Here is a 144179-nt window from a genome sequence, read left to right as displayed (position 1 = left end):
CCTGTAGGTGGCACACGAGGCAGGGGGCGCGCCCAGGGGGTAGGGCGCGCCCTCCACCCTCGTGGCTGGTCGGTTGGCCCCTCTGATGCTTTCTTCACCCAATATTTTTAATATATTCCAAAACGGACTTTAGTGGAGTTTCAGGACTTTTGGAGTTGTGCAGAATAGGCCTCTAATATTTGCTCCGTTTCCAGCCCAGAATTCCAGCTGCCGGCATTCTCCCTCTTCATGTAAACCTTATAAAATAAGAGAGAAAAGGCAGAAGTATTATGACATAATGTGTAGTAACAACCCATAATGCAATAAATATAAATATAAAAGCATGATGCAAAACCGACGTATCAACTCCCCAAGCTTAGACCGCGCTTGTCCTCAAGCGAAAGCTGATATCCAAAAATATGTCCACATGTTTAGAGATAGAGGTGTCGATAAAATAAAATACAAACATGAGTGTGTCATGAACATTCTTAGAACAGCAACATATATATTGTCATATGATTTCTTATGTTAAAGTAACAATCTATTCACAATGTAAAGTATGAATCAGAAACTTCATTGAAAACTACCAACCTATAATCTCAGTCATTGAAGCAATTGCAATTTATCATAACATCAAAAAGAGTCAAATATAAGAGCTCTTAAGCAAGTCCACATACTCAACTAACATTTAGTCTTTCAAAATTGCTAACACTCACGCGATACTTAGGTATGAAGTTTCAATCGGAAACAGAGAAAGATAGGGGCTTATAGTTTCGCCTCCCAACCTTTTACCTCAAGGGTAATGTCAACAATAATACTTTGTGAAAACCTACATTCGAGTGGATATATATATCATGATCTTTCCAACACGTAGTGCTTGCCAAAGGATAAAGTGTAAAAAGGAGACGTGAATATCACCATGACTCTTGTATGTAGGTAGAAGGTAAAAATAGAAGATAGGCCCTTCTCAGAGGGAAGCAGAAGTTGTTATGCGCTTTTATGGTTGGATGCACAAAATCTTAATGTAAAAGAACGTCACTTTATATTTCCACTTGTGATAGGGACCTTTATTATGCAGTATGTCGCTTTTATTTCTTTCATATCAGAAGCTCGTATAAAGCTTATTTTCTCCACACTAATAGATCATACTTATTTAGAGAGCAATTTTTATAGCTTGCACCGATGACAACTTACTTGAAGGATCTTACTCAATCCGTAGGTAGGTATGGTGGACTCTCATGGCAATACTGGGTTTAGGGATGTTTGGAAGCACAAGTAGTATCTTTACTTGGTGCATGGAATTTGGCTAGCATGAGGGGGAAAGGCAAGCTCAACATGTTGGATGATCGATGACAATATAACTTATTCGGATATAAGGAAACATAACCCATTATGTTGTCTTCCTTGTCCAACATCAACTTTTTAGAGTGTCATATTTTAATGAGTGCTCACAATCATAAAAGATGTCCAAGATAGTATATTTATATGTGAAAACCTCTCTTTATTTATTATTTCCTATTAATTGCAATGATGACCAAAACTATGTTTGTCAACTCTCAACAACTTTTATTCATCATACTCGTTATATGTGAAGTTATTACTCTCCATAAGTTCAATATGTTCTTTTTATTCTTTCTTTTATTCCCTCAAGATCATAGCAAGATAGAAAAAGCCCTCAACTCAAAACTAATGTTTATTATATATAGCTCACGGACTAGATTATATAGATAGAGATCAACACAAAACTCAAAGCTAGATCAAACTAAAAGTTTATTCTACTAGATCAAGATATAACCAAAAGGATCGAACTAAGAAAAATGGTAAAGATAGAAGTGTGATGATGATACGATACCAGAGCACCTCCCCCAAGCTTGGTAGTTTCCAAGGGGAGTGCCCATACCCATGTGTTTATGTCTATTTCTTCGGAGGTGGTGATGATGGAGTCGTTGATGATGTAGGCTTGTCGTCCATCTTCCAAGGCATAGGATCACCATCATAGAAGGATAATAGAGTCTTCGTGATCCTCAAATCTACAACCAAACTCATCCTCTTGAATCTATATTCATACTCATAGTTTTAGTTTTGCACATCATAAATCTAGGCTTGGAGGTGATCGATTTTCTCGTGATGCTTGAAGATGGTCTCCCCAATGTTCTTGGCATCCAGCTTGTGGTTGTTGGTGAACTCTGCGATCATCATGTGGTTGGCGTTGAGTCCGTGTTCCACCATCCCTTGGCACTTGAAAACTTGTTGCTCCATTGCTTCGAGTCTTGTCGCCACACTTTCGGTCCTCCTTGGTCCCTCAACATCGCGGATGCGCAGCACCCCCTCATGCATCTCAATGGTTTGAGGGTGTTGTAGCACCTCCGCGAGGTAAGGGTTGACGACCTTCTCGAAAAACTTGTCCTTGGGGGCTCTTGAAGACGTCATGGTGCTCTAGATCCTTCGGAAAAACAGCTCGAAACAAAAGCAGAGGATTTTGTCGTGGTACGGTGGTTAAAACCTTCGGGAGATTATGTAATGAATTTTTACCGACCAAAAGAAGTATTGTGCAAGAAAATGGACTGCAGAGGGCACACGAGGTCCACGAGGCAGGGAGCGTGCCTAGGGGGTAGGGCGCGCCCTCCACCCTCATGGATGCCTTATGTCTCCTTTGGACTACTTCATATTTTCCTAATTTTTAAAATATTCCAAAACAGAGAAAAATTGCTATTTGAGCAGTTTTGGAGTCGGTTTACTTAGCGTACCACATACCTATTCCTTTTCGGAGTCTGAAACATTCTGGAAAGTGTCCCTTATGTACTCCTCCGGGGTTACGGTGTCAATAACATTGGTTTCGACATTCATGGGAGTACCTGAGATATAAGGTTTGATTCTTTGGCGTTGAGTTCACCACCTACGACAGTTCACCACCTTAGGATTTGTGCCTTCGGCGTTGTTGATTTTGATGGCAGCGGAATGATAGACATCCTCGATAACGTAAGGACCTTCCCATTTAGAGAGAAGTTTCCTACAAAAAATCTTAAATGAGAGTTGTATAGCAAAACATAATCACCTACATTAAACTCACGCTTTTCTATCCTTTTGTCATGCCATCTTTTAACTTTTTGTTTAAACAGTTTGGCATTCTCACAGGCCTGGGTTCTCCATTCATCAAGTGAGATAATGTCAAATAGCCTCTTCTCACCGACAAGTTTGAAATCATAATTGAGCTCTTTGATAACCCAATACGCCTTATGTTCTAGTTCGAGAGGTAAGTGACATGCTTTTCCATAAACTATTTTATACGGAGACATACCCATATGATTTTAATAAGCAGTTCTATAGGCCCATAATGCATCATCAAGTTTCTTGGACCAATTTTCTAGATCTATTAACAGTCTTTTGCAAGATCAATTTAATATCTCTATTACTCAATTCTACTTGAACACTAAACTGTGGATGGTATGGCGATGCAATTCTATGATTAACTTCATACTTAGCAAGCATTTTAAGAAAAGCAGCATGAATAAAATGTGAACCACCATCAGGCATTAAATATCTATAGACTCCAAACCTTGGAAAAATAACTTCTTTAAGCATCTTAATAGAAGTGTTATGATCAGCACTACTAGTTCTAATAGCTTCTACCCACTTAGTAATGTAATGAACAACAACTAAAATATGTCTATGCCCATTAGAGGAAGGAAAAGGTCCCATATAATCAAAGCCCCAAACATCAAAAGGTTCAATAACAAGTGAATAATTCATATGCATTTCTTGACGTCTACTAATATTACCAATTCTTTGACATTCATCACAAGACAAGTCAAACATACAGGCGTCTTTGAAAAGAGTAGGCCAATAAAATCTGGATTGCAATACCTTATGTGCATTTCTATCTCCAGCGTGGTGTCCTCCGTAAGCCTCGGAGTGACACTTGTGTCGGATTTGTTCCTGTTCATTCTCAGGTACAGAACGTCTAATAACACCATCTACTCCTTCTTTATAAAGGTGTGGGTCATCCCAGAAGTAATGTCTTAAATCATAGAAAAACTTTTTCTTTTGCTGGTATGTGAAACTAGGTGGTATAAATTTGGCAACAATGTAATTAGCATAATCAACATACCATGGAGCAGTATGAGAAGCATTTATGACAGCTAGTTGTTCATTAGGAAAGCTATTATCAATAGGTAGTGGGTCATCAAGAACATTTTCTCACCTAGATAAATTGTCTGCAACGGGGTTCTTAGCTCCCTTTCTATCAATAATATGCAAATCAAATTCTTGTAGCAAGAGAACCCATCTAATAAGTCCAGGTTTAGCATCTTTCTTCCATAAGATATTTAATAGCAGCATGATCAGTGTGAACAGTTACTTTGGAATCAACAATATATGGTCTGAACTTATCACAAGCGAACACAACTGCTAAAAATTCTTTTTCAGTAGTAGCATAATTCCTCTGGGCACTGTCTAGACTTCTACTAGCATATTGGATAACATTTAATTTCTTATCAACTCTTTGTCCTAGAACAGCACCTACAACATAATCACTAACATCATGCATAATTTTAAATGGTAAATTCCAATCAGGTGGCTGAACAATAGGTGCAAAAATTAAGGCTTTCTTAAGTATTTCAAATGCTTCTACACAATCATCATCAAATACAGGAACATCTTTTTGTAATAGATTAGTTAGAGGCCTAGAAATTTATGTAAGTCTTTAATAAACCTCCTATAAAAACTAGCATGACCAAGAAAACTTCTTAAACCTTTGATGTCCTTAGGACATGGCATCTTTTCACTAGCATGTACTTTAGCTTTATCAACTTCAATACCTCTTTCAGAAATTTTATGCCCCAAGACAATACCTTCATTAACCATAAAGTGGCACTTCTCCCAATTCAAGACAAGATTAGTTTGTTCACATATCTGCAAGACTCGATCAAGGTTGCTTAAGCAATCATCAAAAAAAGTTCCATACACGGAGAAATCATCCATGAAAACCTCAACAATCTTTTCACAAAAGTCAGAGAATATAGCAGTCATACATCTTTGAAAGGTAGCAGGTGCATTACATAAACCAAAGGGCATATGTCCATAAGCAAAGGTACCGAAAGGGCAAGTAAAAGTGGTCTTTCCCTGATCCTCTTTTGATACAAGTATTTGAGAGAAACCAGAGTAACCATCTAGAAAGGAAAAATGTGTATGTTTGGATAGTATTTCTAGCATTTTATCAATAAAAGGTAGAGGGTAATGATCTTTTCTAGTAGCTTTATTTAATTTATGGAAATCAATTACCATTCTATAACCAATAATAATTCTTTGTGGGAATCAATTCATCCTTATCATTAGGAACAACAGTAATACCTCCCTTTTTAGGGATGCAATGTACATGACTTACCCACTGACTATTAGCAACATGATAAATAATACATGCCTCCAGAAGCTTTAGCATTTCATTTCTTACCACTTCTTTCATCTTAGGGTTTAACCGTCATTGATGATCAACAACTGGTTTAGCATCTTTTTCCAGTTTTATTTTGTGCTAGCATAGAGTGGGACTAAAGCCCTTAAGATCATCAAGAGTATATCTAGTAACAGCACGGTTCTTCTTCAGAGTTTTCAATAATTTCTCTTCTTCATGCTCTGAAAGGTTAGCACTAATAATAACAGGATATATCTTCTTTTCATCAAGATAAGCATATTTCAAAGTATGAAGTAATTGTTTATGCTCAAACACGGGATCACCCTTAGGTGGAGGAGGATCCCCAAGGATTTCAACAGGCAAGTTGTGTTTCAAAATAGGTTCCTGTTTAAATAATACTTCATCTATTTCCCTTCTTTCATTGATAAACATATCATTTTCATGATCTAACTTATATTGTTCTAAAGGATCATTAGGAGGCACGACAATAGAAGCAAAACCAATAATTTCATCTCTACTAGGCAAGTCTTTATCATGGGGTTGTATACGGAATTTAGCAAAATTAAAATCATCAGACATATCCCCTAAATCAACAGTGACAATATCTTTTTGGCAGTCTATCTTAGCATTAACAGTATTCAAGAAGGGTCTACCAAATATAATGGGACAAAAGTCATCTTGTGGGGAACCAAGAACAAGAAAATCAGTAGGATATTTAATTTTCCCACACAAGACTTCAACATCTATAACAATCCCAATTGGTGAAATAGTATCTCTATTGGTAGGCTTTATTGTAACATCAGTATCTTCTATCTCAGTAGGTGTAATATCATGCATAGTTTCTTTGTATAAGGAATGAGGTATTGCACTCGCACTAGCACCTATATCACATAAGCCATGATAACAATGACCTCCTATTTTAATAGAAAGAACAGGCATGCCAACAACAGGCCTATGTTTATTTTTAGTATTGGGTCTAGCAATTCTAGTAGCTTCATCACAGAAATAAATAACTTGCCCACAAATATTATCGACCAAGAGATCTTTAACGATAGCAATACTAGGTTCAACTTTAATTTGGTCAGGGGGTGTAAGTGTTCCAGCATTACTCTTACGAACCAGAGTTGAAGCTTTAGCATGATCCTTTATTCTAACAGGGAAAGGTGGTTTCTCAATATAAGCAGTAGGAACAATAGGATCAACATTATAAGTAATAGTCTTTTATTCAACTTTAGTAGGTTCTACTACTTTTACTTCAATGGGAGGATGATATTTAAACCACTTCTCCTTAGGGAGATCAACATGAGTACCAAATGATTCATAGAAAGAAGCTACTCTCTCAGAGTCAAGTCCATATTTAGTGCTAAATTCACGAAAAACATCGGTATCCATGAAAGATTTAACACAATCAAACATAGGGGTTATACCTGACTCCTTACCTTCGTCGAGTTCCCAATCTTCAGAGTTGCGTTTAATTCTTTCCAATAAATCCCATCTGAATTCAATAGTCTTCATCATAAAAGAACCAGTACGAGATGTATCGAGCATGGAGTGATCATTAAGAGAAAGCCGAGCATAAATTTTTTTGAATAATAATTTCTCTTGAGAGCTTATGATTGGGGCATGAATCTAACATTGACTTAACCATCCCCCAAGCTTGAGTGATACTTTCTCATTTAGGAGGCCAAAACTTATATATATATATATATATATATATATATATATATAATTTCACAATGAACCAGATGCATAGGATAAAATTTCTGATGAAATTTCAATTCAATCGGTTGTAGTTCCATGATCCAATATCATCACATAGCCTAAACCATGTCAATGCCTTTCCCTTCAAAGAGAAATGGAAGACCTTATTCTTGATAACATCCTCAGGCATACCTGCAAGATTAAATAATCCACAAACTTCATCCACATAGATTAGGTGCATATCGGGATGTAATGTTCCATCTCCTGTATAGGGATTAGCTAGCAGTTTCTCTATCATATCGGAAGGAATTTCAAAATAAATATTTTCAGTATGTTCAGTAGGTTGAGGAGAAACTCTTTGCTCTTCTTGTCGGGGTGAAGATACCCCGAACAAGCCCCTCAAAGGATTATTTTCCATAGTAACAAATAACAGTAAATTTGAGCACACTATATAAATGTTTCCTTACCAGATTCCACCTACCAAAGGCGCTTCACCTCCCGAGAACGGCACCAGAAAAGAGTCTTGATGACCCACAAGTATAGGGGATCTATCGTATTCCTTTCGGTAAGTAAGAATGTCGAACCCAACGAGGAGCAGAAGGAAATGACAAATAGTTTTCAGTAAGGTATTGTCTCCAAGCACTGAAATTATCGGTAACACATAGTCTTATGATAAGATAATTCATAAAGGGTTACAAGTAACAAAGTAACTAAGGTGCAGAAAGGTGGCCCAATCCAAGCCCAAACTCTTATATAAAGCAAAGCGCTCCCAAGGACACATCAGAATTTTGTTTAAGCTAGTTTTCATCATGCTCATATGATTCACGTTTGTTACTTTGGTAATTTGATATGTGGGTGGACCGGTGCTTGGGTACTGCCCTTCCTTGGACAAGCATCCCACTTATGATTAACCCCTCTCGCAAGCATCCGAAACTACGAAAGAAGAATTAAGGTAAACCTAACCATAGCATGAAACATATGGATCCAAATCAGCCCATTACGAAGCAACAGATAAACTAGGGTTTAAGCTTCTGTCACTCTAGCAACCCATCATCGACTTATTACTTCCCAATGCCTTCCCCTAGGCCCAAATAATGGTGAAGTGTCATGTAGTCAACGTTCACATAACAACACTATCGGATATTTCGCGTTTCGGCACAACCCTTAAGGTTCGAACATTGGGGTGCGCACGAAGATTTCCCCCTACCAAACCTTGCCCTCAGCCTCACCGCGATCCCTTAGTTTATCTAGATGAACTCGCAGCACAAGAGACGCAAGATTTATACTAGTTTGGGCCACCATTGTGGTGTAATACCCTACTCTAGTGTGGTGTTCGTGGATTGGCTCTTTTGCTGATGATGAACAGTAAAAGTGGAAGAATAGCCTCCTAAGGCGAGGTGTTATTGTGTTTGGTGGGTGGTTCTGCTCAAGGTCCGATCCTTTGCCTTGGTGGTGGCTAGCCCTATTTATAGAGGCCTTGGTCCTCTTCCCAAATATTGAGCGGGAAGGGATCCAACAATGGCCAATTCGAAAGGGGACAACTAGTACAAGCTATCATGACTAAAGGTGGTCTTCGCTTGTCAAAGGCCCTGGTGGTGACGCTGTCTTGGGCTCCATGTTGACCTCCATCCTGCCGTCCTTCTAGTCTTGGTCTTGTTGCACCAATATGGAAACCTTTGCATGATGCCTCGGTAGTCTGCGCATGCGCTTGCCCCCTTATCACCAAAGGGGAAACGAGGACACTACATGCGCTAGCGCCCGCCTGGCACCCGCTTGGCCTTGGTCGTCATGGCTTGCGTCACGAGAACCTCATGAGGTACGCTTTGCCTTGATCTCTCTGCCTCCCTCACAAGCCTGCCTGGTGAGGCCGCTCCTCAGGAGGCCTTGCATCGTCCGCCCCGCGAGGCTTGGCCCCTCGCGAAAGTCTTGAGTGTTTAGTTGATGAAGACGGGCCGTACTGGGCCATTGGCGGAGCCACGCCGTGGGCCACAGGCAGGAAAGTCTGGGGACCCCCATTCCCAGAACGCCGACAGTAGCCCCCGGGACCAAGGCGCACTCGGACTTCACTTAGCGGTGAAGCCAAAGGGCAAGTGTGGAGCTCCGCGGGCCCCAACAGCCTGCGGCCTTGGCCGGCGCGTGGCGACAGATTGGACATGGGCATGTCCGCTTCCCCATGCTGCCTCGGCAACTGCATGACTTGACGAGTCCCTGTGGCATGCAAAAAGGGTTGTCATTACCTGTGATCATGGAGGTCGACGGTTGGCCTCCTTTGGGCTATAAATGAGAGGGGGGGTGAGAGCCCTCGTCGCCCATCCCTTCTTGCTTCGCCTGCTTCTTCTTCTCTGCTCCACCTCCAGTCTTGATACCAATGGTGCCGATCCATAGATTCTCGGCTGACGAAAAAGGGAAAGCTCCCCGGGAAGGTCCTGATCCACTTCCTCCGAAGAAGAGGCTGGTCCACGGTCGCGGCGGGGTCATGAGGCTGGAGATGACGAGGCCTTGGTGTGAGCGGCCACCTCCTGCGTACCCACTACCTCTGTATGCCCAAGCCGAGGGCTCCGAAGAAAGGGGTGGTGAACGGTGTCGCCTGCACCATAGTCATGGTGGGCGTGCCGCGGTGGCGCACGTTGTTGCCCCCGAAGTCCATGCCGCGGACTCCTGTCGCGAGCTTGTGCTTCATGCGGCGATGCCTCCAAGCACCTGGATCCGCTTCCCTTCGTTCTTCTCCACGGAGATGCCGCCGAGGGGGCCTCTCGAGCTTTGGCTTTAGCACACCTACTGCGGCACTTCAGCGACCGGAGGGGAGTTTGAAGTCATTTCTTCAGGAAAGATTTTCATGATCCGAGGCTGGGGCGAGGTTACCCGGGTCTGCCGAATGGAAGGCGCCCTCGTGATCTATTTTGAATATGATGGCGCCTCCATGTTGTTCTTCAAGGTCTTCGATGCGGAAGGCAGCCGCATGGAGTGCTGCCCAGGAGGAGGCAGTCAGGACGTCGATGCGGTATGGGCTGGGCCTGCTGTCCGCTCCTCCAGTGGCTCCTCTGGCAGCAGCAGCGATGCTTGGGAGTCCAGCGACTCTCCCGAGCTCTACGAGACTCCAGAGACAAGCGACGACAGCTATGCTCCCCTGAGCTCACGCCGCGCACGGAGCAAGGCGGCAGCGTCAAGCCGTCGCCACTATTGATCTGGATGGGGTTGGCGCTGGTCTCCCGTGGCCCACTATTGATGATGGCGTCAGCCATGAAGGCACATGTAGCTAGGGCTCTTCGAAGTTCTTTTCTTTTGTTCCCTGCGAGGAATCGAGAAATGCCCCGCGGGGGCGTGTAAAGGGTCCGCGATGTCTTTTGTCGGTGTTATCTTATTATGAAATCGTGTGAGTGCTTGTCCTGTCTCAGCTTGGTTCCCCCTTTCTAACCTCGCGATGACTTGGTGCTCTACACCGACAAGTCCCGGTCCCCAGGCAGGCTGCAACCATTGCTGGTATGCCAGGCCGCGATGCCGTGGTCAAGGCTAGGAGGTGAACGGCCTAAGGTCCAGTAAAAGCCCCCGAGTCACGATTCTCGGGAGTTCCCCTTTAGCGTGCAAGCTGCCGCTGGGAGGTGAGAAAGGATGGCAATGTCGCCGTCACAGGGCCGCATCAATTGAGAATTTCGCATCGTAACGAGTAGTTGTTCCAAGCGGGGAACTTATCTCGGTGATCTGGAGTTGTTCCCTTGTGTTGCGCGTGACTTGAGCGCCAACAGCCGTGACGCAGCTAGGTTAGGCCCCTACGAGCCTCCCCTTTCTTCCCCGCACTCTCCTTTGTGCTCTACATCCTCGGGTCCCGGCCCTCGAGCGAGCTTAGCCGCCGCTGGTATGCCAGGTCGCGATGCCGTGGTCAAGGCCAGGGGGTGAGGGCTGGAGTACTAGTAAGAGATCCTGAGTCGCGATGCTCAGGAGCCCCCCTTTTAACGTGCAAGCGGATCGCACGGAAAAGAGAGGGAGCTTGTGGTGTCGCCCGCTGGAGACCTCAGGAGGTTCCTGTAATCAGCATGAGAAAGGCACGGGTTGCCATTATGATCGGCGGCTGGCCATTGATTGCTCCGAGAGGAGGGTGAGGGCACTGAGGGCCTGGTGAGGTGACGCGCGCGGGGCTACCACGGGTGAGAGCTCGACCGCGGGTCAGGGACGGACCCGTGCGCAAGTGTCGTGCTAGCGTGAGCGGTTCCCCTGGTAGGTGGCAATCGAGCAGGTGATAGTCACGGGTAGATTAGGCATGAAAGGCAAATCAGCTTAGGTAAATGCAGGATGGATACATGCCACTGGGTCAGACCCAAGCGGCTTGGGGATGATGCAGCCCGAGGGGCGCCCCCAGCAAGGTAATCTTAAAGACATAAAAAAGAAAGGGGATACATGCCACAGGGACGGATCCATGCGGCCTGGGAATGATGCAGCCCTGAGGGCGCTCCCGGATGAAATGAACTTGGGGGGGGGGATGTCACCTGGTTCCATTGTAGAGGGGGTGTTGGAGTAGCTGATGGCGCGCAGTGAAGGGGCCGTCCCTCACAAGCCACTGGGGCCCTGAGCCTCAGGAGGCTCCGGGGGTCCAGGTGGCTCCTTGAGGACCGTCTGCATCTCCGCTAGGACCACGTGGTGCCTAGCCTCCTGAGCCGCCAGTATGCTCCACAGGTGACATTGGTGGGTGGCAGCTGCATTTGACAGGCCCAAAGGCATGCGAACGTAGCTGTGCGGCGGACCCTCGCAGCGTCCCACGCACGAAGGCCAGAAGGGCTCCTGAGATGCGGCTCGGTTGAGCCCTGGAATGTCGATGCAGACGCGTAGCCCACCATGTTCGCCTGGATGGGGAGCCATGCCAGGCAAGCGGCGGTCGCCGCGCGCGGCCCTTGCTTCCTGAAGCTCCTGAGTGGTCTTGGTGATGAACTCCTGAACGTTGGGCTTTCCTCGCCCTGTGCCTTCCTGAGGGAAACGTGCCGCGAAGCACACCTCCAAGTGGTGCCTGAGAGCCTCCCTCGCGATGCTGGCAAGGTATGAGGCCCTCCAGAAGAGAGCCCCCGAGCCCTGCCCGAGGAGGGCGCTGGGCACGCCTTCCTATGCGATGGATGGATGCACCCCAGGCACGGGCGCTGATCCTGACGTGGCACCACCCGAGATGCCGACCTCCTGAGAGCTTGTGTGGGGCGATTGCTTGTTCTTCTCGGGGATGGCCCCCGGAGGGTTCTCGCCCTTGCTGCCTGGATCTTCAATTGCTGCAGCTTGGAAGGCACGCTCGAGGGAGCACACCGCATCTCTCTCTTTGCAGGGAACCGTGATGATTCCGCCACTTCTTGGAAACTTGAGGACGTTGTAGCCATGGTGGGTCACTGCCATGAACTTGGCCAGGACTGGATACCCAAGGATGGCATTGTATGGCAGGTGGATGTGGGCGACGTCAAAGTCGATGAGCTCAGTGCGGTAGTTGTCGTGCTGTCCGAAGGTGACAGGAAGGCGGACCTGCCCTATCGGGGTGGTGGAACCGTCAATAACTCCTGAGAAAGGCTTGGTAGGTCGGAGCTAATCGTATGGCACTTGAAGGGTGTCGAACATCTCGACAGACAGGACGTTAACCCTACGCCACCATCGATGAGGGTCTTGGTGACTTGCATGTTGCTGATGACTGGGGAACAGAGCATTGGGAGGACGCCAGCAGTAGCCGCGCACTTGAGTTGATCTGCCCAACTGAAGGTGATGGTGCACTTGGACCATCTAAGCGGGTGCGTGGCCTCGATCTTGGGGAGAACTGCATTCACTTTGCGAGAAAACTACTTGAAGATGCACTGAGTGGCTGGGGCCTGAGCTCCACCCAAGATGCAAGCGATAGGCCATGGCTCCTGGAAGCCCCCAGCCCCCTCGTCCTGATGATGGTCGTCATTCCTTCTTGGCAGTGGGGTAGCGATGGAAGGCCTGCTTTACCCTGCGGGCGGTCCTTGCGAGGCTAATCCCTCCAGGCGCCCTCACGAGGCTGGTCCCTCCAGGCGCCCTCGCGAGGCTGGTCCTGCCAGCGATCCTCACGAGGTCGGTCACGCCACTCCTGGCGAGGGCCATGGTCATCCCATTGTCCTCCGCCACGTCCTCCTCCTCGGCTTTAGCCCCGGTCATTGTGCTCGGGGCGTCGACCGAAGTGTCCTTCTCGAATGGCCCTCAGCTCCCGGCAGTCGTTGGTGTTGTGGGTGTGGAGGTTGTGGTAGGCGTAGAACGGTCGGCTGCCCTTGGACAACTCCGGCTGGTCCCTACCGTGCATCGTGTCTGGCTCCTCCACAAGGACGACCAGTCCCTTGCGCTTAACATCATTGGCCTTGGTCTTCTTTTCTTCTGGGTCAGCAGTTGGGAGTTCGAGGAGGGAGAGGCGTCCCTCCTTAGCTCTTGCACACTTGGTCGCCAGGTTGAACATCTCCAGGGAAGTGCACAGCTCCTCGTGGATGGCGAGCTCCTCCTTCATCTTGACGTCACGGATGCCATCAGAAGACACTGAGATGATGGCCTCGTCCGTCACCTTGGGGATCTTGAGGCGGACGATATTGAAGCGTCGGATGTATTTCTACAGGGTCTCCCTAGGCTGCTGCTTGATGCGGCGCAGGTCACCCGCGGCCGGGGGGGGGGGGGGGCGGTCACGAGTTCCCTGGAAGGTGCCGTCGTAGAGCTGCAAGAACTCTGCGGAGTCGGGGGTGCCGTCGTAGCAAGGAGGCAGGTCCGGCTTGAACTTGCCCGGTCAGGCGATGCTATGCAGCTCGGGGGTGAAGGCGCGGCAGCCTACTGTGGTCACCGGGGTCCTTTGCTGACGCTGGGCTTGCTCTTGATGGCACTCGCGCATCGCCGCCAGAGGCAGTACGCGATTTTGTCGTGCTGGTTCAGGAATCACGGGGGCGCCTTCTTGAAGCCAAGGGATCTCTTGATAGCTTCCTTCTCCTCACGCGGGCGCTGGACGCGGCGGGTCACGTCTAGGGGCCACACGCCTTGGTGCCAGGGCACCATCTTGGGGATGAGGTGGTGGAGGCGCTCCTTGAGCCACACCGCCCATACTCGGCGGAGGGTGGTGCAACGAGAGGTACGGCGCGGGAAAGTCCCATGCGGCGCTGACGATCTCGGTGATGTGAGCGAGTCACTTCTTGTAGAGGTCGTTGACGGGGCAGTAACGCAGGAGCTCGCGTGCCGTAAGCAGCACAGCCTGTGCGTCCGTGGGAGCGCGACGAGCGTGGTATGACGAACCGGCTGGAGTCAGCGACGGAGTGGCGGTGCGGCCATCCCGCCACACCAAGGGGTGCAGTGAGGATGCTTGCTGCTCGTTCCCCGCCGGGCCGGTGGCAGCATTGGGGGCAGGCGACGGAGAACGACAGGGAGGCCCTCCGACAGGAGCCGTCTGGGCGACGCGAGCGGCAAGAGCGGCCCGACACTTAGCGCGGGCTCGGCAAACGTCGGACATGGATGCGTCGTAGCGATGGGACGCGGATCAACGAAAGGAAGACTTCAGCACACCCCTAGCTGGCGCGCCAAAATGTCGGATATTTTGGGTTCCGGCAAAACCCTTAAGGCTCGAACACTGGGGTGCGCACGAAGATTTCCCCCTACCGAACCTCGCCCTAAGCCTTGTCGTTTTCCCTAAGTTTATCTAGATGAATTCGCCGCACAAGAGACACAAGATTTATACTAGTTCAGGCCACCGTTGTGGTGTAATACCCTACTCTAGTGTGGTGTTGGTGGATTGCCTCTTGGGCTGATGATGAACAGTACAAGTGGAAGTACAGCCTCCTGAGGCAACGTGTTCTTGTGTTTGGTGGGTGGTTGTGCTCAAGGTCCGATCCTTTGCCTTGGTGGTGGCTAGCCCTATTTATAGAGGCCTTGGTCCTCTTCCCAAATATTGAGCGGGAAGGGATCCAACAACGGCCAATTCAAAAGGGGACAGCTAGTACAAGCTATCTTGACTAAAGGTGGTCTTCGCCTGTCAAAGGCTCTGATGGTGACTCTGTCTTGGGCTCCACGGTGACCTCTGTCCTGCCGTCCTGCTAGTCTTGGTCTTGTTGCACCGATATGGAAACCTTTGCCTGATGCCTCGGTACTCCACGCCTGCGCTTGCCCCCTTAGCACCAAAGGTGAAATGAGGACACTGCGTGCTGGCGCCCGCCTGGCCTTGGTCGTCATGGCTTGCGACACGGGAACCTTGCGAGGTACCCTTTGCCTTGATCTCTCCGCCTCCCTCGCAAGCCTGCCTGGTGAGGCCGCTCCTGAGGAGGCCTTGTGTCGTCCGCCCCGCGAGGCTTGGCCCCTCGCGAGGGTCTTGAGTGTTTGGTTGATGAAGACGGGACATACTGGGCCACTGGCGGAGCCACGCCGCGGGCCGCAGGCAGGCAACATACATCTCATAAAAATATCGAACGAATACCAAATTCACATGACTACTTATAACAAGAGTTCTCCCATGTCCTCAAGAACAAACATAACTACTCACAATTCATATTCATGTTCATAATCAGAGGGGTATTAATATGCATTAAGGATCTGAACATATGATCTTCCAACAAAACCAACTAGCATCAACTACAAGGAGTAATCAACACTACTAGCAACCCACATGTACCATTCTATTGTTTTGAGACAAAGATCGGATACAAGAGGTGAACTAGGGTTTGAGAGGAGATGGTACTGGTGAAGATGTTGATGGAGATTGATCCCCTCTCGATGAGAGGATCGATGGTGATGATGATGGCGATGGCTTCCCCCTCCCGGAGGGATGTTTCCCCGGCAGAACAGCTCCGCCGGAGCCCTAGATTGGTTCTGCCTAGGTTCCGCCTCGAGACGGCGGCGCTTCGTCCCGAAAGCTCCCTTATGATTTCTCAGGGAAAAAGACATGATATAGCAGAAGATGGGCATTGGGGGCCTGCCAGGTGGCCCACGAGGCAGGGGGCACGCCCTCCACCCTCGTGGCTGGTGGGTGGCCCCCTCTAGTGCTTTCTTCGCCCAATATTTTTAATATATTCCAAAACTAACTTTCGTGGATTTTCAGGACTTTTGGAGTTGTGCAGAATATGTCACTAATATTTGCTCGTTTCCCAGTCCAAAATTCTAGCTGCCGGCATTCTCCCTCTTCATGTAAACCTTATTAAATAAGAGAGAAAAGGCATTTGTATTGTGACATAATGTGTAGTAACAGCCTATAATGCAATAAATATCAATATAAAAGCATGATGCAAAATGGACGTATCAAGGGCCTTCCCACTTCGGCATCAACTTGTTTGTACCCTTGGCCAACTGAACGCGCCTAAGGACAAGGTCGCCTTCCTCAAAATGCCGGGCTTGAACCCTGCGGCTGTGATAGCGACGCAGGGCTTGCTGATAGCATGCAACATGTGTAGCAGCCCGATGACGGTTCTCCTAGAGTAGCACAACATCGTCACGCCAGTGCTGATCTTGCGCTACTTCATCATAGGCAAGCACTCAAGGCGACTCGTAACTGAGTTCCGTGGGGACATGTGACGCCCCGGATAATTAAGCTACAGTAATCCCACATTAACGATGCCATGTCACCTCGGTTATTGTTGCTAATCTCGCGTTAGTTCGAAACCGATTATAATTCAAAATTCAAAATCAAGCAAACAATAAAAGTTTTCAAATATTAAAACAAAAATCATCAATAAATTGTAGATAATTTAGAGGTTATGATAAAATTGTAAACAACATTATTGAAATTTGATAAGTGACTTAAACAACCTCAAACAGTGGCTGAAAACATTATTTAATATCCTTTTTATTAATACAAAAGAAATATGAAATGATATTTACCCCAAACTAGTTTTTGGTGGTAGGATATATTGTGCCGTGATTTGTGGGCCAGCTCTCATATTTTACAAAACTCATTTGGTGCCCAAACAATTAGCCAAAACAGAAAAAACTAAGAAATAGTAAAACAAAACAAAACAAACAAAAAAGAGAGGAAAAGAGAAACCCCCCTCCCACTGGGCTTTGGCCCAGCTGGCGTGCCAATTTGGGCCAAGGCCCACCCCACTCCCCATATCACCCCAGACCCAAACCACAATCTCCCCGACCACCACTTCCCCCCTCGCTCCGGACCTGGATCTGGAGGAGCCCGATCCCTTCGCCCTCGCTCGACGCCCGACGTTGCCCCACTGCTGGACCTCGCCGGAGGCCACCTCGCCAGACGCCATCATCGGACTGCCTCCTCGTCTCCTGGTCGTCTCCACCCTCCTCCCCGCTCCCCGTTGCCCCGTACCCTACCACCCACCGTGAGCCTCGCTCCATACCCTCTCCATCTTGTGACCCCACCTACCCGCGCTACGCGCGCGCTCGCACTCGTCACCGCAGCCCTCGCACCGGCCATCGCCCCGCGCTCCTGGCCACCATGCTGTCCGCGCCCACCGGTGTCGTCCGGCTTCTGCGCCCACGGTAACCCCTGACACCGCGCGCCCGTTGGCCATCCATCGTGCGGCTCTGCCGCAGCCACCTCCCCCGCCCAGCATCGCCGCCGCTCGGCCTTCCCGCGCCCGTCGTTGCCCGACCGGCCGCACCGCTGCTGCTCCACGCGGTGCCCGCCCGTTGCCTCGTTTGCCTCCCGCTGCTGCTAGCATCGGCGGCAACCTCTGCCCGCAACCGCACGCACCGCTCTGCCCCTGGCCTCGCCGCCGAGCGCCTCCCCATACCACCACCACCTCTTGTCGTTCCCTCGCGCGTGCCACGCTGCAGCCTCGTCCCCACACCACGCATGGGCCGTGTGCCCCGCTCACGCCCCTGGCCGTGCTCCGGCACCACTGCGCGTTGCTCGCCCTCCGCCTAGCTCCGCCATGGCCTCCTCCTTCAACCTCCCCTCCCCGCGCTCACCACCGGCAGCCGCTCGCCGTGCCTGCCTCCTGCCGCCGGCGCCTGTTGCCGCACTGCCTTGCTCCAGCCTGTCGTGGCCGATGCTCCCCTCACCTGGTGGCCTGGTGTGCGGGCACCCCCTTTGCCCGCACCCGTTAGCGCCCATGCCCGCTATGGCCCCCAGGCCTATGACAAACGGACCCCATGCCCAGAATGAAAAAACAGGAAATAAATAAATAATAATTAAAAATAATTAAAAAAACTAAAATATTAATTAATTAATTAAAGAATTAATTAACTTAATGAGTCCTGATTAGATTAGCAGAGTATGACATGCGGGACCCATACGTCAGTTTGACCCAGTCAGCATACACTATTTTGGATAATGTTGATTTAAAATAATTAAATAAATTCTAAAAATGATTTAAAAACTTTAAAAATTAATATAAAATAATCCGTAACTCGGATGAAAATACATTGTACATAAAAGTTACTTAGAACGACGAGACGAATCCGAATACGTGGTGCGTTTGTTAGCCACATGTCCCTAGCATAGCCAACATGCAACACTCCCCCTCTGGTTCATCTGTCTGAAAACGCGAAACACTAGGAATACTTTCCCGTATGTTTTCCCCTTCGCCGCTCATTGTCATGTCAAGCATCGTCATGCTTATGTTGGAATTGTATTTATTGTTTATTCCCCTCTTCTCTTCGATAGACTACGAGACCGATGTTGCTGCTGCCCAGTTCGACTACGGAGTTGACGACCCCTCCTTCTTGCCAGAGCAACCAGGCAAGCCCCCCCTTGATCACCAAATATCGCCTATTCTTTCCTCTACTGCTTGCATTAGAGTAGTGTAGCATGTTCCTATTCGGTTAATCCTATTCTATTGCATTGCCTCTCATTGTTTCTATAGTTGTTGATACCTTACCCACAATCCTAAATGCTTAGTATAGGATGCTAGTTTACCATTAGTGGCCCTACATTCTTGTCAGTCTGCCTTGCTATACTATCGGGCCGTGATCACTCAGGGTGATCACGGGTTTATACTATACATACATGCATACTATGCAGATGGCGACTAAAGTCGGGTCGGATCATTGAGTACCCGCTGTTGATTCATGGATTGGGGGCTGAAAGGACATACTTTCTAAATGGCCCGCTGAGTGGATCTTTTTGGCGGAGCGACAGGGCAGGTTGCGACCACCTAGGAGAGAGGTGGGCCTGGCCCTGGTCGGCGTCCGCAGTTACTTCATAATAACATGCTTAACGAGACCTTGGTATTTGATCTGAGTCTGGCCACTGGCCTATATGCACTAACCAACTACGCGGGAACAGTTATGGGCACTCAACGTCGTGGTATCAGCCGAAGACTTCTTGACATCAGCGACTGAGTGGCGCGCGCCGGGTTGGACTGGAACGCCTGCCCTTGTATAACGGAGTCTAGGTCTGCTCACCGGCCGCATTTGCAACGTGCAGGTGTGCAATGGGCGATGGGCCCAGACCCCTGCGCGCATATGATTTAGACCGGTGTGCTGACCTCTCTGTTGTGCCTAGGTGGGGCTACGATGTGTTGATCTTCCGAGGCCGGGCATGACCCAGGAAAGTGTGTCCGGCTAGAGGGATCGAGCGTGTTGGGTTATGTGGTGCACCCCTCCTGGGAAGATTATCTATTCGAATAGTCGTGTCCCGCGGTAAAAGGACGACCTAGAGTTGTACCTTGACCTTATGACAACAAGATCCGGATACTTAATAGAACACACCCACACAAGTTCTAGAGAAATCCGGTGATCGCTTTCCCATAGGGCGATGATGGGAGGATCGCCGGGTAGGCTTATGCTATGCGATACTACTTGGAGGACTTCAATCTACTCTCTTCTACATGCTGCAAGACGGAGGCTGCAAGAAGCGTAGTCTTCGATGGGACTAGCTATCCCCCTCTTATTCTAGCATTCTGCAGTTCAGTCCATCGATATTGCCTCTTTACACATATACCCATGCATATGTAGTGTAGATCCTTGCTTGCGAGTACTTTGGATGAGTACTCACGGTTGCTTTGCTCCCTCTTTTCCCCCATTTCCTCTTCTTCCCGGACGTTGCAACCAGATGTTGGAGACCAAGAGCCAGATGCCACCGTCGACGACGACTCCTACTACCCTGGAGGTGCCTACTACTATGTGCAGGACGCTGACGATGACCAGGAGTAGTTTAGGAGGATCCCACGAAGGAGGCTTGCGCCTCTTTTGATTTGTATCCCAGTTTGTGCTAGCCATCTTATGGCAACTTGTTTAACTTATGTCTGTACTCAGATATTGTTGCTTCCACTGACTCGTTTATGTTTGAGCACTTGTATTCGACCCTCAAGGCCCCTGGTTTGTAATATGATACTTCTATGACTTATTTTATTTTTAGAGTTGTGTTGTGATATCTTCCCGTGAGTCCCTAATCTTGATCATACACATTTGCATGCATGATTAGTGTACGATTAAATCGGGGGCGTCATAAGTTGGTATCAGAGCCGACTGCCTATAGGAATCCCCCTTCCATACTCCTTGGCCGAAGTCGAGTCTAGCCACTACAAAACTTTTACTAACATGGTTGTGTGTCTTATGGGCCCACGTCACCATTTGGGTGGTATTAGGATATTTTATTCCTCGACCTTTACTCTGGGACTCTGATCTCTCCTCTATTTGGGTTAAATGATTTTACTAACACCGACTGTAGGTTCTCGTAACTACTTCCTCCAAGAGAGCCCTCGCTCCACATGATTGCTTAGTGCACCAGAAGATTTCGAAGATACTCTATAATGTTCTCCCGAGACACTTGTGCCCACCGCCCTTACAAACTCCCTAGCACTGTTATATGCTTATGGATAAGTGTATACACCTACCATTCTTACTTTCAATCCCATTGATCCTGTTATTACGAGATACCCCGGAATTCTCTCTATTCCTCCGAGAGAACTCTGTGCCTACTATCGGTGTCAAAACCGGCGGATCTTGGGTAGGGGTCCCGATCTGTGCGTCTTAGGCTGATGGTAATAGGAAGCAAGGGACACAATGTTTACCCAGGTTCGGGCCCTCTCGATGGAGGTAAAACCCTACTTCCTGCTTGATTAATATTGAAGATATGAGTAGTACAAGAGTAGATCTACCACGAGATCGTAGAGGCTAAACCCTAAGAGCTAGCCTATGATGGTATGATTGTAATTGTGATCGGCCTTCTAAGGACCATCCTCTACGGTTTATATAGACATCGGAGAGGGCTAGGGTTTACATGGAGTCTGTTACAAGGAAGGAAATACAATATCTGGATCACCAAGCTTTTCTTCCACGCAAAGGAGAGTCCCATACACGGGCCGAAGTCTTGAGTCTTGTATCTTCACGCTTTGATAGTCCGGACGATGTATATAGTCTGGCTTTCCGGATACCCCCTAATCTAGGACTCCCTCAGTAGCCCCTGAACCAGGCTTCAATGACAATGAGTCCGGCACGCAGTCTTGTCTTAGGCATTGTAAAGCGGGTTCCTCCATCTGAATACTCCAAGGTTATTGTCGAACACGTAGACCGTGTCCGGATTTGCAAGATGTTCTCACACACCATAGTAGGGAACATAGCATAAATCCATTCTGCTAGCAATTTTTATACGGCGTGCCCTTGCATCGTGGCCTGGTCCAACATGGACCGGCGTCTCCTGCTCCACCTCGACTCGCGTTGCGAGGCGGTTTTATTGGCACGTCCTGCCAAAGCAGAGATCGTGTTCCTCTTAATACGGGATCTTCATTAATGTGGGCATATGTGACCCCACGGCGACCGTTGGTATGATTCCATGTATTTTAGATAAGTCTCAAGTGGTCACGCTGAGGACTCTTGGTATTCATCCCTTTTATAAAGGGGTCAAGGCCTACACCTCTTCTCCACTTCTCCTACCCCTTCTCGCACCTCGAGCTCCAGCACTCAAAACCTAAGCTCCAACACCACAGATCCCCCAGTATGTCCGGATCCGACGCAACAGGCCGGTGGGTGGCCTCCTCAATTCAAGAGGAGGACATTGCGAAGCTTAGGGAGGTCGGGTACCTGACCGCCGATATCCAGCATAGGCTTCCTGCTCCGGGGCAAGTTATCCCCACGCCGGAGCCCAACGAGAGCGTCGTGTTTGTCCCTCACTTCCTCCGAGGCCTAGGCCTCACCCTCGACCCCTTTGTGAGGGGGCTGATGTTCTACTACGGCTTGGATTTCCGTGATCTGGCTCCAGACACCGTCCTCCATATCTCGTCGTTCATTATTGTATGCGAGGCTTTTCTCCACGTCAACCCACACTTCAGCTTATGGCTCAAAACCTTCAATATAAAGCCGAAGATGACCGAGGGGCGACATGCGGAGTGCGGAGGTGCCATAATAAGCAAGAACGCTGATGCCCCATGGCCAGAGGGTTCTTTTCCAGAAGTATCCGATGTATGGCAACGGAGGTGGTTTTATGTCACAGCTCCCAGAGGCACAAAGTGGGTAGCTGCCCCCAAGTTCCACTCAGGCCGTCCGTCACAGTTTGCGTCTTGGACCGACGTAGGACGGAATTATGGGCCCACTGGCGATGTACCAGAACTGCAGAATCGTATCCGGGAGCTTGTTGAGAGGGACATAAATCTTGTCAGCATAATGCAAGTGATGCTAATCCGGCGGACATTGCCGTACAAACATCGGCCTCACCGAATGTGGGAGTTTAATCCGGAGGGTACTATTAAGCACTTCTTCGGCCTGAAGCTCGAAGGAATGTGTAAATTATTCTTCCGACCTCAAGTAAAGCGTCCGAACACCACCGAGGATGTGGGCCTAAGCTGCAATCGCCTAGATGCCCAAGTAAGTAACCCTAAAGCCGGACACTTCATTTATATTTATCATAACTATTATTCTGAAAATCCTTCCGTGGCCAGGAATGGCTCAACAAGGCGGAGAGAATCAGGTGTCCGACGCCACTTCCTGAAGGCTCTCCTGGTCCAACCATTGCAAAGATGCTGGGCCGGGCGCTCAGCAAAATCCCTTCATGGAAAGGCGAAGGAAAGGGCAATGAAGCCGAACTTCACGCACTACGCATCCAGACTGGGGAAATCGCTACCCATCCTATGGAGGATAGATGGGAAGGGGAGGTCAAAGCCTCCTCCCCACGTGGGAAGAAGAGGGCCACCTCCGAATATTTGGAGGCGAAGACACCCAAGCAAGGAAAGAAAACATCACCAGGGGGTTCTATCGCTACGGGCACCCTTACCGCGTCATGCCCACCAACGGGCTAGCCCTCCACCGAGCCGTAAGTTATTCATTCATTCGAAGGTGTGATGTTACTCCGAGATGCATAACCAGAACTTCGTCTTTTGTAGTCCGGCGAGCATCTCTTCTCAACAGAGTACGTCTTCGGGGGATCTTCATTCGGAGATGATAGAGAGTGAGACTCCACCCACCTCTCCGGCTCATGAAGCGGGCGACATGGAGGAGTCCGGATCTGCCGAAGCCGGCAGTGAACATGTCAGTCACCCTGAGCCCGGAGCGTTTGGCTCCCACGGGGGGCGATGAGAAGGGTCCGGCACAGTTCAATGTCCGGTCGGACGTACTGACGGGCCTTCTGGAGCGAGCCGCGCTCTCGGAGGAGCACCGCTCTTTAATGAGCACGGTGCTCACAAAGATTTCATCCGCCACAAGCGGTTTGAATGAGGCATTTACAAGCCTGCTCAAAGGCTTTGAGGTATGTAGTGAAAAATGCACAATCTTTTGGTTATGAAGCGCGCGCTAGGTGTGCTCCCTATAGATAGTAGCCCCTAAGACTCTGGTTTGCCACCATAGGCGGCAAATGGGGGATCATATACTAATGGCTACGCCGTACATGTGTGCAGGTATACAAGGATCCGGCAGCTAACTAGTCTGCTAAAGTTGCCGAACTAAGGAGGCAGATCGGATCCATTGATGCCGATATCATGCTGGTGAATAAACGGCTGGAGGAGTCACAGGGTATGTGCTCGGATTCCCTTATTATGATGTATAGGAAAATGCAAGAGGGGCATAATATTAATGCAATGTGCTTGCACTCTAGATGGTGCTGCTCCCGTGGAGGCCCTGAGGGCGGAACTTGCTCAAGCCAAGGAACAAGCTCGGGCTAGCAATGCGGCAGCCATAAAGGCGGCCGAAGAATTGAGAGCCGAACAGGCTGCTCATCGCCGAAGCGAGGAAAAGATTGCCGAAATGGCTGGGGAGTTAAAAAATTGCCGCCGACCGGTACACACTCCTCAAAAAGGAGAACAAGGCTAGTTCGGCCGAGCTGGACAAGGCACTTAATGCCGCCAAGGAGATGCGGACCGAGATCCGCAGTATGCGGGAGGAGCTCCAACAGGCCGACAAAATCGTGGCTGGGGGCTCATACTTACCGCGGACGAAGTTCTTGGATCCAAAGTATGATCCCCTAGCTGGGCGCTTGAGTCCTGCAGACGCATATGCGGACTTGGTGAATAGTAGAGCTGACGCTGTTAAGTTCTTCGAGGGTCAAGGCGATGAAGAAGTGGAGAAGCTTTTCTGGTCGCAGTTCAATGATCCCACTCGCCCGCTGCTGCTGAATGAGAAGGTGGCTGCTATGGCGGAGCTCCACAGGCTGTTTGGGCTTGCAATGCGGTCTGTAATAGGCCATCTTTGGCCGAAGGGGCCTCAGTCGGATAGCTATTTTGGTTTGGTGCAACAATTCCTTGGAGCCGTGTCTCGGATTGACGCCATGAGGAGGTCGGCGTGCATAGAGGGTGCGCGGATGGCTCTAGCCCACGTTAAAGCCTATTGGACGGATATGGAGGCCACTGTAATAGCGACCCAGGATCCGGTGGGAGGCCAATATCCGGCAGAGCACTACTTGGCGCAAGTCACAAAAGGTGCCCGCCTAATAAAGGCGCATTGCTCGAAGAATGTCTTGTTTGAGTGATAAGTCGAATCATTGTAAAAAACAATGTTTATTTTTAATACAAAGCTATATTTATACTTTTTGCCTGAAAAATATAATTGCGTCCCCTGTATGGCCATTCTTATATGTATAAGAAGTCCGAAAGATAGCAATCGTTGGCTTCATCCCCCACACATACAATGCAGGGGTGTTCGCGAAGAATATTCTTAATCACATGTGATCCAACGTCTTGGTCCATTAAGGAGGTGATCGCACGTCGAACAAGGCAACCGGACTATATAGCTGTAACACTTTCGCTTAGCCAAGGAAATATAATGGTGGGGCTACTATGTAGCCCCTGGTACCTTCGCGTGCAACCAAATATGGGCGCGTGTGTACATGGCTAGAAAACAGCCCTTCGTTAATGCGGAGGAATCCTAGAGATTCCGGCGAGTTTTCGAGTGGTTGAACAGTCTCTCGCTGTATCATGACAGTCAATTTTTGGCTTTCTCTATTGAGGTGCTCATCCGGAATAACCAAGGCACAATTACAGTAGTTCTCCTTTGGCCTGCCTTAGCAGATAATACGGAACGTAAGGCGGCAAACCCAGGAGCCGGGCAAACCCAACATTTGACCCAAGACATGATTCGGAGCTGATGCATATAAGGCCAAACTCGTGACGCCGAACACTCCCAAAGGTGTTCGGACTTTATAACAATAGATGGGCTCAAGAATGCCAATTCAATATGAACCCTGTGTTTCTAGGTACGTGCGGTAATCTGTCGTGGAAAAATGCCAATAACGACAGTATCCTCTATGGGTATAGAACCCATGGGATGGTTTGAGCAACAAGAGGCAATAGAAAAGGTTTACACAAGGGCTTAATCTAAAAAGAAACCTGTTGAACAGGGCCGTGCTGCATGTCTGTGCCTTTGTCTCCGTTATGTCGTATCCTGGAAGGGTATCACGCAAGCGTTGCGTGTGGAAAAAAAGGAAAACTCCTAGGAGAGTACAACGTAAGTATGCGATTGATAGTAAAAGTGTAAGATGATGGCCTGCCAATAAGGTTGAGCCAAGTGTGGGGCTGTATTAAATATTTATAGCCCCTGGTTTCCGCTATGGGATTACATATATGGTGCCCGGTTGAAGTTTATCCGGGCTACCGGACTCGTCTAACCGTGTCTATGGTCTTAATGACCAGTCATGTTTTCTGGTTTTAGAGGCCGCTTATAGTCCGGCCACCAGGGCCGTCGCGTGTTCCTATGCGCGTGAAGGGCGCTCTGTGATTCCGCTAACGCTGATGACGCCATGTGGACCGGGCATCTTGAGTGTAAGGTGGCCATAATGCGGCAATGCATTGAAGCGGGCGAAGGCCGTTCTTCCAAGCAAGGCGTGACAGCCGCTTTGGAAGGGGGCGATGGTGAAGAGTAGTTCTTCGCTTCTGGAGTTGCCTGGGGAGCCGAATGTTTCTTCCAGCATGACGGAGCCCCTGCCGTGGGCTTCAATGCCTGGTATCACCCCTTCAAAGGTGGTGTTGCTTTGGATAATTCTGGATGGGTGTATCCCCATTCTGCGGGTAGTGTCCTCGTATATTAAATTGAGACTACTGTCGCCGTCCATGAGGACACGGGTGAGACGTTATCCGTCTATTATTGGGTCAAGCACCAAGGCCTGTGATCCTCCACGCCGAATACTAGTTCAGCCGTCCTTGTGATCAAAAGTGATCGGACGAGACATCTAGTAGTTAGATGTGGGTACGATGGGCTCTACATCGTGCGCGTCTCTAAGCGCGCGTTCATGCCTTCTCGTGGATGTGTAAGTCGCGTGGATCATGTTTACTGTTTTAACTTCTGGCGGGTATTTTTTCTGTCCCCCAGTGTTCGGCTGGCGAGGCTCGTCCTCGTCTTTACTTGGTGTTTCCCTCCCTTTTAATTTGCCGGCCTGCTTGAAGACCCAGCACTCCCTATGGGTGTGTTTTGCAGGTTTCTGCGAGGTACCGTGAATTTGGCATAGTCTGTCCAGAACTCCATTCAGACCGGACGGTCCCTCTTTACTGCCTTTAAATGGCTTCTTTTGATGATCAGGTCTAGAGCCCCTGAATTCGGTGTTGACCGTCGTGTTATCCGGACTCTCTTCCTTGTTTTGGCATTTGATTTTATTACACTGTGGCTTCCCATTGCCATCACTTACTTCGGATGTGTTGGGGTCGCTGGTGCCTTTACGGGCTAGCCAGCTATCTTCAACCGCGCAAAAGCGGGTCATAAGGCTTGTCAAGGCTGCCATTGTCCTTGGCTTTTCTTGGCCGAGGTGTCTGGCGAGCCATTCGTCACGGATGTTGTGTTTGAATGCTGCTAAGGCTTCGGCGTCCGGACAATCGACAATTTGATTCTTCTTAGTGAGGAATCTGTTCCAAAGCTTGCGGGAGGACTCTCCGGGCTGTTGGGTTATGTGACTTAGATCGTCTGCATCCGGAGACCGGACATAAGTCCCTTGAAAATTGGTCCTAAAAGCGTCTTCTAGTTCCTCCCAACTCCCAATTAAGTTTTCGGGGAGGCTTTTCAACCAGTGTCGAGCTGGTCCCTTCAGCTTGAGGGGAAGGTATTTGATGGCGTGGAGGTCATCCCCACGAGCCATGTGAATATGCAGGATAAAATCCTCGATCCAGACCCCTGGGTCTGTCGTTCCGTCATATGCCTCAATGTTCACAGGTTTGAAACCTTGTGGGAATTCATGGTCCAGTACTTCTTCGGTGAAGCACAGGGGGGGAGTAGCCCCTCTATATCTGGACGCGCCGTGGCATGTAATCGGCTGTTGTTGTGTCCGGAGTTTATTCTGAACTGGTATTTGGCTTGTATTAGCGTTTGGGTGACCATAGTCCCTCGCCGGGGTGTGTCCTTTAGATCCATAGATGGACCTGGCTGCACCGGCCTTCTTATCCAGCTTCTCACGTAGATCGTGAGCGGCGTCAGTAGCCGTTCTGTTGCGGTTGTGGAGCGGTACGTCTAGTCTCCTAGTTGTATTATTCTTTGGTGGAACGGCCTCATCGTCCAATTCTGGCAGTACCATGCGCTTTGGATAGCTTTTGGTATGGTGATCGTCGCCATATCTTTCTTCAGTGTCTAGCACTTTATTCCATCTACGGCTAAGCTTTTCCTGTGCGGCTTTGAGCTGTTGCTTCTCCTTCTTTAGACTTCTTGCTGTGGCATAAGCTTTCGGTGGAGGTTGTCTCATTCCACTTGTTCATCCGGAATGATGAATGTGTCGTCATCCGGCTTGTGTTCTTGTTATGGGGCGGTATCATGAGCTCGCCCCTCCTGATCATTTTGATCGGGTGTTTGCTCCGAACTCAGTTTGGCGTGACCTAGATCGTCCCGCTCCATCGCTGGGTCCATGTGGTTGTTACTGCCTTCGGGACTTACTGGTATGACAATCCTTTTTGCGCTCTTATTGCTATTTTTACTGTTGCTAGACTTTGAGCGGCATTTGCGCTGCCGTTTTGGCTTTTGTCCGGGTGTTTTATCTTCCGGATTATCGCTATCGTCCTTCTTGGGTGTATCCATCATGTATATATCGTGTGACAAGGTAGTAGTCTTGCGCCCTAGAGGTTCTGGAGCTTCTCTGGCATCGTCGTCCATACCGGCGATGTTCTCGGAGTCGAAGTCAAGCACGTCGGTTAAATCATCGATCGTAGCAACAAAGTGGGTGGTGGGTGGGCAGCGAATTTCTTCGTCGCCTGCTTCCCACTCAAGCCGAACATAGTTCGGCCCAGAGCCTCCTGACAAAGAGTGTGACTTCAATGAGTGCAGCATGTCGCCAAATGGCGAGTGCTGAAAGATGTCCGCAGCGGTAAATTCCGTTACCGGAGCCAAACCTAGATCCGCTGGCTCGAGGGTATGCGGACCGGATCCAACAGCCGGATACGAGTCCGGGGGTCCGGGGTTACAGGCCTCCACAGAGATGAGATCCGTGTTCAGCTCCACCGCCGATGTGGGTGCGGCCTGCGGGGCAAGGTCCAACCCTCCGTCCTTGGGCAACGCAATCTGCTCCGGATTTAGATCCAGGGCTGCTGTAGGGATGATGTCCTGAGCATTGTGCGACAGCAGGTCTAGGCCGTGCTCGCCGTGACTGTCCGACGCTCCCGGCGCAGGGCCGAATTCGTCGAAGATCAAATCTCCGCGAACAGCCGCCGTGTAGTTCAAGTTTCTGAACCTGATCTGGTGACCAGGGGCGTAGCTATCGATCTACTCCAGATGGCCAAGCGAATTGGCCCGCAGTGCGAAGCCGCCGAACACAAAGATCTGTCCGGGGAGAAAAGTCTCACCCTGGACCATGTCGTTGACGATTGAAGATGCCATCAAGCCTTGAAGCGACGTCACAGAGGAACTCTCAATGAAAGCACTAATGTCAGTGTGAAAACCGGCGGATCTCGGGTAGGGGGTCCCGATCTGTGCGTCTTAGGCTGATGGTAACAGGAACCAAGGGACACAATGTTTACCCAGGTTCGGGCCCTCTCGATGGAGGTAAAACCCTACTTCCTACTTGATTAATATTGAAGATATGAGTAGTACAAGAGTAGATCTACCACGAGATCGTAGAGGCTAAACCCTAAGAGCTAGCCTATGATGGTATGATTGTAACTGTGATCAGCCTTCTAAGGACCATCCTCTCCGGTTTATATAGACACCGGAGAGGGCTAGGGTTTACATGGAGTCAGTTACAAGGAAGGAAATACAATATCCGGATCGCCAAGCTTGTCTTCCACGCAAACAAGAGTCCCATCTGGACAAGGGCCGAAGTCTTGAGTCTTGTATCTTCACGCTTTGATAGTCCGGACGATGTATATAGTCCGGCTGTCCGGATACCCCCTAATCCAGGACTCCCTCACCTACTGCCTTGCAGTTCTAAGCCACCTGAATACCCCTACGGATAAATTCTTGCACCTATCGAGTATCCGCTCACCCCCAGTTGATTAAGGTATTTCACCAAAGTTTTCAAAATACCATTCATTCTTTTGAAAATCCTCAACATCCTAATGCTCTTGAAATTCTTGCTTGCTATTATTATGATTAATCCCATAAGTCTGGTATTCTTATTGGCATCCTCTGCCATCATCGTTTTGAGTCCGCTGATTCTATATATTGTGAATGCTCGCAATCCTCAATCGGGTCCTAGAATTCATCCTTCCGGCTCAGACGTCATTTTAAAGATGAGCTGTATCTCGACCAATCAAATTGCCATCAATTGTACCCCTAAGCCTACTAAACTTATACACCCTTAATTAGAGCGTTTGCTTCTAATCCATGGATTGCAAATCCTAGCCCCTTTGCATTTGAGCTTTGAATTAGTTAGTTGTTTCTATGATCCAATGCCTTTGCATTGTTTCTTCCTCTGGTTGTGTGCCGATGCTCACATCAGCTCCATTATGGACCGTTTGATCCTTTGTTGAATTATCATCCGACAATGTCCTTTATATACGAAAACCTCGAGAAGTTCTTTCCCTGATACATAATGCCTTTGGTAAAATGTATCCTCTACTTTGACAACCATGCTCTACTTTCGAGCTTGGGTTAATTACTCCTAAAAAGTGTGTGGTATATGTACCTAAGATGCCCTGATGGGTTGAACCTATGCCTTCCCAAATATGAGTAAGCTCGTAAGTTATGCGAGTTATACTCTACTGGCTTTTCGTCAGGTAAAATTTCAACACTACAACTTCTTCGAAAGCGAGAGGTGAATGGAAGGTTATACATCGAAGAAGTGGGAGTCGACCTTGAACTTTGTGTTCATGCCCATGGACACGATGTAGATATTGACATGTAAGATTCTCGTAACAATAATTATCCCCTTGATATAATTTCATCTTATATCTAGGATATGGTCATTTGCAATGGTGGTTCCGACCAAATTCTACTTTAAATACAATTTCTCGTGCAAGTTTAAGCACTTATCTTCTGCAAAGAAATACCCTAGTCCAACCTCTACTTTGTTCTGTCGTCGAGTATTACATCTGGTATCCCGAGGATATCATGCCATTGAACTACATCTTATAAACTTCTGATGAAGTACTACCTTTCCCTATCATTGTCACTTCATGGGTTCTGGGTTGTTTGTCAATCGAGAAAACCAATATGTTAATCGATTTCACACTCTGATTCAATAACTCTAAGTAATTTTTTGTTGCTTATGAGTTAAAAATCCTTCAAGTCATTCCTAGCCTAATCGGCTATATCATTATCGTGCTAAATTTTAATTGTGCTATCTGGTCCTTCTTCCCGGAGTACAATCTTCGATGATGAGATAAGCCTACGCTGATCTTTGTCACCATATCATTATGCCTCGAACAACAAGCTTGATTCCAATCTTTCGCTTCATCAGTCCTATTGTTTGATGCAGTCATTGTTTGATTTCTTCTTCGTGGATCCTCTCGACAAAATTTGTCGTGATCATCATCAACATTTTGACTCCTTCCAGGATATCAAACTAACTCATGATGATAAGTGCCATCCTCATCCCTTGGTAATTTTAGTTACCATCGGCAACATCCTTACCTTCCTTTCATCACAAACCTGCCCATGTTATGGATGCAACTTGCTATCTAGTTTTTATTATGTTCTACCTTTGGTTGTCACCGTCTTTTATGTCAAGAATGTCGCGAGAATTTTCAGCACCCCTTAAGAATTCTTGATATAGGTGATACCTGTTACCATCACCATTCTTTTCTTGGTCGCCGTGTTGCTTCTAACCGGAATACAGACAAATGGTCTGTGATGCGTAAATTCAAAACTTCTAGCAACCCTATTGCTTTGATGATAATGGTCGATAGCTTCATTCTAAGTATATTGCTTATTCGATCATCATTTGAACAATGAACGTGCTACCTAGTCCAGATTTCTGGGTGCACCTTTCAACCAATGTTTACTTGTGGATGTTCTCCTTGAGCATACATCATTATATCATTTGATCTGACAAATGTTATCTCCTTGTTCACATAATTGTGGAAATCCATCTCTTTGGAAATCTTGAGGAATTGTTGTTGAGTCCATCAACCACCCCCTTCATCCTATCCTTGGTTTAATGATGAACTCTTGTTTCAGAACTCGCTTCCATAGGTCATTTTCGAGAATCTCACAATGTCATATGGTTGCACCTTTTCTTCTCAGGCATACCGAGTCTGAGGTATCTTGACCCTAGTCAGATCTGAATCTCGGCCGGATATGATGGTTATGACATATTTCCAAGAGTAATAACATTGGTCTCTACATAACCCGGTAAGGTGGTTGTATTTGCTTAGCACCCCTGGGAAGAGGACCTATTGTTATAGTATATGTATCCTATTATCAAGGTTAGCCATTCTTCCGTGAGGAAATTGTAAGACTTACTCTATAAGTTGTTCCTGATGGATCCTTTGTGTATCCAAAGTCTGACATTTGCTTGAAGACCATGTCAATGCTATCTCGAAGCATGTCTATGGTACTCCTATTTTCAACAAGAACATTTGAAGCACAATGCTAATTTTTCTTTATCAATTATTCAAACCCTGTTGTTTGGGTAATGTCATGAAATTTCTCTCCCCTTACCTAAATGATTTTCTACCTTATCATGTCATGAATATCATGCTCTACTTGTCCTTGGGAAGGATATACCCCTGAAATATGTGTTTAAACACATTTTCCTTTCCTTTGTCTTGTTTAACCTTTCTTGTGGGTTATATGATCTAAGTAGTAATGATTCGCTGCTTTTGTAAACACCCTGGTGTACAACCTTGTCAGTAAGACCGTGTTACTATTCGTTGATGACATTTCGGTAACCACCGATGGACAAGAACTTTGCCTATTGGTCCGCCTCGTTTCAAAGAGCAGGAAAATGGTTCTCTTCGTCCCTCACCCTAGGTACCAACGTTGTTGCCAACAGAACTAACAGGCTATCCTCTGACATACCTTGCTATCTTGATCGTGCAAATGTTAGCGCCTTCCTGCTTTTAACCCACATGGTGTGCCCATAACCCACAGTTCCACAGGATCGAAACCTGACTCTCCTATACACCCTCATGTTTCCATAGTTATTCCTCGTGTGTGGCCTCATATGTAATTCATGAGCCACCTTCCGAGATATCATCAATTATGGTATCAGACAAAATACTTATTCATGTTGCTTTGAACTCGTTTCACGCCCTGTTTCAGGCATCAAATGATTGCATGCCCCCTCGAAACTTCTCATTGTACCTTCTTACTTTGCTCTTGATATCTTCTTAAGTTTCAATTCGAGAGTTACCTTCTGCCACCTTCCCCAATGTTATTTACCAGATAGTCAACCTTACAGAGGTCCATTCTTCCGGAATACCCCCTTATTCTTTCGTAAGTACGATGGAGTCCCCCCTCCCAAAAAAGGATGTCGGCTTCATCATGATGACCTGAAATAGAGAATTGAAGACACCGATGAAAGGGATTAACCTCTTCAAGAAGAGTAACCAAGACCGAGAAGACACGTTAGAATTTCGTAACCAAATCATTCCCCCTTGCTCCACCTCTTAAATCTCGGGACGAGATTTCTTGTAGTGGAGGAGAATTGTGACGGCCGGATAATTAAGCTATAGTAATCCCACATTAATGATAACACGCCACCTCGGTTATTGTTGCGAATCTCTCATTAGTTCGAAACCGATTATAATTCCAAATTCAAAATCAAGCAAACAATAAAAGTTTTCAAATATTAAAACAAAAATGTTCAATAAATAGTAAATATTTCAGAGGTTATGATAAAAATTGTAAACAACATTATTGAAATTTGATAAGTGACTTAAACAACCTCAAAATGTGGCTGAAAACATTATTTAATAGCCTTTTTATTAATATAAAAGAAATATGAAATGATATTTACCCCAGACTAGTTTTTGGTGGTAGGATATATTGTGCTTTGATTTGTGGGCCAGCTCTCATATTTTACAAAACTCATTTGGTGCCCAAACAATTAGCCAAAATAGAAAAAATAAGAAAACGTAAGACCAAACAAAACCAACAAAAAAAGGAAAAGAGAACCCCCCCCCCTCCTACTGGGCTTCGGCCCAGCTGGCCTGCCCAACTAGGCCAAGGCCCACCCCACTCCCCATATTCCGCCTCCCCCGGACCCAAACCCTAATGTCCCCGACCACCACTTCCCCCTCGCTCTGGATCAGGAGGAGCCCGATCCCTTTGCCCTCGCTCGATGCCCAACGCCGCCCCACCGTCGGACCTCGCCGGACGCCATCACTGGACTGTCTCCCCGTCGCGTGGTCATCACCGACCTCCTCCCCGCGCCCCGTTGCCCCATACCCTGTGACCCGCCGTGAGCCTCGCTCCCTTCCCATACCCTGTTGCCCCATACCCTGTGACCCGCCGTGATCCACCCCTGGCCTCGCTGAGGGAGTCCTGGATTAGGGGGTACTCAGACAGCCAGACTATATACTTTGGCCGGACTGTTGGACTATGAAGATACAAGATTGAAGACTTCGTCCCGTGTCCGGGTGGGACTCTCCTTTGCATGGAAGGCAAGCATGGCAATCTGGATATGTAGATCTCCTTCTCTATAACCGACTCTGTGTAACCCTAGCCCCCTCCGGTGTCTACATAAACCGGAGGGTTTAGTCCGTAGGACAACAACAATCATACCATAGGCTAGATTCTAGGGGTTAGCCTCTTTGATCTCGTGGTAGATCAACTCTTGTAATACTCATATCATCAAGATCAATCAAGTAGGAAGTAGGGTATTACCTCCATCGAGAGGGCCCGAACCGGGGTAAACATTGTGTCCCGAGCCTCCTGTTACCATTAGCCTTAGACGCACAGTTCGGGACCCCCTACCCGAGATCCGCCGGTTTTGACACTGACATTGGTGCTTTCATTGAGAGTTCCACTATGTCATCGTGATAAGGCTTGATGGCTCCTTCAATCATCAACAACAATGCGGTCCAGAGTGAGGTTTTCCTCCCCGGATAGATCTTCGTATTCGGCAGCTTCGTACTACGGGCCAACTCCCTTGGCCATCTGGAGCAGATCGACAGCTATGCCTGTGGCCGTCAGGTCAGGTTTGGAAACTTGAACTACACTACCGACATCCGTGGAGACTTGATCTTTGACGGATTAGAGCCCATGTCAGGTGTGCCGAACAGTCACGACGAGCATGTCTTAGGTCTGCCATCGGACGGGGTTCGGGAGATCACGCCTGCAGCCGCACCGGCCATTAACCCAGAGTAGATCGTGCCATCCAAGGACGGGTGGATGGACCCCACAACGGAAGCCGCACACTCATCGGCATTAGAGCCAAACACTGACTTCACCTCCAAAGACATCTGTGTCATCGGACCCTTGAACTCGTCTCCGGCCATAGGTTTCGAACCACGTGCGCCCTGCCTATCAATTCTGATGGGGCACCGATCATGGAGTTCACCTCCGCGGATATCCTTCGGCACTCACCCTTGGGCGACGTGCTCAATTCCTTGAGGTCTCTCTCTATCAGGAGACTCTTGGCCGAACTATGTCCGACTAGAGTAGGAATCGGACAACGAAGAAATTCGTTCCCCACCCACCACCCACTTAATAGCCACTGTTGATGACTTAACCGATGTGCTTGACTTCGACTCCGAAGACATCAACGGTATGGACGGCGATGCAGAAAAAGAACAGGAACCACCGCCCACAGGGCGCCAGATAGCCACCTCATCATATGATATATACATGGTGGACACCCCCAAAGAAAGCGATGGCGATGAGGCAACGGAGGATAATCCCCTTGAGAAGCAATCTAAGCACCGACGTCATCGACGCCGCTCTAAGCCCCGCCATAGAAAAAATAGTGATACCGGCACAAGAGACAATAGCACTCCAGATGATGCCGAAGACGAAAGCAATCCCGCCCAGCCAAACTTCGAGCAGGCCGAATGGGAGTATGGGCAAGTTAGCCCTCATGAACAGGCAACAGATGGAGACTCGGAGGACGACAATTATATGCCTCTCTCCGAAGAAGAGGTGAGCCTCGGCGACGAAGAATTTATCATGCTTGAGGATCCCATCGAGCAGGAGCGCTTCAAGCACCGGCTTATAGCCACTGCAAAAAGCCTAAAGAAAAAACAACAGCAGCTTCAAGCTAATCAAGATCTCCTAACAGATAGATGGACTGAGGTCCTGGCAGCCGAGGAATATGCTCGAGCACCCAACTAAAACTTACCCAAAGCACAGGTTGCTACCTCAACTCGAGGAGAAGGCATCAAAGCCTAAAGTACCAGCGCATGATGCGGCTGACCGGCCACCTCGTGGCCGAGACAAAGCGGCGTATTAGCCCGAACACCAGCCCGCACCCCGCCGCCAATCAAACAAAAACACTAAGGCCCGGGGCTACACTCAGGACCTGCAAGACGTATTGGAAAACAAAGCAGGACAGTCAGGATCGATCTATGAATCACGGGGGCGTGAAACAACGCGTGATGATGACCGTCACGCCGGATACGATAAAAACAAGTTCGGTCGGGTTGAATACAACAGACCAGACTCATTTGAACTCCGTCGTGATGTAGCCCGGCATAGAGGCGCCGCACACCACCTATGCTTCACTGACGAAGTAATGGATCATGAATTCCTAGAAGAGTTTAAACCCGTGAATATTGAATCACACGATGGTACAACAGCCCCCGCGGTATGGATTGAAGATTTCCTTCTCCACATTCACATGGCCCGCGGCGATGATCTACACGCCATCAAGTACCTCCCACTAAAACTCAAGGGACCGGCTCGGCATTGGCTGAACAGCTTGCGGGCAAACTCCATTGGCAGTTGGGAGAACCTGGAAGACGCATTCCTTGACAACTTCCAAGGCACTTACGTGCGACCGCCGGATGCTGATGACTTCAGTCACGTAACCCAACAGGCCAGAGAGTCAGCCAGGAAATTCTGGACTCGGTTCCTAACCAAAAAGAACCAAATTATTGACTGTCCAGATGTCGAAGCCCTAGTGGCCTTTAAGCATAATATCCGTGACGAGTGGCTGGCCCGACATCCCGGTCAAGAAAAGCCGAAGTCCATGGCAGCCCTCACGACACTCTTGACCCGCTTTTGTGCGGGCGAACATAGCTGGTTGGCTCGTGGCAACAACACAGCAAGCAATCCTAGCACATCAGAGGCCGGAGATAGCAATGGCAAACCTCGACGCAACAAACACAAGCGTCGCAAAACTAGTGATAACACCGAAGACACGACAGTCAATGCCGGATTCCGTGGCTCTAAGTCCAGTCAGCAGAAAAAAGCCATTCCAAAAGAACAAGTCGGGCCCGTCCGGTCTGGACCGCATACTCGATCGTCCATGCCGAATTCACGGCACCCCAGGAACGACAGCTAATCATACCAACCGAGAATGTTGGGTCTTCAAACAAGCCGGCAGGCCAGGCGCCGAAAATAAAGAGAAAGGGTCTCAAAGCGATGACGACGACGAGGATCCCTGATCACCAAACAAAGGAGGGCAAAAGAAATTTCCCCCTCGAATCAAAATGGTGAACATGATAAATGCCATCCACATTCCCAAACTGGAATGGACGCGTAAGCTTAGGGATGTCGACTTAACGGAGCCAGTCGCCCGACAATATGTACTATTGTCGATCACTTTCAGTCATACGGATCATCCGGCCACGGCCAATCAGGGCAATTTAGTCGCGCTCGTCCTTGACCAAATAACTAACAGATTCCACCTCACATGAGTCCTTATGGACGGAGGCAGCAGTCTAAACCTGCTATATCAGGACACAGTGCGCAAGATGGGCATTGATCATTTGATGATCAAGCCCACTAAAACAACCTTTAAAGGAGTCATAGCAGGTGTGGAGGCCTGTTGTACAGGCTCCATCACTCTAGAGGTAGTCTTCAGATCACCAAACAACTACCGTACCGAAGAGTTAATCTTCGACATCGTCCCTTTTCGCAGTAATTATCATGCATTGCTCGGACGAACCGCATTTGCTTGATTCAACGCAATGCCGCATTATGCCTACCGAAAACTCAAGATGCCCGGTCCGCGTGGCGTCAGAACAGTTAATGGCATGGTCGAACCTTCCCTCTGTGCCAAAGAGTATACCACCACCTTTGCAGAAGAAGCAACTAGTGGAATCTTTCGATCGAACTTCAAAGTGACGGCCAAACTTCCGGACACCATGAAGGGAGTCCGAGCTACTTCGCAGCGGGATAGCCTGGCTTGTCCGGAGCCTAATTAAAACACTCTGGCAGTAAAATGAGGTAGAGCCAGGATAGGCCACACACTGCGGCCCAACCGCTACGAGAAACACAAACGTTTCTCTCTTTTCTTCGCAGGTTCACTTTTGCATAAGCCAGGACTGGCGACATGGAAACAGCTTGAACACACAAGGGAATCTTTAGATATTCACCTCGATGACCATCCGAACATACTCCGGATCCGTGCACAGCCTCCTCCCGCCTGGCCTCAGCTGGTTCTGAAATCATGTTTATTTTTCATTACATTACTTGTACTCATATGCATCGACATGTTATTCAATTACAACATATAGCTTTATATGACTCTCATCTACTATTCTTTCTTAATTGACACTCTTTGTCAAATGGCATCCGTACATCGCGATATGCCTTAATACGCCAGGGGCTTCATTGTACCCATAATACGACAATAAAGTCCGACAACCTTCACGGTTGTTCGGCTCCCCGAACTTATAGCATTATATGCATCAGCTCCGAATCATGTCTTGGGTCAATAGTTGGGTTTGCCTGGCTCCAATGTTTTGGTACCTTACGTTCCGCTATATCGGCTAAGGTAGCACTGGGAGAACTACTGCGATTGTGTCCCTGTTCTTCCGGACGAGCACCTTAGTACAGAAAGCTGAAAACCGACTGTCATGATACCGCGTGAGCTGGTCAGCTATTCGAGAGGTTGTAAAATCTTTAAGGATTTCTCCTGCATTATGCTATAACCAATGCAGCGTGCGATGGATTGGTTTCCTCCGATCAGGTGCTTCTAGAGCCCCTTGTGTGGTCTTCCGAACACCAGGGGCTGCGCCCACCTTCCTTTTGTCAAACTCCTATGGCTAAGTGAGAGTGATAAAGCCATATAGTCCGATTGCCTGGTTCGTTGTGCTGAACACCTCCTTCAAGGACCCAAAAATGGGATAAAGAGTGCTCAGGTTTATCCCGAACACCCCCGTACTTCCTACGTGGGGGCAGAAGCCGATGACTGGCCATCTCTCAGGATTAATATATATAAAACAGCCGCACAGGAGGAAAAACATTCACATAATAGGCAATAAATAATAGAAATGACCTTGTTCAACCTTACAAAGTACAACATGACCGTATTCATGGAAATAGAATTTCCTTGGTGCATTGCTCCGCCGCAAGGCGGGCTCCTTTCAGGACACTATCATAATATAATTCGGGCTTGTGGTGCTCCTTCCCCTCTGGCGGTCCCTCGGTCATCAGCTTTCCCGCATCCATCTTGCCCCAGTGCACTTTTGCGTGGGCGAAGGCCATTCGTGCACCCTCCATACAGACCGACTCCTTGATGACTTTGAGTTGAGGGCAGACACTCACAAGCCGCTTCACGAGCCCGAAGTAACTGCTAGGAATTGGCTCGGCGGGCCATAGCCGGACAATCAAATCTTTCATGGCTACTTCGGCCACCTTGTGTAGTTCGATCAGCTGCTTCAGCTGATCGGCAAATGGCACCAGATAATTCGGCGCCAAATACTGTGACCAGAAGAGTCTCTCCGCAGTCTTCTTTTCCTCGGCTCGGTAGAATTGTGCGGCATCAGATATGCTGCATGGCAGCTCCGCAAACACCACTGGAGAAATCAGAATTCAAATTATCAACTTGATTTTCTCCTTTTAAAAAAGACCAGCGTTGTGTATAAACAGCCTGAGCAATCGCAATCTTCCTTGCCTCCTGAATTTCCATCAGAGCACCTTGGGCCTCCTCCCGGGCATCATTTCTGGCTTGGCGAGCTTGGGCGAGTTCAGATTCTTTCCTTGATAAACTCTGCTCCAAAGTCTCACATTTCTTCACGGCCTCTTGAAGCTCTCGCTCAGCTTCAATAACCCTGGCCTCGTGCTTTTCATGAAGTGCCTGCTCTGCGGCTGCTTTCTTCTCGGCTTCAGCCACAGCCTTCTTAAGATTCTCAATTTTGGCCATCGCCCCTAGAGCACATCATAGAAATACTTTCATCACACTGACTAATTCATTTGTGCTGAATCCGAACAAGGTGTCTACATACCTTGGTTATCCTCCAACTACTTCTTTACTTGGCCGAGTTCTTCTTCGGCACGCTCCAGACTCTGCCTCAGTACGGAGACTTCCGCAGTTTGAGAGGCGGTAGTTGCTACAGACGCCTGCTTTTAAACAAAAGAAAGATGCCACAAAGTGAGTCTCCTGCGAACATTTATTTGATCCTCTGTTCGGTTCTTTCTTTCACCGAACAGTGTATCAGGGGCTACTAGCTACACTATGACACTCTTCGAAACCTCCCAAAACATACCTCAAGTCCTGTTATAAGGCTGATGTAGGCTTCATTCAGTCCACTCTCAGCGGACTGAATCTTCTCAATCACCGCACCCATAAGGGCATGGTGTTCATCGACAATGGAGGCGCTCTTCAGCACCGCCGATAAAGTATCCGACACCTCTGGTTGGACAGAGGTTGCCGGTGGAGCGGGCACACCCCCTCCAGTTGAGGGAGGTAGCCTGCTTGTTTCTGGAGCCATATTGGTCTCCAGAATTGCATCCGGCTGGGGGCCGAATTCAAGTTAGCCCCAGCCGTCAACGCCCGTGGGAGCCTTCACTCCCATGTGTCTGGCCCCTGAAGTTTCACCTCCTAGCGCCGCCTTTACGAGCTTCCCCCCCCCCTCCTTAGCCTGGGTCCTTCTGGGACGAAACCTTGGTGTCATTCACATGTTTGGGGGGAAGGAGCCTTCGGGGGCGTCCCGCTCTACATAGCATCCGAGCCCAGTAAATCCTCCGAGGATTGTTCGGTGCGGGACCTGGTCGGACTGCAAAGAAGTATGGCGCAGATTAAAATATTATGCCATGATGAGTCTGGATGCATAAACATATTTGGATTCTATATACTTACGACTTCACCAGGGGCTGGGCCCTGGGATCCCACTCTCGGCTGCTATCGGCGGCAGTGGTGGACTCCTCGAGAAGGGGAGTTTTTCCCTTCTTGGGCGACTCGGCCTCCAAAGATGTGGAGGCCGTCCTTTTCTTTCCCTCCCTCGCGGGGGATGGTTCTGCCTCCTCTTCCTCGTCCTCTCCGGAGGAGGATTGGGCATCGGAGTCTTTGGATATTGTGTCCGAAGTACCACGGCGACAAAGGCTGCCCCTTGTCTTCTTGGCCTCCTTCTCGGCCTTTTTCTTCGGCGCCTTGTAAGGCCCCGAGACCAGCATCTTCGTCAGAAGTGGGCCGACCGGTTCTTCTTGTAGAGGGGCCGGACAGTAGATCCACCCCGCCTTCCTCGTCCATCCCTAGGAGAATTGTGGAAAACACATCAAGCATTTTTCCTCAGGATATGCGAATGAAACATATGAATTGCCAACATACGATGACTTACTGAACTTGCAGGGAGGGACAATTGGTACCCGCGGTCCTCAGCAGAGTCTGGCCACGACTTGCTAGACTTAAAGAGCACCTTCCAAATATCCTTATGCGAGGAGCCGAAGAGCTCTCGCAGGGTCTGGTGCTCGGCCGGGTCGAATTCCCATAAATTGCAAGCCCTGTGTTGACAAGGAAGAATACGGCGAACTAACATCACCTGGACTACATTGACAAGTTTGATATTCTTGTCTTCCATACCCTTGACGCTCGTATGGAGCACCGACAACTCGTCGGGCGAAGACTAGTCTAGGCCCTTCTTGGGACAGGACGTAAGTCGGAGGGGGGCTCCGGATCGGAATTCGGGAGCAGCGGCCCATTCTGTGTCTCGTGGCTCGGTGATGTAAAACCACTGCTGCAGCCACTCTTTAACGGAATCATTGAAGGTACCTACCGGCCATGTGATGTTGAGCATCTTGCTCAGCATGGCGCCTCCGCACTCGGCATGCTCGCCGCTCACTACCTTGGGATTCACATTAAAGATCTTCAGCCATAAGCCGAAGTGTGGCGGGATGCGGAGAGAGGCCTCGCACACGATGATGAATGTGGAGACGTTGAGGAAGGAATTGGGGGATAGATCGTGAATATCAATCCCATAATAATACATGATGCTGCGAACAAATGGGTGGAGGGGAAACCCTAGCCCATGGACAAAATGAGGGAGGAATACGACCCTCTCCTGGGGTTCTGGAGTAGGGACGATCTGACCCGACGTGGGGAGACGGTGCCTGATTTTTTTGGCCAGATACCCGGCCTCCCGAAGCTTTTTCATATCATTCTCCCAGATGGTAGAGGCCATCCACTTGCCTCCAGCTCTGGATCCGGACATCCTCGGAAGACCTTTGTTGGGTGGAGAAGACGAATGCTTGGGCGCTGGAGCTCGAGCAGAGGGTAATGGATGAGCAGAGAAAGAAGAAGGCGTGTGAGAAGAAGGGGACTCTTCATCTCCTTATAAAGGTTGCAGGGGTCGTGCGCCTCCCCACTTGCCTGGTAAACTCGCTCATTCCCTCAAGCGCCATGATTGATGGCACGGTTGGGTTACCCATACCCGTATTGATGAGAATCCCGTGATAAAGGGACACGATCTCTGCTTCGACAAGATGTGCCAAGAAAACCGCCTTGCAATATGTGCAGTAGTTGGTTGATGAAAACAGTTCGAATAATGACTAGGCCATGGCGTGATGTCACGCCATGAAGGGTTGTCAGCAGATTAGATTTGTGGAATATTATGCTCTCTACGGTGTTATGTGGAAATTATTTTGCAGCGCCGAACACTACTCATTATAACAGGTACTCTGGATTTGGAGGAGAATCCGCTTGCAATGCCGAAGACAATCTGCACGCTGGACTCATCGTCATTGAAGCCTAGTTCAGGGGCTACTGAGGGAGTCCTAGATTAGGGGGTCACTACTAGGGAAAAGCCTAGCAGCAGTGCGGGTTTTAGGCCTATCAGTAGCGCGGGCGGGAGCGCTACTGATAAGGCGCTACAGCTAAAGCTTAGTAATAGTGTGCCTAGACCCAACGCTATTGCCAAATTGAGTTAGTAGTAGCGCTTCTACGGAAGAGCGCTACTGGTAATTAGTAGTAGCGCTTCTCCTTGCCCGCGCTACTACTATTATTTAGTATTTTATTTCTTTTTTATTTCATGTTGTATTCATACACCTTTACACAAGTTTTCATACAACAGGAATTTAGAGATTGTTTTTACATCATAATGAGTTATTACATCACGGGGTGAAAGAACCGTGGACTAGTTTCAAGTGGATGTCCATCCACTTGAAACTAATCCGCGGTTCTTTCACCCACTGATATAATAATATCATCATCATCATCATATCATTAACAACTTATCATCATAATACATCATTGTCATATAACACCTCCTCAAGTCAACTTAGCAAATTGGTCAATAGTCGTAATCACAAGTACTCTTCATTATCAACTCTAACACATTACCACATAATAAACATATTGTACCTCATAGGACCTACTACATTCGATTAAGACCTACTGCATTGTCTAAGGTAAAATAGCAAAAAACAAGATAGCCCCTGACTCTCCATTACGGAGAATGGAGATTAGCCTGTCTCCAATTCTTGCCTTTCGCGGAATGTTACTTCCAAGAACCTCCTTGCGAATGTCCATACATTTCTTCCATTCTTTGATGAACATGTATTCACCGGTTTTAGAAATCCGATATGCACAGGTGAGCACACTAGATTTACCTGGCAGTATGTTCAGAACTGTAAGGTGACCATTCAGATACATCAGATGAGGCACACAATCCATCGGGAGTTTCTGTTGAAAAACATAGTAATAACTTCGTAGTTAGCAATGATGTACTAGTTTAGAAGTGTGCAAAAGATGCACGAATGTCTTAATAGTAAAAAATCTTACCAGGGTATCTCCAGAGAAGTTACCGTGGTTCAACACGTGCACTAGTGGCACGTATTCACCATAATTTGGAGGAGTTCAATAATAGTTATTGTAATCCTCAAGAAGAGTACAAAATGTGATCGGATGATTTTTCTCCTTATAAGTTAATTCAGAGCCATCGGTGTAGTTGGTTTTGTCTACCATCTTCCACATAGTCTTTGAAGAATCAAAATAAGCTGTCATTGGAAATAAGTTGTCAACTATTTTGAAATAAACAATACAAATTAGTTAATAACTATGTTTGAGAAACTCACATAGCGGTACAATCGGAAGCGTATCAACAAGGACCCAAATGTCCATATTGTCTTGCTCGATGTCAGGATCACCAAGATTCATGGTGACAATCATACACTCATAAAAACCATACATTTTGCAAAGTGCTTCCCAATTTTGGCAACCAAAATGGGTTATGCTCTGAGCATTGCACAGATTTACTTCAAAATCCATATCATGATGGGTCCTTAGGTGTATTTTCTTTGTTTCAAAATTTTCATGGTCTTCAAAACCCATCCTCTCCAAGACATAGCATCTTGCATGGCATGGGATAAGCTAGTCGAATTGTAAAAGATGAAAATTAGACGTTGAAATAGTTGAAGTCATGCTTAATTACGAAAAAAACACTTGTCCTTGTTGCGTACCGTTTCAACATCGAAGGTCTCCTCGAGCTTAATGCTGAAGCGCCGATCTTCATCCAGCTCAACGAACCTGTCGCACATACCTCGATCGTTGTGGCACCAGCTGCACTCCCCCGGGAGACTGTCATCGTCCGAGTACGACATTTCCTACGTTCATAATTCAAAGATTAAACTTGTACATATTCTAGCACAAGTCATGCCAGAATTCATGGAAAAATCCGGCATGACCTTTGCTAAAAAAGGACATATCGAGCGCCTGAAATTTGCCGGAACGGAAATTAATCACCACTCTGGCAAAACATAGGCCACTCAGAGGTGTAAACTGAACATGAACGGCCACTTGGGAAACCACATATCCTATTTGAGCAACACGAGATATACATGGATATTTGGCTGGTCTCACCTCGATGTCGGAGGGGGACGGTGATGGGGACGACGGCGGGGATAACGGAGGGCTCCTTGATTTCTGCAAAAGCAAAAAACCGTATAAGTTATCACTAATACATCCCGAATAATTGCTTAAACTAAAAAATAACAACAAATATGACATGTTCAACTAGTTTTATTAATTCAACTAGTTCTTACAAAATATAAACTTACTATAAATAGGAAAAAAACTATTTCTTTCTAAAGATAAAGTAGTTCAACTAGTTATATTAATTATCTTACCAAAAATACATTAGTTCTATTAATTCAATTAGTTCGACTAGTTGATTAATTTACTTACTAAACTAGTTCAACTACAACTAAAGTAGTTCAACTACAACTACAACTACAACTACAACTAGAACTAAAGTAGTTCAACTACAACTACAACTAAACTAGTTAAACTACAACTACAACTACAACTACAACTAAACTAGTTCAACTACAACTAAACTAGTTCAACTACAACTACAACTACAACTACAACTACAACTACAACTACAACTACAACTACTATTAATCGGGATTGGGAGGCGGCGGTGCTGGGTGGGCTCGGGTGGCGGCGGTGAGGTCGAGGGCGGTGGGAGGAGGGCTGCCGGCGGAGGAGGGAGGAGGGGCGGCCGCAGGCGGAGGGAGGATGTGCGAGGAGGAGGAAGGGGCGGCCGCAGGCGGAGGGAGGATGTGCGAGGAGGAGGGAGGAGGGATAGAAGGAGGGGAGTACCTCGGCGGCGGACGGACGAAGGCGGCGGCAGCGGCAACGCACAATGATGGTTATCGGTGCACAGGCGAGAGTGAGAGTGTGAGTGAGAGAGAGGGCCGGTCGTGCGCATAAGGATAATGTAGGGATAGTTGTAGTGCGTTTGCCAAAACGCGCTACAGCTAATCTGAATAGCAGTAGCGCTTTCCATATAAAGCACTACTTCTAAGTGTAAGTATACATAAATACATCAATGCAAAAATACATTGGCCATCAATGATCTTTTTGTGTACAATCTGAATTGTCAATATGAGTCCTCTCCGGTAGGAACCGGAGAGGACTCATATTGCAGCCACAAATTCTACACATAGAGTTCAGTGAAGACCAACTGGTTCTGATAGTTTCAGAAGTAACATATTTAAGGTGGTAAACACTCTGTTCGCGGAGCAAGGTGGGACTAAACTTGTGGGCTGATCTTAGGAGTAGTGATTTTCTTAGAAGCGCTCTACTGCTATCTTCTATAGCAGTAGCGCGGTTCTGTATAGGGTGCTACTGCTATAACTAGCTGGGTTGCAAGGTCATGGCAATTAGACCAGTAGCGCGGTTTTGTGTGGACGCGCTACTGCTATTTTCCTTTCAGCATCGCGTTTTGCTATCACGCGCTGCTGGTAAATAGCAGTAGCGTCATATTTTGAGGAGCCCTGCTGGTAAGATTATGTGTATAGGCTTTTCCCTAGTAGTGGGTACTCGGACAACCAGACTATACACTTTGGACGGACTGTTGGACTATGAAGATACAAGATTGAAGACTTCGTCACGTGTCCGGGTGGGACTCTCCTTTGCATGGAAGGCAAGCTTGGCAATATAGATATGTAGATCTCCTTCTCTATAACTGACTCGGTGTAACCCTATCCCCCTCCGGTGTCTATATAAACCGGAGTGTTTAGTCCGTAGGACAACAACAATCATACCATAGGTTAGCTGACGGTGTCCTGGACTACGGGGTACTCACGACGTCGTCTCCTGATTAGTTGGATTGGGCCAAGGACCCCCATGGCTGTTTACTAATGGCTAGTCCGGATAGCCGAAGTATACACAAGGAACATTCTACAAGACTTGGTGATCAAGACAAGAACTCCTCCCCACCACTGGTGTACTGCTCTTATTTCGAATAAACTTGTTCAGTTTTGTGTAGTATATGTTTTAGCTCCAGTACTTGTGTTATAAAGAACTCTGATATAAATGCATCTTCCTTTTCTTATATATGTCTGCTAGATATATTTGTGATCATCTCTTGTTACTTTATTTATGTCAATGCTGATGTCCTGTGTCCGTATTTAGTTTCTAAAATGATATGAAAATACCACAAAAGAGCGAGTTTCAATCTTAATCTCCTCGTGCCGTTTGTCATTTTATTTGTCATCATTCTAGATTTGTATTTTCTTCTTTCATCATCTAAATTCTGTCACCTAGCTTTAGCCGAGCATTGTTGTCGTCGCCTAGTCCCTGTGGAGAACACGACATCTGTAGTTTGGGGTGTGAAACCCCCGCTATATTATAATTGATCATTTTGGCGCCGTTGCCGGGGACTAGGGTCGAGCGATTGTGCTAGGCTATAGACTAGGTTTTTCTTCGTTTTCTATTTTGTGCCATATATTTGTGATATATCTCTAACTCCTAACCCTTGTTCCAGATTATTTCCTCTTTGTTTTCTTTTCCTTTTTGCAGGTTAGAACCATCTTCTCAGATATGGCTTACTATTCAGATCATCATGCTTATGCGAGCAACACTACAAACAGCACGGAAAGTATTCAAAAACTGATAAGTAAGATTTCCCATCAATTAGATGATTTAACTCGGCAGCGAGAAGTAGTTGTTGAGGATAGGCCTAGCTCTTATGATCCTTGTTCTAGAGGCCATCCTTATGTTGCTCCTACTTGCCATATTTGTGGATTTCAGGGCCATTCGCCCGCTGAATGTCAGTGTGGTTACTCTCACACTCCAGATTGTTTTGGCATGAGCTTCGCTCAACAGCATAGCTCATACCAAAACAATTACTCATATAGGTGGCCTGAAAACCCGAATATGTCATATAGGAGCAACAACCTTGAGATCTCACCGTTTGCTTCCAGTAATCATATGCAGGGATTTAGGTATGAAGAGGAGAGCCACAATTATGCTCCACAACAATCTTATTCAACACCTATTCATATACCTCAGCACCAAGAGATGTTGCCAATGGAGTTAAATGGTCCTCCATTAGGTCAACCAACACCTTCAACACAAGTGCCTACTCAAGATGAATTTGATGATATAGACAAGCTCACATTGCTTAGTCTCGAGTTCACTTGGAGTGCTGAGCATGATCCAATTAGGCCGATGATAATAGATGAAATGAAGAATATCAAGAGTGGAAAAGAGCTAGTGGATGAAGTAAGGAAGATTGAGAAGAACATCAACGCTGGCAGCACTATTTCTTCACAACTTGAGTTGAGTGTGGCTGAGATATCCATGGATACATGTGAGGTTCCAACACCTTCACATTTCGTTGAGCAAGATAGCAAGTGCCTTGAGCAAGAGATACCTTAGATTGAAGAAGATGAACTAGAAGAGAAGGAACAAGATGGTCAAGAGCTGCAATTCCCAAGTGATCAAGTTGAAGACTCATCATCCACTACTCCTGAAGAAGTACAAGAAGCTGCTGTAGATGAAGATGAAGAACCTAAGATTCATTGGCCTATTATCATACATGAGCATGATGTGTCAGGTTTACCCAATCCTCTTGATGACATGAGTCCTTATGATTTATTTGCTTCTACCTTGCATTACATGATGCAATCACTTAAGATTGATTTGAAAAATCATTTACTTGGATATGATGATACATACACTGTAGGTGGCATTGCTCTCATTTGTGATGATCACAATTACTTTCCTCATGCTAGTCTTGAGCTTAATGATAAATGTCATCCTCGTGTGAGTATTGACCGTGCTGATTTCTGCCATCCTAAACATGTGCTTTATAGTTATGCTTATATAATTGGATATTCCATTGATGACTTGGAGGGCATCGACCGTATCACTTGTAGTTGTTTGTGAGTCCTATTTCAGGCTTTTGCTACTGCATTGTTTACTACATGCTGACCAGGTTCGAGGTGACATTCCTTGGGATCCTGGTGGAGTCAGAGCATGGCGATGAGGAGAAGCAATGGGGCACACATATTGAAGAGTGAAGCTGGAGCATCCATGAGGAAGCAAGGGAGAAGAGCTGCAGTTGGTGAGGTGATCAAGCGAGTGCTACTTCATTAAGCCCGGTGAGCTGTTTCATGACCCATTCCGAGTATATCATCCATTGATACATGCTTAAATCTAATGTTATTTGGGTTGCTTAAGCCATTTCTTAAATGTTGCCCCACTGAATTTTACTTGATATATGGTGCTTGATGAGAATATGTGAACTGAGTGTTGAATGCCTGGTAAACTAGTGATCTATACAATGCTTGCTTTGCTGAAAGTAGTGGAAGTTATTAGTTTTGAGTGCTCAAATCCCTAGTACACTAGAAAACTTAATCATTTTCTGTTTTTACCTTGATACACCTAGATCACCATGTTTAGATGCTGAATTTGTGCTAAGTGTGTTCCCATTGAGAGCAATCACCTAACCACTATGGATTAGCATGCTATGTTCCCTGGATCGGTAGCATGTGAACCAGACATGGAGAAGTGATGATTCCTATTTTTGTGCTTATGCGTTGTTCATTTAAGATAAATAGTAATGAATAAATAAGTCTGGCTACCTACAGTAGCATGTCATGTTCCCGGGATCGGTGGCATGTGAAATCGGGTTAGCTTGCGCAGTAATTAATAATAATAAAAATGTAATTGGCGAACCAGGTGTATACCATGTTCTCGGGATCGGTGGTATGTTCCTTTGGGGAGACAAACAAAAAAATTAATGAAAATTGGTTGAGCCAGGTGTATACCATGTTCTCGAGATCGGTGGTATGTTCCTTCGGTGAAACTAATAAAATAATATGTGTGTTTCTTTCAAATTCAATAAGTGGTTCAACCACAAAGTCATATTTCTACAAATAAGAGATTTAATTCTACTTCTTTTTGTTCTCGGGATCATGCTCTCTTTAGGAACCATTTGGCGCAGTCATCATTTAAACTTGTTGATCCTCTTTTATCACTATAAAAGTTTAAAATGGTCATGCTTACTAGTATCCTACTGCTTTGTAGCACTCCTAACCATTAATTTTCACTAGCTAAGTCTGAAGCATGCCTTGTTTGGAGATCTATTTTACTAGGGCATTCCTTACTCAGTTTACTGTTCATTATCTTGCCTTTGTCATATTCCTTTGCTTGAGGACAATCAAAGATTTAAGTGTGGGGGAACTTGATAAGTGCATTTCGTATATATAATTTGGCACTCAAATTTAGCATCTATTGTGATATATCCATCCATTCTTACTATGAACTGTGATATATTTGGATGAAAATCATATAAAAGATCATTTACTACTCAGTGGTTTGTTTTGCAGAAAAGTGCGAGAAGGCACTATAAATCTTCATGATTCCGACATTGAGGATAACTATAAGAGTTAAGGCCAGGAAAGAAGAAGAGGAACAAGACAAGGAGCTAGAAGAGATGAAGAAAGGACTTGGGTGAGAAGAAATGAAGTAAGCAGAGGGGCAAGTTAAAGGAGAGAGGGACCTTCTTGTGAAGGAAGAAGAAAAGGAGAAGGGCCAACGTGCAAATGGGTAGATCTGATCGGAGGGGAACAAAATCCCTAGCGGCATCCTTCTTTCTCCTTGGGCCTGGAACACCTCTCCTTCCCCCTGTCTCCTTCTCCCACCTCCAGCCGCCACCGCGGCCAGGCCAGCGTGGCGGCGCGCCAAGCAACCCGCCATCCATCCATCCATCTCCAGCACCACATCCATCCATCCATCACCAGCACTACCGCACCCCGGCGCGCCACCAACACCTCCACCATCGCCCTGCACCTCCATCCACCACCATCACCCTGTGCCTCACGCGCCAGATCAGACTGGTGTCTGATCCCCCGCGCCCCCAACTGCTGCTTCTTCTCCCACGCCCCTCCTGCTGCTCTTCTCCTTCCCTCGCTGCTCCTCTTCTCTTCCCCACGCCCAAAACTGCTGCTGCTCCTTCTCTCCACATCCCTGCTGCTCTCCACGCCCCTGCTGCCTTCCTTCTTCTCCTCAACCTCCTACTACTGCCTCCTCTCCCCTACCGTTGCTGCTCCCTCTTCTCCCTCAACGTCTATAGCTGCTGCTCTCTCAACCCTCCTCGCTACTTACCTGCTTCTTCTCTGAATCTCCCAAACATCGCTGCTGCTACCTGCTCTCCCCAGCGCCTTTTTGCTGCTCCTCACTCCCTGACGCTCTGCTTCTTTTGGGAGACTATTCAGATTTGGGTTATGTAATATTTTGCTGCTGCTCATCATTTCTCTATAACGTTTTGGGTTGTATAATATTTAGATTTAACTAGTGCAAGCAACTTGTTATTTCTTCAGTTTGGTACTGGTAAAATATATTGTTAATTTGGGAGATTATTGATCTATTAGAAATGGCTTCGGTGTATTAATATTCTGCTAGCATATGAATGTATTCACCCCTGTGTGTTTGTTCTCCCTGTACTAGTTAATATCTACTAGTAACTTTTAGTTGTTAATTACTGTTGTGTTGATCTGTGGGTACTAGTCTTGTGGTTTGTATAATCTCGTTCATTTATGTGTTGTCATTTGTGTACTGCTCTTATTTCGAATAAACTTGTTCAGTTTTGTGTAGTATATGTTTTAGCTCCAGTACTTGTGTTATAAAGAACTCTGATATAAATGCATCGTCCTTTTCTTATATATGTCTGCTAGATATATTTGTGATCATCTCTTGTTACTTTCTTTCCGTTAATGCTGATGTCCTGTGTCCGTATTTAGTTCTAAAATGATATGAAAATACCAAAAAAAGAGTGAGTTTCAATCTTAATCTCCTCGTGCCGTTTGTCATTTTATTTGTCATCATTCTAGATTTGTATTTTCTTCTTTCATCATCTAAATTCTGTCACCTAGCTTTAGCCGAGCATTGTTGTCCTTGCCTAGTCCCTGTGGAGAACACGACATCCGTAGTTTGGGGCGTAAAACCCCCGCTATATTATAATTGATCATATACACAGACTCCAACAATGCAGCCGAATATGAGGCTCTGTTGCACGGTCTTCGGATGGCAGTCTCTATGGGCACTCAACGCCTAGAGGTACGCGGGGATTCAAACCTCGGTATATCACAAATAAACGGAGACTTTGATGCCAAGGATTCGAAAATGGCAGCCTACCGTAATGCCGTCCTTAAAATGTCAGCTCGGTTTGAGGGGCTTGAATTCCACCATGTGGCTCGAGAAAACAATCAAGCGGCAGATGTCCTTGCCCGCATCGGCCGCTAAACGCGATCCTGTCCCACCTAACATATTCTTGGAAAGGTTGTTCAAGCCATCCGTGGTATGGGAAGGGGAGTCCGGCAATACCAGCACGAATCCGAATATACCCCCAGATGCCGAACTATCAGACATAATCAGAGGCTCTACCTCCGAAATAACATCGTCAGCCCACGAAATAATGGTTGTCATCGCTCCGTGGACTGAGCCTTTGTTGGCCTACCTAAATAGGCAGGAGCTCCCCAAAGCCCAAAATGAAGCATGCTGCATCGTCCGGCGTTCTAAAGCTTACAAAGTCCATCAAGGGGAACTCTATAAGAAAAGTGCGACCGGAGTGCTCCAAAGGTGCATCTCCGAAGAGGAAGGGTGGCAGCTCTTGGCTGAAATCCATGTTGGACTGGGCGGGCACCACTCCGCGGCTCGAGCACTAGTCAGCAAGGCATTCCGTACAGGTTTCTATTGGCTGACGGCCCGAGCAGACGCACAGGACCTTGTCCTAAACTGCGTCGTTTGCCAGCTCTTTGCCAATCAGAGTCATATGCCCCCTACTGCTCTCCAAACAATCCCCATAACTTGGCCCTCCGTGGTCTGGGGGCTGGATATGGTCAGACCCCTTAAAGGGGGAAGCCACAAGAAAAAATACTTATGGGTCATGGTAGACAAGTTCACCAAATGGATAGAAGCCAAACCAGTGAAAACGGCCGAATTCGGACCAGTAATAGACTTTATATCCGGGGTCGTACACCGATACGGTGTCCCCCACAGCATCATCACCGATAATGGCTCAAATTTCACAGCCGATGAAGTGAAAGCTTGGTGCGGCAAAATGGGCATTAAGCTCGACTACACTTCTGTCTACCATCCTCAAACAAATGGCCAGGTCGAATGGGCAAACAGTCTCATCATGAGGGCATCAAACCCAGACAAGTGTGATCCTTGACAGAGTCGGACACACACTGGGTTGAGGAGCTCGACTCCGTACTCTGGGGGCTGCGGACCACGCCGAATTGCACCACCGGATATACACCATTTTTATGGTATACGACACGGAAGCAGTACTACCCTGCGACATAATACATGATTCGCCACGCATACACATGTAAGAAGAGAAGGAAGCCGAGTTAGATCGGTAGGATAACTTGGATGCCCTAGAGGAGGAGTGCGACGTCGCGAAGGCCCGTTTTGCATTCTATCAGCAACAAGCTCGATGATACCAAAGCAGAGAAGTGCCGGCCAAAACTTATAATATTGGCGAGCTCGTTCTACGCTTACCGGAGAAGAAGAAGGACAAGATCAAACCCAAGTGGAAAGGTCCCTTCATCGTCGACAAAGTTCTCACCGGAGGAGCGTACCGCTTACGTAATGTGTCCGATAACATACTCGAGCCGAACTCATGGAACGCGGCCAGACTACGGAGATTCTACGCCTAGCGCCGACCTTAGTGTTCGTCTCCTTACCTCCTCCTTTTGAATTATGCTCCCTCCCTCTTCCTTTCTTGATCTTTTTCTCTTCACACAAAGTATTTAATATAGTACAGACTCCCGGATTACTTCGGCTGCACTATGTGTGTAAGCATTACCTGGGGGCTTCCTATACGAAAGCTAAATACAAATTACTCTGAAGGCTTTTTGCCCATCACACATGCGTTTCTTTTTCCATGTGTGCCTTTTCTTCACCATTATATGCATCGATATGACTTAAGATGTGGCCAAGCTGGGTTGCCTGGCTCCTGTGTTTATGCCCTACGTTCCTGTTAATTCGGCTAGGGCATAAGGGGAGCACCTCTGCGATTGTTACTGCTGGTTGAGCCGGATGTGTACCTCAGACTGGGTGAAGCCGAAAGCTAGTTTCCTTAAGAGAGTATTCGATCGGTGAACAAAAGATGTCTTCCTTTATCATAACGTAAATCCCCAGAAATTTTGTATCCTGCGCCTTTGTTCGCAGTCCGGACATGTGCATCGTCGCATGTGTACCCAAGGAAAGGAACCCTTAATGGAACTATTCTCCTTAGAAGATGTTTCTTACTATCCATGTAATATAACATAGCTAGTTGGGTACTTGTCTGTTCAAGCACTTATGACCCCTATGCCTAGTTTCCACACATACCCCGCTTTTGTATAACTGAGCGGGTATTGGGACACACCCCGGACTGTAGGATCCGGGGGCTGAAGCGAAAAGGTCCGCCATGACAAATTAATTTAATCCGGCTAGGGGCTGCTTATGCCCTGAATTACACAGTCACTTGGACTGACTATATTCCTCCTCCATACCATCCAATAGGCTATCTAGCTTATAATCCTGTTGAGAATACTTTGTGGCTAACGCCACCTGGTCATATACCAGACTCACAGGAATTTCTTGCCCATCTGGCCCTGCCGGTCCGACTTCGGCCATATGGTTTGGGTCCAGCTTGGTGTAGCGCGTCTTCACCATAGCCCATTCTTCTCTTGCACCTTGCCGGCAGGCTGACATCTTCCACAAACGGAAGCGCCGTCATGCTCTTTGAAGCATGTCCACAAGCTCCCCAATGCCATTCGATAGGAAGCTTGATGGCCACAAGGAATGCGCAATGCCCTCCATCCCCTGCCGAGCTCGCTTGTGCAGTTGTGAGAGGTATTGAAGTAAACCGCCTGCAGATGCGGGCATCTCCTCCTCAGGGCGACACCTTAGCATTCCTACAAGCACAACTCTTTCAATATACTTCCTCGCCGAACTATGCTATAGTTCGTTCAAGCACTTATGATAAATGCCGCGGTGAAGCCTTTTGTTCTCCTTCACGGAGTCTGCCAGCTGCGCGTGGACGTCTTTCAACTCCACATCCAGCCGAACATTGGCATCTAGGAGAGTATTCTTCTCCTTCCTAACTTGCGTAAGAATGCGCTCGCCAACCTTTAGTTGCCGCTGGAGATGTGATTCGTCATCCCTCCCGCCCTCCGGATTTACTCCGGAGTTATCTGCAGAATTTTTTGTTGAAACTCATCATACTAGCCAGTTGCTAATTGGTACATTTTCGTATAATCGAGATAAATGTTACCAGATGAGGCCTTCTGGGATTCCTCTAGCTTGGCAACCATGGCCATAAGTTGAGTCTTGCACTCCTCTAGCTCCCGAGACAATTGCTCATTCTTATCTACAAGACCTGCACATAAATTGATCCTTTAAACTGTTGTTCCAACCGTTTCAAGTCTCAGGGGCTACTGCTATACATGCTTATCAAACTTTCTTACCCGTATATCTTTGGTATACTGGTACGTCGCCCGGGTAAGCCTGCCTTGAGCAGCTCGGATGTATGCGTCCCCCGAATTGAAAGCATTGAATGCCTCTTCGGAGAAGATGTTGTTACGAAGTACGGCCCGTGGACGCCGGTCATTCATAGTGCTCTCTACTTCGGAATTCATGGCAGAGAGCATATCTGCGTCCTCTTTCGGAGGACTATGCGGCATCAGCCCCACATCTGCCTCCTCTCTCGAAGCCGTTTCTGGAATCCGACATGTGGAGGCGTGATTGGCGGGATCCCCGGGTATAGTCCGGATACTCCTCTTCCTGCCAGGATGCAAAGGGCGCTATTATACTTCAAATGCAATAATTACATGGAAGGTTTTTGCCTTACCTCTGTAGTGGCATTTCGACCCTAACCGCCTTCCTCTTGAGCCTACCCAACCCGGACGCCTGCGGCCGATGGGTCCCTAGGGGCTCGGTGTCGGTGTCAAAACCGGCGGATCTCGGGTAGGGGGTCCCGATCTGTGCGTCTTAGGCTGATGGTAACAGGAAGCAAGGGACACAATGTTTACCCAGGTTCGGGCCCTCTCGATGGAGGTAAAACCCTACTTCCTGCTTGATTAATATTGAAGATATGTGGAATACAAGAGTAGATCTACCATGAGATCATAGAGGCTCAACCCTAAGAGCTAGCCTATGATGGTATGATTGTAATTGTGATCGGCCTTCTAAGGACCATGCCCTCCGGTTTATATAGACACCGGAGAGCTAGGGTTTACATGGAGTCGGTTACAAGGAAGGAAACATAATATACGGATCGCCAAGCTTGTCTTCCACACAAAGGAGAGTCCCATCCGGACACGAGCCGAAGTCTTGAGTCTTGTATCTTGACACTTCTATTATCCGGATGATGAATATAGTCTGGCTGTCCAGATACCCCCTTATCCAGGACTCCCTCAGTAGCCCCTGAACCAGGCTTCAATGACGATGAGTCCGACGTGCAGTCTTGTCTTCGGCATTGCAAGGTGGGTTCCTCCTCCGAATACTCCAAGGTTATCATCGAACACGTAGGTCGTGTCCGGATCTGCAAAATGATCTTCACATACCACCGTAGAGAGAATGATGCTTCAATTGACAACTTTTAGACGACGTGACATGCCATTAGAGTCAGGTCATTATTCGAACCTTTTTTCACAACCAGCCATAGCGCGCATTGTGAGGTGGTTTCCTTGACACGTCTTGTCAAAGCAGAGACCATGTCCCCTTATCACGGGATTCTCATCAATACGGGTATGGGTAATACCCTCGTGCCATCAATCGTGGCGCTTGGGAAGTAAGCGATTCTTAATAGGCTAGTGGGGAGGCACACCGCTTTCGTCGCCTCTATAAAGGGATAAGAGTTCCTCGTTTTTACCCACGTCTCCTTCCCTCGTCGCATACTCTTGGCCCTTCGAGCTCCAGTGCCCTAGTCCAGGTTTTCTCCGCACAGTTAATCATGTCCGGAGCAGGAGGCAAGTGGGTGGCTTCCAGCGCGATAGAGAAGAAGATCACGAATCTCCGGGCGGCCGGATACTTGGCCGCAGACATAGCGCACCGGCTACCAGACGAGGGGCAGGTCATTCCAACTCCAGGAGCCCACGAGAGGGTCGTGTTCCTTGCCCACTTCGTCCGTGGACTGGGGTTTCCACTCCACCCCTTCGTCCGCGGGCTCATGTTCTACTACGGGCTAGACTTTCATGATCTAGCTCTGAACTTCGTCCTCAACATCTCGGCATTCATCGTCGTGTGTGAGGCTTTCCTCTGCATCAAGCCTCATTTCGGCTTGTGGCTCCAAACCTTTTGCGTGAAGCCGAAGATTGTGAGCGGCCAGCAAGCGGAGTGCGGAGGAGCCATGGTGGGCAAAATGCCTAATGTCACCTGGACTGACGGCTCCTTTGCGAAAACCGTGAAGGGGTGGCAATCGGGGTGGTTCCACATCACCGAGCCACGCGACGCCAACTGGGCGCCGGCCCCCGAGTTCCGATCTAGAACCCCTATGCGTCTCACCTCCTAGGAACAGAAGGGCCTGTTATGGGGCAAATCTGCAGAGCTGACCAGACTCATCACCTGCGTCAAGGGCATGAAGGACGGGAACATCAAGCTCGTTAACATGATCCAAGTCATGCTCATTCGCCTGATTCTGCCGTGCCAAAGGCGGGCATTCAATCTGTGGGACTTCGTCCCGGCCGAACACCGGACGCTCCAGAGGCTCTAAGGCATGAAGCACAAGAACACGTGGAAGGCGTTGCTCAAGGCCACCGAAGTACCTTCTCTCATAACCGAGGACCGAGGGCTCCACGCCGCACGGCAACCTACCCAGGTGAGTTCACAGGCCGCCACCGAGTCTGGTTCGTCCCAATGTACTCATGGGGAATTCCTAAGTGATTGTGTATATTTGTTTAGGAGTATGCGGAGACAGCAGAGCAGATTGACAGTCCGGCTCCGTTACCAGAAAGCCCAGCCAATGATCTTCTGACGTAGATGCTGGTCCCGTTGCCCTATAAGGGGCCAGAGAAGAAGGCCGATAAGAAGGCCCCAGGGACCAGAAAGGGTCTCCGAAGTAAGGTTGCACAAGCCTCGTCCGAAGACGACGAGGCGCACTCCTCCCCTGAAGGGGAAGAAGAAGAGGCCGCCCCATCCAGAAAGGATGGGGGGCCTGAGACGGCGAACCAGGGGGCCAGGAGAGGCCCCCGGCGTAAGGCCGTCATACCCTTGTCGTCTGATGACGACCAGGCGGATTCCTCCCACAGAGGCGGGGAGGAACAAGGAGAAACACCACCTCCCCGTGTCGGGGGAGGGAAGAAGAGGAAGGCCGCCCCGGTGGGGGGGACTGGGATTTCCAAGAAGGGACAGGCATCCCTTCTGGACTACTCCGCCACCGCCGCCAATAGCAAGGAAGGGTGGCTGCTCAGGAAGAAGCCCCTTGTGTGATCGTAAGTATCCACACTCAATCGTAATTTTTGCTTCATAATTTTGTTTTGATGCCAAACTTGTATGCAGTCTGGCCAGGGCCCATCCGAGAGTGTCGTCTTTGGACGGGTCCTTGAGTGAGTCAGAAATGAACTCACTCCCGACGGCCACGTCTCCTCGTCTTGCGGACGACACGGAGGTGTTGTCCCGAAGGCTCCCGGCGATGGCGGAGGTGGCCCTGGAGGCGCCTCAAGGCGGCGTCCCAGGCGTCAGACTTGCGGGGTTCAGGGTCCCCCACGGATCGTGTCGATGAGAGCCACGGCAAGCCGGGCTCTCAGCCGAACACTGTTCCGGAGCCTTCAGTGGTTCCGGACTTAGGCGGGTAGCCCCTCGTTATGGAGGGAGGGCCGTCTCTATCAAGGACTTCCGTTGCGCCCTAGGCGCCGGATTGTCTGCTGGAAGCGCTTCGAGGCGCTTCCCTAGATGAAGAGCACCGTACTCTCATGAGTGCGGTGATTCAGAAGGTTTCGTCCGCCAAGAGCGAACTAACCAAAGCCTGCACCAACCTCCTAACAGGCTTTGAGGTAAGCAGTAAAAATATGTGAAGTTGCCACCCGATAGGTAGTAGCCCCTGATACTCTGTTTGGTGTTCAGAAAGAAAAACCAAACGGAGGGTGAATTATAATCCGAGGAGTCTGACAATAAGTTTGATTTGAAATACACAGGCTGTGCTGCTGGCCGCTGCTGCTCGCACGGCCGAAATCGACAGCCTAACGCAGGACTTAGAGCGGGCGCAGGGAGAGCTCGGCCTCACGAGGAGGCAGCTCGAGGAGAGCAAAGGTGAATGATTCCCCTCTCTCATATAATGAATAGTAAATAAAATTTGATTATTCTAACGACGAGACGTCGTGATATGGTAACAGAGGCCACCACCGAAGTGGCGTCTCTCAAGAAGGCGTTGTCCGAGGCCGAACACAAAGCGGCCTTGGAACTCAAGGAGCGCAAAAAGCAAGAGGCCCGAGTGGGCGAGGTACAAGAAGAGCTCCAGGAGCTCGGCAAGAAGCTCGAGTCTGCGGAGCGGGAGCTTAAAGCAAAGGAGGTCGAGCTTGCGAAGGCCCTTACAAATACAAAAGACGCCAAGGCCGAAGCCGAGAGGGCTCATCAAGAGATCCAGGAGGCCAAGAAAATAGCGGCGGGTAAGAAATTTTTTATGCAAAGCAAACATGTGGAGGAGGCGTTTCTTTTACTTACTCGAATCCGGAGCTCTCCAGGGGCATTCGCAGACTTTCCATGCAGCGTATCAGATGCCGCGGAGTTCTACCGTGCCCAGGAGGGGAGATAAACGCAGAAGTTGTTCTGGTCCCAGTATGCTGGGGACGAACATACAACGCCTCTGAGTGACCAACTGAAGTAGTTGGTCGAACTCCACAAGGCGGCCGAAGTGGCTATGAAAGATCTCATAGTCTAGATATGGCCTGGCGAGCTTCTGCCCACCAGCTACTTCGGCCTGATCAAGCGGACGGTGGATTCCTGTCCACGACTGGAAGTCATCAAGCGATCCGTTTGCATTGAGGGTGCCCGCCGGGCCCTTGCCCGCGCCAAGGTGCATTGGGGCAAGCTTGATGCGGAGAAGCTGGTGAAGGACGGGCCGCCGGAGGGCAAGCCGCATCGCGTCCCCGAGAAGTATTATGATGGCATTATGAAGGGTGCTTCCCTCGTGGCCGATGAATGTACCAAAGACATAAGTTTTGAATGAATTCACTTCTGTCATGTTCGTAATTTAAAGACGAAGTTACTTGCGCTATGTAGCGCTTTTGTGATTTAAAATATTACCTTCTATGCGGCTGTTTATCAAATTCTGAAAGTAGGCCAGTCGTCGACTTCCGCCCCCATGTAACTAGTACTGGGGTGTTGGTGGAAAACCCGGACACTCTTTATCCAAATGTTTGGTCCCTTAAGGAGGTGTCCAGCGCAATAAACCAGGAAATCGGACTATACGGCTTTATAACCTTCACTTTGCCATAGAAGTCTATGATTTTAAATTTTGGCGACGCCCCTATAATCCGGAAGGCCGAATTGGGGCGCTATACACGCCTATATCGGACAAAGCCGAATTATCGCCTAAAGTGGAAAAAATCTTTAAGGATTTTAAGACCTCTTGAACAGCGACCAGCTCTCGCCACATCATGTCGGACAGTTTTGTGCTTTCTCTACTTAGGTGCTCGTCCGGAAAAACCAGGGCACAATCGTAGTAGTTCTCCCTGCGCTACCTTAGCCGAATTAACGGAACATAAGGCACCAAAACAAGGGAACCGGGCTATCCCAACTATAACCCAAGACATGATTCGGAGCTGATGCATATAATGCTATAAATTCGGGGTGCCGCACTATTGAAAGTTTTCGGACTTGTCTTGCCGTATTATGGGGCGCTATAAGAAGCCCCTGGCAAACTCAACGTACCAAAGTGTACGGATGCAAAATCAAATCGAAATTTATAAAAAAATGCAAAAAATAATAAATAATAAGCTGAAGCTGTATATTGTCTCCCATTGATAAATAATACATTTAAGCATATGTTTACAATGAATGCATTACACGGAGATAAATAGGATTATTTGACATATCCTATCCAGGAGCAGGCTACATACAGATAGATAAAGCAGGAACAACGATCGTGAATAGATTCCACCTGGGTGTTTCCTGCTATGCCTGAAGCCTGTTACCTCCTGGGTTTCCTCTCCTTTGTAAGTCCGACAATCCGGCTCTTCTAGAGAAGCTGCACTAAAGCGATGTCCTTAAGGGTAAAAGGAAAGGTTACGAGGCAATACCGTACTGTTGACTGAGCCATTGCTACGCCTCCACCTGTTCCCATGGTATTTTGAGTGCATAATTGTGTACGCGTGGCACGAATGCTGCTTGGGTGGGACTTGGGCGGAGGCTGGACTGCTAGTCATGCTCTTGACGTGCCTGCTGATCCTGTTGTGGGGTGTTCCGCCGTCGCTTGATGGAGCTTGAGGTTGTCATCGCCGGATTGGTGGTTTGCCGGAGGAGGCCGCATTGTACTTCGGCTGCAAGGGCCGCAGTGTGTTCTTCTGTATGTAGAGAGCGGTCCATATTCCCGTTGACTGTTATGACCCCGTGCGGGCATGGCATCTTGAGCTTGAGGTGTGCATAGTGCAGTACCACATTGAATCTAGCAAATGCGGTTCGCCCGAGCAGTGCATGGTAACCACTACGGAAAGGGACTATATCGAAGATTAGCTCTTCGCTTTAGAAGTTATCCGGAGATCCAAAGACCACTTCCAATGTTATAGAGCCCATACAGCGGGCCTCTACTCCAGGAATGACACCCTTAAAGGTGGTCTTGGTGGGCTTAATCCTTGAAGGATCGATGCCCATTTTGCGCACTGTGTCCTGATAAAGCAGGTTTAGGCTGTTGCCTCCGTCCATAAGGACTCTTGTGAGGTGAAATCCATTTATAATCGGGTCTAAAACCAATGCGACTGAGCCGCTGTGACGGATGCTAGTAGGATGATCCCTACGATCAAAGGTGATCGGACAAGCTGATCATGGGTTGAATTTGGGGACGACTGGCTCTATCGCATATACGTCCCGTAGTGCTCGCTTCCGTTCCCGCTTGGGGATGTGGGTGGCGTAGATCATGTTGACCGTTTTCGCCTGCGGGGAAATTTCTTCTGCCCCCCCCCCCCATGTTCGGACGCCAGGGTCATCATCATCATTGCTGGGCAGCCCCTTGTCCTTGTTTTCGGCATTTATTTTGTCGGCCTGTTTAAATACCTAGTAGTCTTTGTTGGTGTGGTTGGCTGGATTGTTCGGGGTGCCATGAATTTGGCACGAGCGCTCCAGTATACGATCTAGACTGGGCGGTCCATGATTGTTACGCTTGAATGGCTTCTTCCGCTGACCAGATTTGGATCCGCTGAATCTGGCATTGAGCGCCGTATCCTCGGTGTTGTCACCGTTGTTCCGTCGCTTGTGTCTGTTGTGCCGTGGCTTGCCATTATTGTCCCAGACATCTGAAGTTCCAGAATGTGGCGTAGTGCTACTGCGAGCCAACCAGCTGTCCTCGCCCGTGCAAAAGCGGGTCATTAGTGTAGTAAGAGCTGCCATGGACTTGGGTTTTTCCTGGCTCAGGTGTCTGGTGAGCCACTCGTCATGGATATTATGCTTGAAAGCCGCCAAGGCTTCGGCGTCCGGACATTCAACTATTTGGTTCTTTTTAGTTAGGAACCGAATCCAGAATTTCCTGGCTGATTCTCCGGTCTGTTGAGTAATGTGGCTCAAGTCATCGGCATCCGGAGGTCGCACATATGTGCCCTGGAAGTTGTCAAGAAACGCATCTTCTAGATTTTCCCAACTGCCAATGGAATTTGCGGGTAGGCTGTTTAGCCAGTGCCAGGCAGGTCCTTTGAGCTTAAGGGGAAGATACTTGATGGCATGTAGATCATCTCCGCGGGCCATGTGAATGTGGAGAAGGAAATCCTCGATCCATACCGCGGGGTCTGTGGTGCCATCGTATGAATCAGTGAATCTGAGGGGGTGTGCGGCGCCTCTATGTTGGGCTATGTCACGGCGCAGTACGGCTGCGTCTGACTAGTTGTATTCAGCCGGCCGGATTTGCTGTTAGTGTATCCGGTATGACGGTCATCGTCATGTGCTTCAACGCGCCCCCGTGATCCGTAGATCGTTCTTGGTTGTCCTGCGGCGTTATCCAGTTTATCGCGCAGGTCCTGAGTATTGCCCCATGCCATAGTAAACCGGCGCGGGGGTACAGGCTGGTATTTTGGCTGATATGCCGCTTTGTCGCGACCTTGAGGCGGTCGGTCAGCCGTGGGGCGCTCGAGTACGTATTCCTCGGCTTCCAGGACTTCTGTCCATCTGTCTGTGAGCGGATCTTGATTAGCTTGGAGCTACTGCTGATTCTTCTTCAGGCTTCTCGCAGTGGCAATAAGCCGGCGCTTGAAGCGCCCCTGCTCTGCGGGGTCTTCGGGTACGCCGAACTCGTCGTCGCCGAGGCTAATCTCGTCTTTGGAGAGGGGCATGTAGTTGTCCTCCTCCGGATACCCGTCCATCGCCTGTTCATCTGGGCTGTCATGCCCGTCTTCCTGTTCGGCCTGCTCGAAGGCGGGTTGTTCGGGGTTGTATTCATTGTCGGCACCATCCGGATTATTATCGTCTCCGGTGCCGGTAATGCCTTGGCGGGTGAGGGAGTTCCGGACTAGGGGGTGTCCGGATAGCCGAACTATCATCATCGGCCGGACTCTAAGACTATGAAGATACAAGATTGAAGACTTCGTCCCATGTCCGGATGGGACTTTCCTTGGCATGGAAGGCAAGCTTGGCGATACGAATATGTAGATCTCCTACCATTGTAACTGTCACATCCCTAGTTCTGGCCTGACCTATGCCTGCTTCCATCTGTGCATCATGTTTAAATTTTTTGAAACTTGAACTGAGGGAAATTGGAAGCCTCAAAACCCTAAATAAAAGAAGGGCAAAAACCCTAAAATCTCATTCATTGTTCCAAAATGCTCTTCTTAAATGTGTGATAATTTTTGGCAAGGGTTCTGGTCCCAACCAAAATATTGAACATTTTTAAGGATTTATTTTTGAGACTTTGAATTTAAATCAGTAGCTATTTGAATTTGAATTATATTCATATAACTAGAATATAATTTCAAATACCCCTGAAATATTTTATGAGCTTTTGGAAAAGTCCATCTAGCAAAATAAAAATATTCAGAGGAGCTTTTGGCATTGTTTGAATTATTTTAAATTCAAAACAGTGGCAAAAGATTAAATAAAAATAAAACAGAACAGAAAATTTAGAAAAGAGCAGAAGGACTTACCTGGCGCCCACTTACCTGGCCCAGCTCCTCCAGCGGCCCAGCCCACCTCCTCCTCTCTGTCGTCTTCCTCCCCCTCGCCCCGAAGCTGCTCGATGGCGAGCGCTGGCGATGCCCCGGCCACCTCCTGCTTCCACCGCAACGCCACGGCCTTCTAGCATCGCCACGCAGCCCCCTGGTCCCTCTCGCTCACTCCCTCGAGCTCATCCCTCTCCCCTGCTTCCTCTCTCTCACTCGCCCGAACGCAGCCGTCGCCGCCGACGAGCTCCCTCGCGGCAGCGCCACCCCCTCTCCTCTCCGACGCGCTCCCGAGCTCCGCTGTTCTGCCCTCGTCCTCCTCGTCGTCTCACGCGACTAGAAGGGCCCCGAGCAGCCGCCATCGTCATCGTCTTCAAGCTTCGGCCCCGGCGCCCTTCTCCGTCGAATTCAGCCACTCCGGCGCACCCCCGAGCCCACTAACCATCCCTGCAGCTCCGCGGTGAGCCTTTGACCCGATTCCCCCTTTCCTCGTCGTCCTTCGCGAGCTCTAGCCCCGATCCCCAACCATGACCGAAGCATCTCGCCGCCGGCCATGGCGTGGCCGTGGCCACAGCCACCGCAGCTCGCTTCCGAGCCCACCAGCTTGCTCACAGCAACCATAGGAACCCAAAGCACCTAACCACTCGTCCTCCCGTGCACCGCAGCGCCACTCTCGCGAACCCCCGAGCTCCGGCCGCCGCCTCGGGCTCCACTCCGGCGAACCCCGGCCACCCCCGCACCTCCCGTTGGTCCCCCTAGATGCGCACGGGCACGGGCTACCTCCTGGTGCCCTTGGCGCGTCGATCCGTCGTCTCTGGCGCAACTCCGGCGAGCCACCGCCGCGTCTGGTCGTTGCCGGCGGCTAGACGCCGGTGGATTAGCCCCGGTTGACCAGGGATTTGACCCCCCTGGGTCACTGACATGTGGGCCCGTCCCCTGCTAACTTTTGGTTAAGTTAATAACTAATTTTAATTAAGACACTGACTCACTGACATGCGGGCCCCGCCCGGCTAACCAAGTTAGTTAGGGTTAATTTTAATTAGGTTAGTTAGTCCAGACACTGACACACAGGGCCCACGGGTCAATTTGACCTGGACGGCGCCTGTTGACCTGCTGAGGTCAGCCTGAGGCCATGCTGACGCAATAATTCCTTTCTGGAATTTAAATAAATCTTAAATGATTTATTATTTTCAGAAAATGTCCAAAACTTCTAAAATTCATAGAAATTCAACCGTAACTCCAAATTAAATAATTTATATATAAAAATTATCAGAAAAATTCAAGGAATCCATCTGTACCATTTTCATGCATGTTAGAACAACTTATAGATGCTGTTTAGCACAAATCATATAAAGGGCATTTAAATAATCACATATGGAGTTTGAATTTGAATCTTGTATTCAAACCAACTTCATTTAATCTGTTGCTAGTTGCATTAGCTCAAAACACATTCATATTGACATGTCATGAGCATGCATCATATTGTGCATTGCATTGATTGTATTTCTTCCTTGTTGTCGGTATCTGTTCCCTCCCGGTAGACGATGTTCCGACGTGGTGATCGTTGACACTGATGAAGACTCAATGTTATCTTCAGAAGTGCCAGGCAAGCAAAACCCCCTTGTTCATTCCGATACAATCCTAATCTCTCGCTCCTGCTCTCTTTTAATGCATTAGGACTACACCGATTCATCTGTTACTTGCTACGGTAGCTGAACCCCTTTATCCTTTGCATGACCTGTCATTGGCACAGTAAATAGATGAAACCCACTAGCATGAGTAGGAGTTGTTTGAGCCCTGTTGTGCCTACTCATTCATGCTTGTTTGTCATGCCTGCTACTGCTTAGAGTTGAGTCAGGTCTGATTCATCATGGATGAATCAGAGGTGTGTGAACATGTCCTACTGTGTGTGAGCTAAGTGTGTGAATACGATTTGGTAAAGGTAGCGGTGAGAGGCCATGTAGGAGTACATGGTGGGTTGTCTCATTGCAGCCGTCCTCAGGAACTGAGTTCTGTGTTTGTGATCCATGATTTAGCTAGTACCATACATTGGGCCCTGAAATATGACCCCGCTCGACTTCTTATTCACCCTTGTCCTCTGTCCAGGAGTTGCAAGTAGTTTCTGGTGTTTGTAGCTTACTGGAGGCCGTGTCTGCGGAAAAGGACTTCTGGGTTGCCTATATCAGTTCATAGACAAGTGAAAGTGGATACTCTAAAATACGCAAGATAAGCGTGAGTGCTATGGATGGCGTTTTCGTAGGGAGACGGGAGCGGATCCATAGTGGTGTATTGATATGGTGAATATGTGGACTCGTGTGCGCCACCTCAAAAGAGTTACTTACAGTCGTAGTTTGGGATAGCCACCGAGTCAAAGCTGGCTTGCTGCAGTTAAACCCCCCACCATCCCCTTTGTTGATAATGATGCATATGTAGTTAGTTCTGGTGTAAGTCTTGCTGGGTACATTTGTACTCACGTTTGCCTATTTTATGTTTTTGGAGAGAGACTTCGGTCTCGCTAGTAGTTCCACGTGGACTTCGACGTTTAGCTTGTTACCTCAGCTACGATCTTGTGCCTCGGCAGGATTTGGTAGATAGTCAGATTCTCAGCCTTTTTCATTTATAGATGTCTGTACTCAGACATGATAGCTTTCGCTTGTGCTTTGATTTGTATGCTCTGAATGTTGGGTCATGAGACCCATGTTTGTAATATCTCGCTCCTCGGAGCCTATTGAATAAATTACTTGAGTCGTAGAGTCATGTTGTGATGCCATGTTGTATTTGCACATATCGAGCATATTGTGTGTATGTTATTGAAATGCTTGGTATGTGTGGGATCTGACCATCTAGTTGTTTATCCTTAGTAGCCTCTCTTACCGGGAAATGTCTCCTAGTGTTTCCACTGAGCCATGTTAGCTTGCTACTGCTCCGGAACACTTAGGCTGGCCGGCATGTGTCCTTCTTCGTTCCTGTGTCTGTCCCTTCGGGGAAATGTCACGCGATGAATACCGGAGTCCTGTTAGCCCGCTACAGCCCGGTTCACCGGAGTCCTGTTAGCCTAGTGCTACAGCCTGAATTCACTCGCTGATGACTGACACGTTCGATGCTGGGTCATGGATGCCTGTCCCTGTAAGTCTGTGCCACTTTGGGTTTACGACTAGCCATGTCAGCCCGGGCTCCTTATCATATGGATGCTAGCGACATCATCATATACGTGAGCCAAAAGGCGCAAACGGTCCCGGGCAAAGGTAAGGCAACACCCGTGGGAATACCGTGCGTGAGGCCGCAAAGTGATACGAGGTGTTACATGCTAGATCGATGTGGCATTGAGTCGGGGTCCTGACAGCGTTGGTATCAGAGCCTGACTGCCTGTAGGATTACCAAGCCAAACTGGTCGAAGTTGAGTCTAGAAATTCTTTAGTTATATAAGGGAATTGATTGTGGGATGGAACGTAAGGCTCTTTTTACTCCTTATACCTCATGGCCTTCTGATCTGAGTCAACCTCTTCTCTTCTACGGGGATTAAGAAATAGGCTATCTCTTCTTTCTATCAGGATCACGTGTTACTAATCCGTAGACTTATAGAATTGTTGGATTTAAGCTTGAGTTCAGTTCCTACGACTTCCGTATGTTAATTATTGATCTCGAGACCTTGATATTGTGCTTCTGAGTGGTTATGCCACCATTTTTGTGAATGTCTCAAATCTTTTCTAAGCATTTACAGCCGTTATGCTGTCCGAGTCATCCCAGGTTTCTAAACAATCTGATGCATTTGCAAAATCCTTTCCCTCTGGTTTCGATGTTCCTTTATGCCAGCTCAATCACACTAATTGTTGAGTTGAGGTATTCTATTGCCTTGACATTTATGTTGGAGTTATTATTATGACCTTAGGTGTCTTAGGGGATCATCTAGCAATTTAGCATGAATTGTGTCCCAGTGTGATGATTCTGGCCATCATTCTCGAAAGCATCTCGTGGTGCTACTTAGAAGTAGGTATTCTATTTCTGGGTTCTGAACCCGAGATTCACCCCATTTACCTCATGTTGATAGTGTTGCTAGTTCCTTTAGGTTATTAGTAACTTTTGCATTAGTCCTCGAGGTCCATGGTATTTTCCTTCTTCCAAATACTATGAACCACTTATGGCAGTAATTTGTTGGATCAAAAGATCACAACAAGAGTGCTCTCGATGAGTTCTCCATGCTATATTGTGACTCTGCCAGTCCTATCTCTCTGCATGGGTTATCTGGAAGAAATGTTGATCTCGCTCGACATACAAATCTATGCATCCATAACTCAGAAAATTATATGTTCCTTTGAGTTGTCCCTCTTTAGTTGTCTACTGACCTTCGTCTATCAATTGATAGTCAAGAGTATGCGTGCGTTCGTTTATCGATGCCTATTACTCTTGTGGTCCGTCAAGCCATTCTATTCGGAATGACTTGGAGAAACAAACTCCAGTACCTCATCCATATCCAGGATTGGGTCAAAGAAGTTGTGCTCCGCAGATCGAATTGCTAATCCAGCTTTTGTTCTGCTCTACCTTGGAGTATTACCATCTTTATATCGGGATTGTTATAGGAATCGCACACCATCCTATGAACTCTTGGTACAGTAATACTTCTTGCCATCATTGTTCATTCCTCGGTTCCTGTGTTATTGTAACCGGAATGCCGACAAATGAATCATGGCGTGTGAAATCAATACTGCTAGCAACTCTGTTGCTTGGTAGTTAAATGTACGATAACCTCATTCTTAGCGTGTTGGTTTTTGAATCATCCTTCTAAGACTGATCGTGCTACCTAGTCCTTATTTCGGTGCACCCTTCGATTGATGAGTTAGGATCTTGTCAAGTCCTCACTCATTTGATCATATCGTCTTGCCCTCAAAAGAGAGATTGTTCTCGAGCTTAGTAACATAACGGTGGTTCGTGATTTTCCGAATATCTTCTCGGAAGTATTACCAGGTTGTCCCCTGACTGTTATGTTGAGCTCGTGATCAAGTTGGTTTCTTGTGAACCACCCTCTCTCCAAGAATCAGTGTTGGATACCCTGAGCTAGTTGGCTAAGCTGAACAACAACTTGGAGAGTTGGAAGATGGAAGCTTGTCCGATTTAGTTCATCTTAAGGGATATCTTGTGTGTGTGTGTGTTGAAAAAAGATGATATCTTTATTGGTTGATCCTCGTGATCAGTTGTTGGATCTATTATATTACCCAACCTTTGATTGGAGTATGGGCTATCATCCAATCAGACCAGAACCAACGATATTCGTAATGTTGTCTTACTCGTGTTTGATCCCTCGAGCATACATCATTATATCTTTTGGGTCTGACCAATGCTATCACCGTGTTCACTTAACTATGGAATTCCTTTTATATGGAAACCTGGATGAATTGTTGTTGAGCCCATCGACAACATCCTTGTCTCCTCCATGATTTTGTTGAACATTAAGCTAGTGTTGGAAACTTTTGAAAGCATCTCTTCATGCTAGCTCATGAAGCATATGTTCGGATGTAAGAAGTGACTTCCTCCAGTTCATGTGCATTAGATGCAAGTTGCCGCCGTGGATTCGAGAAAGTCAATGTTGTTTCCTTTGGAATCATCCCAAATCAGTCATGCATACGTGCGAAGTATTCTGTGGTTCGGAGACATGCAACCTCCATTCTATGTGTGTCCCTAGCACACCAAGCCACTGACTGATTTGTTCAGGAAAAGGAGTTGATGTGCTAATCCTAGGTCATGCACAAGACTTCAATATCCTCGATTATGGTTCCCCACTTGAACTCGGTAGTGTTTTATTGTAAGACTACCACGTGATTATGTTTGTCTAGGATAACGTGTTCACATGTTGTAGCAGAACCAGCTCATGTTTTGGAGCTTGCTATCATAATTCATTTCCCGAGAATCTTGCAATGTCATCTCGTCGATTTGTGTTGCAAACTTTCATTTTTCTTCCTAGACTCGATGAGTCTGGAATATCCTGACACCAACCAGATCTGAATCTCAGGCAGATATGATGGTTTGGAACATTTCCCAAGAACTATAATATCGGTCCCTCGGAAACCGGTAAAGTGGATGTCGTGGCCAACACACCCAGCCGGAAGACCTGTTATTATAATATCTTGATTGAGGAAGTTGGCCACCTCCCCATAAGGATTTCGTAGGATCTACTCCCTAGTTGTTCCATATGGATTTTTGTGCTCCCGAAGTCCGATCCTTTTACTTGATGGTCTGGTTACCAAACCATTTCAATAAATGGATTACGCTAGCACATTAAGGAGAGCATTAGAAGCGGAGTGCTAAATGTCTCTCGGTTGATCGTCCAGATTCGCCCCTTGGCCTCGCCAAGATGAAATCTGAGAAAGTGTTATCCTCTTTTGCATCCGCATCGTCCGTCAGTGTTCATCGTGGTAGTACGTGGTGTTGCCAGGTTCCTTGACACGGATATTGGTAAAACCTTGATGATTGTGGAAATGCTCAAGTTCTTGAGAGCACGCACAAGCTCTACGTGTTATCATCGGCTCTAACTGGGATTCCTCTCAGTTTCCTCGGCAATGCTCTGACCTTTTCAAACAGTGACTTCACTCTCTATTGTTGGGTTCTTCCCTAGTTACCAGAATCATTCCCAGCATTTGTATTTTGTTCCCAGCCTGCACTTCCAATGTGCCATTCTACCATGGGTCTCTTCCATTTCCGGTGATAAGCAAAAATCATCCATTGCGTTGTCTTCAACAAGGTAGTCCACATGATCCATTCTAGTCCGGGTGTACCATTCCTTTGCACTCGGCCAAACGATCGTTGTGAATTGCCTTAGGCTGGTATGAAGAGTTTCAATGATCTCTGAATCAAAAGTAATTCTTTTGCCACTTAGGGGAATAGCTCTTTGCGTCACCTTTCCTAAGGTGTCCCGTTATGGAGTCATGGCAATCATCTCCCAATTACCTTGAAACCATGCACCATTTTACTTATGCGTGGAATGGTTTCCTACCAATTTGAACCTTCGTCATCCATTTCTTTACCATCATTCCTAATGTGTGTTTGGTGTCTCAACTCAAGAGTTGTTCTTACGTCTTTCCATGAACTGATCTTGAGTTGCTCGATCTTCAAAGACGAGTAAATTCTGTAGGGTTTTCCCCTTCTTTCTGTTGTCGTGTCGAGTGAAGATCTCGAAAGAAAAGACGTCAAGACCAAAATGATGGAATGAATCAACCTCTTTGAGAAGGGCAAATGGATCATGAAGATTGTGATAGTTGTGACTTTCCTTTTTCTTCTGACCTCACGTCTTGAATCTCGGGTCGAGATTCTTGTTTAGCGGGGGTGAGTTGTCACATCCCTAGTTCTGGCCTGACCTATGCCTGCTTCCATCTGTGCATCATGTTTAAATTTTTTGAAACTTGAACTGAGGGAAATTGGAAGCCTCAAAACCCTAAATAAAAGAAGGGCAAAAACCCTAAAATCTCATTCATTGTTCCAAAATGCTCTTCTTAAATGTTTGATAATTTTTGGCAAGGGTTCTGGTCCCAACCAAAATATTGAACATTTTTAAGGATTTATTTTTTGGACTTTGAATTTAAATCATTAGCTATTTGAATTTGAATTATATTCATATAACTAGAATATAATTTCAAATACCCCTGAAATATTTTATGAGCTTTTGGAAAAGTCCATCTAGCAAAATAAAAATATTCAGAGGAGCTTTTGGCATTGTTTGATTTATTTTAAATTCAAAACAGTGGCAAAAGATTAAATAAAAATAAAACAGAACAGAAAATTTAGAAAAGAGCAGAAGGACCTACCTGGCGCGCACTTACCTGGCCCAGCTCCTCCAGCGGCCCAGCCCACCTCCTCCTCTCTGTCGTCTTCCTCCCCCTCGCCCCGAAGCTGCTCGGTGGCGAGCGCTGGCGATGCCCCGGCCACCTCCTGCTTCCACCGCAACGCCACGGCCTTCTAGCATCGCCACGCAGCCCCCTGGTCCCTCTCGCTCACTCCCTCGAGCTCATCCCTCTCCCCTGCTTCCTCTCTCTCACTCGCCCGAACGCAGCCGTCGCCGCCAACGAGCTCCCTCGTGGCCACCGCCACCCCCTCTCCTCTCCGACGCGCTCCCGACCTCCGCTGTTCCGCCCTCATCCTCCTCGTCGTCTCACGCGACCAGAAGGGCCCCGAGCAGCCGCCATCGTCATCGTCTTCAAGCTTCGGCCCCGGCGCCCTTCTCCGTCGAATACGGCCACTCCGGCGCGCCCCCGAGCCCACTAACCATCCCTGTAGCTCCGCGGTGAGCGTTTGACCCGATTCCCCCTTTCCTCGTCGTCCTTCGTGAGCTCTAGCCCCGATCCCCAACCATGACCGAAGCATCTCGCCGCCGGCCATGGCGTGGCCGTGGCCACGGCCACCGCAGCTCGCTTCCGAGCCCACCAGCGTGCTCACCGCAACCTTAGGAACCCAAAGCACCTAACCACTCGTCCTCCCGTGCACCGCAGCGCCACTCCCGCGAACCCCCGAGCTCCGGCCGCCGCCTCGGGCTCCACTCCGGCGAACCCCGGCCACCCCCGCACCTCCCGTTCGTCCCCCTAGATGCGCACGGGCACGGGCTACCTCCTGGTGCCCTTGGCGCGTCGATCCGTCGTCTCTGGCGCAACTCCGGCGAGCCACCGCCGCGTCTGGTCGTTGCCGGCGGCTAGACGCCGGTGGATTAGCCCTGGTTGACCAGGGATTTGACCCCCCTGGGTCACTGACGTGTGGGCCCGTCCCCTGCTAACTTTTGGTTAAGTTAATAACTAATTTTAATTAAGACACTGACTCACTGACATGCGGGCCCCGCCCGGCTAACCAAGTTAGTTAGGGTTAATTTTAATTAGGTTAGTTAGTCCAGACACAGACACGCAGGGCCCACGGGTCAGTTTGACCTGGACGGTGCCCGTTGACCTGCTGAGGTCAGCATGAGGTCATGCTGACGCAATAATTCCTTTCTGGAATTTAAATAAATCTTAAATGATTTATTATTGTCAAAAAATGTCCAAAACTTCTAAAATTCATAGAAATTCAACCGTAACTCCAAATTAAATAATATATATATGAAAAATTATCAGAAAAATTCAAGGAATCCATCTGTACCATTTTCATGCATGTTAGAACAACTTATAGATGCTGTTTAGCACAAATCATATAAAGGGCATTTAAATAATCACATATGGAGTTTGAATTTGAATCTTGTATTCAAACCAACTTCTTTTAATCTGTTGCTAGTTGCATTAGCTCAAAACACATTCATATTGCCATGTCATGAGCATGCATCATATTGTGCATTGCATTGATTGTATTTCTTCCTTGTTGTCGGTATCTGTTCCCTCCCGGTAGACGATGTTCCGACGTGGTGATCGTTGACACTGATGAAGACTCAATGTTATCTTCAGAAGTGCCAGGCAAGAAAAACCCCCTTGTTCATTTCGATACAATCCTAATCTCTCGCTCCTGCTCTCTTTTAATGCATTAGGACTACACCGATTCATCTGTTACTTGCTACGGTAGCTGAACCCCTTTATCCTTTGCATGACCTGTCATTGCCACAGTAAATAGATGAAACCCACTAGCATGAGTAGGAGTTGTTTGAGCCCTGTTGTACCTACTCATTCATGCTTGTTTGTCATGCCTGCTACTACTTAGAGTTGAGTCAGGTCTGATTCATCGGGGATGAATCAGAGGTGTGTGAACATGTCCTACTGTGTGTGAGCTAAGTGTGTGAATACGATTTGGTAAAGGTAGCGGTGAGAGGCCATGTAGGAGTACATGGTGGGTTGTCTCATTGCAGCCGTCCTCAGGAACTGAGTTCTGTGTTTGTGATCCATGATTTAGCTACTACCATACATTGGGCCCTGAAATATGACCCCGCTCGACTTCTTATTCACCCTCGTCCTCTGTCCAGGAGTTGCAAGTAGTTTCTGGTGTTTGTAGTATGCTGGAGGCCGTGGACAGCGCTGACCGTAGGGGTGGGCTGTGATGCGGTAGGCACGTGGCCGGGTATACCGAGCGCCCGTTTGGTGTCACGGAACCCTGTTCACATTGTTTGGGGCTGTGAGCGAAACTCCGGCCGGATCTCCTCATGGATGGAACCCGAATAGGCGATAAACCTGGACTAGAGACTTGAGTGTTTAGGTAGGTTGTGGTCTACACCCACGTCGGCTTTCGCTTGAAGTCTGCCGAGCACATGTCGTGTGCAGACGCTAAGTGGTGGAAACATGTATGAAGAAGTACACCCCTGCAGGGTTAACATCATCTATTCGAATAGCCGTGTCCGCGGAAAAGGACTTCTGGGTTGCCTATATCAGTTCATAGATAAGTGAAAGTGGATACTCTAAAATACGCAAGATAAGCGTGAGTGCTATGGATGGCGTTTTCGTAGGGAGACGGGAGCGGATCCATAGTGGTGTATTGATATGGTGAATATGTGGACTCGTGTGCGCCACCACAAAAGAGTTACTTACAGTCGTAGTTTAGGATAGCCACCGAGTCAAAGCTGGCTTGCTGCAGTTAAACCCCCCACCATCCCCTTTGTTGATAATGATGCATATGTAGTTAGTTCTGGTGTAAGTCTTGCTGGGTACATTTGTACTCACGTTTGCCTATTTTATGTTTTTGGAGAGAGACTTCGGTCTCGCTAGTAGTTCCACGTGGACTTCGATGTTTAGCTTGTTACCTCAGCTACGATCTTGTGCCTCGGCAGGATTTGGTAGATAGTCAGATTCTCAGCCTTTTTCATTTATAGATGTCTGTACTCAGACATGATAGCTTCCGCTTGTGCTTTGATTTGTATGCTCTGAATGTTGGGTCATGAGACCCATGTTTGTAATATCTCGCTCCTCGGAGCCTATTGAATAAATTACTTGAGTCGTAGAGTCATGTTGTGATGCCATGTTGTATTTGCACATATCGAGCATATTGTGTGTATGTTATTGAAATGCTTGGTATGTGTGGAATCTGACCATCTAGTTGTTTATCCTTAGTAGCCTCTCTTACCGGGAAATGTCTCCTAGTGTTTCCACTGAGCCATGGTAGCTTGCTACTGCTCCGGAACAATTAGGCTGGCCGGCATGTGTCCTTCTTCGTTCCTGTGTCTGTCCCTTCAGGGAAATGTCACGCGATGAATACCGGAGTCCTGTTAGCCCGCTACAGCCCGGTTCACCGGAGTCCTGTTAGCCCAGTGCTACAGCCTGAATTCACTCGCTGATGACCGACACGTTCGATGCTGGGTCATGGATGCCTGTCCCTGTAAGTCTGTGCCACTTTGGGTTTACGACTAGCCATGTCAGCCCGGGCTCCTTATCATATGGATGCTAGCGACATCATCATATATGTGAGCCAAAAGGCGCAAACGGTCCCGGGCAAAGGTAAGGCGACACCCGTGGGAATACCGTGCGTGAGGCCGCAAAGTGATATGAGGTGTTACATGCTAGATCGATGTGGCATTGAGTCGGGGTCCTGACAGTAACCGACTCTGTGTAACCCTAGCCCTCTCCGGTGTCTATATAAGCCGGATGGCCTTAGTCCATAGGACGAACAACAATCATACCATAGGCTAGCTTCTAGGGTTTAGCCTCCTTGATCTCATGGTAGATCTACTCTTGTAACCCACATCATCAATATTAATCAAACAGGATGTAGGGTTTTACCTCCATCAAGAGGGCCCGAACCTGGGTAAAAACATCGTGTCCCTCGTCTCCTGTTACCATCCTCCTAGACGCACAGTTCTGGACCCCCTACCCGAGATCCGTCGGTTTTGACACCGACATTGGTGCTTTCATTGAGAGTTCCTCTGTGTCATCACTGATAGGCTCGATGGCTTCTTCGATCATCAACGGCAATGTAGTCCAGGGTGAGACCCTCCTGCCCGGATAGATCTTCGTATTCGGCGGCTTCACACTGCGGGCCAGTTCGCTTGGCCAGCTGGAGCAGATCGAAGGCTACGCCCCTGGCCGTCAGGTCAGATTTGGAAGTTTGAACTTCATGGCTGACATCCGCGGGGACTTGATCCTCGACGGATTCGAGCCACAGCCGAGCGTGCTGTACTGTCATGATGGGCATGATTTAGCTCTGCGGCCGGACAGTACCCTGGAGGCCGCACTCGAACCCGCTCCGATCTTCGACTCGGAGCCGGCTGCGCAGACCAAGGATGGATGGCTAGACACCACCTCGGGGGCTGCAACCTCTACGGTGATAGAGCCAAACACCGATCTTGTCCCCCATGAAGCTCGTGACTCCAAGGTGCCGGACTCCTTGCCGGACTCCGGACCTCCCGCACCACCTCCAGTCGAATCCGATTGGGCACCGATCATGGAGTTCACCGCAGCGGACATCTTTCAACACTCACCTTTTGGCGACATCTTGAGTTCGCTAAAGTACCTCTCATTATTAGGAGAGGCCTGGTCGGACTGCGGCTAGGACAGTTGGGATGCGGACGACGAAGAAATTCAGAGCCCACCCACCACCCACTTGGTATCCACTGTCGATGACCTAACCGACATGCTAGATTACGACTCTGAGGACATCGACGGTATGGACGACGATGCCGGAGATGACCAAGAACAAGCGCCCACCGGGCACTGGAAAGCCACCTCTTCATATGACATATACATGGTGGATATCCCAAAGGATGGGAATGGCGAAGGAATAGCGGAGGATGACCCCTCCAAGAAACAGCCCAAGCGCCGGCGTCAGCGGCGCCGCTCTAAATCCCGCCATAGCAAGAATGAGGATTTCGGCACCGGAGACAATAATACACCGGATAGCGCCGAAGACAACCCACTCCAGCAAGACCCAGCACAGGAGGAGGGGGACGCCAGCCCTCATGAGAGAGCGGCCGAAAAAGAGGTAGAGGACTATATGCCTCCCTCCAGAGATGCGGCAAGCCTCGACGACGACGAATTCGTCGTACCTGAGGATCTTGTCGAACAGGAGCGTTTCAAACGCAGGCTTATGGCCACGGCAAACAGCCTCAAGAAAAAGTAGCAGCAGCTCAGAGCTAATCAAGATCTTCTAGCCGACAGATGGACCGAAGTCCTCGCGGCCGGAGAGCATGAACTCCAACGCCCCTCCAAAAGCTACCCAAACGTAAGATGCTCCCCCGATTAGAGGTGGAGGCATATGATCCCGCTTCACCAGGAGACAATACGGCTGATCGACCACCCCGTGGTCGCGACAGAGAGGCCTCAAGGCCCTTCACTAGACCCGTACCCCGGCATCGCTCGAAAAGCACAAGGCCACAGGGGAACACTCCGGACCTGCGAGACATATTGGAGGATAAGGTAAAACAATCAAGATCGATCTATGGATCACGTGGGTGCGCCACGATACGTAACGATCACCGTCACCCCGGACACAGTAAGTCCGGCCGGGCCGAACACAACAGACAAAGCTCTTTTGAGCTCCGTCGCGATATTGCCCAGTACAGAGGCGCCGCACACCCACTGTGCTTCACAGATGAGGTAATGGATCATCAAATCCCAGAAGGGTTTTAACCCGTCAATATTGAATCTTATGATGGCACAACAGACCCTGCGGTCTGGATCGAGGACTATCTCCTCCACATCCACATGGCCCACGGAGATGATCTCCACGCCATCAAATATCTCCCACTCAAACTTAAAGGACCAGCCCGGCACTGGCTTAACAGCTTGCCAGCAGAGTCAATCGGGAGTTGGGAGGACCTGGAAGCCGCATTCCTCGATAACTTCCAAGGCACGTACGTGCGACCACCAGATGCAGATGACCTAAGCCACATAATTCAGCAGCCAGGCGAATCGGCCAGACAATTCTAGACACGGTTCTTAACCAAGAAAAACCAAATCGTCGACTGTCCGGATGCCGAGGCCCTCGCGGCCTTCAAGCATTACATCCGCGACGAGTGGCTTGCCCGGCACCTGGGGCAGGAAAAGCCGAAATCCATGGAAGCCCTTACATCACTCATGACCCACTTCTGTGCGGGTGAGGACAGCTGGCTAGCACGCAGCAACAACCTCAACAAAAATTCTGGCAGTCCGGATATCAAGGACCGTAGTGGCAGGTCGCGTCGCTACAAAAACAAACGCCGCATTAACGGTGATAACAGTGAGGATACAGCAGTCAATGCCGGATTCAGAGGCTGTAAACCCGGTCAACGGAAAAAGCCATTCAAAAGAACAACTCAAGGTCCGTCCAATTTGCCAGATACATGGCACCCCTGAAAAGCCAGCTAACCACACCAATAGGGACTGTTGGGTGTTCAAGCAGGCAGGCAAGTTAATTGCCGAAAACAGCGACAAGGGGCTACATAGCAACGACGAGGAAGAGATCCGACCGCCGAACAATAGAGGACAGAAGGGTTTCCCCCCACAGGTGCGGATGGTGAACACGATATATGCCACGCACATACCCAAAAGGGAGCGGAAGCGTGCACTCAGGGATGTATACGCGATGGAGCCAGTTGCCCCGAAGTTCAATCCATGGTCCTCTTGCCCGATAACCTTTGACCGAAGGGACCACCCCACCAGCATTCGCCATGGTGGGTTCGCCGCATTGGTTCTAGACCCAATCGTCGATGGATTTCATCTCACTAGAGTCCTAATGGATGGCGGTAGCAGCCTAAACCTGCTTTATCAGGACACGGTGCACAAGATGGGCATAGACCCCTCAAGGATTAAACCCACCAAGACGACCTTTAAAGGCGTCATACCAGGTGTAGAAGCCAATTGTACAGGCTCAGTTCCACTGGAAGTGGTCTTCGGATCCCCGGATAACTTCCGAAGCGAGGAGTTAATCTTCGACATAGTCCCGTTCCGCAGCGGCTATCATGCCTTGCTCGGACGTACCGCGTTCGCAAAGTTCAACATGGTGCCGCACTACGCATACCTCAAGCTCAAGATGCCAGGCCCTAGAGGAGTCATCACGGTCAACGGAAACACCGAACGCTCCCTCCGAACGGAGGAACATACAGCGGCTCTCACGGCAGAAGTACAAAGCAACCTTTTAAGGCAATTCTCGAGTCCGGCTGCTAAGCGGCCGGACACAGCTAAGCGTGCCCAGAGTAACCTACAACACGACCACCTGGCACGTTCCGAGCACACGTAGCAGTGCGGCCCCAACCCCAGCCCCTGTAAAATTAAGATAGACCCTTCGCGTACTCCATTACGCTCTGAAGATACCATGGGCATGGAGCAAGGGGCCCGAAAACAATAAGCCCAAACTGCGGCTCAACCGCACTAGGGGCTCTTAAGTGTGTCGTTTCTTTTTCTTTTCCTTTTATTTTTTACCCACAGGACTCCGTTCATCAGAGGCCCTGTCCGGCAGCAGACAGCCGAACCCACGATACAACAGCCAGGGAAGGAGAAAGGCTACAACGAAAATCTAGGTGGTTTCCATGGGCATTAAATCTGTTTTATGCATTATTCCGTAGCCTACCCCTGGAGGAGGACATGTTAAACAGTCCCATCCCTTGCTTACCGCACCACTTGTATTGTCATGCACTTACAATAGTTTTTATTTGAATAAAGCAATGCAGCACATTTTTTGCTTCTAATTGCATTTCTTTCTTACACATATGTTCATCTATGACATGTTGCATCCGTACGTTTTGGTACGGCTAAATACACCAGGGGCTTATGTTTCCCGCGTTATGGTGTGATAAGTCCGAACACTTTCACAAGTGCGGCACCCCGAACTTATAGCATTATATGCATCGGCTCCGAATCATGTTCTTGGGTCAATAGTTGGGTTTGCCCGGCTCCCATGTTTTGGTACCTTACGTTCCGTTTTATCGGCTAAGGTAGCACTGGGAGAACCACTGCGATTGCGCCCAGTTGAGCTGGGTTAACGCCTCAGTGGAGAAAGCTAAAACTGACCGTCATGATGAGGCGAGAGCTGGTCGCTGTTCGAGAGGTTCTTTGCGAGTCCCTAAAGACTTATGCCGCTTCGAGCGAGGAGCCGGATTCTGTCCGGTCAAGGCGTGGATAGCGCCCCAAATTCGGCCTTCCGAAAACTAGGGGCTTCGCCGAAATTTAAAATTATAGAATTCTATGGCTAAGTGAGAGTGTTCAAGCATTATAAGTCCGGTTGCCTTGTTCGTTGTGTTGAGCGCCTCCCTAGATGGACCCAAAAATGGGAACAAGAGCGCTCGAGTTTATCCCGAACACCCCAGCACTCGTGGCATGGGGGCTGAAGCCGACGACTTGCCATCTCTCAGATTTGATAAACAGCCGCACAGAAGGTAATATTTTAAATTAACAAGCGTTGCTTAGTGCATATGAACCAAGTTTTCAGCGCACAGGATAACAAAATGCGAGTCTACTCAAATATTACATCTTTGGAGCACTCACCCGCAATAGTGCGGGCGCCCTTCAGCACACTCCTATAATACATCTCGGGCGTGCGATGCTCCTTGCCCTCTGGTGGGGGGTCCGTCACAAGCTTCTGGGCATCCATCTTGCCCCAGTGCACCTTTGCGCGGGCAAGGGCCCGACGCGCACCCTCGATACAGGCGGAGTGCTTGATAACTTCAACCCACGGGCACGCATCCACCAGCCGCCGCACTAGGCCGAAGTAGCTCCCAGGCATAGCCTCCTTAGGCCATAGCCGAACTATGAGGCCCTTCATGGCCTGTTCGGCCGCCTTGTGGAGCTCGACCAGCTGCTTCAGCTGGTCGCTAAGGGGCACCGGATGTCCGGCCTCAGCATACTGAGACCAGAAGACCTTCTCCGTTGAGCTCCCCTCCTCGGCCCAGTAGAATGCGGCAGCATCGGACGCGCTGCAGGGAAGATCTGTGAACGCTCCTGGAGAGCTCCGAATTCGGGTAAGCGACAGGTAATTAACACTCACAAGCTTACTTTGCATGAAAAATGCCTTACCCACTGCTATTTTCTTCACCGCCTCTATCTCCTGGAGGGCCTTGTAGGCTTCGGCCTTAGCGGCTTTGGCACTCTCAAGAGCCGTTGCAAGCTCAGACTCTCGAGTCTTCGAGTCACGCTCCAGGCTCTCGTGTTTCTTCACGAGATCTTGGAGCTCTTGCTGTACCTCCGCCACCCGCGCCTCCTGTTTCTCTCGCTCGGTGCGCTGCACAGCCGCATTGAGTTCGGCCGCGGCCACCGCCTCCATCAGGGTCGCCACCTTGTTAGTGGCCCCTCCAATACCCCAGTTATCCTTGTCATTTTTCTTGCAACCAAATCCTTTTCTGTAAGGTACAATTTTCATAAGGTGTTAATCACCTTCTTTTTCCTCGAGCTGCTTCTTGGCATGGCCGAGCTCGTTCTCGGACCGCTCGAGGATTTCCTTCAAAGTATCGACCTCCGCAGTCAGTGCGGCAGAGGTCAGCAGCACAGCCTGTAATCCCATATTGACATATTTTCATGACTCCTGCGTTTATCTTTCTAAAGATCCTCAGTCCGGCTTTTCTTTCCGAACACCGAACCGAGCATCAGGGGCTACTGTCTATGCGGTACCATTTTACATATATTGAAATTCTTACCTCAAAGCCTGTTAGAAGGCTGCTGCAGGTTTCGGTCAGCCCGCTCTTGGCGAGCTGAACCTTCTGAATCACCGCACTCATAGCAGTGCGGTGTTCCTCTTCGATGGAGGCGCTGTTGAGCGCCTCCAGCAAATTATCTGGCACCTCCGGTTGGACGGAGGCAGCCAGCGTCGCGGTCTTGCCCTTCTTACGAAGGGGTCGCCCGCCGGACTCCGGAGCCACTATGGGTTCCGGGGCTGAGTCCGGTGCAAAGTATGGGAGGTTGTCCTGCGACACCTCCGGGGCCCTTTCCTCCTGGTGGGCTCCTTCCTGGGATCCCACCTCGGCATCGTCCGCATCACAGGGGGTGGAGGCAGTCGGAAGAGAATCCATGTCCGACTCCCTTAAGGACCCGCTCGACGAAGTGGGGAGATCATCGTTAGGGGGACTGCAGGGTTGTATGCGGCATTAGAAAGACGTAATGTGACAGAAAACGAAAACCTTGAAGTTATTCAGGAGTTCAGATACTTACGATCTCGCCAGAGGCTTGGCCCTTGGAGGCCAGTCCTCGTCGTCGTCACTGGCGTTGGCAGAACAGTCCGGGGGAAGAGTTTTTCCCCTATTGGACCCTTTGGCCTCCCTTGTTGGGGAGGCCTTCCTTTTCTTCCCTCCCCCTGCTGGGGGAGAGGCTTTCTTCTTCTCCTCCTCGCCTTGGTGGGAGGAGTCGGCCTCGGATTCATCGTCCGATAGCACCTAAAAATGGGAACTCTTCCGAGTCCCCGTGGCCTTCTTCTTGGCCTTCTTCTCCGGCACCACGTGGGGTGCCGGAGCCAGCAGCCCCGTTAGGCGGGCGTCAGCTGGGTCCTCTGGCAATGGGGCCGGACAAATAGCCTGTGCGGCCTTCTTCAGCCAGTCCTATCAAAGGAAAGGGAGTTTAGATCCCGCATAGAGTCAAACTATGAATAACAAGCGTCCCGTAAAGGACAATATCACTTACCTCGTCAGCTGGACGCTGCGAGCTGAATCCGCGATCTTCGGTAGCGGATGCGGGAGCCTCGGCGCCCTTGAACAGCACCTTCCAGACCTCTTCGTACGTAGTGTCGAAGAGCCCATTCAAAGTCTGGTGCTGCGCCGGATCGAACTCCCACATATTGAAGCCCCGTCGTTGGCACGGGAGAATCTGGCGGATGAGCATGACCTGGACTACATTGACAAGCTTGAGCTTCTTGTCCACCAGCTTTTGGACGCAGGCTTGGAGTCCGGTCAGCTCCTCCGAATCGCCCCAAATCCGGCCGCTCTCTTTCCAGGAGGTGAGCCGTGTGGGGATGCCGGATCTGAATTCGGGGGCCGCTGCCCATTCGGGATCACGCGGCTCGGTGATGTAGAACCACCCCGATTGCCACCCCTTGATGGTTTCCACAAAGGTGCCCTCCAGCCACGTAACGTGGGACATCCTGCCCACCATGGCGCCTCCGCACTCCGCTTGGCTGCCCTTCACAACCTTCGGCTTGACACTGAAGGTCTTGAGCCACAAGCCGAAGTGGGGCTGGATGCAGAGGAAGGCCTCGCACACGACGATAAATGCCGAGATGTTGAGAATAAAATTTGGGGCCAGATCATGGAAATCTAGGCCGTAGTAGAACATGAGCCCCCGGACAAAGGGATGAAGTGGGAAGCCCAGTTCGTGGAGGAAATGGGGAAGGAATACTACCCTCTCATGGGGCCTAGGGGTGTGGATGAGCTCTCCCTCGTCGGGGAGCCGATGCGTGATGTCGCTAGACAAGTATCCGGCGCTGCGCAGCTTCTGGATATGCCCCTCCGTGACGGAGGAGGCCATCCACTTGCCTCCCGCTCCGGACATATTTGGAGAAGGTTGAGGTGAGATGTGCGGGCTTGGGCGCTAGAGCTCGAGTTCGCAGAGATGGATAAGCCAAGGAGGAAGAAGGCGCAGGTAAAAAGGTTGGATCTTTATCCCCTTATATGGGCGGACAGAAACATGCGTCCCCACCGGCCTGGTAAAACTCTCTTATCCCCCAAGCGTCGCGATTGATGGCGCGGTTGGGTTACCCACATCCGTATTGATGGGAATCCCGGAATAAGGGGAACACGATCTCTGCTTCGACAAGACGTGCCAAGGAAACCGCCTCGCTAAACGCGCTGAGATGGAACAATAAAAACAATTTGAAGGCTTGGTAGTGGTGTGACGATACGCCACAAAAAACGTGAGCAGATTGAACTTGTGTAATATTATTCTCTCTACGGTGGTATGTGGAAATTATTTTGCAGAGCCGGACACTATCCTGGTGTTCACAATCTTCTATAAATTATTTGGAGGAGGAACCCACCTTGCAATGCCGAAGACAATATGCGCGCCGGACTCGTCGTCATTGAAGCCTGGTTCAGGGGCTACTGAGGGAGTTCCGGACTAGGGGGTGTCCGGATAGCCGAACTATCATCATCGGCCGGACTCCAAGACTATGAAGATACAAGATTGAAGACTTCGTCCCGTGTCCGGATGGGACTTTCCTTGGCGTGGAAGGCAAGCTTGGCGATACGGATATGTAGATCTCCTACCATTGTAACCGACTCTGTGTAACCCTAGCCCTCTTCGGTGTCTATATAAACCGGATGGCCTTAGTTCATAGGATGAACAACAATCATACCATAGGCTAGCTTCTAGGGTTTAGCCTCCTTGATCTCGTGGTAGATCTACTCTTGTAACCCACATCATCAATATTAATAAAGCAAGACGTAGGGTTTTACCTCCATCAAGAGGGCCCGAACCTGGGTAAAAACATCGTGTCCCTCGTCTCCTGCTACCATCCGCCTAGACGCACAGTTCGGGACACCCTACCTGAGATCTGCCGGTTTTGACACCGATAGCAGGGCTTGGAGCGGCGTTGGCGACGCCCATGCTTTTCTTTCTTCTTGGAGGGGTTATCCTCCATTGCCTCATCTCCATTGGTTTCTTTCGGAGTGTCCACCATATATATATATATATATATATCATATGAAGAGGTGGCTGTCCATGGCCCTGTGAGCGGTGGCTCCTATATGTCTCCTGCATCGTCGTCCATACCGTCGATGTCTTCGAAGTCAAACTCGAGCACATCGGTTAAATCATCGATCGTGGCGACGAAGTGGGTGGTGGGTGGGCAGCGAATTCCTTCGTCGCCTGCTTCCCACTCAAGCCGGACATAGTTCGGCTCAAAGCCTCCTGACAGAGAGAGAGAGACTTTAATGAGTCCAGCATGTGGACAAAAGGCGAGTGCTGAAAGATGTCCACAGCGGTAAACTCCATCACCGGAGCCCAACCTGGCTCGGCTGGCTCGAGAGTGTGCGGGCCAGGGCCAACGGCCGGATAAGAGTCTGGGGGCCCAGGGTCACAGGCCTCCACAGAGGTGAGACCTGTGTTCGGCTCCACCGCCGATGAGTGTGTGGCCTGTGGGGCGGGGTCCAGCCCTCCGTCCATAGGCAACGCAACTTCCCCTGGATTTAGATCCGGGGCTGCTTCGGCGATGATGTCCCGGGCACTGTCCGACAGCAGGTCTAGGCCGTGCTCGTCGTGGCTGTCCGGCGCTCCTGGCGCAGGCTCGAATCCGTCGAAGATCAAGTCTGCGCGGATATCTGCTGTGTAGTTCAAGTTTTTGAACCTGATCTAGTGGCCAAGGGCGAAGCTGTCGATCTGCTCCAACTGGCCAAGCGAATTGGCCCGCAGTGCAAAGTCACAGAACACAAAGATCTGTCCGGGGAGAAAATTCTCATCCTGGACCCTGTTGTTGATGATTGAAGACTCCATCAAGCGTCAAAGCGACGACACAAAGGAACTCTCAATGAAAGCACCAATGTCGGTGTCAAAACCGGCGGATCTCGGGTAGGGGGTCCCAATCTATGCGTCTTAGGCTGATGGTAACAGGAAGCAAGGGACACAATGTTAACCCAGGTTCGGACCCTCTCGATGGAGGTAAAACCCTACTTCCTGCTTGATTAATATTGAAGATACGTGGAATACAAGAGTAGATCTACCACGAGATCGTAGAGGCTAAACCCTAAGAGCTAGCCTATGATGGTATGATTGTAATTGTGATCGGCCTTCTAAGGACCATGCCCTCCGGTTTATATAGACACCGGAGAGCTAGGGTTTACATGGAGTCTGTTACAACGAAGGAAACATAATATCCGGATCGCCAAGCTTGTCCTCCACGCAAAGGAGAGTCCCATCCGGACACGAGCCGAAGTCTTGAGTCGTGTATCTTGACGCTTCTATAGTCTAAACGATGAATATAGTCCGGCTGTCCGGATACCCCCTTATCTAGGACTCCCTCACTCGGCCCCGCGCTCCGATCGTCGTCTCTGCAAAAACAAGACACTTCAGGGATAAGGCATGACATCAAGAAAGAGTCCTCTTCGGAGGATAGAGTATCCAGCTTGGCTTACACGCGACACGGGTAGCAGTCCGGGATAATTAGCAGTAATAGCCACTGAGGCACCGTCGTGGCTCGCCCGATAAAATATCCCGTTGACAAGCTCCCCGGTCGTATCCGGATCTTCTTCGAGTCATGGATCCAGGGCCCTTTTGGGGTCCTCTGGCTGCGGGGAAGGGCTGGAGATTCCTTCTACGAGCCTCTTCAGTTCCTGCTCGGAAATATCGGGGCAGGTAATCTTAGCTAAGAATGCCACAATAAGTGGAGCGGGAAAAGGAATGACGACTTACTCAGTTTGGGGATTGTACATGGAGAATCCGTCCCGCGGTTTGATGTGAAGGAAGTCTTCCTCCTCTCCTTTGTATAAATCGGACAGTATCCTTGCCAGAGCAGTGGCGGAGTCCGGACCCTTACGGCCACAATGGGTGGCATCGTCTTCCCCGTTGAAATGCCACATGGGATTGCCCCAATATTGGAGCGGTTGCACCCCCCGCATTATGCATATTGCCATAACCTCGACTATCATTAGTCCGGATTTGGCCAGTAAATTTATCCTGCTCATCAGGAAGTGTATCTCCCTGGTGTCCTCCTCTTGGGGGCCTCGGGGGCGCCAACTAAGACATGCCCTCGGCGGGGCGTTACTGAACCTTGGGAGACCTGTGTGGACTGGATCCGGAAGGGGAACATCATCAATATAGAACCACTCCGAAGGCCAGTTCTCTGGTGCCTTTTTGGCAGTGTCGGATAGGTATCCGGTATCGGCGATACGCCATACTTCGACCCCGCCCACTTGACATAGGGACTCTCCATGGTTGCGGGGAACAAGGCAGAACAACTTCTTCCATAACCCGAAGTGAGCTTCGCAGCCTAGAAATAGCTCACAAAGGGCGATGTCCCTGCTATATGTAGTATGGAAGCTGGGGTAAAGTTGTGCAACTTGAGGCCGTAGAACTCCAGGAGCCCGTGAAGGAACAGGTGGATAGGAAACCCGACGCCCCTTAACAGATGCGGAATGAGGCATATTCGCTCCTCTGGAGACGGATTAGGAGATCTCTCCGCTTGTTCCCTGCCATTATAGGTGGCTATTCCGGCTCGGATGGGGACCATGAACGCCGGTGGGAGAAACCCTTGGGTTTGTATGTTTATCAGACGGCTATGAGGAACTGAGCACTCTTCCCAGTTCCCCGGCTTGGGTCAAGGGGAGCGAGCAGAAGAGCTGCAACGACCGGCCATGTTGGAATAGTTTTTCCGGGATGCTATGTTGGATGCTTGCTCGAGGGGGAAGAGTGAGGTTCGGATCTGAGAATCCCTGTCTCTTCAAATAGACGGCTGGCCTGAAGGATCGGGGGTGGCAAATGAAAAAATGCCTCGACTCCTCGCATTCGCTCGACACGTGGAAATGGTCATTATTGAGGCACTGAAGCCGAGGAGTACAAAATTGATGAGAAGCCGAACACTATTCGTCGTAATAGGTGTGTTGGAGTATTCGGAAGGAGGAACCCACCTTGCAATGCCGAAGACAAGACTGCACACCGGACTCATCGTCATTGAAGCCTGGTTCAGGGGCTACTAAGGGAGTCCTGGATTAGGGGATATCTGGACAGCCGGACTATATACACCGTCCGGACTATTGAAGCGCGAAGATACAAGACTCAAGACTTCGGCCCGTGTCCGGATGGGACTCTCCCTTGCGTGGAAGACAAGCTTGGCAATCCAAATATTATATTTCCTTCCTTGTAACCGACTCCATGTAAATCCTAGCCCTCTATGGTGTCTATATAAACCGGAGAGGATGTTCCTTAGAAGGCCGATCACAATTACAATCATACCATCATAGGCTAGCTTCTAGGGTTTAGCCTCTATGATCTCGTGGTAGATCTACTCTTGTACTACTCATATCTTCAATATTAATCAAGCAGGAAGTAGGCTTTTACCTCCATCGAGAGGGCCTGAACCTGGGTAAACATTGTGTCCCTTGCTTCCTGTTACAATCAGCCTAAGACGCACAGGTCGGGACCCCCTACCCGAGATCCGCTGGTTTTGACAGTGAAAATGAGCAACCGAAGAAAGGTTCAGTGGAGGTACTATTTTCTTCGAAGATGCTTCTTACACTTCGTTAGTAATATAGCATAAGTTCCCTGAGCACGCTTTGTCTGTTACAGCCTTATGGCCTGATTGCCTGGTTATCGGAAACACCGTCGATATTCTCGACAGGTGGAGTACATAACACTTTTCGGTCCTTAACCGAAGAGGGAGAAGCCGACGGTCGGTTAAGACGCGTTCAAAGTTCGGGTGAACACAGATGTGATATAAGTACTTCGGTACATACAATCATCATACAAAAAATTCTTTTACCCAAGTCACGTGGGGGCTCTTAAAATTTATATGAGTTTTTTTATAGTAAATGTGGTTCCTTCTTGGTCGTTGCAGAGGGCTGACCCGCGTGAAGTCTTGAGATCGGATGCGTCATGTAAAAGCACGACAGAAACACAATTTTTGTTCCAATTTTCGGATTGGCACCGAACTATTGATCTTGTTCGGACATCAAGTTTGTACTGACTTTTTTGGTTTTCCAAAGCTTATGGCACTTTTAGACTATTTGTGTGTTTCCATCACAAGTCTCGCGGTGCAACGCCGGACACCTTTAGGGATTCGGCAAAAACATTCTCGGATATTGCTATATATGCATCGGTTTCAAATTGTGTCTTCAGTCAATAGTTGGGTTGCCCGGCTCCTGTGCTTGCCTCCTATGTTCCACTTTGTTCGGCAAGGTGTGCAAAGGGAGAACCACTGCAATTGTGCTTCCTACTCGCATGGTTAAGCACCTCGGTGGAGAATGCCAAAAACTGATTGTCACAATAAGCGTAAACTGGTCAGCAATCCGATGACTATGATAAATGACCGGCCATTCATAACATTGGCCGAAGTGTTTACGGCTTGACCTTAGCTGTCGCCAAACACTAATCGGGGGCTTGAAGCTAGCCTCCCTAGTTTAAAGCTCCTATGACTAAGTGAAAGTTATAAAGCCCAGATATCTGATTGCCTTGTTCCCGCTAACACAACCGCCTTCGGGCACCAAGATGTCGTCTAAGGGTTGTCATGTTATTGCGGAAACATCCCACGTAGTATCTACAAAGGGGTAGAAGCCGATGATGGGCCACTTTCAACTGATAAATGGTCGCAGCAGAGTCAAAATAAATATATCATCGGCATTTGTATATAATATACAAGCACCGCTTCCGTAATCATCGTTATAAAGCCATAAATATGCATCAATTTGACTTAAGATTTTGGCCCAGCTGGGTTGCCTGGCTCCTGTGCTTACCCGCACGTTCCCGATTGTTCGGCTAGGTGGTAAATGGAGCACCTCTATTATTGTTACTACCGGGTCATCCGAGTAAGTACCTTAGACTGGGTGAAGCCGAAAGCTAGCAATCTTAAAGGATCACATTGGTTGGAAATGACGGAAGTGAAAATTTTGGTTCATTAATAACATAGAGTTTGGGAACTTTCCCTGAACTAAATCCTCAATATTTTCCTCCCACACTGACCGGAGGTGAGGTTTCATGATCTTGATAAGCATGACGACCCAAAGAAAGGAACCGATAGCGGGACTATTTTCCTTGGAAGATGTTTCTTACATTACATAATATAACATATCTCTCTGTGTACCTTTGTTTATAAAACCGTATGGCTGGATTGCCTTGTTTTCCATAAATCTTTGCCCTTATAACGACTTCATAAAGTAGGAAAACACTCTTCAGCTACTGGACGAAGAGGTTGAAGCCGATGGTCGGTCAACAAAGTTTTGTACAATGTGGATCCAAGCATTAATGATGTAAAGTACTTGGATACATAGGGTCATTACACATAATTTGTGATTATACTATGGATATCGATCCTTAATTCGGCCACCCGTGCCCGCATTAAGGCTCGGGGGCTACTGGGCTTCGGGCTTATTATTTACAAATGTTAAAGGGGCACATTGATCCCCTGGTCTGGTGTTGCCACCCGACCAGTGTCTCGGGGGTTACTGCGCTGCCTGTTCAATGCAGAAAAAGTGCTTAGTGTTCGGCTTGAATGAACTATGCGCAAATGCGTCTTTTGACAACAATAGGCACCATATGGTCCTTTCCGGCATCAAGCTGGTATATTACGGCAACTTCTCAAGACCCTCTCTCAAGGACCCGTTCATCGATCACTATTATCTCTAATATATTACACTGCGTTTCTATTCCTACGTATGCTGTCGAGCTAGGAATTGATCCTCAGGCCGATTTCACGCATCGACCTGAGTCTCGGGGGCTACTAGGATCAACGGTCTCATGTTTTCCTTCAGGTGCATCTCGGGTTTTAAACCGACACACACACCTTGAGGGATACTAGCTATATATCTCGGCAAAGAATAAATTGCACCGATCAAAAAAATCAGCCCACAGTCAGGGGTGGTGCACCACCTCGGAAGCAGTCCAGCATAAAGCTTGGGCGCCAGTGGCTGGCTCCATAGAGGGCATTTCCGGCATTAAGCTCAGCTGACCTGCTTTAAACTTCTTCAAGCCAAGGTCATCTATGACACCTCGGATACAGTCTGGCGTTGGAGCTCAGATACAGTCCGGCATTGGAGCTGAGATGCAAGAGGACACCAAGTCATGGCAAGCTACAGGGACTTAAAGGAACAACATGTGACATTTCCCCGAAGGGACAGACAAAGAAATGAAGAAGGACACATGCCGGCCAGTGTAAGTGTTCCGGAGTAGTAGCAAGCTACCATGGCTCAGTGAAAGCACTAGGAGACATTTCCCGGTAAGAGAGGCTACCAAGAATAAACAACTAGGTTGTCGGATCCCACACATACCAAGCATTTCAATAACATACACACAATATGCTCGATATGTCCAAATAAAACATGGCATCACAACATGACTCTACAACTCAAAGTATTTACTCATTAGGATCCAAGGAGCCAAGTATTACAAGCATACGTCTCATGACCCAACATTCAGAGCGTACAAACAACGGAAGCACAACATGTCCACTACTAGGAAAAGGCCTACTAATGGCGCACCGGTTTGGCCTACTAATGGCGCACTACCGGTGCGCCATTAGTACCACGCCACTAGTATTTTTTACTAATGGCGCACCACTGGTGTGCCATTAGTATCTGGTATACTAATGGCGCACGAAGCAGTGCGCCATTAGTATGTAAGACCATGCACCATTAGTATGCCTCCCGGGGGGTCGTACGTAACCATGTGCTTTGTCATACTAATGGCGCACTCTGTGGTGATGTGCCATTAGTATCCTTTGGCATACTAATGGCGCACCTGGAGGTGATGCGCCATTAGTATGAATATTTGTTTTTTTTTACTTTTCTGATTTTTGCACAGGTTACAAAATATATTATTGGACAAAATATAGACAGCGGCACACATCAACAACAGATTCATCGAATACAATAGAAGATTAGTCTCCGAATACAATTCATCATATTAGTCTCCGAATTCAAAAGACAGAACAAAGATAGAACATTACAAGTCTCAAGACCGCGAGTATCGAGTTTGTCTTCACATTACAAGTCGATATCGATCATCTAAACTACCATCACATAGAAGAGAGGTGCAGTCATCACGATGAGCATTATCGCGATCAAAATGGTCTTCACCCGGTTCCTCCAATGCTCCCTCCTCTCTCCCGCTAGATAGCGGGCGTATCTAGATTCTGCCTCCGCCCTAGTGGTGTACCCTTTGTAACTGTTACCGCTGAAACGGTGAACATGTCTCCGACACTCCTCCCAGTCGTCGTAGACTCCGGGAACCTTACCCTTGTACACGACATACGGCGACATCTCTATGCACAAGCCAAACAACAGACAATACATAAGCAATATGTAAGTATGGAACAAAAGGATCGGAAGAGAAAAGCAAGACATTAATAGCACGATTCATGATCCTACTAATAAATAGCATCGATTACATCTAAGTTGAATGACTGTCCAAACCAAAGAGACATACGAATTCATTAAAGTTTAATTACAACATGAGCCAATCAATGTTTCAGAACTACACATCACTACTTTCGACTCGACTCATCGGACAGGAGCGTGGATGAACCCGTCGTGTGTCGTGATGGTCATGAAATCGCGGTCGTTGTCACAATACATTTGTAGCGTTCCATCTATCTCACTGTTGGACGGTTGATATCTGAGGAAGAACTGCCCCGAGGTATGAAGGACATCTTGATGGATGATGTCCGCAAACTCCGACTGGATGCGAAAGAATTCTTGTCTGAGGTCCACGTCCTGGATTGCCGATAACCTCGCGGCCCAATCTTTGAGATTATCTGGTAGCAGAAGGTGATGATGGTCCCTTACGATCGCCCGCATGTGATGGAGGGCGTAGTAGGCATCCTTCTGACCGCCAGGCGGTTGCTTGATGCAGTAGAACTTCGTATTGTGTGAGAAGGTGTTCTTGCCGTACTTACGAACTGCCCTGGTGAAGGTGCCTCCAGATTTGGCGTAGCCGGGGAGAACATCATCAAGAACTTTCTTGACATTTGTGTAGTCTATCTTGGAGTTACGGTTCGGGTCGAAATACGTGGCCATGGAATATTTCGGGCGTAAGAGGATGAGTGTGCAATGTGTGTCACTGCACAGAACACAGAATGTTAGAAAAAAAAGAACGATCGAAATCTAAGAAATCATATGTTACGGGGCGGTTAAGGGATGACTTACTCGGGAAAGTAAGCCATAAGGAAGTTATCCTTATCTGGGTTTGCCAGAATGACGCCTTCGAGGTGTGAACTCGCAACTTGGCGGTCCCGAGCGCTGCTCAAGTGCTTGGCACGCATGTAGAAGGGGTCGACTATCACGATGTCCGGGGTCTTGTCTCTAATGATCCGCATCTCCATACTCAGCGAAAATAGCCGAACGAAGGTGTAGTGCAGCGGATGAAGGTTAAACATAGCAAAGATGCCATCAAACCACAGGACGATCGTACCCCCGATGTCGCCATCCACAAAGCCCTTGCCCTCTGGCACCTTGGCCACGGTATGCCACATCATTCTCTCTGAGACGCCGCTTCTCCAAAGAAAGAACACTGTCGTGCAGACTCCGCATAGCACCGGTTGCAGCATTGAGCATATTTGGCGGTAGCATCGCCCTATCCGCCACATGCACCCTCCTCGAAATATCCTTAGGTGAAGGTGGCCCGTCCTGAGCACGGATCGAACTCGGTGCCGGCTAGCTCGCACCGGCGCCCTTGTTAGTCTTTCGTTTCCGTCCCTTCTTCTTGATCTCCTGTAATGGGACCGAGTTCTGCTCACAGACCGCATTCTTGAGCGTGTTGGGGCTAATAATATTTCGCCCCTCAACTATCTGAGGCTCGGTGAAGGCGGGAGCTGGAGGCGTCTCCTAAGAACTGAACGCCAGACGACGCCTGTTGCAATTGGATTTCTCCATCGTACCAACTAGATCGCGGTCGTCTTGGTTGGGTTCTTGAGAAAGAGGCCCGCAGAACTCGTCAGCGTACCCATGTTCGGCAAAGTACTTATCGACTTTGGTAAATGTACCGTCGTCGTTGTCGTCATCGTCCGGATCCTTTGCCATAGGGATGTCCGGATCCTGTGCCATAGGGATGTCTGGCATAGGGATGTCCAGCAGGTTCAGTAACATTGTGGTGTTCTTGCCATGGCTTGGCGCCGGCACGACTGGCGATCTTGTCTGTGGGGAGGTGTCCCCCGCCCCCAAACGAATCTGGCTCTTCGGCCAAAGCAGGGGCCAGTTTACGCAGGCGCTGAGGGTCATCTCATCTTCTTCGTCGGCCCCAGCGGGTCGAATCGGAGGTAATAGCTCGTCGCAGCCTGGCAGCAGCTGAACCACTTCAACCCTATACACTGTGGGTGGCATCGGATTACCGTGGAACATGGGGTTGTCCGGTTGGACGATTCTGCCATTGGCGACATCGACCAACTCGCCGCCCACGAAGTGCAGAAGAGTGCAAGGAACGTCGGCGGCACCCTGCGAAAACATGTAGGGCGTCAGGGATGCCCAGTCAAAGGCAAGGAGATGAAGTCATCGGCCGAGAGGCTTAGTTACCATGATGCCGTCGAGCTTGGCTAATGTCGAGGCACCACCAACAATGGGCGTGCAACTGACGGAGGGGGCGCTTGCTGGCGAGGTGCCGCCCGGCGTACACCCGGGTGCATTAAGCTCCAATGCCCATGCCGGCGTTGGAGACACGAATACCGCCTCCGCCGGAGACACCAATGGCGCCGCCGGAGACAGCAATGGCGCCACCTGCGCGTTGTGCGAGTTGCTGGCCGTGAAGCTGGGAACCGGGGGAGGCCCCTATTGGCCGCCCGCAATCCACGTCGTCGGCCCATGAATCAACGTAGGCACCATGGCATTGAGCTTCATTCCCAGTTGTTGTTCCACTTGCTCTTGGACAAGCTCCGGAATCCGTGCCACTTGTGCCTTGAGTGCTTCAACCTCGTGCGTCTGGTTTTCTAAGCTAGTCTTTTCCTCCTTCCGCCCACCAGTGGTATAGTATGATGACCATTTTGTGGACAAGCCTTTGCCGGCCACACGACCAGCTGATGTCGGCTTACTGAGCTTATCCTTGTTTTTCATTACGTTCAACGCCCTATTTAAAGGGGTGTCAAAAGGGGAGCTCTAAGACGACCCTGCGCTACTGCTTTCAGTTTCCTGCGGAAGGAACGTGAACCATTTAGAAATATTGGGGATTAATTAGAGTGCAACCATATGGAGCTAATTACGCGGGGGTGTATTCCTTACCAGAACAAGCTCAAGCGCCTTGGTCTTCGGATCCGTGGTAAGCTCCTTTGTTATCGGGTCCTCCTTGTACCGGGCCCTGAGAAAGTTCCTGGTCTGCTTGTCACTGCTGTATTTCTCGAAGCGGGGCGGTAGGCCTTGCTCGGCATGCTCCGCGTCCTCCTTGTCCCATATAGGCTCCGCCACTCTGTAACCGCCGGGACCGAGTTTATGTTCCCCTAAGTTCAACTCCCGCATTTCTTTCCCCCACTGACTTGATTCGGAGGTTGCGCCGCTCTCGCACTTGATCTTGAACTCCTTGTAGTCATCTTCGCTGATCGAAGAATATTTCGCCTTGATCTTCTCATAACTATCACCTTTATCAATCATTCTCTTCACCGCGGTTCTCCCAGTAGACAGGGCCGTTCTCATCCTCGTGAGAGCAGCACTGTTCACTTTATTCCCTGAGAGGCGTGTGTTTTCAAAATCGGCGGGGAACTTGTATCGTTCGTGCAGCTTCGTGAAGAGGAGGTTGCGCAAATTCCTCAGTCCTTATGCCTAATGTTCTCGGTGTTGATCGAGACGGTGCTCCGGACAATGCACCCGAGCTGAAGCGAGTACCCCTTGACTATATGTTTGGGCTCCGTTGGATGCCCGTCGGAGTCCACTTGAGTAAATTCCTCCTTGAGGGTGCTAAGCGCATTCGGGCGCCGGTCCTTCCTTTGCTTATTCGGTTGGCTGCCATCTGTGTGTGCTGCCATCATCAGTGGTGGCATCCTCGGCAGCACCATCAGTGGTGTCATCCCCGACGCCACTAGGGGTTGTGTAGTCAGGATCGGTGTCTTCCGCGGCGTCCTCATAGCGGTGAGGTTGTTCCTCCATCTCCTGGGATAGCTCCCAGAATTGCTTGCCGCCCGAACCACCGACCTCATCGTTGTTGGCCATGTTTCGCTCTAAATAGGAAAACAGTTTGGTCAAGAAGTTGGTTATTGTCAAGGAACAAGATCATGGTCTCGTCATTTAGGGTTTGTCGACACCGAGGCATCCTAAAAGCTAAGCTTTTATCATTTAGGGTTTCTCGACGCTGAGGCACCCTAAAAGCCTAAGCCTACATCATTTAGATTCTCGTTGACACCGAGGCACCCTAAAAGCCAAGGTTTCATCATTTATGGTTTGTCGACGCCGAGGCACCCTTAATGCTAAGTTAAGTTTTCATCATTTAGGGTTTATCGATGCCGAGGCACCCTAGGTTGGGCCTAATCACTTGGCACTAATCACTTGGCTCTATTGCCACATACGTTAGGTTTATCATCTAGGGTTTATCGATGCTGAGGAGAATTCTAAGTTGGGCCTAATCACTTGGCTCTATTGCCACCTATGGTTTAATGTAGCAAGAATAAAGGGGCAGTTGATCCTACTTAATTAACTACTAAGATACCCCGACCCATGCATTAGTAGCAAGTACCCCATATGTCCGATTTTTAGCAAAGTCATGCTAAAATTCACGGAAAATTTCAGCATGAACTTTGCTGAAAATAGGACATATGGAGTACCCGAATTTGCCGGAACAGAAGTTAATCGACATTCCGGCAAACTCAAGGGCCTCTCGGGGTACCTGCAAAATCATCACGACACGAAGGGCCTCTCAAGGGCCTCAACAAGCAGCAGCGGCATCTCCCAGGACCCCATTTTTTTGCTAAATTTCTTTGAGCAACAATCAGAGCAGAAAATTCAGCATATTTCTATACAACAGCACTGTAAAGATGAAGAATAGTTCTACAGCAGCCCATTTATATAGAATAGCATCTTTGGTCATACCAATTTCTGAAACAATTCAAATCTGAACTGTATCTTGCGTAGGCACCACTACTGCAATTGCCATACTACTTCAAGTGGCGTACTACTACAAGTGCTATACTACTGTAGGAAAGGAGGATCATCATACACATATATAGGAAAGGAGGCCCATTCCTATTTTAGGAAGCAAACAGATGTACACATAAGATAAAAATGTAGTGCTGAAAGTTTAATGCTTACAACAGACTTGCTGAAATAGTGAAAAATATGGAGTCACCAAGCTGGCTAACAAACTCCCAAAGTCGACTAGCAAATCCAAGATATAATCCTGTTACACACACCATAACAATTTAAGATAATTAGGATAAGGATAGTAGGAAATGCAAAAGAAAGAGCTCAAAAAACAATCACAACAGAAAAATAATAAAAACCTAGTCCTAGAAGAAAATAAATCCTAAAAGAAAAGAAATCCTAAAATCTGGAGCAAGTCCTAGCAGTAGTAGTCCAACTAGATGGCCACCACTACTACTCCTATCACTAGAGTAATTTAGGTACACCCAACAGACCTTAAACTACTACTTCATCAATGATGACTCACATGGTACAAAAGAAGTTGAGTGGACCAAGTTACAAATCCAACAAGATTCTAGGATGTGAACCAAATGATTTGCCAATAAAAGGTAACAATGATATTGCAGGAATAGACCTTCCTATAATAGGAATGATAATCTACTGTCAATAACCATTGAATAAAACAGATTTACCAACAAAATCTAAAAGGACACCTGCCTATCAGATTCAAATAGTTTATCATTTTCTAAAGCCATAAGCACAACAATCATGATCAGACCTAACACTACTTCAGACAAATAACCAATTAAGCGCCAAAAAAAGCAAATAAACACTAATCAGCAGGCACTCTCCTGCTACAGCTAACCAAAATCTGCTAGCTGATTCTTAAATCAGACAGTTTGAGCACTACAATTCTCACAAGATCTGCAATAGGTCAGGTAAAGACAGTTTGAGCACTACAATTCTCACAAGATCTGCAAATAGGTCAGGTAAAGACAGTGATGACCAAGTTGTAACTACTTGAACAATCAGTGGACAAGATATTCACAACATAAAGGTTGTGCACCTCAAATATATAAATCACATGGTATACAAATAATTACTTGGCGAAAGATGTTCACTGTAGTTTACTGAACATGTTAGGCATTTGTCATGTCATAATCTTTGCCATTTTACAATTAAATTTCTAAGATGGAGCTATTGATAAATTGAACTGTTAAGCACTTGTCATGTCATAATCTTGGAGAAGGAAGAAGCAGTACATAGGAGATTCAGAACAGTAGCTAGGTAGATAGTCACAGTACACAAATTCATGCTTGTGTGTAAAAGTTCACTGGTAATCTCATTGTGCTGCTGTAAATAAAGATTGCAAGAAGATCTCAATCTTACTGATTGTTGTTGCATGAGTATTATTGAGATCTTACTGATTGCTGTTGAGCAAACCTACCCCTATCTAAATTGAAAATACAAATCTTCAATACTCTAATTATACAAACTGGAAATTATGACAGTACATGTAGATCTCAGTTTCAAACTGGAATAATTTACAAGCAGGTCTAGAAAAATGCACTTGTTTGTGTGGACTAATTTTGAAGCAGTTTGTAGAGTACTATCAAAATTCAGAATGGTGACTGAATTTAATTGATTTTTTCAGTAAAGTTCATATGGAAAGGTAATAAATCAGTTTTGATTCTATTGACAAGAGTACATTGAACTCTGTCAATACAATTAGACATGAATAAGAACTCTATCTAAACATTTAGTCTATACTTCAAGATTAAATTGTCTAAATATTCAGTATGCTATTGACAGGACTAGTAAACATTCAGTCTAAATATGAACCCTGCCAATAGATTCAGTTGACAGTACACTTCAAGATTCAGTATAATTATCAGAAATTTGTAATCTTGATCAAAGACAATGGCTTGGACCTGCAATTCACCATAAAATCGGATCCAGAGGGGGAAGGGGAGGGGCACCTTTGACGAGCTCGATCGCCTCCCAGATGCAAGGGCGTGCCGCAAGAAGCAGCAGCAGCAGCACGACGGGGCGGCGGCGGCGAGCTCCTGCTCCTAACCCTAGGTCGCCGCCCCGTGGGGGCATGGGGATGAGCGGGGGAGAGAGGAAGGGAGGGACAGAGACTAACCGTCGTCAATGAGCAGCAGCCGCGCGGGGAGGCTCGCGCCGCCGTTGAGGACCGCGTCCGACGAGGCTAGCCACTGTCGAGGGGCAGCTCCGACGAGAGAGATTTGGTGGTGGCGGGGAGGTCGCGGGCTCGAGGGGAGGAAGGGGAGAGGGAGGCGGCGGGGGCGCGTGGGCGGCTGCGGCGCAGTGGGTCGGGGTAGCGGCGGCAGCGGTGCGGTGGAGGGAGGGACGAGGGAAGGAGTGGCGCGGTGGATCGAGGGAGAGGGAACTGGCGAGGGAGAGGGAAGGGGGGATCGGGCGAAGGGGTATCCAGCTAGACACTATAGCAATGGCGCACCACCCTCTGGTCCGCCATTAGTAGTTTTTTTTCTTATAGCAATGGCGCACCCTCCTCTGGTGCGCCATTAGTAACTTTTTTTTTCTGATAACAATGGCGCACCAACCTAGTGTGCGCCATTAGTAATTTTTTTCATTATTTCTTGTTGCATCTAATAATTTGTTTTTTATCAAATTTGTTATTTTCATGAGGACTAGAACAGAAGATATCATCAAATATCATCAAACCTTTTTTTTTAAATATCATCAATTTTTTTAATTGAAAATACCATCAAATTTGTTATTTGAAAATATCATCAAATTTCTTATTTGAAAATATCATCAAAAAGTGGGGGAGGGTGCGGGGTGTCGGCGGCGGCGGTGGAGCGGGGGACGGTGCGGGGGGTCGTCGGCGGCGGTGGAGCGGGGGAGGGTGTGGGGGGTGCTTGGCGGCGAGGGGGATCTGGCGAGGGGGATCAGATAGCTATCGAGAGGGACGGGGATCGAGATCGAGTGTCCTCGTGAATATTCAATATTTTTTCATATTGAATATGAAAAAATATCATCAAATTTGAAAAAATATTCATGAATTCAAAAAATGCCCATGAAATTTAAAAATATTCATGATATCAAAAAGTGCCCGAGAAATGAAGACTACGATTTAAATACAATCGATCTTAACTAGCTATCTGTTCACAATCTTCTTGCCCTTCTTTTTCGCAAATGGAGTTCTTCTGTGGAACGGACGTCCTTTAGGTAGGGTGGTCCTTCTTCTTCTTGTGGTGTGTGCTGCTACTTCATCGTCGTCGTCATGTTCGATCTTCGGGTCGCCATACTTGTCGAAGTCTTGCTCATTGGCTACTCCATCCATTCCGATGATCTTCCTTTTGCCTCTCCTCACGACAACATGACTGGGCTTTGGCGGGTCGGTAATGAAAAAGCATTGGTCCACTTGGGAAGCCAGTACCCATGGCTCATTTTTCGTGGTGACGTTTGCGCCCGCGGTCTTGGATTTGGCTTCGGGTATAACCATGGTGGTGAAATACCTGTCTTCTTTTAGGACGCTCTTGGCCCATCTGACACAGAACATCGGGACCTTCTCTCCAACGTAGCTCAGCTCCCAGATCTCCTCGATCCTTCCGTAGTATCTGTCCTTGTCATTGTCGGTGTAGGATTCCATCGTTACCCCATAGTTCTGATAACCATCGCTCTTCATGTCCTTGTTCTCGGTGTAGAATGTGTAGCCGTTGATATCGTACGCCTCATAGGTCATCAGGTTGTGCTCGGCGCCCTGTGACAAGGCGAATATGAGTTGTTCTTCCGCGGAAGAATCCTCATGTAAAGGGTACAACAGAAGCTTCTGCTTGAACCAACGCGTCAAACATGAGTTGTGCTCTTTGATTATATCTCCGTCCATCCTTTGTTGGCCTCGGTCATTGTACATCTTCTCAATAAAGGTTTTGTGCTCTACCACCCAAGGATCGACCACGTCTATGTGTTGTAGCGCGACTAGGTTTGCTCTTTGAAAGTTGGCGAGTCGACCCTCGAAGTCGACATGCATTTCGCGGTGACCCTCACGGTGACCCCATCCAGCGAGCCTGTCGAGGTGCCTGTTGACGGGCAGACCAACGGGGTTCTCGATGCCTAGATAATCCGTGCAGTAGGAGATGCACTCTTCGGTCAGAAAGCCCCTGGCTATACTTCCCTCTGGACGTGACATGTTGCGAACGTATCCTTTGATGACACCACTCATCCTTGCGAACAGCATCATGCTGTGCAGGAACGTCGGCCCGAGTTGGATGATATCCTCCACGATATGGACTGGCAGATGCACCATAATGTCGAAGAATGCGGGCGAGAAGTACATCTCAAGCTCGCATAGTATCACCACGATCTCTTCCTGAAGCCTTCTGAGTTGCCTCACGCCAATCGACTTCTGAGAGATGACGTCAAAAAAGTTGCATAGGCCAAATAGCGTTTCACGGACGTGCGCGTCCATGATCCCACAGATTGCAACTGGAAGTATCGGCGTCATCAGCACGTGACAGTCATGAGACTTCATCCCGCTGAACTTCTGCTTCACTGGGTCTAGGTATCTGCTTATCTTCCCCGCGTAACCGTAAGGAAGTTTTACTCCTACAAGGCAGGTGAAAAACTGCTCGATCTCCTCCTGACTTAGAGTGAAGCACGTGGGAGGGTAGTCATTTCCGGTCTTCTTGGCCTTTTTGCCTTTGCGACGACTTTCTGTGTCCTGCTTCGCCTCATCATCATCATCATTAGCGTGAAGCTCCTGCCTGATGCCCATTGATTTCAAGTCTTCCCTTGCTTTAGGCCCATCTTTGGTCCTCTCTGGCATGTTGAGCAGGGTACCAAGCAGACTCTCGCACACGTTCTTCATGACATGCATGACATCAAGGCTGTGAGGTACACGGTGGATCTTCCAGTACGACAAGTCCCAGAAAACAGACCTCATTTTCCATACCTTCAGCAGCGGCTCTGGCGCCTTTCGCTTCTTTCCCGGCTCTGGCGCCTTTTGCTTCTTTCCCGGCAGTGGGCAGTCTTTCCAATTTTTCAACAGCTTGTCTATTTCCTCGCCGCTCCTCGTACACGGGCGTTTTCGGGGTTCGGTTTCACCATCGAACAAATCCTTGCGTTTCCTCCACAGGTCATCATCGCGAAGCCACCTTCGATGTCCCATGAACACGGTTTTCTAAGACCCGGGATCTCTATCTAGCTAGCGGTATGTTGTGTCATCCATGCACCTTACGCATCCAGAAAACCCGTGGACTACCTGCCCCGCGAGATATCCGTAACTGAGATAGTCATGCACCGTCGTGAGCAGTGCGGCTCTCATAGGGAAATATTCTTTCTCTGCAGCGTCCCACGTATTGGCTGGCGTTTTCCACAGCGTGTCTAGCTCCTCCTTCAGCAGCCCCAGATACAGATTGATGTCGTTCCCTGGTTGTTTCGGCCCTTCAATTAGCATACTCATGTGAATGTACTTCCTCTTCATGCACAACCAGGGGGGAAGGTTGTACATCCACACAAACACAGGCCAGGTGCTATGTGTGCTTCTCTGGCTGCCAAACAGATTGACTCCATTGGTGCTCGCGCCCAGCATGATGTTCCTTGGATCCTTCCCAAATTCTGGGTATTCGAAGTTCAACGCTTGCCACTGGCTCGCATCCTTAGGGTGACTCAGTATCTTGTCTTTTTTATTTATCTCCAAATCATTTCCGTCATCTTCCCGCTTCTTCTCCTCTCTATCCACGTGCCAACGCAGGAGCTTTGCTACCTTAGGGTCCGCGAAATACCGCTGCAGACGAGGAGTGATCGGAAAGTACCACACAGATTTTCGAGGAGCTTTCTTCGTCTTCTTGTATCGAGTGACGCCGCACACCGGACATATGGTAGACTCCGCATGCTCGTCCCGATAAATGATGCAATTGTTCATGCACACATGGTATTTCACGTGCGGTAAATCCAGAGGACACACGATTTTCTTCGCCTCCTCGAAACTGGTCGGGCACTTGTTCCCCTTGGGAAGACGTTCGTGCCAGAATGATATGTTCTCCTCGAAGCATGTGTCGGTCATTTTGTGTTGTACCTTCATCTCCAGAGCCATGAGCGTTACTTTCAGGCGGGTATCCTCGGGCCTGCATCCTTCATACAATGGAGTAACCGGGCCTATCTCCAGTTGATCCAGCTTGGCTTTCGCTTGGGCGGCAACTCTTGCGTTATCCGTCTGCTTGAGAAGCAACTCTTGAATATGAGGGTCCTGCACCCAACCTCCATCATCGTCTGCTCCGGCATCTTCATCTTCATGATCATGCCCTTCTTCTTGATCTTCCTCATCATCATGTACGACATCTTCTACATGATGACTGTGTACAGCATCACCGTCGTGATCATGTCCTGGAGATTCTTTGTCTTCTCGCCCGCCCTCGCCGTGGTGGTTGTCTTGTTGCCCTTCCTCATTTCTTGCCCGGCCCCCATGGACGACTTCATAGTCATCTTCATCACCTTGCCACCGATAGCCATCCAGTAAACCACGCAAGAGCAGGTGGTCCCGCACGTGCCCGGAATCCGGGTCCGCAATAAGGCTCTTCAGCTTGCATCTTCGACACGGACATCTTATCTCCGTCTCGTTCTTTTGAGGCATCTCGGCCTTCGCGGAGCTCGAAAACATATTCACGATGCCTTCAGTCATTGTGCGGACCATGGTCGCCTGCGGGGTAGAGCAAAACGATATTTTAGAACCAAGAAAAAATTTGGCATGACCTTCCCTAAAAATAGGACCAAAAAGAATGCATAGTGCCAAAATTCTCGCCGAAACGGAAATGAATCAACATTCCGGCAAAATATTGGCAATTATCGCATTTCAAATACCGGTACCTACAAACACAAACATATATGCAACACCACAAACATATGCAACATCACAAACATACATAGATCTAGCTAGGCCACAAAAAGTGCATGTGCACGTTGTTGGAGCGAGCTAGGGAGAAAAAAAGTAGATCTACAACATGAAGATAGCTTTCCCCTTACTTACCTATCAAAAGAAGGTAATTTCACCACTTAATTTTGATGAATCTATAGTGCAAATGAGGTGAGGAGGAGGAGTCAGCCAAAAGTTTGGAGAAGGAGGTGGAGGGAATGAAGTGGGGAAAGTGAGTGGGTAGGTGTGGCTGTCCAAAATATCTTGTTGGGGTCCCAGGTTACTAATGGCACACCACCAGCAAATGCGCCATTAGTATGCCTTCTTACTAATGGCGCACCTACAGGTGGTGCGCCATTAGTAGTTTTGCAAAAAAGTAAAAAAAAATATACTAATGGCGCACTCTCTGTGTGGTGCGCCATTACTAGTTAGAACTAGTAATGGCGCACCTCGCTTGGATGCGCCATTAGTATGTATGAAAAAATGGGGAAAAAATTATTACTAGTGGCGCACCATTTTTCTGGTGCGCCATTAGTGTCTTCCACACTAATGGCGCATCTCCAGACGGTGCGCCATTAGTATATAGTAGTGGCGCACCACCTGACAGGTGCGCCATTAGTGCCCATCCCATCTATAGCCCTTTTCCTAGTAGTGGTCTGAGTACAGACAACTACAAAAGAAAAGGGTTGAGCAGCCTGACTATCTACAAGATCATGTCGAGGGCACAAGATCGTAGCTAAGGTAACAAGCTAAACATCGAAGTCCACGCGGAACTACTAGCGAGACTGGAGTCTCTCTCAAAACATAAATTAAACAAAAGTGAGTACAAATGTACCCAGCAAGACTTACATCAGAACTAACTACATATGCATTAGTATCAACAAGGGAATGGTGGGGTTTAACGATACCAAGCTAGCTTTGACTCAGTGGCTATCCTGAACTATGACTGCAATGTAACCCTTCGAGGTAGCGCACACGAGTCCACATATTCACCATATCAATACACCAATATGGATCCGCTCCCGTTTCCCTATGAGAACGCCATCCATAGCACTCATGCTTATCTTGCTTATTTTAGAGTATTCACTTTCACTTGTCAATGAACTATATAGGCAACCTAGAGGTCCTTTACCGTTGACGCATATATTCGAATAAATCATTTATAACCCTGCAGGGATGTACTTCTTCACACAGGTTTCCACCACATAGCGTCTGCACACGACATGTGCTCGGCAGGCTTCAAGCAAAAGCGGATGTGGGTGTAGACCACAAACAAACAAACCACACAAGTCTCTAGTCTAGGTTTATCACCTATTTAGGTTCCATCCACAGGGAGTCCGACTGAGGTTTCCACATATGGCCCCGAATGATGTGTACAGGGTTCCGCGACACCAAACTGGTGCCCGGCCACGTGCCTACCGCATCACAGCCCACCCCTCGGTTCAGCGCTATGCACGGCCTCCAGCAACTACAAACACCACAAACTACTTGCAACTCCTAGACAGAGGACAGGGGCGGTTAATAAGTCAAGCAGGGTCATATTTCAGGGCCCAACATGTGGTAGTAGTTGTTCATGGATCACAAACACAGAACTCAGTTCCCGAGGACGGCTTCAATGAGACAACCCACCATGTACTCCTACATGGCCTCTTACCGCTACCTTTACCAAATCATGTTCACACACTTAGCTCACACACAGTAGGACATGTTCATCACCATTCCAATTCATCCCCGATGAATCAGACCTAACTCAACTCTAAGTAGTAGTAGGCATGACAAACAAGCATGAATGAGTAAGCACAACAGGGCTCAAACAACTCCTACTCATGCTAGTGGGTTTCATCTATTTACTGTGGAAATTACAGGTCATGCAAAGGAAAGGGGTTCAGCTACCGCAGCATGTAACAAATGAGTAGTTGTTGTCCTAAATGCAGTAAAAGAGAGCAGGAGCGAGAGAGTGGGATTGTATGGGAATGAACAAGGGGGTTTTGCTTGCCTGGCACTTCTGAAGATAGTATAGCTCTTCATCGATGTCATTGATCACATCGTCGAAACGTCGTCTACTGAGAGGGGACAAACACCAGCAACAAAGAAGAAACAATCAATTCAATGCAACAATATGATGCATGATCATGACATGGCAATATGTTGTGATTTGAGCTAATGCAACTAAAACCAGATTAAATGAAGTTGGTTTGAATCAAAGATTCAAATGCAAACTCCATATGTTAATTTCAAATGCCCTTTATTTCATTTGCCCTAAACAGTAGTCATAAGTTACTCTAACATTCATGAAAATTGTAAAGATGGATAGATTGGATTTTGCTGATCATTTTTCATATATAACTTATTTCATTCGGAGTTATGGTTGAATTTCTATGAATTTCAGAAGTTTAAACCATTTTGTGGAATTTCCTGGATTATTTTAAAGCCAGAAAATGATTAACCGCGTCAGCTTTGCATCAGGGTGACATCATCATGGTGACTAGGGTCGGTCCAGGTCAAACCTGGCCTGTGGGGTCCACTGGTCAGTGACACGGTGCTGCCTAGGGTCAATGATAGGTGGGTCCGGTCAACCACCACGTTAGCTGGGTCAACGCCGGCATGTGGGTCCCGTTAGGTTTTAAACTAACCTAAACAGAAATAAAACCGGGTTTAATTAGGGCATGGGCCCAGGTGTCAGTGAGCTAGGGGGTTAGTTAGGGTGTCATTAGCCACTAATGACTCGGCCACGTCAGCCGCACCGACGGTTAGCCGCCGGCGACCCAATAGAGCAGCGGAGGCGCTCGGGATCGCTTCCCCAACGCCCAAACGATGAGCCAAGGGCGGCAACGGGGACGGCCGGAGCTCGCCGGAAACAAGCTCGGGGCGGCGCCGGCATTCGGGTGAGCGCAGTGACGCAGATGGAGAGGCCTTGAAAGTGCATGCGTGACCCCTACAGCGGCTACGTGAGGCAACGAGTGCGTTGGACACGACGCACGGACCAAAAGGTCCCCAGAGTCGTGTCGGCAGCGAGTGCAGGCGACTGTACAGTCAGGCAAAAAGGGCGCGGCAGCTACGGCGTGCAAAAGAGAAAACGGAGAGGGGGAGGATGGTCAACAGCTCATGGTGAACACGACAAGCGAGTCGGCGAGCTCGGGGAGGTTCTGATGAGGACGGGAGGTCGCCTACGAACTCGGCGGCCGAACAACGAAGACGAGGTTGGGGTGGTTGCGTCGAGGCGCGCGAGCGCTCGGGGCTCGGGCGAGACGACGTAGAGGACGGCGTCGACGCTCTCGGACACGGCGACAGGGCGAGGGGGCAATGGTTGCTGCGAGCTTCATGGCGGCAAGCGCTCTGCAGCGTCGGCCATGGCGAACAGAGGAGAGGGAGAGGGCGAGAGGGAGGAGTGAGGTGTCCAGAGGGGTCGGGCGTGTCCATGGCGTGCGAAGGGAGCTCGAAAGCGCCTCGGTGGCAAGCAGGAGGTGGCCAGGGCGGCGCACGCGGCCGACAGGAAGCTGCCTGCCTGCTCTGGCAGGAGGTGGGCGATGACTGGCACTATGGGCAGTGGGCCGCACAATGCTGGGTCGGCTGGGGCGCCAGATGGGCTGCAAGTGAGTTAGGTAGGTTTTCTGTCCTTTCTTATTTTTATCTCTCTTTTCTATTTCTTCTGCAACTTCAGGGCTTTATTTAAAATACCTAAACATTCTCAAAAATCATGAAACTAATCATGGCTACTGTTTAGATTATATCCAATAGTAAACATTTTAGTTTATGATTATTTGGACATTTAGAATATTTTATAGCCTTTAAATGTCCAAATGCAAATAACATATGATTTAATCCAGTGACCTTATGATGTCCTAGAAAAGTGTGCACCATTTTTGTCAGAGGTTCTAGACCAAGGCAAAGATGATGAACATTTTAGAAGGGCATTTCAGGTTCATTGAAAAACATTTTAGCAAACCCTAGTTGGATTAAGGGGGTGCTGGGGGTTTCTTTCATCCCCATTTCACTTTCTGTAAAAAGTAAACATGACGCACACATGGAGCTAGCCTAGTGCATTGCTAGAAGCTAGGGATGTGACAACTCACCCCCACTAAACAAGAATCTCCTCCCGAGATTCAAGCATAGGGTAAGATGAAGGGAGGGTGCAAACTAACGCAATCTTCACGATCCAGGTTGCACTACATAAGAACGTTGATTCAATCACCATCATTGTCTCGATGTCTTTCTTTGAGAACTCCATCTAACATGACAACGGGAGGAAAGGAAAACTCTAGAAGGATCGATCTTCTCGAAGATCGAATAACTCAGGATCAACTCATGGAGTGAGACATTGAAACATCTCTTGAGCTGGGACATGAGATATACATCTAGAGGGATGGAGTGAAATGGATGACGAAGGTTCACAAGGTAGACAACAATTCCACACTTAAGAAGGTGATGAACGGTTGTCAACATAGCAAGGAGTTGAGTTGTCATGATACCATAATGAGAAACCTTAGAGGATGGTGACTCGTAGAATTATCCCTTAAGTGGCAAAAAGAATTAATTTTGATACATAGATCATTGAAACACTCTATACTAGCCTAGGGCAAATCACAATCGGTCAATTGAAGGAGTCTAAAAGAATGACATACTTGGACTAGCATGGGTGATGTGGACTACCTTTTTGAAGACAATGCAATGGATGATTTTTCTTATCACTGTAAATGGATGGAACCCGTGGTAGGATGGCACAACGGCGGTGCAAGAAGGGGATAAAATGCAAATGCTGGGAATGATTCTTGTAACTCAACAGTAGAGAGTGATTCCACTGTTTGAATGGCTATAGCATAATCGAGGAAGCTAGGATCAAATCCCAATTAATGCCGACGATGAAACCTGGGGCTTGCGCATGCTCTCAAGAACTTGAGCATTTCCATATTCATCAAGGTTTTACCAATACCCGTGTCAAGGATCCTGGCAACACAACATACTACCATGATGAATAGTGATGGATGATGCAGATTCAAAGGAAGATAACACCTTCTCATATTTCACCTTAGCGAAGCCAAGGAAAGAAAATCTGGATGATCAACTGAGAGACATTTAGCACTACGCTTCTAATGTTCTCCTTGATGTGCTAGCGTAATCCATTCATAAATATGGTTTGATATCTAGAACATCAAGTAAAAGGTCGGACTTCGGGAGCACAAAAATCCATAAGGAACAACTACTGGAGTAAATCTTGTGAGATCCTTATGGGGAGGTGGCCAACTTCCTCAATCAAGATACTACAATAATAGGTCTTCCGGCTGGTGTGTTGGCCACAACATCCACTTTACCGGGTTACAGAGAGACCGATACTATAGTTCTTAGGAAACGTTCCAACCATCATAACTGCCTAAGATTCAGATCTAGTTGGTGTCAGGAGTTCCAGACTCATCAAGTCTAAAAAGAAAAATTAAAGTTTGCAACAAAAATCGACAAGATGACGTTGCAAGATTCTTGAGAAATGGACTACGGTAGTAAGCTCCAAAACATGAGCTGGTTCTACTACAAACATGTGAACACGCTGTCCCACACAAGCATGACCACATAGTAGTCTTAAGACAAAACACTAACGAGTTCAGGTGGGGAACCATCATTGCGGATAACGAAGTCCTTGATTAAGCCCGGGTCTTAAGAAGGAACTTCTTTTCCTTGGACAAGTCAACCAGGGGCTTGGGGTGCTAGGGATGCATAAGGAATGAAGGTAGCTAATCTCACAAACCAATGTATACTTCACACATGCATGACTAACTTGGGATGGTTCCAAAGTAAGTAAAGCTAACTTTCCTGAATTCACGGCGGCAACTTGCATCAAATGCACATGAATTGGAGGAAGTCACTTCTTTCATCCGAACGTATGCTTCATAAATGGGACATGAAGATAATGCTTATAGAAGTTTCCAACACTATCTTGATGTTCAACACGAATCATGGAGGAGACAAAATGTTGCTGATGGGCTCAATAACAAGTCATCAAGATTTCCATATAGGTGGAATTCCACAATTATGTGAACAAAGTGATAGCATTGGTCAGAACAAAAGATATAATGGTGTATGCTCGAGGAAAAACCACGAGTAAGACACCATTACGATCATCGTTGGTTCTGATTTGATTTGAGGATAGTCCATACTCAAATCAACATTTGGATAAGATGATAGGTCCATTAACTGATCACAAGGGTCAATCAATGAAAATACCATCTTTCTTCAACACACAGAACACAAGGATATCCCCTTGGAAATGAACTAAGTCAGGCAGCTTTTATCTCCCAACTCTCCAAGTTGTTGTTTAGCTTAACCAGCTAGCTCAGGGGTACCCGACACATATTCTTGGAGAAGGGGTGGTTAAAAGGAACCAACTTGATCATGAACTCAACATAGTGGTCAGGTGACAACCTGGTAATACTTCCGAGAAGATATTCGGAAAATCATGAACCACCGATATGTTACTAATCTCGAGATCAATCTTGCTTTTCAGCCAAGACGATATGATCAAATAAGAAAGGGGGTGACACAATCCTAACTCGTTGGCCGAAGATTGCACCAGGAGATAAGGACTAGGTAGCACAGTCAATCTTAGATTGATAATTCAATAATCAGCATGCTAAGAGTAAGATTATTGTCCATTAACTACCAAGCAACAGAGTTGCTAGGAGTATAGATTTCATACATCATGGTTCACCTATCGGCATTCCGGTTACAACAACACGAGAACCGAGAAATGGGTAATGAGGGCGAGAAGTATCATTGCGTCAAGAATTCATAAGAGGTGGTGCAATTCTCATGACAATCCTGACGTAAAGAGGGTAACACTCCAAGGTGGAACAGAACAAAAACTAGATTAGTATATTGATCTATGGAGTATAACTGCTTTGACCCAATCCTATATATGGATAAGGTACTGGAGTTCATTTCTCCTAGTCATTCTGGAATATAATGGCTTGACGGACCACAGGAGTAAAAGACATCAATGAACACGATTGCACAACTACTGCTGACTATCAATTGATAGACGAGGGTCAGAATACAACTAAAGGGAAAAAACTCAAAGGAACATATGATTTTTTGAGTTTTTGGATGCATAGATTAATATGTCGAACCAAGTTTCAACAAGTTTCTTCCGGATAATCCATGCAGAGAGGTAGGACTGGTAGAGTAGCAACATAGAATCGAGAACTCATCAAGAGTACCCTGAATGTGATCTTCGGTTCAAAAGAACTTCTGCCATGAGTAGTTCATGGTATTTGGAGGAACGATATACCACGAACCTCGACGAATATCGCAAAAGTTGCTAATAACCTAAAGTAACTAGCAAACAATATCAACATGAAGTAAGTAGGGTGAATCTCGGTTCAAAAACCCAGGAATGGAATACCTACTAACTAAATGGCATCACGGGATGCATGGTTCCGAGAATGCCGGACAGAATTATCACACTGGAAACACAGAGCATGGCTAGATTACTAGATGATCCCCTAAGACACCTAGGGTCATAATAATAACTCCAACATATATGTCAAGGAAATAGAGTACCTCAACACACTGGTTAGTGTGGTTGATCTGGCACAAAGGAACTTCGGAGCGGTAAGAAGGAATTTGGAAATGCATCAGATTGTTTAGAAACCTGGGGTGACTCGGACAGAATAACGGCTGTAAATGCTCAAAAGGATTTGAGACATGCTACAAAAATGGTGGCATAACTACTCAGAAGCACAATATCAATGTTTCGAGATCATCAGTTAACATACAGAAGTAGTAGAGACTGGACTAAGGCTTCAATCCACCAATCTTATAAATCTACAGATTAGTAACACGTGATCCTAATATAAAGAAGAGAAAGCCTAGTTCCTAAACCCCATAGGAAAGATAGGATGACTTGGATCAGAAAGGCATAAGGTAAAGGAGTAGAAAGAGCCTTACGTTCCCATACACAATCAATTCCCTTATATAACTAAAGAATTTCTACACTCAACTTCGACCAGTTTGGCTTGTTAATCCTACAGGCAGTCAGGCTCTGATACTAAAGCTGTTAGGACCGCGATCTTAAGTCACACCGATCTAGCATGTAACACATCATATCACTTTGCGGTTTCACGCACAGTATTCCCACGGGTGCCACCTTACCTGTCCCGGGACCGTTTGCGCCTTTTGGCTAACGTATATGATAGTGCCGCTAGCATCCATATGACAAAGAATCCAGGTCGACCTGACTAGTCGTAAACCCAAGGTGGTGCTAACTTACAGAGACAGGCATACATGACATATCAACGAACGTGTCGATCAACAACATATGAACCCAAGCCATAGGAAGCTACAGGGACTTAAAGGAACAACGTGTGACATTTTCCCAAAGGGATAGACACAGGAACAAAGTAGGACACATGCCGGCCAGCCTAAGTGTTCCGAAGCAGTAGCAATCTACCATGGCTCTGTGAAAGCACTAGGAGACATTTCCCGGTAAGAGAGGCTACCAAGAATAAACAACTAGGTTGTCGGATCCCACACATACGAAGCATTTCAATGACGTACACACAATATGCTCGATATGTGGAAATACAACATGGCATCACAACATGACTATACAACTCAAAGTATTTACTCATTAGGCTCCGAGGAGCCAAGTAGTACAAGCATAGGTCTCATGACCCAACATTCAGAGCATAAAAGCAACGGAAGCACAGCATGTCCAAGTATAGACATCTACAAAAAGAAAAGGGCTGAGAAGCCTAACTATCTACAAGATACTGCCAAGGGCACAAGATCATAGCTGAGATAACAAGCTAAATGTTGAAGTTCACACGGAACTACTGGCAAGACTAGAGTCTCACTACTAAACATAAATTAAGCAAATGTGCGTACAAATGTACCCAGCAAGACATACATCATAACTAACTACATATGCATCAGTATCAACAAAGGAATGGTGGGGTTTAACTGCAGCAAGCCAGCTTTGACTCAGTGGCTATCCTGAACTACGACTGCAATGTAACTCTTTGAGGTGGCGCACACGAGTCCACATATTCACTATAACAATACACCACTATGGATCCGCTCCTGTCTCCCTACAAGAACGCCATCCATAGCACTCACGCTTATCTTGGGTATTTTAGAGTATCCACTTTCACTTGTCTATGAACTGTATAGGCAACCCAGAGGTCCTTTACCGCGAACGCGGCTATTTGAATAGATTATTTATAACCCAGCAGGGGTGTACTTCTTCACACATGTTTCCACCACTTAGCATCTGCACACGACATGTGCTCAGCAGACTTCAAGCAAACGCCAACGTGGGTGTAGACCACGACCTGACTAACCACTCAAGTCTCTAGTCCAGGTTTATCTCCTATTCAGGTTCCATCCGCAGGGAGTCCTGCCGAGGTTTCCACATACGGCCCCAAACGAAGTGTACAGGGTTCCGCGACACCAAACGGGCGCCCTACATACCCGGCCATGTGCCTACCGCATCACAGCCCACCCCTCGGGTAACCACTGTGCACGGCCTCCAGCAACTACAAACACCACAAACTACTTGCAACTCCTGGACAGAGGACAGGGGCGGTTAATAAGTCGAGCAGGGCCATATTTCAGGGCCCAACGTGTGGTAGTAGCTGTTCATGGATCAGAAACACAGAACTCAGTTCCCGAGGACAGCTTCAATGAGACAACCCACCATGTACTCCTACATGGCCTCTCACCGCTACCTTTACCAAATCGTGTTCACACACTTAGCTCACACACAGTAGGACATGTTCATCACCATTCCAATTCATATCCGATGAATCAGACCTGACTCAACTCTAAGCAGTAGTAGGCATGACAAACAAGCATGAATGAGTAGGCACAAGAAGGCTCAAACAACTCCTACTCATGCTAGTGGGTTTCATCTATTTACTGTGGCAATGACAGGTCATGTAAAGGAAAGGGGTTCAGCTACCACAACATGTAATAGATGAATCGTTGTTGTCCTAAATGCAACAAAAGAGAGCAGGAGCAAGAGAGTGGGATTGTATCGGAATGAACAAGGGGGGTTTTGCTTGCCTGTCACTTCTTAAGATAGTATAGATCTTCATCGGTGTCATTGATCACATCGTCGGAATGTCGTCTACTGAGAGGGGACAAACACCGGCAAGAAAGAAGAAACACAATCAATGCAATGCAACAATATGATGCATGATCATGACATGGCAATATGCTGTGATTTGAGCTAATCCAACTAAAACCAGATTAAATGAAGTTGGTTTAAATCAAAGATTCAAATGCAAACTCCACAGTATAATATTCAAATGCCCTTTATTTCATTTTCCCTAAACAGTAGTCATAAGTTGTTCTAGCATGCATGAAAATGGTATAGATGGATAGATTGGACTTTTCTGATCATTTTTCATATATATAACTTATTTCATTTGGAGTTATGGTTGAATTTCTATGAATTTTAGAAGTTTAAACCATTTTTTGGAATTTCCTGGATTATTTTAAACCCAAAAAATGATTAACTGCGTCAGCATTGCATCAGGGTGACATCAGCATGGTGAACTGGGTCGGTCCAGGTCAAACTTGACTAGTGGGGTCTACTGGTTAGTGACACAGTGCTGCCTAGGGTCAATGACAGATGGGTCTGGTCAACGACCACGTGAGCAGGGTCATCGCTGGCGTGTTGGTCCTGCTGGGTTTCAAACTATCCTAAATAGAAATAAAACCAGGTTTAATTAGGGCATGGGCCTAGGTGTTAGCGAGCTAGGGGGGTTAGTTAGGGCGTCATTAGCCACTAATGACTCGGCCACGTCAGCCGCACCGGCGGTTAGCTGCCGCCGACCCAATAGAGCGGCGGAGGCGCTCGGGATCGCTTCCCCGGCGCTCAAATGATGAGCCAAGGGCAGCTACGGGGAGCTGAAGCTCACCCGCATCCAGCGCGGCAAGAGGCGGCATCAGGGATGTCCAGAGCTCGCCGGAAACAAGCTCGGGGCGGTGCCAACAGTTGGGTGAGCGTGGTGACGCGGATGCAGAGGCCTTGAAAGCGTGTGTGAGACCCCGACAGCGGCTACGCGAGGCTGCGAGTGTGTTGGACATGACGCCCGGACCAAAAGGTCGCCAGAGTCGTGTCGGCGGTGCATGCAGGCGGTGGCACAGTCGGGCGAAAGGGGCACGGCGGCTACGGCAGGCAAAAGAGAAAACGGAGAGGGGGAGGATGATCATCAGGTCATGGTGAACACGACAAGCGAGTCTGCGAGCTGGGGGAGGGGCTGATGAGGACGGGAGGTCGCCGGTGATCTCAGCGGCCGAACAATGAAGACGATGTCAGGGTGGTCACGTCGAGCCGCGCGAGCACTCGGGGCTCGGGCGAGACGACGTAGCGGACGGCGTCGAAGCTCTAGAACACGGCGACTGGGCGAGGGGGGTTGCTGCAAGCTTCACGGCAGCAAGTGCTCAGCATCGTGGGCCATGGCGAACAGAGGAGAGGGAGAGGACGAGGGGGAGGAGTGAGGTGTCCAGAGGGGTCGGGCGTCTCCATGGCATGCGAAGGGAGCTCGAAAGCTCCTCGGTGGCAAGCAGGAGGTGCCCAGGGCGGCGCGCGCGGCTGACAGGCAGCTACCTGCCTGCTCTGGTACGAGGTGGGCGATGACTGGCACTATGGGCCAGTGGGCCGCACAGTGCTGGGCCGCACAGTGCTGGGCCGCACAGTGAGTTAGGTAGGTTTTCTGTCCTTTCCCTCTTTTCTATTTCTTCTCCAACTTCAGAGCTTTATTTAAAATACCTAGACATTCTCAAAAATCATGAAACTAATCATAGCTACTGTTTAGACTATATCCAATAGTAAACATTTTAGTTTATGATTATTTGGACATTTAGAATATTTTATAGCATTTAAATGTCCAAATGGAAGGGGAGCCTTGGCGCAGTGGTAAAGTTGCTGCCTTGTGACCATGAGGTCACGGGTTCAAGTCCTGGAAACAGCCTCTTGCAGAAATGTAGGGAAAGGCTGCGTACAATAGACCCAAAGTGGTCGGACCCTTCCCCAGACCCTGCGCAAGCAGGAGCTACATGCACTGGGGATGCCTTTTTTTTTATTTAAATGTCCAAATGCAAATAACATATGATTTAATACAGTGACCTTATGATGTCCTAGAAAAGTGTGCACCATTTTTGTTACAGGTTCTAGACCAAGGCAAAGATGATGAACATTTTAGAAGGGCATTTCATGTTCATTGAAAAAGATTTTAGTAAACCCTAGTTGGATTAAGGGGGCTGTTGGGGGTTTCTATCATCCCCATTTCAACTTTCTGTAAAAAGTAAGCATGATGCACATATGAAGCTAGCCTAGTGCATTTCCAGAAGCTAGGGATGTGAGAAAGAACCCAAGTAGCTTGCCGGAGGGAACGCCAAACACACACTTCTCTGGGTTAAGCTTCAAGTTGATCTTGCACAAATTTGCAAAGGTCTCCTCCAAATGCTGGATAAGAGTTGCTCTGTCCTTAGTTTTGACCACAATGTCATTCATATAAGCTTCATTATTTCTGTGCATCTGTGGCTCGAAACCTATCTGGACTGCCCTAGCAAAAGTAGACCCGACACTCTTTAATCTGAATGGCATGCTGATAAAATAGTACGTACCACATGGGGTTATGAACGAGGTCCTCTCTTCGTCTTCCTTGGACATGAAGATCCGGTGATATCCAGAATATGCATCCAGGAAGGAAAGCAAATCGCAGCTTGAAGTGGAATCCACGATCTGGTTGATGTGCGGCAAGGGAAATGGGTCCTTCGGGAAAGCCATGTTGAGATCTGTGAAATCTATGCAAAGCCTCCATTTCGCGTTAGCCTTCTGGACTACTACTGGATTTGCTAGACAAGTGGGATTTAGCACTCCTCTAACCAAACCAGGTGCTTCAAGCTTCATGATCTCTTGTGTAATAAATTGTTGCCTCTCCAAGGCCTGCTTCCGGACTTTCTGTTTGACAGGTCTGGCATGTGGGCAGACAGCAAGGTATAGCCTGATTACCTCCCTGGGAACACTAGGGATATCAGATGGTTTCCAGGCAAACACATCGATATTCGCCCGCAGGAAGGCAACGAGCGTGCTTTCCTATTTGTCATTGAGGGTGGCATTGATGGTGAAGGTACCATCAACGCCAGCCTGCCCTGCCGGGACCTTCTTCACTTGTGGAGCAGTAACCTTGGTCCTTTTGCTGTTCGAACTCTTCGGCAAATCATCAACGGGCGCAGCGCACTCCGAGGAGGTACGCCTCCCGGATTCTAGGCTAGCGTCGTTGCTATCCTTCTTCTTTCCTCCACTTTCCTTGGCGGGAACTGTTGCTGTCGCTGCCTCTGCCGTGACCGTTTCCCGGTACATCTTGTCCACGCAAATGATTGTGTCCTTCTCATTCAATGGGATGGAAATGATTCCAAGTGGCCTAGGCATCTTGAAGACACTGTAGGCATAGTGGGATGCCACCATGAATTTGGCCAGGGCTGGTCATCCAAGGATCCCATTGTATGGAAAGGGGAGGTCGACCACATCAAACACAATATTTTCACTCCGATAGTTAAATTCTCCTCCAAATGTCACAGGCAACGTGATCTTTCCCTTAGGATGACTCCTACCGGGATTCACTCCTTGAAACGTGCCAGTGACCTCTAACTCCTCTTCTGCTATCTGAAGCCTACTAATAACTTTTGGGGAAATCAGATTCAACCCGACCCCGCCGTCCACCAATATCTTAGTGTCCTTGAGGTTGCAAATTATCGAAGAGACCAACAATGGCAAAACACCCTACCACAATGGTACAGTTAGGATGATCCTCTTTGTCAAAGATGATGGGCGTGCGTGACCATGTAGGTGGTTTCCTAGCCTCTGGTGCTGGTTCCACGACATTGACCTCACACGCACACCATTTGAGTTGGCGGTTAGAGGTGTGCAGGGATGCACCCCCATCAATGCACAGGGCATCAGTGGCCTTCTAGAACTCTTGCTCATTGGTTTCCTCTCCATCCGCTCCATCACTCTCATCATCACAGGCTTCCTTCTCTTGACCTCTCGCAGGTTTTCCATTGTTTTGAAAAGTTTTTTCCAGGGCGATTTGCTTCATCGCCTCGACCCTTAATTAGCGCCAGCAACATTCTGACCCTTTTCCTTGTCAAGCTTCTCATACTCAGCTCTTTGCCTATTGACAAGCTGCTCAACCTGATAGCACTCTTGAAGGTCATGACCCTTGGTCCGATGAATTTTGCAATACAGCCCATCGCCTTTCCCGGCCTTCTCACCAGCCGCAGCTTCCCGACAGTCAGCGCACACGACAACTTCCTTGCAAGGACTTCAGCCTTGGCTATCTTGCCCGTACTAAGCTTACCCGATCCTTCAACAGTCATCACTGCCATATCCTTGCGCCTCTTATTACGCTTCTTGCTCTTCTTCTGACTGGTGAGTTCATCATCGTATTTTGAATCAATATTGATGCAGTCCTCTTCTCCCTATAACTTCCTTCCTTCTTCCATCTGAGCACACTTATCACCAGGGTGTATAGCTGTTGGGGGACATAGTAATTTCAAAAAAAATCCTACGCACACGCAAGATCATGGTGATGCATAGCAATGAGAGGGGAGAGTGTTGTCCATGTACCCTCGTAGACCAAAAGTGGAAGCGTTATGACAACGTGGTTGATGTAGTCGTACGTCTCCATGATCGACCGATCCTAGTACCGACCGAACGACACCTCCGCGATCTGCACACGTTCAGCTCGATGACATCCCACGAACTCCGATCTAGCAAAGTGTCGAGGGAGAGTTTCATCATCACAACGGCATGACGACGGTGATGATGATGCTACCGACGTAGGGCTTCGCCTAAGCACCACAATGATATAATTGAGGTGGATTATGGTGGAGGGGGGCACTGCACACTGCTAAGAGAGATCAATGATCAACTTGTGTGTCTGTTGTTGTTTGGGGTGCCCCCTTGCCCCCGTATATAAAGGAGGGAGGAGGAGGCCGGCCACCAGGGGCGCGCCAAGGGAGGGGGGAGTCCTACTAGGACTCCACTCCTAGTAGGATTCTGCCCCCCCCCTCTTTTTTCCTTTTACCGCAGAAGGAAAGGGGAAAGGAGAAGGAGAAGGAGAAGGAAAGGGGGCCGTCACCCCCTACCCTACTCAAATTCGGCCTCCTACCTTGTGGGGGGCGCACCAGCCCCTTGTGGGTTGGTTAGCCTCCCTCCCATGGCCCATAAGGCCCATATCTTTCCCCGCGGGGTTCCAGTAACCTCCCGGTACTCCAGAAAAATGCCTGAATCACTCGGAACCATTCTGATGTCTGAATGCAACCTTCCAATATATGAATATTTACCTCTCGACCATTTCGAGACTCCTCATCATGTTCGTGATCATATCAGGGACTCTGAACTTCCTTCGGTACATCAAAACACATAAACTCATAATGCCGATCGTCACCGAACGTTAAGCGTGCGGACCCTACGGGTTCGATACCTATGTAGACATGACCGAGACACGTCTCCGACCAATAACCATTAGCGAAATCTGGATCTTTATCGGTCAAACCGCATAACAACATACGTTGTTCCCTTTGTCATCGGTATGTTACTTGCCCGAGATTCGATCGTCGGTATCCATCATACCTAGCTCAATCTCGTTATCGGCAAGTCTCTTTACTCGTTCCGTAATGCATCATCCCGTAAATAACTCCTTAGTCACATTGCTTGCAAGGCTTATAGTGATGTGTGTCGGTGTCAAAACCGGCGGATCTCGGGTAGGGGGTCCCGAACTATGCGTCTAAGGCTAGTGGTAACAGGAGGCTGGGGACACGATGTTTACCCAGGTTCGGGCCCTCTCGATGGAGGTCATACCCTACTTCCTTCTTGATTGATCTTGATGATATGAGTATTGCAAGAGTTGATTTACCACGAGATCGTAGAGGCTAAACCCTAGAACCTAGCCTATGATTATGATTGTTGTTGTCCTACGGACTAAACCCTTCGGTTTATATAGACACCGGAGGGGGCTAGGGTTACACAGAGTTGGTTACAGAGAAGGAGATCTACATATCCGAATCACCAAGCGTGCCTTCCACGCCAAGGAGAGTCCTATCCGGACACGGGACAAAGTCTTCAATCTTGTATCTTCATAGTCCAACAGTCCGGCCAAAGTATATAGTCCGGCTGTCCGTGTACCCCCTAATCCAGGACTCCCTTGGTAGCCCCCGAACCGGGCTTCAATGACGATGAGTCCGGCACACAGATTGTCTTTGGCATTGCAAGGCGGGTTGTTCTCCAAATCCAGAGTACCTGTTTTAGCAAACAGTGTCCAGCTTCCTGTCAATGTTGTACTCCTCGGCTTCTGTGCTTCAATAATGGCTATCTCCACGTGTCATGTGGATATGAGAAGTTGGGGCATTTTTACATTTTCCATCCTGACCCTGTATGCCAACCGTCTATTTGAAGAGACGGGGATCCTCATATCCAAATCACACCATCTCCCTCCTAGCAAGCATTCAACAGAGGGTGCCCGGAAAAAGCCACTCCATCATGGCCAGCCACCGCAGCTCCTCCTCTCGCACCCTTAGCTCTAAGCCAGGTGATTGGGAAAAGTGTTTTGTCCCCCATAGCCGATTAGTAGAGATGCAGACCCAGGGGTTTCTTCCACCTGCATACATGGTCCCCGTCCGAACCGAACTAGCCACCTATAATGGCGGGGAGAAGTAGAGAGCCTTCGTAACCCATCTCTGGGGGAGCGGGTATGCCTTGTCCCGTATTTACTGAGGGGACTTGGGTTTCCAATCCACCCGTTCCTCCGTGGGCTCCTGGAGTTCTATGGCTTCCAACTACATAATTTCACCCCCGCCTCCGTACTGCACATCGCAAGTTATGTTGCCCTCTGCGAGCTATTTCTTGGCAGCGAGGCTCATTTCGAGCTATGGAAGAGACTATTCTGCCTCATCCCTCGTAATCAAGAGGGATCTATATATCAAGTGGGCGGAGCCAAAATATGGCGCGTCGCCCAGACCGTATTCTTGTCTCGCACTCCAAAGAAGGCATCCGAAGACTGGCCTTCGAAATGGTTTTATGTAGAGGACGTTCCCCATCCGGACCCAATCCGGACGGGCCTTCCTGAGTTTACTAATGCTCCGTTGAAGAAACGCCAAAGCTAGAGCCCCCGGAGCCCCCAGGAGGAAGATAATAGAGAAGTCCTCTAACTGATGGGCGGGATAAAAATACTAGCCCAATCAGGACTGACAATAATCGAAGTTATGTCAATATGCATAATGCGGGGGGTGCAGCCACTTCAATATCGGGGGAAACCCTGTGGCACTTCAATGGAGAAGACGATGCCACCCGCTGCGGTCGTAAAGGTACGGACTCTGCTACCGCTCTGGTGAGAATATTGTCTAACTTGTACAAAGGAGAAGAAGAAGAGTACCTCCGTGTTAATCCACGGGATGGATTTTCCATGTACAACCCCCAAGCTAGGTAAGTTGTCATCCTTTACTCAACTCTATTAATTCTTGCATCCGTTGTCACGATTATTTACCTTGCTATTTCATAGAAGGAACTGAGAATGGCCGTGAAAGAGTTCAATAGCCCATCTCCGTAGCCAAAGGACCCTAACCGAGCTCTCAACCCCAGACTTGAAGAAGATCCGGACATATCTGTGGAGCTTGTCGATGGGATATTTTACCAGGCAAGCTGTGACGGCACCTTGGTGGCCATCATCACCGATTATCCCGGACTACTCCCGGTATCACACGTAAGTAAAGCCGAAGTCCTAACTTCCAAGAAGGACTCCTTCTTTATGCCATACCTTACGCACATATATTATACTTTTATAGAAATGGCAATCGAGACGCCGCGCTGAGCCCATGGGGGCTCATCAGCAAAGGGCACCCATGCCAGGCAGGCTTAAGAGGAAGGCGGTTAGGATTGAGACGCTGTCACAGAGGTATAATTTAAAACCTGCTCCATGATTATCATCTTTGAAATGTAACAGCGTTCATTATGTCCTGGCAGAAAGAGTAGTCGTCGGATTATATCCGGAGACCCTGCCGGCCACACCTCCGCCAGCCGGATTCCAGAACCGGCCTCATGGGTGGAGGCTAATGTGGGCACAACACCGAACTATCCTCCTACAGAGGATGCGGACAGAATCTCCACTATGAATTCCGAAGTGGAGAGTGCCATGAATCACTGGCGTAGACGGGCCATACACTGCGATGGTATTTTTTCCGAAGAGGCGTTCAATGCCTTCAATTCAGGGGACGCTTACATCCGAGCTGCTCAAGATGGACTTGCCAGAGCGACGTCCCAGTATGTAAAGGATATACAGGTAAGAAAATTTGATAAGTATGTATATCAGTAGCCCCCGAGACTTCAAATAGGTGGGACAACTGATTTAAGGATCATTGTATGCACAGGTTCTTGCGGATAAGAATTCCCATTTATCTCAAGAGCTAGAGGAATGCAAAGCCCAGCTGAGGGCCGCACTTGCGAAAATAGAGGAATCCAAGAAGGCCTCATCTGGTAATACTTGTCTCAATCAAAGAGAATCTAAGTACGCACACCACTTAATGTTCGGCATGCTTTTAGAAATCTAACAATAGATTCCACAGATAATCCTAGAGAGGGTCCGGAGATCGTGTGCTTACACAGGTTAGGCGGGAGAAAAACGAACTCCAAGATGCCAATGTCCGGCTGGGCGTCAAATTAGCAGATGCTCAGGCCCAGCTTGCTGACTCCATGAAGGAGAATAGGAGGCTTCGACGCGACATTTATAGTAAGTGCCTAAGCGAACCTTAGTATAGTTTGGCGAAGAAACGAGTTAACAGCTTTATGCCTGTAGGTATGCTGACAGGTCGTCCTGAAGAGGAGATGCCCGGATCCGCAGTCGATCTGCTGCAAGATCTCTCACAAGTAGACGAATGAGTTTGGTAGGTGATGCAGGGTATTGCCCAGGCCTTGTGGCCATCCGCTTCCCTGCCAGGAGGCATGGGGGACCTTGTGGATATGCTCTAGGGAGCACGGTGGCGCTTCCAATTAGGGAAGATATTGGCATGCCGTCAAGGTGCAAGGGAAGCCCGGGCCATGGTGAAGACGCGATACGCCAAGGCTGACCCGAACCATATGGCCGAGGTTGGACCGGTGGGGCCAGATCCCCATAAGTCTGGTATATGACCAAGTAGAATTAGCCGCAAAGCATTGCCAACAGGATTGTAGGCTAGACAGCCTGTTGGATGGTATAGAAGAAGAATTTAGCCAGTCCAAGTGACTATGTACTTCAATGGACATATGTAGTCCCTAGCCGGATTGTAAATCATTTGTTTTGGCAGACCTTTTCGCTTCAGCGTCCGGACCCGACACTCCGAAGTGTATCCGAATACCCACTCACTTATGTAAAACTGGGGTCTGTGTGGAAACTAGGCGTAGGGGTCATAAGTGCTTGAACAGACAAGTACCCAACTAGTTATGTTATATTACATGGTTAGTAAGAAACATCTTCCAGAGAGAATAGTTCCGTTAAGGGTTCCTTTCCCTGGGTATGCATGCATTAATGTGCATGTCCGAACTGCGAACAGATACGCATTATAAAAATCATCTATGATTTTATGTTGTAATAGATAAAAACATCTTTTGTTCACCGGCCGAATATTCCCTTAAGAACGCTAGCTTTCGGCTTCACCCAGTCTGAGGTATACATCCGGCTGACCCGGCAGTAACAATCGCAGAGGTGCTCCCCTTATACCCTAGCCGAATTAACAGGAACGTAGGGCATAAACACAAGTGCCAGGCAACCCAGCATGGCCAAAACTTAAGTCATATCGATGCATATAATGGTGAAGAAAAGGCACATATAGAAAGGTGACGCATATGTGGCGGGCATAAAGCCATGAAAATAATTATATTAAGCCTCCGTATAGGAAGCCCTCAGGTATATTGAGCACGCATAGTGTCGGCGTTCTGGGAACGTGGGTCCCCATACTTGCCTTCCTGCGGCCTGCGGCGTGGCTCAAGGGGCGGCCCAGCATGGCCCATCTTCATCTGCACAAGCTCAAGACCCTCGCGAGGGGCCAAGCCTCGCGGGGCGGACGACAGGAGGCCTCCTCATGCACGGACTCGTCAGGCTGGCTCGCGAAGAGGCGGAGAGATCAAGGCGGGGTACCTCACGAGGTGCCCATGACGCAAGCCATGACGACCAAGGGCGCGAGGCGGGCGTCAGCCTGCGTAGTGTCCTTCTTTCCTCTTTGGTGCAAAGGGAGCGAGTGCAGGCAAGAGGATCAAGCAAAGGCATCCATTTCGGTGCAACAAGACCAAGACCAGTAGAGCGGCAGGATGGCTGTCATCGTGGAGCCCAAGCCGGCGTCACCACCAGAGCCTTTGGCAGGCGAGGACCAACTTTTGTCAGGATAAGTGTACTAGATGTTCCCCTTCAAAATGGCCAATTGTTGGCGCCCATCCCGCTCAATATTTGGCAAGAGGCCTAGGGCCTTTGCCTATAAATAGGACTAGCCACCCACAAGGTAGACAGATCGGATCCTCACCAGGAAACCGGTAGAGAGAGCGACTGAACTCCCCCTAGTAGTTCATCGCATCAGCCAAGAACAGACCCTCGCGAGGCTGTTCTTCCTTGTATTGTTCATCATCAGCCCAAGAGGCAATCAACCACACCACACACTGGAGTAGGGTATTACACCACAATGGTGGCCTGAACCAGTATAAACTCGGTGTTTCTTGTGTTGTTCCTTTGATTGCTTAGATCATCGCGAGGCGGTGAGGTGCAGGTAGGTAGAGGGAGAAATCTCCGCACGCACCCCAGTGTTCAAATCTAGTGGGTCTGCCGGAACCTGAAATCCAACATTTGGCGCGCCAGGTAGGGGTGCGCCGAAATTCGTCTTCCGCCACCCTGTTCTTTACCGACCATCGCGTCCATGTCAGACGCTCGTCGGGCCCGTGCTGAGTGCCGAGCCGCTCTCGCTTCCTGTGTTGCCCAGACGGCCCCCATCGGCGGCCACCCCTGCCATTCCCCGTCGCCTGCCGTCAATGCTGCCACCGGCCCGGCGGGGAACGATCAGCAAGCATCGTCCCAGCATCCATATATGAGGCGAGAAGGCCGCACTGCCATTCCCTTGCTCGCCGAGTGGCTCGACCGCGTCGCCGAGCTCGTCCGCACCTCAGGGGGCTCCCCCGCGCCGTCCTTCTCGCTGCACCATGCCCCGCCCTATGCAGGCAATGAAGCTCCGGGGGCGCCTCAGCCGCCTCCCCCTCAAGAAGGCGCCCTGGCCCTAAGGCGCGTGGCCCCTGGACGGAACGCACCCCGTCCGGCGCCAGCGTAGCAAGAGTGGAGCTCCCAAGAGGTCCCTCGTCCCCAAGAAGCTGCTCGAGTGCTCCCTGCTCCGGTCCGTCGCGACCACGCTCCTGTTCCAGCATGCCAAGACCCCGCGCTGCTCCCAGCTGCAGCGCATGGGGGCCCGCAAGACCAAGCTCCTTGTCACCAGAGGCCTCCCGTGGCCACAGCAGGCTGCCGTGCCTTCACCACTGAGCTGCGTAGCATCGTGTGTCCCTACAAGTTCAAGCCAGACCTGCCTCCTTGCTACGACGGCACGGCCGACCCTGTGGAGTTCCTCCAGCTCTACGAGATGGGCATCGAAGCCGCCAATGGGGATGAGATGGTCATGGTGAACTGGTTTCCCATGGCACTCAAGGACGGGGCCCGCACCTGGCTCCTGAACCTAGCTCCAGGCACGATCTCCTCCTGGGACGAGATGCCCACCCGTTTCATCACCAACTTCCAAGGTACTCGCGACCGGCCACCTGCCGTGAGCGACATGCACCGCATCAAACAGCAACCAGGGGAGACCCTGCAGAAGTACATCCAGCTATTCAACAACGCACGTCTCAAGATTCCCAAGGTGACCGAGGAGGCCATCATCTCAGCCTTCTCCGACGGCGTGCGTGACGTCAAGATGAAGGAGGAGCTGGCGATGCATGAAGATCTGTGCACTTCCTTGGAGCTGTTCAACTTGGCAACCAAGTGCGCCAGGGCTGAGGAAGGGCGCCTTTTCCTCCTCGAGCTGCCAGCCGCAGACCCAAAAGAGAAGAAATCCAAGGCCAAGAACGTGAAGCGCAAGGGGGCTGCCGTTGTCGCGGCAGAACCAGACACCAAGCGGGGCAGAGATGAATGCCAAGAGCTCCGAGCCATGCGAGAAGGAAGAGTCGGCCGACGCCCCGACCGCAACGATCGTGGCTATGGACGAGGAGGAGGAAGGAACGCAGGACGCTGGGTAGACCGTGGCCCTCGCCAAGGGTGGCGTGACCGACCTCGCGAGGATTGCTGGCAGGATCAGTCTCGTGAGGGAGACTGGAGGGATCAGCCTCGCGAGGATCGCCCGCAAGGAAACGTAGGCCTCCCTCCACTGCCGCCGCAGCCAAGGAGAAACGAGGACCATCATCAAGACGAGGGGGCTGGGGGCTTCCAGGAGCCGCGCGCGATCGCCTGCATCCTGGGCGGAGCTCAAGCCCCAGCCTCTCAACGCATCTTCAAGCAGTCCTCCCCAAGCTTGAAGCCACGCGCCCCCTCAGGTGGTCGGCGTGCGCCATCACGTTCAGCTCAGCGGATCATATCAAGTGCGTGGCCACAGCCGGAGTCCTCCCAATGCTTCGCTCCCCAGTCATTAGGAACGTGCAAGTCACCAGGACCCTCATCGATGGCGGGGCAGGGCTCAACGTCCTGTCCGTAGAGATGTTCAACAATCTCCAAGTGCCTTACGATTAGCTTCAGCCAACCAAGGCTTTCTCCGGAGTCGCCGACGGCTCCACAGTTCCAATTGGGCAGGTCCGCCACCCTGTCACCTTCGGGGCACGCAATAACTACCGCACCGAGCTCATCGACTTCGACGTCGCACACATTCACCTGCCATACAACGCCATCCTCGGGTACCATGACCTCCACACCCACAACACCAACGAATGCCAACTGTGTGTACCACGACCTCCACACCCACAACACCAATGAATGCCAAGAGCTCCGAGCCGTGCGAGAAGGAAGAGTCGGCCGACGCCCCGACTGCAACGATCGTGGCTATGGACGAGGAGGAGGAAGGAACGCAGGACGCTGGGAAGACCGCAGCCCTCGCCAAGGGTGGCGCGACCGACCTCGCGAGGATTGCTGGAAGGATCAGTCTCGCGAGGGAGACTGGAGGGATCAGCCTCGCGAGGATCGCCCGCAAGGAAACGCAGGCCTCCCTCCACTGCCACCGCAGCCAAGGAGAAACGAGGACCATCATCAGGACGAGGGGGCTGGGGGCTTCCAGGAGCCACGCGCGATCGCCTGCATCCTGGGCGGAGCTCAAGCCCCACCCTCTCAACGCATCTTCAAGCAGTCCTCCCCAAGCTTGAAGCCACGCGCCCCCTCAGGTGGTCGGCGTGCGCCATCACGTTCAGCTCAGCGGATCATCTCAAGTGCGTGGCCACAGCTGGAGTCCTCCCAATGCTTCACTCCCCAGTCATTAGCAATGTGCAAGTCACCAGGACCCTCATCGATGGCGGGGCAGGGCTCAACGTCCTGTCCGTAGAGACATTCAACAATCTCCAAGTGCCTTACGATTAGCTTCAGCCAACCAAGGCTTCGACGTCGACTTCGACGTCGCACACATTCACCTGCCATACAACGCCATCCTCGGGTACCATGACCTCCACACCCACAACACCAACGAATGCCAACTGTGTGTACCACGACCTCCACACCCACAACACCAATGAATGCCAAGAGCTCCGAGCCGTGCGAGAAGGAAGAGTCGGCCGACGCCCCGACCGCAACGATCGTGGCTATGGACGAGGAGGAGGAAGGAACGCAGGACGCTGGGAAGACCGCAGCCCTCGCCAAGGGTGGCGCGACCGACCTCGCGAGGATTGCTGGCAGGATCAGTCTCGCGAGGGAGACTGGAGGGATCAGCCTCGCGAGGATCGCCCGCAAGGAAACGCAGGCCTCCCTCCACTGCCACCGCAGCCAAGGAGAAACGAGGACCATCATCAGGACGAGGGGGCTGGGGGCTTCCAGGAGCCACGCGCGATCGCCTGCATCCTGGGCGGAGCTCAAGCCCCAGCCTCTCAACGCATCTTCAAGCAGTCCTCCCCAAGCTTGAAGCCACGCGCCCCCTCAGGTGGTCGGCGTGCGCCATCACGTTCAGCTCAGCGGATCATCTCAAGTGCGTGGCCACAGCTGGAGTCCTCCCAATGCTTCACTCCCCAGTCATTAGCAACGTGCAAGTCACCAGGACCCTCATCGATGGCGGGGCAGGGCTCAACGTCCTGTCCGTAGAGACGTTCAACAATCTCCAAGTGCCTTACGATTAGCTTCAGCCAACCAAGGCTTTCTCCGGAGTCGCCGATGGCTCCACAGTTCCAATTGGGAAGGTCCGCCACCTTGTCACCTTCGGGGCACGCAATAACTACCGCACCGAGCTCATCGACTTCGACGTCGCACACATTCACCTGCCATACAACGCCATCCTCGGGTACCCAGCTCTCACCAAGTTCATGGCCGTGACTCATCACGGCTACAACATCCTCAAAATGCCAGGGAGTGGCGGAGTCATCACGGTGCCCTGTGAAGAAAGAGACGCAGTGTGCTCCCTGGAACGAGCTTTTCAGGACGCATCACTTGAAGACCCAGATCGCGGGAGCGGGAGGCTCCCCGAGGCCACTCACAAGAAGAAGACATCGCCAAGCCCGACCCCTCAGGATGCAGGCCCTTCAGGGTCTGCGCCTGCTCAGGGGGCACCTCCTTCTGTCGCATAGGAAGGCGCGCCCGGCGCCCTCCTCAAGCAGGGCTCGGGGGCTCCCTCCTGGAGGGCTACCGACCTTGCTAAGGTCACGAGGGAGGCGCTTGGGCACCACTTGGAGGCATGTTTCAAAACACGTTTCCTTCAGGAAGGAGCAAAGCAACGAGGGCCAAACCCTCAGGAGTTTGTCAGTCAGATCACGCAGGAGTTGTAGGAGTCAAGAGTCATGAGTGGTAGCCGCCGCTTACTCGCCACAGCTCCCCATCCAGGTGAAGATGGCGGGCTGCGCGTCTGCATCGACATCCCAGGGCTCAACCGAGTCGCCTCTCAGGAGCGCTTCTGGCCCTCACGCATGGGGCGCTGCGAAGGCCCACCCTGCAGCTACGTTCGCATGCCCTACGGCTTGCCGAATGCGGCTGCCGTGCGCCAGCGTCTCATGAGGAGCATCCCGGAGGCTCAGGAGGCCACGCGTTCCACAGTCCTGGCGGAGGTGGAGATGGTTCGTGAGAGGACACCAGCGCCTCCGGAGCCTCCCGAGGCCCCTGGGCCTGGGGGCTCGTGAATATCGGATCCCGCAGCCCACTACGTCTGCTACTTCGACACCCCTTCGTCGTCAACACTATCAGGTGACATCTTTCAAGTTTCGTTTCCAGCTGGGAGCACCCTCAGGACTGCATCATTCCCAGGCCGCGTGGGTCCGTCCCTGCGGTGTGTATCCCTTTTGCTCATGTTTTTAGCTTACCTTGTTGGGGGTTCCCCTCAGGCTGCATCATCCCCAAGTCGCTCGGGTCAGACCCAGCGGCGTGTACCCCTCTTGCATTAATTTTCGGGCCATGCATTCGCCCCATCATGCTTGTTATTTGGTGCCTGTCCGTGGCACCTCTTCTTCCTTCATGTCGGCCGCTTGCGCGTTAAAGGGGGCGGTACCTAAGCATCACGACTCAGGGCTCCTACTGGCTCTCCAACCCTCACCCTTTGGCTTTGTCCACGGCATCGCGCCCTGGCAAACCAGCGACGGCTGAGACTCGCTCGAGGGCAGGTACCCGAGGACGTAGAGCATCGACATATAACCAAGCTTGCTCGTTAAAGGGGGGTACCTGAGCATCGCGACTCAGGGCTCCTACTGGCTCTCCAGCCCTCACCCTCTTGCTTTGTCCACGACATCGCACCCTGGCAAACCAGCGACGGCTGAGACTCGCTCAAGGGCCGGGACCCGAGGACGTAGAGCGTCGACATCTAACCAAGCTTGCGCGTTAAAGGGGGGGCACCTGAGCATCGCAACTCAGGTCTCCTACTGGCTCCCCAGCCCTCACCCTCTGGCTTTGTCCACGGCATCGCGCCCTGGCAAACCAGTGACGGTTGAGACTCGCTTGAGGGTCGGGACCCGAGGACGTAGAGCATCGGCATCTAGCCAAATTTACAGGAACACATCACAAGTCAAGGCCCAGTGCCAAGTGCAACCCGCCTTGAGGGAGGGCCTCGTGAGTCCCGCGCTGGCTCACGGGTGCCCCGCTACACCTCGTCAGGCCTTTAGTGCCTCGTCGCCTCTCCAAAGCAACTAACGGATGACCGCCGCCTGTCATAGCGGACTTTTGCTCTTTTTGTGGTGGGCCTACATGATCCCTTCAAGGAGCAGCGCCAGGTGAGGCCCTCACGGCGTCCTCTTCTCTCTCGTACGTGCAAACCACTTGCACGTTAAAGGGGGGTAACTGAGCATCGCGACTCAGGGCTCCTACTAGCTCTCCAGCCCTCACCCTCTGGCTTTGTCCACGGCATCGTGACCTGGCAAACCAGCGACGGCTGAGACCCGCTCGAGGGCCGGGACCCAAGGACGTAGAGCAGAAAGGGGAGCAGAGGCGAGAGGGAAGAGGCACGCGGGGACCTCGCCAGGAAACCCCTCGCCGGCCAATGCGCGGACCTAGCGCCGCACCAGGAAGCGTTTCCTGACTCTCGAGATAAGTCACCCTCCAGAAACACTAGCTAACGCAGCACCGTCATCGCATCCACTGCAATCCCGTGTTAGCAGCGTCGCATTACTTTCTCACCGAATGATAGCTGCTTGAGCGCTAAAGGGGACCTCCTGAGCATCGTGACTCAGGGGCTCTTACTGGACCCCGGGCCGCTCACCTCCTGGCCTTGACCACGGCATCGCGACCTGGCATACCAGCGACGGATGAAGCCGCCTTGGGATCGGGACCTGTCGGCGCAGAGCAGCAAGCCCTCGTGAGGTTCGAAAGCAAGAAACTAAGCCAAGACGGAATAAGCATCTCGCACTGCTTCACGATAAGGATCATATTGACAAACAGAGCTACAGACACCTTATAAGCTCCCACGGGGTGTATTCTTGGCTCCTCGCAGGGACAAAAGATGCATATCCTAAGGAGTCCTAACTACAGGAACCGTCGCGGCAGACACCATCATCAATAGTGGGCCTTCAGGCACCGGTGCCAACCTCATCCAGATTAGAGACAGCGGCAGCCTAATGAGCCCGTACTGCTCCGAGAGCGGCGCAGGCTCGGGGGCTCGTAGCTGCCGTCGCTCGTCTCCGGAGTCGCGAAGAGCTCGGCGGAGTCGCTTGATCCTCCGGCGCCCCCGCCGCTTGAGGAGCTGCTAGAAGAACGTGCGACGATAGGCCTGGTCCCTGCCGCTCTGGGGCTTCTGCCGCTGCCTCTGGGACAGCACTCCAGCCGACGCCCATCTTCGTCGAAGACCTTGAAGAGCATCATGGAAGCGCCATCAAACTCCAGGTGGATCACGAGGGCGCCCCTCGTCCTGCAAACCCGGGCGATCTCGCCCCAGCCCCAGGTCATGAAGACCTTACCTGGAGTGACGACGTCGACATTCGCGTCGGTCATAGGAGTCTGGCAATCGGCGTGCTGCAGCCAGAGCCTGAAAGGCCCCCTTGGCGGAATCTCGAACGCGAAGGAAGGAGGAAGGCTAATCCAAGATCGAGGAGGCATGGCGGCATGGAGCACAAACTCTCGGGAGGAACCTTCAGCGTGAACTCCAGGAGGAACAACACGCACCGCTGTGACCCGCCGGCACCGACGGCGGCGTCGTCCATGGCGCTCGGCATCAGCTCCTGCAGGGCCCTCAAGGTGGGCGTACAAGGGCAGCGGAAACCCTGGCGGCGGCCGCTCGCACCAAGGCCTCAACACCTCCTGCCGCGCGCCCTCATCTCGGCAGCGGAGGACCAACCGCTTCTTTGGCGAAAGTGGGTCATGACCCTCTCGGGGGGCCTTTCCCTTCTCTTCTGTGGAGAACCGGCGTATCGGAGCCATTGCGGCAAGGCAAAGCAGTGGCAAAGATGAAGAAGAGGAGAAGTAGCAGAGGAAGATGAACTGGAATGGCTCGCGCCATTCTATACTTATAGCCAGGGGAGGCCAACCGAAGGCTTCCACGATCGCAGGTAATCATGACCAGTTTTTGCATGCAGGAACTTGTCAGTTCGTGCAGTTGCCGAGGCGTCGTGGGGGAGCGGAGCCGCCCACGTCCAATCAACCGCCACGCAGCGCCCGAGGCCGTAGGCTGTTAGGGCCTGCGACGCTTCGCACTTGCCCCTTCGCCTCTCTGCTCAGCCAAGTCCGGGCGCGCCTTGGGCCCCGGGGCTACTGTCTGCGTTCTGGGAACGAGGGTCCCCAGACTTGCCTTCCTGCGGCCTGCGGCATGGCTCAAGGGGCGGCCCAGCATGACCCATCTTCATCAGCACGAGCTCAAGACCGTGGCGAGGGGCCAAGCCTCGCGGGGCGGACGATAGGCTGGCTCGCGAGGAGGTGGAGAGATCAAGGCGGGGTACCTCACGAGGTGCCCATGATGCAAGACATGACGACCAAGGGCGCCAGGCGGGCGCCAGCCCACGCATTGTCCTTCTTTTCCTCTTTGGTGCAAAGGGAGCGAGTGCAGGCAAGAGCATCAAGCAAAGGCATCCATTTCGGTGCAACACGACCAAGACCAGTAGAGCAGCAGGATGGAGGTCATTGTGGAGCCCAAGCCGGCGTCACCACCAGAGCCTTTGGCATGCGAGGACCAACTTTAGTCAGGATAAGTGTACTAGATGTTCCCCTTTAAAATGGCCAATTGTTGGCGCCCTTCTCGCTCAATATTTGGGAAGAGGCCCAGGGCCTTTGCCTATAAATAGGACTAGCCACCCACAAGGTAGAGAGATCGGATCCTCACCAGGAAACCGGTAGAGAGAGCGACATAACTCCCCCTAGTAGTTCATCGCATCAGCCAAGAACAGACCCTCGCAAGGCTGTTCTTCCTTGTATTGTTCATCATCAGCCCAAGAGGCAATCCACCACACCACACACTGGAGTAGGGTATTACACCACAATGGTGGCCTGAACCAGTATAAACTGTGTGTCTCTTGTGTTGTTCCTTTGATTGCTTAGATCATAGCGAGGCGGTGAGGTGCAGGTGGGTAGAGGGCGAAATCTCCGCGCGCACCCCAGTGTTCGAATCTAGTGGGTCTGCTGGAACCCGAAATCCGACACATAGTGCGGCCGGAGCGATCGAAGCATCCGTAAAGCATTTAAGGCCTCATGTATGAAAAGAAAAGTGGAAAAGAAAGAGAAAAAGGAGGACATAATTAAAAGGGCAGATGTAGGGGGAAAGACTCTGAGTTCGGCACTAGGCGTAGAATCTTCGAAGTCTGGCCGCGTTCCATGGGTTCGGCTTGAGTCTGTTATCTGATGCATTACGCAGACGGTACGCTCCTCCGGTGAGAAATTTATCAATGATGAAGGGACCCTCCCACTTGGGCTTGAGCTTGTCCTTCTTCTTCTCTTGTAGGCGTAGAACGAGTTCACCAACGTTATAAGTTTTGGCCCGTACTTCTCTGCTTTAATACCTTCGAGCCTGCTGCTGATAGAATGCGGAACGGGCTTTTGCTATGTCGCGCTCCTCCTCCAGGGCATCTAAATTGTCCTGTCGATCGAGCTTGGATTCTCTCTCTTCATACATGCACACCCGAGGTGAGTCATGAATAATATCACAGGACAATACCGCCTCTGCGTCGTACACCATAAAGAATGGTGTGTATCCGATAGTGCAATTTGGCATGGTCCGCAGTCCCAATAGTACGGAGTCGAGCTCCTCGACCCTATGCGTATCTGATTCCTTTAAGGAGTGCACTAGTCTAGGTTTGATGCCGCTCATTATAAGACCATTTGCATGTTCGACTTGACCGTTTCTTGGACTGATCCATATTGAACTTCTTCAATATCTTATCAAGGTATGTGCTTTGTGAAAGACCTATGAGGCGTCTCGATCTATCTCTATAGATCTGGATGCCTAATATGTAAGCAGCTTGTCCAAGGTCCTTCATTGAAAAACACTTATTCAAGTAGGCCTTAATGTTGTCCAAAAGTTCTATATCATTTCCCATCAAAAGTATGTCTTCTACATATAATATGAGAAATGCTACAGAGCTCCCACTCACTTTCTTGTAAACGTAGGCTTCTCCATAAGTCTGCATAAACCCAAACGCTTTGATCATTTCATCAAAGCGAATGTTCCAACTCCGAGATGCTTGCACCAGCCCATAGATGGAGCGCTCGAGCTTGCACACCTTGTTAGAATTATTAGGATCGCCAAAACCATCCGGCTGCATCATATACAATTCTTCCTTAAGATAGCCGTTAAGGAATGCCGTTTTGACGTCCATTTGCCATATCTCATAATCATAGTATGCGGCAATTGCTAACATGTTTCAGACGGACTTCAGCTTTGCCACGGGAGAGAAAGTCTCATCATAGTCAACACCTTGAACTTGTCGATAACCCTTGGCGACAAGTCGAGCCTTATAGATGGTAAGATTACCATCCGCGTCCATCTTCTTCTTAAAGATCCATTTATTTTCTATCGCTCGCCGATCATCGGGCAAGTCTGTCAAAGTCCATACTTTGTTTTCATACATGGATCCTATCTCGGATTGCATGGCTTCAAGCCATTTGTTGGAATCTGGGCCCGCCATCGCTTCTTCATAGTTCGAAGGTTCACCGCTGTCTAACAACATGATTTCCAAGACAGGGTTTCCATACCATTCTGGTGTGGAACGTGTCCTTGTGGACCTTCGAAGTTCAGTAGCAACTTGATCCGAAGTACCTTGATCATCATCATTAACTTCCTCTCTAGTCGGTGCAGGCACCACATGAACATCTTCCTGAGCTGCGCTACTTTCCAGTTCAAGAGGCAGTACTTCATCGAGTTCTACATTCCTCCCACTTATTTCTTTCGAGAGAAACTCTTTCTCCAGAAAGGACTCGGTCTTGGCAACAAAGATCTTGCCTTCGGATCTAAGGTAGAAGGTATACCCAACGGTTTCCTTAGGGTATCCTATGAAGACGCATTTTTCCGACTTGGGTTCGAGCTTTTCAGGTTGAAGTTTCTTGACATAAGCATCGCATCCCCAAACTTTTAGAAACGACATCTTAGGTTTCCTCCCAAACCATAATTCACACGGTGTCGTCTCAACGGATTTAGACGGTGCCCTATTTAAAGTGAATGTAGCTGTCTCTAGAGCATATCCCCAAAATGATAGCGGTAAATCGGTGAGTGACATCATAGATCACACCATATCCAATAGAGTGCGATTGCGACGTTCGGACACACTGTTACACTGAGGTGTTCTAGGTGGCGTGAATTGTGAAACGATTCCACATTTCCTTAAGTGCGTACCAAATTCGAGACTTAAATATTCTCCTCCATGATCTGATCGTAAGAACTTTATTTTCGGTCACGTTGATTCTCTACCTCATTCTGAAATTCCTTGAACTTTTCAAAGGTCTCAGACTTGTGTTTCATCAAGTAGACATACCCATATCTACTTAAGTCATTAGTGAGAGTGAGAACATAACGATAACCTCCGCGAGCCTCAACGCTCATTGGACCGCACACATCAGTATGTATGATTTCCAATAAGTTGGTTGCTCGCTCCATTGTTCCGGAGAACGGAGTCTTGGTCATTTTGCCCATGAGGCATGGTTCGCATGTGTCAAATGATTTGTAATCAAGAGACTCCAAAAGTCCATCAGCATGGAGCTTCTTCATGTGTTTGACACCAATGTGACCAAGGCGGCAGTGCCACAAGTATGTGGGACTATCGTTATCAACCTTACATCTTTTGGTATTCACACTATGAATGTGTGTAACATCACGTTCGAGATTCATTAAGAATAAACCATTGACCAGCGGGGCATGACCATAAAACATATCTCTCATATAAATAGAACAACCATTATTCTCGGATTTAAATGGGTAGCCATCTCGTATTAAACGAGATCCAGATACAATGTTCATGCTCAAAGCTGGCACTAAATAACAATTATTGAGGTTTAAAACTAATCCCGTAGGTAAATGTAGAGGTAGCGTGCCGATGGCGATCACATCGACCTTGGAACCATTCCCGACGCGCATCGTCACCTCGTCCTTCGCCAGTCTCCGCTTATTCTGCATCTCCTGTTTTGAGTAACAAATATGAGCAACCGCACCGGTATCAAATAACCAGGAGCTACTACGAGTACTGGTAAGGTACACATCAATTACATGTATATCACATATACCTTTGGTGTTGCCGGCCTTCTTGTCCGCTAAGTACTTGGGGCAGTTCCGCTTCCAGTGTCCGCTTCCCTTGCAATAAAAGCACTCTGTCTCAGGCTTGGGTCCATTCTTTGGCTTCTTCCCGGCAACTGGCTTACCAGGCGCGGCAACTCCCTTGCCGTCCTTCTTGAAGTTCTTCTTACCCTTGCCTTTCTTGAAACTGTCACGACCGGTTTTTCAATAAAATAATTATTGAAAAAATCGATTTTTAGAATCCAGTATAGGAAAAGTCATCCTCACTAGTAGACAAACACTTGATGAACAGAGGACCAGTAGCATTAAATATATTACAGGGTTGAGCTGAGGCTGCTCAACAAATTATTACAAACTCGCCAATATCTTACATAAGGGAGGTTATGACACAGGGGTGTGGTGGCATTCTACTAGCTCGAGGTAAAAGTGGTGGTGGATAACTTGACTCCTAACTGGCAGCTCATCGAGCGTCGAGGTGAGGCTCGATGAATTTATTTCTGGGGTTGCGGAAGCGGATAATACAATGACCAAAACAGGATCACATGGGACTGACTGGGACTCCTCTAGGCATCGGACTCTCTATCAAACTCTTCATCCATGAGATCGCCTTCATCAACATCTGGCCAAATCAACAAGCCAGGTGAGTACTTTGAAAGTACTCGCAAGACAGTTCGGACAAAAGATATAATCAATGAATGCATGAATGCATCATGAATAAGAATAATGATGCTCACCTCAACAATAATATTATTGCATGACTTGATAAATAAAATAAATAACTGAAAACCGATCGGGTGTCTGGAGCGACGCCTCAAAAGGTAAACAAATAAAAGTCATGCCGCAGTCGGGCGTCTTAGCGACACCACATAAAGGGCTTTAAAAGAAATACCATAGTTGGACGTCTGAGCGACATCACAGATAGGGCTTTAAAAGAAATGCCACAGTCGGACGTCTGAGCGACATCATATAAAGGGCTTTAAAAGATATACCACAGTCGGACGTCTGAGCGACATCGCAGACAGGGCTTACAATAAAAGTAAATAAAAGTATGCCACCGTCGGACATCTGAGCGACATCATAGACAGGGCTTACAATAAATGTAAATACAAGTATGCCACGTCGGACGTCTGAGCGACATCACAGACAGGGCTTGTAACAAATGCTAATAACAAGTATGCCGTCGTTGGACGTCTGAGCGACATCACAGACAGGGCTTGTAACAAATGCAAATAACAAGTATGCCACCGTCGGACGTCTGAGCGACATCACAGACAGGGCTTGTAACAAATGTGAATAACAAGATTAGTCCATCCACAAGAATAATCTTTTAACAGGATTTATCACACATGTATTCCACCGGAGTTTTGTCACTGAGGCTGATACCTGACAAGATAAGATGAATATAGTACTTGAACATGTACAAGATGATTGAAAGATTTGTGACTCTGCAGAGTTGGTATTGACTGACCATAGCCAACGGATTTCCGTAGTCATGAATGGACTAGTTCCGTTTATGGTATTTCGGTAGAAACACATTTAACTAGTACACACCCATTTCACCTCACGATGCCAGGAAATCACCCTGGACAACATCCAAGAAAAACCTTGAGACGGGGAGGTCACAACCTCGAATAGCATGGGATCAAATTTCTATACGCGCGCTCTAAGGGGTGTCCCCCTCTCGGTCCCAAACGGAAACACCCATGCCCCCTGACCGGATGACGGACTTTAATCCAGGGCCATGGAACCCTCATCCCGGCCTCTCTATTTGGTGTGTACCAGGAAAATGATTTGCAACTTACTAAGCCATATTCCTTTCGGAAAACATGTGACAGTACAGGAAGGAATGAATGGAAATGTGATTTGTTTCACAATGACACGGAAGTCAAATAATCTGGCATAAGACTGGCATGTCACAAAACTGTCATCTTACCCATCCTCATGCCATCACATGGCCATGCAAATATGTATCCAACAACATAATGCTTTCCGAAACTTACTTTCCACTTATGTGCATGAAATATAACATTCAAAGAAATGTTCATAAACATGCCATGACTATACTAATATGCAAACATGCAACAACCACTCATCATATCAAGAGTTCAAACATGCTTGCCTGGTTTGGAGTAGTCGGAGTTTAACTATGTGAAGTTTGCAGCTCCGTCACCTCCTCCGGTATCTACGGTATAAGAAAAATACGTACGTAACGTAAATACCATGAGTGTACAGAAAAGTGTTCCAAATATTTTTCAAATAAATATGACAAAAAACTAGATAGAAAAATAAAGATGACAGAAAAAGAATCAATCAAAAACCATTTTGTTTTAAAAGTTATAAGAGTTTTGGTCCAAGGACCCATCTGTAATGAAACAGAAAACTTCTAGGGGGTTCTACGGAAAAGTCCAGAAAACGGTTCGTTTAAAAGAAACGGCTGAGATACTGACAGGCGGGCTCCACCCATCAGGTTTGAATTTTTAAACAAGGGAAACAGGGCGCGACGGCGCCCGAGAGTTGCGGTGGTCGCCGGCGGTGATCCACGGTGAGGCAAGGTGATCGGGGGTTACCTTCGTGATCAGTGCAACTTTCCGCGTCTATGGGTGGTGGTGGTGGTCGCCGGCGAGCACTATGTCGACGGCGGCCCTTGCTCTGGCGGACGGTGGTTCGGGCAGTCGTGGATCTCGTCGGAGGGAGCTGTGGGGGTCAAATTATAGTGGGGGTTAGCCTACTGGTGGTGGTACGAGGCTACGGGCGAGAGTAGGGCGGCGGGGGAGTTCTCACCGGAGAGAACATTGCCAGAGCCCGAGGCAGACAGAGGTGGCCGGAGTTGAGGAAGAAGGGCCCCTCGAGGCTCTTCCAGTGGCTAGGCGGGGTCTGGTGAGGTGGCGGAGTTGTGCGGGGGCGAGAGCAAGCTCGGCGGGGGGGGGGGGGCTATATATAGCCGGCCCGAGGCGGTTGCCGTGAACGAATAAGTCCGGCGGGCGATTACGGCGGCGCTATGGGTGAACGGTCGGCTTAGGGGCTTGAGCATCAACTAGGTGAAGCACTGGTGCCATCCCAGTGTCCAACTCAGCAAGGGAGGGAGGGTTACAGCCTGCCCTCGACGGAACGGCAGCACAGACTGTAGGCGGCAGAGAACGCGCTCTGCGCGTGCCAGGCCACCGTGACGGTGCTGCATGCGTGCACTGGCAAGGAGGTGGCCACGCGGAGCTCTCGGGAGGATTGGGTGGCGCCGAACGGCGTTATGCCGAAGTGTTGCCCCCCTGTCGGCCGTTACGGTGGTTCTGCCGCCGCAAAGCACGCCGGCGCAGGCGGGCCAGGGTGCCACCGATGCTAGGAAGGCGCCAAGCACGCGTGTGGTGCTCCGGACAAGAGGGAGGGCTGCGAGCAACGAGCCAAAAGCACAGTGGACATGTGACTGAAACTACTGACGGAGAAACGACACTGAAACTCTGAATTTACTGAATATGAACAGAAACAGTGCATGCCAAGTGTTCGATAGAATGATTCTGGCATGTAGGGATTTTTCCTTGAGCTGATTTTTGGTGGAGTGGTCTCTCATTGCAACTAGAGGTTGCCTGAATTTTGGTGGAATTTTTGGAGAAGTGTAGATATGAATTTCACCAAATTTGGCAAATCTGGTCCAAACTTGCAGAGGGTGAATTTTGAAATATTTGAAAAGAAGAAGAGTGGATCAAGATGGTTCTAGGTTGTGGGTGCAAAGGACTATCCAGAGGAGTTGAGTTGAGGTCAAAAATCAAATGCATTAAGGTACTTGCTTTGCAAATCACCTAGGCTCAAAAGAAAAGACAGAATTATTTTGGGAAGAGAAATAATTGGAATAAAATCCAAAAATGGATTTTATTAGTTTGGACAGAATGTTTGGGTTGTACCAAAGTGGAAGGAGGGGTTTTGGGGAAGTTTTACCATAAGAGGCATGGTAAAACAAGAATGGATCAAAACTCAAATAAAAGCCCAAAACCAAAAAGGTTTTCTTTTTAGAAGAAACTAAATCCAAGAAAAGATTTTTGAGAGGGCAAACTTAGAAGAGGGTTTTTAAGAAGGGTTTAAATGACCTTCTTCAAACCAAGCAAGGCTCTTTCTGAAAACAAAAACCACAAAAATTTTGGAGTGTTACAGCACCTACCCCCTTAGGAAAAATCTCGTCCCCGAGATTTCAGCTGATCCTTAAACAGGTGTGGGTGCTCTGTCCGAAGAAAATCCTCGCTCTCCCAAGTTGCTTCATTCTCGGTGTGATTGCTCCACTGAACTCTGAAAAACTTGATGGTTTTCTGTCGGGTCCTCCTCTCAGACTCTTCTAATATTTTTATTGGGTGCTCCCGGTAGGTGAGGTCTGGTTGCACGTCAATATTTTCATGTGACACTTGCTTCTCTCGGTTGCTCACGTACTTTCTCAACTGCGAGATGTGAAACATGTTGTGGATACCGGATAGATCTCCGGGTAGGTCTAGCTGGTAGGCTACCGTGCCTCTTCGGGCCACTATATGAAATGGTCCGATGAATCTTGGTGCTAGCTTTCCCTTAATCCTGAATCGCTGCAGACCCTTCATAGGAGAAACTCTTAGGTATACCAATTCTCCGGGTTCAAAACTGATTTCCCGATGCTTTCGATCGTAATAACTCTTCTGCCGACTCTGAGCTGTTTTGAGTCGATCTCTAATTGTTTTAACTTTCTCCTCGGCCTCCTTGAGCATATCTGGGCCGAAGATATGGCTGTCTTTGGTCTCTGACCAATTTAGCGGGGTACGACATCTTCTCCCATATAGAGCTTCAAAGGGTGCCATTTGCAAGCTGGCTTGATAGCTGTTGTTGTATGCGAACTCTGCATATGGCAAACTTTCTTCCCAACTGGTTCCGTAGGTGAGGACACAGGCTCTCAGCATGTCTTCTAGGATTTGGTTTACGCGTTCAGTCTGCCCATCAGTCTGGGGATGGTATGCGGTACTGAATGCTAGTTGGGTTCCCAGTGCCTGTTGTAGGTGATCCCAAAATCTAGAGACGAACTGTGTGCCTCTATCGGATATGATAGTCTTTGGGACTCCATGTAGGCAGACGATACGGGCAAGATAAAGTCTGGCCAGTCTCTGAGTGGTGTAAGTTGTCTTCACCGGAATAAAATGTGCCACTTTGGTTAATCTGTCGATTATGACCCATATGGCATCGTTTCCGTGTCGTGACCGTGGCAGTCCAACAATGAAATCCATTCCAATCTCGTCCCACTTCCACTCGGGTATCTTGTTTGGTTGTAACAGCCCGGCTGGTTTCTGGTGCTCGGCCTTGATACGTTGACAAGAGTCACAGCATGCAATGAACGTGGCTATATCTCTCTTCATATCGTGCCACCAAAAAATTTCCTGAAGGTCTTTGTACATTTTTGTCCCTCCAGGATGGATTGAATACGGAGCTGTGTGACTTTCAGCCAGAATCTGTCATTTGAGGTCCTTGATATTTGGTACGCATTGTCTCTCTCCGTACCACAATATTCCTTGCTCATCTATGTTGAATTCTGAGGCTTTGCCCAAACTCACTTTCCTTTTTATGCCCCCTATGCTGGGGTGTCCGTGCTGGGCTTCCTTGATCTTTTCCATCAGGGTAGGCTGTATTTCCAGATTCGACACACTGCCTTCGGTAACCATTATTAAATTGAGTCTGGCAAATTCCTGTTGAAATTCTGGCCTCAACTTTGGTATACTGTCGTCGTCCGTGCTGGGATTCCGACTAAGGGCATCTGCCACAACATTTGCTTTTCCGGGATGATAGTGGATCCCAACATCATAATCCTTCACCAACTCTAACCAGCGTCGTTGCCGTAAATTAAGTTCCGGCTGTGTGAAAATATACTTAAGACTCTTATGGTCTGTGTATATTTCACAACGGTTTCCAAGTAGAAAGTGTCTCCATTCCTTGAGTGCATGGATGACCGCTGCCAATTCTAAGTCATGGGTGGGATAATTCTCCTCATGTTTGCGAAGTTGTCTGGAGACATACGCAACTACCTTGCCTTCTTGCATCAATACGCATCCGAGGACTTTCCGGGATGCGTCGCAATATACTTCAAAATTTTTGTGTATGTCTGGCACAATTAATACTGGTGCCGTTGTTAATTTGCTTTTTAGCTCTTGGAAACTTTTCTCACATGCTTCCGTCCATTCAAACTTCTTGCCTTTCTTGAGCAATTGTGTCATGGGCTTTGCTATGGTGGAGAATCCTTCAATAAATCTCCGATAATAGCCTGCCATTCCCAAGAAACTCCGTACGTCTGTTACCTTAGCTGGTGGTTTCCAGTCAAGTACGGCCTTGACTTTGTCTGGGTCTACTGCAATACCTTCTTGGGTTAGCACGTGGCCCAGAAAACCCATCTGTCTTAGCCAAAATTCACATGTGCTGAATTTGGCGTACAGTTGATGTTTCCTGAGTTCTCCGAGTACAATCCTGAGATGCTCGGCGTGCTCTTCTGGTGTTTTGGAGTATATCAGAATATCATCGATGAATACCACAACAAACTTGTCCATATACTTCATAAATACTTTGTTCATGAGGTGAACAAAATATGCGGGGGCGTTGGTTAGCCCGAATGGCATCACTGTGAACTCATACAGCCCATATCTGGAGGTGAAGGCGGTCTTGGGAATATCTTCTGTTCGCACTTTTAATTGGTGGTATCCTGATCTCAAGTCAATTTTTGAGAAGACTTTGGCCTGTGCGAGCTGATCAAATAAATCATTTATTCGGGGCATTGGGTATTTGTTCTTGATTGTGACCATGTTAAGAGCCCGATAGTCAATACACAACCTCAGTGTTCCATCCTTCTTCTTGGCAAATAAAATTGGAGAACCCCAAGGTGAGGAGCTGGCTCGTATGTATCCTTTCTCCAATAATTCTTTTATTTGCTTCTTCAACTCTACCAATTCGGATGGTGCCATTCTGTATGGTTTCTTGTAAATGGGAGCGGTTCCGGGTGCTAGCTCAATGCTGAATTCTATCTCTCGGTCCGGTGGCATGCCTGGTAGTTCTTCTGGAAATACGTCTGGGAAATTCACATACTACTGGAACCTTGTTCAGCTCAGAAACGTCCACCTTGTTTAATCTCGGTTGCCGAGGTATTTGTCTCTCTTTGGCTGAAACTTTTATTTTCTTCCCGTGATGGTGTGTGAGAATCACGGTCCGATTGAAGCAGTCAATAAAACCTTTGTTGGTGGTTAACCAATCCATCCCTAGGATGACATCCAGTCCTTTGCTTTCCAATACAATAAGGTTGGCGTAAAACTTCAATCCTTCAAATTCAATAACCACACCTTGACAGTAACTCTGGGTCACTTGCTTAATTCCAGGGGACTTGATGATCATTGATTTTTCCAAGGGAAGCATCGAAAAATTATTTTGCAAAGCAAAACTCTTCGAAATGAATGAGTGAGAAGCTCCAGAATCAAACAAAACCATGGCAGGTATTGTGTTGACGGGGTACGTACCGAGTACGATATCTGGGGCGTTCTGTGCTTCCTCTCGGGTCACGTGGTTCAGGTGACCTTTCCGGTGGTTGTTATTGGGGTTGAAATTGTTTCGCTTTGGCGCTGAATTATTGCCACCATTATTGGGCTTCGGGGTTGAGTTCCTTGGCTTGGGGCACTGCTTGGCATAGTGCCCTTCTTCTCCACAAGCATAACAAGTAACGCCTGGGCGATAGGTGAACTCCTTGTCTCTTGCATGGAAATTCTTGATTGGGCGTGAATTATCCGTCGGGGTTTTGTGTATTCCACCCTTCTGAAATTCCGTCTTGCTTCTGGGGTTGCGAGCAAAAGTAGTCTGGTCCCTTTTGCGTTTTCGGAAATCTTCCAGGCTACGTTGCTCATTTTCCAGAGTAATGGACTTATCCACCAGTGTTTTAAAGTCTAGGAAGGTATGCACAACCAGCTGGCATTTAAGGGCGGGTGCCAGGCCTTCCAGGAATTTTTCCATCTTCTTGCTCTCGGTCATGCGCTCTTCATTGGCGTAGCGAGACAGCGGAGTAATTGGCTGTTGTATTCTGACAATGTCATGGTCCTTTGCTTGAGGTCATCAAATTCTCTCTTCTTGATTTTCATAACACTCTTAGGAATGTGTGCCCCACGAAAACCTTCTTTGAAATCCTCCCAGGTTATTTCACTTTCGTTGGGGTGCATGTGCAGGAAGTTTTCCCACCACGATGTGGCTGCTCTCGTGAGGTAATGTGGTGCATACAA

Source organism: Triticum aestivum, chromosome 4B, assembly GCF_018294505.1.
Source record: "Triticum aestivum cultivar Chinese Spring chromosome 4B, IWGSC CS RefSeq v2.1, whole genome shotgun sequence".
Lineage (NCBI taxonomy): Eukaryota > Viridiplantae > Streptophyta > Magnoliopsida > Poales > Poaceae > Triticum > Triticum aestivum.
The sequence above is the reverse complement of the archived record's forward strand: the minus strand, read 5'-3'. Positions refer to the sequence as shown.